Source organism: Podarcis cretensis (genome assembly GCF_951804945.1).
Source record: "Podarcis cretensis genome assembly, chromosome: 3".
NCBI classification, from domain to species: Eukaryota; Metazoa; Chordata; class Lepidosauria; order Squamata; family Lacertidae; genus Podarcis; species Podarcis cretensis.
This window is the reverse complement of record NC_137172.1, coordinates 60610786-60754964: the sequence shown is the minus strand read 5'-3', so window position 1 is coordinate 60754964 and position 144179 is coordinate 60610786. Positions and strand designations below refer to the sequence as shown.

Below are 144179 nucleotides of genomic sequence, written 5' to 3'. Positions count from 1 at the left end.
TTTGTGCGTATGAACTCTATTTCCTGTAGAGTTTGCTTGCTTGGGGCTGAAAAAACTGGAAAGTCACCACACTAGTACATGTAGAGAGATTGTGCTTGACTTTGTACATTCTTGATGCTAAGGATAAATTTGTGTTTGTTTGTTTGCTTGCTTGCTTGCTTGTTTCACAACCTATTTATTTATTAAAATCTATACACCACTTGATTATAAATGATATCTTCAAACTTCAAATGAGTGAAAAACAAATGCAATTGGGAAAATGGGTAGTAATTGCTTTTGCTTTCCATGCAAAGGTATGATAGACAATGTTAGTGAAAGTCATCTTTTATGGGTGAGGTGAGGGTGCTTCTCCCTTTCCACCTTCAGCTATTAGCTCCATCAAAGCTGACAGCACTGGCCATCTGTTTTGGGATGCTTTTGAATTCTCCCTTCTGCTACATGCAAAATTTTTTGGACCGGAGCCACAATAACCAAACCCCACAGAGGTGTTTTTTTGTTCTTTTAATGGCACTAAATGAATAGTGTCAGCTTCCATCAAGTAAATATTGTATTGTGCTCTTTAGTTAAAGTAGTATACTGTAATTATGGATCTTTACATCTCAGTGTCTGTGTAACAAGTTTTAATACCTGGTAAACCACTTTGAAGCCTTTCTTTGGCCTTAAACACTGTATAAATTAATAAACAAATGGTGATATGTAAGTTAAATGATGAACACATGTAAGAGCTCGGCCATGTGGTCAGCAGATACACATGATGGTTCTGTGCTGGACTGTACGACTTCAGATTGTGAGTGGGATATCACATGATTGACTGCTACACTAAAAAAGAAACACAAAGCCTTTCTCCTTGCACATACAAAACAAACATGCCAGTGGGAGAAAACATAAAGCGTTTTGAATTGCAAAGAAGAAATATTATCATGAACCTTAAAAATTGCAGATGAAGAAAGATGGAAATAATTAGACTCAGCATGGAGGGAAAACACAAATTAATTTTTAAACAGGAAAACAGAAAGCGACTGAAGATTGGCAAAATAAAGAATAAAATGGAGCTTGCAGCATAACCCACCAGAGATGGGTGAATGGAAAATAGACAGGGAAACTAAACCGTGATAAGAACAAGGACTGGTAATGTCACAAAAGAATTAAAAGCAATCCAGGCATCATTTTATGCAAAGTAGCATATGATCCAGGATTCAGAAGGATGAGGAGACTAACAACAGCAAAAAAGGCCCTTGGTAGCGAGATGATTAAATATCTTCAGAAGAGGAACACAGGTGGATATAATGCAGACATATATAACCAGCTATTTATAAACCTTTTGAAGAACTACAAAGTGAGTTCCATTTCATTAAGCAGAACTTCTTTTCAAAGATCTGACATTTCTGCTTACAGGTTTGACATTTTCTGACAACAGGTAGTGCCATGAACACAATTATGTCTGGTGGGGGGCGGGGAGGAGGGAATAACTGAAATGCACAATGAATTTCTTAACAAGTACAGGAGCAGGAAATGGTGTGAGGAAACCAAATTTAACCACAGAGGATTTCTCTGTGAGGCTTATTATGCTCCAGGGGTGAAGTGCAGAAAAGTTTCATTACCATAGGTAAAGGTAAAGGTAAAGGTACCCCTGCCCGTACGGGCCAGTCTTGACAGACTCTGGGGTTGTGCGCCCATCTCACTTAAGAGGCCAGGGGCCAGCGCTGTCCGGAGACACTTCCGGGTCATGTGGCCAGCGTGACATCGCTGCTCTGGCGAGCCAGAGCCGCACACGGAAATGCCGTTTACCTTCCCGCTGGTAAGCGGTCCCTATTTATCTACTTGCACCCGGAGGTGCTTTCGAACTGCTAGGTTGGCAGGCGCTGGGACCGAGCAGCGGGAGCGCACCCCGCCGCAGGGATTCGAACCGCTGACCTTTCGATCGGCAAGCCCTTGGCGCTGAGGCTTTAACCCACAGCGCCACCTGCGTCCTATTACCATATTTTTCATTACCATATTTTGTGCTAATGATGCAATGTCACGCTTTTTATTTTGAAAGTAGCAGAATGCCAATGACTGGGACAGGTGTGTGGCATGTCAAAAGGCCTGTACAGTGGTACCTCGGATTATGAACTTAATTCAATCTGGAGGTCCGTTCTTAATCTGAAACTGTTCTTAACCTGAGGCGCACTTTTGCTAATGGGGCCTCCGGCATGTGATTTCCATTCTCATCCTGGGGCAAAGTTCGCAACCCGAGGTACTACTTCTGGGTTAGCAGAGTTTGGAACCCAAAGTGTTTGTAACCCAAAGCGTTTGTAAGCCCGAGGTACCACTGTACAGTGGAACCTCGGGTTAAGAACTTAATTCGTTCCAGAGGTCCGTTCTTAACCTGAAACTGTTCTTAACCTGAGGTACAACTTTAGCTAATGGGGCCTCCCGCTGCCACTGCACAATTTCTGTTCTCATCCTGAGGTAAAGTTCTTAACCCGAGGCACTACTTCCAGGTTAGCAGAGTCTGTAACCTGAAGTGTCTGTAACCTGAAACGTCTGTAACCCGAGGTACCACTGTATATGTTGAGACCTTCTGAGGTGTACAGTGTGCCTCTGTGTGCTAAATGTATAGGGACACATGACATACACTGTGGGATCCAATGATTGAGAATGGAAGACACTTTCCCCCTATTTGTGCAGTGCTTTATCCCACTGTGGAGGCTGTCCAATTGCCTCCTGTGTCTAAAAGCAAAATTCAAGTCCAACAATTTTTGAAATTACTATTTCTTGCCTTTGGCTGCACAAAATCTTCTTCTGGAATCAATAGACTGCGTATTTCCTTTTTCTATGTGGTTCATACACAACTTAGATCTACTGCATATTTTATGTGCCTGAAAAGCACCTCTTGAGAAACTGCTTTCATTCTGAAAATAAAAATTTGTTGCAGTTTGAGTCTGCATTAACCTGCAACGTGTCTATCTGAAAACAGATGTAAGTGGTCCTCGCAAAGGAAGGGGTTGTATCCACACCTGCTCATCTTGGCTGAGTGTATACCAAGATCGCAATCGTCACTTCCTTCTTCATTCACATGGGATATGTGCAGGGAAGAAAAGTTGTAGGTAGCCTAATCAAAGGGTGGGTTTTCAAATGTGTATCAAGTAGCCACATTAGAACCAATCTAGCTCAAAAGCAGCATGCTGAGGATGAGCAGGAATGATTCCAGATTGAGAAAAACGACATGTTTGTGCTACTAACAGGTTAGTGTGTATGCAGCCCTCATCTAAACCACTGAGCCTCTTGGGACTGCTAATCGGAAGGTTGGTGGTTCAAATCCGTGCAACAGGATGAGCTCCAGTTGCTCTGTCCCAGCTTCTGCCAACCTAGCAGTTTGAAAGCACACCAGTGCAAGTAGATAAGCAGCTACTGCGTCAGGAAGGTAAACGGCATTTCTGTGTGCTCTGACACTCAACATGGTGTCCTGTTGTGCCAGAAGCTATTTAGTCATGCTGGTCACATGACCCAGAAAGATGTGGGTGGACAAACGCTGGCTCCCTCGGCCTGAAGTGAGATGAGCACCACACCCCATAAATGCCTTTAATGGGACTTAACTATCCAGGGGTCCTTCACCTTACCTTACCTTTGCCACTGCGAGTTCAGCCTGTTCTCAATTTGTTAAGTAGAGCTGAGGCATCCAACTTCAGACCTTTAATAGTTCCCAGTGTGGTCTGCAATATCCCACAGATTACTGAGCTGTCTTCAGGACTAGGAAGCTTACAATATTCACCAGTAGGTGCTACTCTGTATGCTTCTCCCTATTCTCGCTACCTTAAAAGATCATGTTACAATAAGCATGATGAGAAAAGTGCTAGATGTGACTTTAGAACTTTGTTTAGTAGAAGGTGGAATTAATGCTTTGCAATGAGACCCCAAGTGCCTGTGTGTTGTTCCACATTTGCTGCAGAGCTTTTCAGCTCACTTCTTGGAGTCACTTTCCCAGAGCTTATCTCTGAAGGTTCTGGGGAGAGGGGTGGTGGCTCTCTGAAATGACACCTTGTAATTCATGGGAGGCTGCTGCTGAAAGGTAAAAAGGTGCCACCTTCATATGCATGCGTGGAAGCACACTGCATCTGTCCATGGGCTCCTCTGGATTCTAGATTCAGTGGCCAATTCAAATGGAATTGTTTGGATGGAAAAGTACAGGCATAATGCCTGAGCACCTGCTTGGTGTGACTTTTGGTCCTCTGTCCTAGAATATAAAATAATTCAGAAACTAACTTTCATATGCCTTCCCATCAGATGTCAAAGAAATAAACAACTATCTGACTTTTAGAAGACATCTGAAGGCATGTCTAGGGAAGTTTTTAATGTCTGATGTTTTAATGTATTTTTAATCTTTGGATGGAAGCTGCCCAGAGCAGCTGGGGAAACCTAGCCAGATGGGCGGGGTATAAATTATTATTATTATTATTATTATTATTATTATTATTATTAACATGGGTGAAAGCTGTTTAAAGCAGATTTAGGGCAGTGCAGCCGGTTCCCCTGCACAGGGCACTGAGCTAAAATGGTGCCTTCCTGCCTTCTTCTCAAAACCTAGTAATTGCTTGCTTTGGGAAGGAGGTATAAGGACTCTGACATGGTCCTAGAGTGCTCCCTCCTCCTTCCCAAAGCCTAGCTAGTGCTTGCCCAGCTTTAGAAAGGAGTGGGAGGGCTCTAGGGCCCCAACCAAGACTCTCACCTCCTTCCCAAAGCCCAGCACCTTGCTTATCCAGCTTTCAGAAGGCAATGCAAGGGCTGAGAAGGGCATCGAATCTGGGTTTCACACAGGGCACCATGTTACCAAGGTCAGCCCCTGAAGGACCCTGCTGGGTCCAGCCAGTGACCCACCCATCTAGTCCAGCGTCCTGTTCTCACAATGGTCAACCAGATGCCTATGGGAAGCTTGCAAGCAGGACCCGAATGCTACAGCACTCTCTCCCACTTACAAATCCTAGCAGCTGGCATTCAGAGGCATGCTACCAGTGGATGCAGAGCATAGTCACTGTGATTAGTAGATATTGATAGGCTTTGAGATGAATCACTCCAGAGAAAATTGCAGTAAGAAATGCGGAAGTGACAATGCCTTCGAACACTGGTTCAGGAGAACTTCACTGGCATGTCTAGGTTTGAAAGCAAATTAAATCTAGGCAATCCATCTGAAGTGATTCTGGGCTAGGCCTTTTTTCTGATAACAAAAAGTTCTGCAGATTAGTCACTGTTGCAGATCAAACTGGCAGACCTAATTTAAATGGAATCGTGCCCATTTATATCCTCTAAAGACCCCCCCCCTTTGATTGGTGTGACCCAGTGGGGAAGGAGGGTGTGTTATTTTGAAGACGGTGATACTTGCTCTTCAGAAATCTTTAGCAGCTAATGCCTATGGTGCTATTACCTGTGCTGTGCTTCCCTGGACACATTTACATACTCAATTTCTGTTGGGAAGATTATACTGCACATAATCTTTCTAGAATAAAAGGAGAATTTTTGAAGCACCTCTTGGGAGCATAGGTCACGATGATATTGTGGTTGTTAGGAAAATTAAAGTAATTACTTTTTCTATAAAAAGAAGTTGCACAGAGAGCTTAGTGCCGATCCATTTAGATGTTCAACACAAAGCTATGCTAAAGCTGGAAAAATATTTCAGGGGGGAAGAGAGCACAGCTGCCCATTGGGGCTTGAGGCTCACAGGAGAAACAGAGGCAGTCAGGTCATGTGTCTTCTGGGTAGGTCAAGTCAGGCAACGTCAGGCACCATCAGGTTAACAGAGGAATCCTAATGCTGGATGGCCGCAGCAGGGTGTGGCAGACTGGTTTAACCACTGACATGTCTGTAGCCCCTGTGCTCATGACAGCTGGGGCAGAAGGCAAGAGAAACCAAAATCCTGCTCTGTGCTACGGCACCATGGATTTGGCATAGTGACTGGGCACAGATTGGGCCAGATGCTGTAAAGTGATGACAATAGTGCAGGCGCAGGAGCCAATAGATCCCAGGCCTGGCCAACCTTTTCCCAGCTCTGCTCCTGGAATGCCCCATTTGGAGAGTTCCTGTGAGCTATGTACTGGGGGGGGGAGCTTTGTACTCAGGGCCGTCTTAAGCCTATCAGATGCCGTGGTGCAAAGATCCCTCTGGCTCCCCCCCCCCCCGTTTCCCAGAGTTGCTGACCTTTTTTAGGGAGCACGGCGCTGCTGGCGACACACCCAGCTTTGCAGGGCTGGAGGAGGCGGGCAGTGGCTGGAGGGCAGCTCCTCCAGGGGGAAGAGGTGGAGGCTGGACGCGGTGGTTCCTGGCTCAGCTGGCTGCTTTGTGCCATGGTTGCCATGGCAGGCTCCGGGGGCAGCGCTGCTTCAGTGCCGCATGGTGGAGGCGGGCAAAGGCGGTGAGCTGATGCCGGGAGGCACCGCGTCCAGCCTCCGCCTCTTCCCTGGCATCCTCCAGAACTTGGCACCCTGGCACCCTGCACCACTAGCCTCTATGGGTAAAATGCCCTGTTTGTACTGGAGGAGTGAAACTTGCAAACTTGCATCACTTCATGGGAAAAGGATAGCAGAGCTGTTCTGGGCTGTGCAGGGGAAAACCAGAAGAAGTCAGGACAATGGACAGCTCCAAATTGGCCCTGCTGTCTGGGCATTATCCCAGCAGAGAACTGAAGCCTTATGTAGGCTGGCAAAGCTTGTATTATAATTGACCTCACCTCCCTAGAGGAGCTATCGGTGTTCTTGTTCTATAAGAGCGCTTGTTTGAATCTGAACATGCTGGCTTCTGCAAGCTTGAGGAAATGGAGATGCTGTTGGGGACTCATTTTTGAGTCTAGGGATGATGGTTAGGCCAGAAGGGAGGGCATGGAGGTACTCTCTTGTGTGGTAAATACCACCTCATCCTCAGACTGTTGTGGGACTCTGGGATTGAGGGCTATGACAACAGTGAAGTATCTCAGCAGAGCTTATGCTTGCTATGCTACTTTGCAGAGTAGGGCATTGTTTATGCACTGAAAAACATAGATAGATTTCCCTGGGTTGACACTTTTCTCTAATAGATGCAGTCCTAGCATTGGTTTTATTACCACCCTGGGAAAATGCTATATGTCTGGAAGTATCCAGGGAAATTGTTGACTTGCAGCCTTGGATTCAAATGAGGACATATCCATTTGATGACTATTCAAATTAACACACAACAAGGAAAATAAAGTATGCATAGGAACTGTTCCTTAGATTTTCAGAATACTGAAGTTTGGATAATGGTGCATTATATTCCATCCCAGCTAAGATATAAAACTATGCCAGGCAAAGATTTGATGTAAAGCATTGTTATTACCAAACTAGTGAAGTACCAATATTTAAAGCCAGGGTTAAAAAGTAGTGTATTTCTTTTATAACAGCAAAACTACAGGTTACAATATATCACAAAAGGCAGTCTCTTTTTGCTTTCATAATCACAATTCCTCCCTTTCCTCCTGGCAGGGAAATTGCTTGGCTCCTAAGTTTTGCTAAAAGATTCCCATCCTGATTATTATTAGTAATAGTTGCAACAACAGCTAATAATCATTCTATCACTGCTGCTGTTTTCAGTCCCTCAAAGCTCAGTGTTAGAGCACATACTACATCTGAAATGTCCTACATTCTGTCCCTGGTGTTTCCCATTACAGGTAAATGGTGTTGGTGATGTGAAAGATCTCTGCCTCAAATCCTAGACAACGGCCATGGCTTAGTGACCAGACTTGTGATAAGGCCATTTCCTGTCCATACAAGCAGCAAACTGGTGGCAGCTCCAGTAGGTTTTCAGCACCAGTTGAAGAGCTACCTATCTCAGTAGGCCTTTATGAGGACCTAATGAGCTGGTCTTGTGCTTGATGTTGTTGCTTCTGTGGTTGCTTTATTTGCTCTTCTATTGTGTTGCTGGTTGGGTTGAATTTTCTTTTTAAATATTATTATTGGCCTCCATCCAGCTATTGCATTGTAATGATGGGAGGGTTAGAAACTTTATATCAAAATATGGCAGAGGACAGAGGGCATAGCTTACAAAGCTTATGCTTAATTCTAAACTATATGGTTTTTAAAAGAGCAACAACAGTTATTTATCCATCTGGTTAGCAGAACAATTTGATTGCACAAGAGATTTGGTATTTGACCTCACTTTATTTGAATGGGATTGCTGCTCCATTCTTATCTCATCATATTGTTACAACAGCCAGGCTACACTGGTGGTGCTCAATGGTACACAGCACTGGCACTTTTCTTCTTCTTCAAATCTTGTGATAACCCCCGCAGTCCCTTCTAACCCTATGATTCTACTATTCCCTCTCCCATCCTCCCATTTCCTAAGAAAAGGCTGATTAGGTGGAAATGCAATCATCATTTATTTTATCTCTTTGCCCTCCCCGACCCTGAAACAGCTTTGGAGATGCCCACAGTGCAGGCACCTGGCTGTTGTACATGCACACTGACTTCCCACACTTTCGCCAGTGGAAGTGGTGGTGGGCTTTCAATGAGCATGGAAAGAGGGAGGGGGGAAGTAGCTTTGGACATGGGGTGGGTGAGGAAGGATGTGGCCTACACGAGCTGGCACGTGTGTGGCCAGGCGGCAGCACAGGCAGTGTAGCCCGGCTGTTGTGAGGGGATGGGACCAGCCCAGAGGCTGTCTGTCCATCTGTCTTGTCAGGCAGCAGACATTTGTGATGTGCCCTCTGTAGAAAGGGTGGCTGCAGAGGAAGGTAGATGAACCTGGGGGCTAGTTTCAGAATTTCAATCCTAGGTGAGGGGAGGCTGAGATGGACCTAATGAGCAGAGGTGAGGTGGCAGTTGGGTCTGTGCAGATTCAGAGAACCTTGGAAGGGCCAGAGAAAGAGGCGCCTCCAGCTCCTAAAGGGAGTAATGTGAGTAGCGGTACCATTTTTTTCTAGAAAAAAAAGCACTGACAACAGCTCTGTGAGATAAAATTGGTTAAAACCACTCCACTGAGCTTTGTGCTAAGCTACTCCACATCTAACACCAACCACTGTACCTGTTTGCCACCATGGATATCTTCCTCAACATTTCTTGTGGGTGGCAGAGTCTACCTCAGTTGAAGAGTAATGGAATTTAAATCCTTCTTCTAGCAATCATCACCATGGAAACAAGCCTTGAGATCTTAATGTAAGAAATATAACTGTGCTTAATGGAATTGATGTGGTGAAATTCTTTCAAAATAATCCTAATAGGCAGCAATTATGGATTGTGGGCTACTGCAAATGGTCCATGGAAAAATATTATATCAACATGAGCTACTTAGTTGCCACTTTAACTATATACAAATTGCCTGCAATGATTTTTACAGGAACAATAGCTAGTTTAAGCAATTTAAGTGAAAAACTCATATAATGAACCTTTTCATGTATAGAACAAGGAAGGAACATAAATTTGATTATTGGCTCTTTGGTGTCAGTGAAATAAGGGCAGTAATATTTAGTAATTATTTTGTTCTTTAAAAGAGCTTGTTAAATTTCTGTCATTTGGTAAGGTCTATAACTTTGTACATGCTAACTTAATGTCTGGGGAAAGTGATGAGAAAGAAAAGGAGGACAAAAAAGGTCATTCCACTTTATTTAATTTATTATCGGTAGTATACTTGGTATTGAGGACAGTGAGCAAAGGAAGAAATGAAATGTCACAAAGTCAAACCAAAATAGTCCTCATAATTCATCACAGTGTGACATTTTTACAAAGGCTTTTGTAGACAAACCCAATAGCCTCTTTGATAAAACAGCTGATAGCGAAAGAAAGCCATATTCAAAGTATATAGAGAAGTCAACAGCAAAATCTTCCAATAAAATTATCTAGCCTTATCTCTGGCTAAACTTGTTACCCAGTGTTCCCTTGCCCCTTTTATTTCTGTACAGCCAAAACAGACATTATTATTGCACACCGCCCTAACCTCCAAGCAGTGTGAGATTCCAGGGTTCGTGTTCCCCTCAGAATGAGGCACAGTGGAGACTGTGGTGTCTTTACCTGAGCTTACAATGGAGGGGTTCACAGTATTAACACCCCAAGGGGGCCTTGCTTCCCTCATAGTCTCAGCCATGGATTCAAACAGAAATCAAACATTGCTCTCATTCTCTGGCTTCCTAGCTCACTTCACTCAACTCTCAACTCAGGCCTTTGTCTTTCTAACTATCAGCCAGTTGAGGGAGGAGAGCCCACCCATTTTCTATCTGGCACTGAGATACTTCCTTTGTAATTTCAATGACCCATTACATTATTATTATTATTATTATTATTATTAACAACAACAATAATACCCCACCCACTCTGGGCAGCTTACAGCATATATTAAAACAGAAAACATGCCTAGGCTATGACCCCACCAGGAATTTAAATCCTTGCTTATATTTTAACACTTGTTGGATCCAGGGATTATGTTTGTTATGCAGTTTGGTTCTAACTAGCTTATTTATTTATTTATTTATTTATTTATTTATTTATACATACCCTGCCCATCTGGCGGGTTTCCCCAGCCACTCTGGAAGGCTTCGAATCAAATATTAAAAACAATACAGCCTTTTTTTTTAAAAAAGTACCCCATGCATGTAAGCCCCTCTGGGTTCATTTGATCTCACTCTCAGGTAACTGTAAGTGTGCAGGGGGTGATCAGCCTTAACCAAGGACTGTTACTTCTCCTCCTACATCTGTTTCATTGACTTCCTTGAATGTCACTCCCTTTTAGTGCATCCTCCTGGACTTTAACTGTACTGTATCTGAGTCTCTTTACATGACTCAGTTGTTATGGCATTTAATTTTAGGCAGAGGATTCTGTTTTGCCTCATTACATGGGGAATATGAGACCCATACAGTATAGATCTTTTTAAAATAAATCTATTTTTATGTTATGCATATTACCAAAGATGATAGGCCTGGGCACCTGATAACAGCAAGCCGAAATGGTTTCTATGCTTCGTAGGAGATGAACTGTTGAGACGGAGAGACAATTTGACAAACCACAAGCAAGCTGGGGAGAATTTCTCTTCTTACCACAACAAAGAGGTTTTTCATCACGGCACAAAATGGAACTATTGATTCGAATTATTTTTAGTCTAATCTATCAGCAAATCAGATGCAGTCATTTGAAGGATTACCATGGACTAATATGGGTACCTGTCTGGAAATTCTGGTGTTTCATTTCTTCCTTTTAAAAAAATGAAATTAAAATAAATTGCATTTAATAAATTTATACAGCTACTAATTTTATTTTTAGATTATCAGATGCAGCCATGGGAAGGATTCATAATGACAGTTTGTGAAGACAGGATAGAGGGAAAGACTCACACAGAAAGCAGAATGCCTAACAAAAAAAGTCTGAGATTTTGCATTGCTCTTTGAAAGATTTGTATTTAGTTCAGTCTTCTGTCACCTTTGCCTTCAAACTATTCCACGAGACAGGAGCAACTGGCACAATCTAACAACCCCTTTGGCACAATCTGACAACAATGCTATTTTCCACTGAAGGCAGATAGTATTAAAGATCTATCAGCAGCTGTATAGTTTGAGTCTGAGCAGGAGGCCAAGACACTGGTGACCTGGCTCAAATGAAGCATAGTGGTGCCAGGCATAAATCAACACGAAGGTGGTGGGGAGCACTGGCACAAGCAGAAAATGTACCAAGGTAGATGTGGGAACTCCAAATGCAATCAGGCATGGGATGTAAACACAAGATTCAGGCAAGAAATTTGAGAAGCCATCTGAACAGAATCATAGAATTGTAGAGTTGGAAGAGAATCCAAGGGTTATCTAGTCCAAACCCCTGCAATGCAGGAATCTCAGCTAAAGCATCCATGACAGGTGGCCATCCAACCTCTGCTTAAAAACCTCCAATGAAGGAGAACCCACAACCTCCGAAGGGAGTATGTTCCATTGAATAGCTCTTACCATCAGAAAGTTCTTCCTGGTGTTCATTTGGAATCTCCTTTCTTGTAACCTGAAGCCATTGGTCCAAGTCCTACCCTCCAGAGCAGAAGGAAACAAGCTTGCTCCTTCTTCCATGTGTCAGCCCTTGAGATATTTGAAGATGGCTATCATATCTCCTCTCTGTCTCCTCTTTTCCAGGCCAAACATATCTAACTCCCTCAACTGTTCCTCATAAGGCTTGGTTTCCAGACCCTTGATCATCTTGGTTGCCCTTCTCTGCACAGCTTGTCAGTATCCTTCCTAAAATGTGGTGCCCAAAACTGGACATAGTATTCCAGGTGTGGTCTGACCAATGAAGAATAGAATGGTACTGTTACTTCCCTTGATCTGGATACAACTTCTGTTGATGCAGCCTAGAGTAGCAATAGCTTTTTTGCTGCTGCATCACATGGTTAGCTCATGTTAAGCTTGTGGTCCACCAAGACCCCTAGAACCTTTTCACACGTACTGCTAGTAAGCCAGGTGTCCCCCATCCTATATTTGTGCGTCTGGTTCTTCCTGCCTAAGTGCAGAACCCTACATTTGTCCCTATTGAAATACCTTTTGTTAGCTTGGGCCCAGTTTTCCAGTCTGTTAAGGTCATCTTGAATCCCAATTGTGTTTTTTGTAGCATTAGCTACCTCTTCTAGTTTGGTGTCATCTGCAAATTTGATTAGCATCCCCTCAATTCCTTCCTCCAGATCTTTTATAAAGATGTTGAACAACAACAGACCCAAATTAACCTATTGCTCAGTCAAGGTGTTCCAGACTGACATGAAAATATTTATATGTAGTAAAGGTCTGCAAGGGCCAATGGCCTACCTCACGGAAGAACCACATGAAATAATATAATGACATACCAGAACTCTGCTGTATGGAGATGACCAGTTCTTTGAAGGATTACTGTGAACTGATATTAGTACAAGTCTGGAAGCAGACTATTCTCTACTGGTCTCAATCCCTTGTTATGCCTCAGTGCTTTATTCTATCTAAATGATGGCTATGAAATGATGAATGACTGAAAAACAACATAGGAAAATGAAAGACACCTGTGGGTTGGCACATTAATGTTTATATTTTGTGCGGAAAGTTTTCTACAGTAACTAAACAATTGAAAATTAGTCTGATTATTTTATGTCACACAACATATTGGCTCAGAGCCGACCAATGCATATGAAACTGAATGAGTTTATAGCTGCTTCTTGGCACTGTAATGGTACAAAAGCAAAGATGAAAGGCAATAATTATTTTAGACAGCTTGATGTAATTCTGTCAACACGGAACTGAACTGGAGGTCATGAGGCAAGACCAATGGAATGTATTTGTTGGAGTGGAAGAGATTTATCAGTCAATAGAGAAATAAACTCTCCATCTTCCAAAACATACTGACAAAAATATTAGATTGCAGAGTTATCTGGATGATGCTTTGTGCCCAGCAGTATGCAGAATACCAAAAATAATATGATAAGGCCTCCAGCTGTCTCCTGGGGGTTGTACCAAAGAGACCTGCTCAGAAACTGATGTAGACAAATTGAATAATATAACAAAGAAGTTTGAAAAGTCTCCTATACAGCAGAGTAATTCTTTGTTCAAAGATCTTTGCCCCACTATTCTCTATGCTGCTATAAAATGCTTAAGATGGATTCACATAACAATTTTATGTGGTAATCATGAGGTGATAAGCATCTCATGTGTGACATTTCCGGCACACTGGCAGATATTGTTTATATGTGATAAAGCTGCTCTGTCATAGCTACTACATTAAACACCTTTCAAATGACCAAGGAATCCACCGATAGCTGTAGAAATTGCATGAAAATGATGCTCCTTTCTGAACTCAGGGTCATTTGATATAGGAAATGTTTTTAGGCAGCGCAACAAATCATTCCCCATTCACTCTAGACCTGGGGGGGAAATGGCTAGCAGCTATGACTCAAAGGCTTGTGTCTGTATCTTTCAGTAGAAACAGTGAAGCTGTTCTACACAACTTCTATCACAGTTTATCAGAAGAAAAACCCATCCACTTTGAAAGTGTAGGATAAATTTCCAAGGCATTCATTTAATCAATATTTTTCTTTCACCCGTGTGTACTTGATGATTTTGTATTTTAGGGGAAGTGGGGACATAATGTGGGCAAAGAATGAGAATGTGGTGCTTGAATCTTGTAAGGGAGAGACAGGGTTTCCCAAAAGTTGATAAATCTATAGATGAAGAACTGGGCCAGTATTGAGCTAGATGGACCAATAGTCTGACTCTGGAGAAGGCAATTTACATTCCAGTACAAAAGACGCATTAAACTAAGACCACAGTTTGAGTAGGGTGGGGAGAACGTTTTCCTGCTTACTAATCAGGGAGAAATGTTCACATGTTCATTCTCAGCCAATCAGTGACTGGCTAAACTTGCAGCTGTGTGTGAGCTACCTCAGCAGTTGCAAACTGAGACGGTGGTGGGATGGGAGAGCTTTAAACAGCTACCATCCTCACCAGGCCCCAGTTATGGAAGATGGGTCTACATAAGGCCCTATGTTCAACCTAAGTCTGTTTGTTTCATTTGGTCTGCTCTGAGTGTGACTTAGCTGGATGTCACTCAAAGTAACTGCTTCTTGTGTGCTCACATGGCTGTCAGGCAGCAGAGGAAGCAACCCCCGCGGCAGGTTGCCAGGACTGGACAAGGGGAAAGCCTTACCATCTGCTTTTATTCAATATTCACAGAGAGAGCCTTGGGAATGTGGCCTCTCGGAATAATGATGTTGCTCCAAGTGAATCTCCATCCCCTCCAACTTCCTCATGAGTGATCACTACGGGTGCTGGAACGTGCCCTCTGCCTTTGAGCTTTTTGCTCTTCTACTTTCAAGGCCCACCGTGTTGTGGGAGATGCTCTCTAAAGACACTGAGTCTGTCAGCTGTTGCTCCCCTTGTGCTTCCTCCTCCTCCTCCTCCTCTTCGTCTCCCATTATTTCCCCAGCTTTCCCCCTCATCTGCCTCTGAGCTGTGACCTCCCTCCAACCCCTGTTGTAATTCTTCTTCTTTGGAAGGGTCAGGCTGGGGAGGCGGTCTCCACCATTCCTCCTCTGCTCAGTCCCTGACAATGGTTAATGAAATTCAAAGCTACTAGGAGTATCTGTGGTTGAAATGTTGTTTTGGTACAAAATGCCGAAAAGTTTTGTGTATGTGTATTGGGATTTTGTAGTGGAGTTGCTTATATTGGCTTGTGCATTTCTGATGAGACACATTAGATTACATTGTGAAATATGTATTTCAAACATGTGAATTTCAGTCTGTCCCCTCCATGTGGACTTCATGAAATTCAGAGCAGATTCATAATGCCTCCTGTCTGCAAAGGTTCCGCATGTGGTTGGATGGAAGAATTCATACCTTCCCTGTTTAGAAAATCAGATGTGGTGTGGAGTGTATACATGTATGTATAGATTCGTATCTTGACAGCTCATCTAATGTTTAATGTTTTATCATGCTTTTGATACCCAGCCAGATGGGTGGGGTATAAATAAATTATTATTATTATTATTATTATTATTATTATTATTATTTACAAAGAAAAGGAAGGATGTGCAAGCAAAGATTTACCAAAATCTGCAACATGTAGAGGAATCAGACCCAAACTACAAAAGTCACAGAAAGCTGTTATAGTGTTAGTTATGTGCATAGCCTAAAGTCAGCACAGGTCTTCATTACAGCAGGGCAGCAGAAGTCAGATCCATTCTGTTCTTGTCGCTGCAGCTTTGCCAGTTATTGCTGTTCGTGTTAAAAAGTCCTCTTTAATTTCTGTTACTAATATAATTAGCAGGTCACTTCTGCAGGAAGATGATAGTTCTGCCTCACTTGAAAGTCATCAGTAATGAGAGACATCATCACCCCGGCACATCTCTCTGTAGAGTCCATCCTACAGGCATCAACATCACAATCAACCTTTTGGCTCTCAATTTAAACTCCATGCCCTGGCAGCTAACATTGTGATCAAGCAACTAAGCAGTGATATGAGCCTCCATTGTACTTCTATCTCATCACAGCTGCTACTGCTTTGTGTAACAAACGGCCTTCTGGGTCCTGTACTTCTAATTCTCCTGCACTATTGCATTCTTAACATGAATAATTAAAACAAGCATTCCGAAAGCTTGTGGGGTGGCTTGGGGGAATTAGTAGAATTATGCTCTCTCTTTTTTGGCATTCATTTCTGAAGAAGACCCTGGGCCAAAAAAAAAATCACCGATGAATCGTCTTTAAAGCCCTACATGCCTAGGAACCAGGCAATTTAAAAGAAGATTTCCTTGCACATTATCCATCCCAACCACTGAGGAGAGGCTTTCTTGCATGTCCCATCCACTTCTGAAGCTTAGCTGGTAGAAAAACAAGAAAGGGCCTTTTTGATGGTGGCGTCTAGAATATAGAGTTCTTTGGGAGATCTATTTATCCCCTTTCTCTCATTCTTAAGGACACAAGAAGAGCCCTGCTGGATCAGACCAAAGACCTATCTAGTCCATCATCCTGTTCTCACAGTGGCCAACTAGGAAGTCCTCAAGCAGGACAGGAGCAGCCTTCTCCCTCCATAGGCTGAAGATCTTTCTGTTTCAGGTAGCCTTTGCTAATCCCTCTAAAGTGTTGATTTATTAAATGTCTCTGTTTTGTTGGTTCTGTGCTTGTTTTACTTATTTTATTGCAGTGTGTATGTTGCTAGTGTTAATACATGATCTGCGTTCAGAGTGGAAAGATAAGACTAAAAAAAAATATAAGAAGTATTTTGTTATTGAAAGAACATTGCTAAATCTTTAAAAATCTTTTTTTAAAGTTGCTGGGCAGGGGCAGGGAACCCCCAAACCAATACTTACAGTGGGAGCTTGAAGGAGGGTAGCATATACTTATTTCTTTTAGTGGGCAAAAATGTGTATTTAAATTTAAAGTTTGCTTTTGTGCCTTTTTGAATAGACAAGAAGATAAATGTTGCAAAACGCTTCATCAGCTCACTCTTAAATCCATTGCGATAGCAAGAAACTCTGATTTGAGAAATAGCTGTCTTTTGGGAACACTCCCTATGCATGCCAATGCCCATGGCCTTAAGAGGTCTGAATATTTATGGCAATGCCCATGGCTGCATTTCCTGCAAAAAGAGGTAATTACCTCTTGTACCTCGCATAAAAACAATGGAAAGTGTGTGGCCAATGCTAATGAAGCATGTGGTTCAGAATAAACCTTGTGTAGCACTGGAAGGGTTTCAAACCTATACAACAGACAGCTCTAACAAGGGAGTTGTTTAGGAGCTAGGTAACATATGTGGAGGGGATGTATATATTTGACTTCTGAGGGTCCGTCCCCCCACTTGGTGTCCAAAAGGGGGAAAGTCATATGATGTTATTGTTGAAAATGATTTGAAGGCTGCGTGATTAAAAATTATGAGAGCCAGCATAGCCAGTGGTAGGGCGAGTCCTAAAATACACACCTTGAGTATCAAAGGCCAGGGCAAAGTGGAGCATCTTAATCAGTCTCTGCTGTATATGAAGGTGTCAGATGCACCTCTGTGGGGACCAAGCTCCACAACTTACGAGACTATCACAAAGAATGTCATGTCCTGGGATACCACTGCCGTGAGCTTTTAAGGATGGCGGAACTACCAAGAGCCCCCTCCCAACCTCTGTTGATCTTAGTGTTCAAAAGGGCCTGTAGCGAAGGATGTTTTATTTCATATATTTGGGACCTGAGTCATCAAGGGCTTCAAACACTTATGTGAGCATTTTGAACTGGCATCCGGTGCTGTTTTTTTAAAAAAAACAGGTTATGTGGGTTCTAAAGGGAACTCCAGCCAGCAATCTGACTGCTGCCAGATTAATCTGATTGCCTCCTTAGATGCTATTTATGGAAGGTCATAGGTGAGACGTAATTTGGTTAAAACTGGAGGGTTGCAGAAATGAGGGCTTGTGTATCTCACGGACCACCTCTCTTTTCTGCCATAAATAAAGCACAGCTCAGCTGGGTTAGAGAACCTAGTGAGCCAATGGTGTTGGGTGTAAGGAGAATTATGCCTCGATTGACAAACTATGCTGTTGATAGCATCTGTGAAAAGATGATTAACTAATGAATTAATGTTACAAGTTTTATAAACCACTTAGAATAAAACCTCAAAAAGGACTTTAAAAAACAAAAAGAATTTTAAAAATGATCAGTTTTAACAGTTTTAAACATTCGAAAAATCAACAATAAGCTAAAGACCAGATTGAAACACATGCCAGCATTCTACATGTTAGGATAGGCTTGCCTAAACAAAAATGTTTTAAGCAAGAGGTTAAAAGAGTACAGTGAAGATGCTTGCCTGATGTCAATAGGCAGGAAGTTCGAAAGTGTGGATGCTGCCATAATAAATATCAATTCCTTACAAATGTAGAACGAGTATTATGCAGCATCTGTAGCAGTGCCTGCTCCTTAAATCAAAGTGATTGAGTGGGCATAGATGGGGTAAGGCTATTTCTCAAGTAATCTGATCACAAACTGTTAAGGAAATGATATACAAATAGTAAGAGAAGCCACACCATTGCCTGAACTACTGTGGCCAAGTTCCCGGTCATAGCTCTCACACCAATCAGAGCTGGTAAAAAGTGCTTCTAAAATGGTTTAAGCTTTTCTTTTTATATCAAAATTTCCAACTGCTTCTTTTCACCACCAGCTAGGTTCTCTCCAGCAGCCTATCACGCAGCCAAGCGTATTTTGTTTCCAATTTGGAGCTGCCTGCCTTTGAGTTTGTTGTCTGCTTGGCAGCCGTTTGTCCTCTACAGCTTCCCTACGCAGACAGCACCTGTACTAATTAAGTAACAATCAGCAATCTGACTGCAAACCACCTGGGAAATCTCTCATTAAGATTTATTGGGAAGCGTTTTCGTGGCATTTTATTGCCAGGGTTCATTCTGATTGTGCCTTTATGCTAACCAGGTATTTCCAAATAGACCTCTTTTTCCCCCTTGTTCCATTAGGTTCTTTCTTGTTTTTTGTAGAGCGCAGCCCTTTACTGTTTTACTGTTTCCCCTGCTGGTTAAACAGGAGGTGACAGACACAGGGCAGTAATAGTCAGGCACCTGTTCTGTCTGAACAATAAAATGTACGTGTTGGGTTTTTTGTTTTGTTTTTAAGCACCCTGCATGGTATAATTGTGAGCCTGAGGAGATTAAGGGAGAAGAACAAAGTGAGAATATAGATTGCAAAATGTTGCGTGGTGAAGAAACAAAGTTGACAACTCGCGTCCTGGGAGGCTGCTGTCCATCTACAGGGATGGAGAACCTGGGGTCCTTAAGATGTTGTTGGACAACAACATTTCTCCCCCAGTTGTGTATTCTGGGGAAACCCCCCCCCCCAAACATCATACATACATCACAGAAGGAGGCGGTCTACAGCAGAAATCCTGTTTGCCAGGGTACCTGATATGGTCACTGACTTCATTACCTGAGCAGTCTGGCTATTTGTTTGTCATGGTAAATACTCAGTTCCTGAATCCACAGGCTCACCCTATTCATACACAGATACGCCCTTAAGACAGGATTTGTGAGCAAAGAGGCAATGGGGAGGTTTTCCCATTTCCTTCCTCCTTGCAGAGAAATCTTTGAGGTCAATTTGGGAGTCAAAATGGCTTCAGGATTATTTTCCTGTACTGTTTCAGACCTGTGGTTTATATATTTATGTATTTGTTTGCCTGGTACATTTATGAACATTTATTTTATATCTTAGACTTTATAATTTTCATAACAGTAACATTTACAAATTATATTCCTGTAAAGCAAGTGTGTGGTAAATTTTTGGCTCTGGGGACCAGCTCTTTATCTAACCGCACTCCATGGACCAACTTTGATAGCTGGGCAGGGAAACCACCTGTCAAACACATGACATTGTCATGACATTGTATGGATAATACTAATAGTACTACTGCTGCTGCTACTACTACTACTACTTCTTCTACTACTAATTTCCTCTCTTGCAATTTTGAGTTTCTCCAAAGCATGAAAATGATCTTCATTCGTTACCTTTCTAGCAATTCGAAATGATACATGTCTGGATTCTGAAAATATATAGGCACCCATAATATAATTAACAATATCTATTTTTCAAAGAAGAGAATAATACTCCTTCTTTAACATGTGAACTCTAATGTTCCCGTGCTCCCAGCTCTTCATTTTCAAAGCTGGCTTATATTGTTGTTTAACAGGACCCGACACTCATGGACTTGAGCACAGCTTCAACCCATTTGGTGCTGGTGCTGGTGACTTTGAACAGGCATTGGGAGGCAGATGTGCACTGTTCTCTGTAATTACTTTCCGCTCTCGTCTTGCCCTTTGCTGTCTGTTTGAAATTTAACCTTAATAGAATCAGAATGGCATTTACCCAGGGATCATCTCCAGAATGCTTGGAACTTACGGAAATAAAGGTTAGACTCTCAACCAACTTCTCCAATCTAATGTTTTCATGGCTGAAATTGTTTAAAGTGTTTTTAATAATAATAAAAAACAAGAAGAAGAATTAGGAGAGCTGTGTATTTGTTGCAAGGGTTTAAGGTAGAAGGCTTTAAATCAAATTGAATAACACACCATATTATAAGTTTCTTGTAGTATAGTGCTAAAAGGCTGGTTTCATGCAAGAGGTTTCTGCTGAAGCTTTGGCAGGCAGATTTGCAATGGAAAGGGAATATTTTGCACAGGATTATCACTGATCAGCCTCCATGTACATACTCCAGACAAAATATTTGTGGGCTAGCATGCCATAAAATGCCCATTTGCCACGGTCTCAGCAACAGACCATTACTAGATGGGGGGGGGGGACAACTTGAAGGCAGTTGAAATCTCAAATCCAAAGCTTTGCTAAACTTATACTTGTATGACAGAATGTGTTGTAGGGGGGTGTATTTTCCTTCCATCAGTGTCTCCTCACCCCCCATAATTCCTTTGCATTGGTCCTAACAGGAAGGGAAATAAGTAGGCAAGCCCCTGTGCCAATGTACTTTCTACCCTGATTCAGGGGAACAGGAGAGTTGGGTTCACTGGATCTAAAGCCATTCCTGATCTGCCTCTGCAATATCACCACCCCACCCTGCCTCCCCTGGGAAGCAGCCACTGTGAAGGAACAATGGCAGCAGTTCTTTCCATGCAGCCTCCAAGGGTAGATCTCCTCCACCAATGAGGACGGAGTTCTGCAAAATCTTATGGCTCTGGGACAATCTTCCATTGACCATAAGACTGTACCCTAAAAGCATTTCCTAGCAGTTGCTGGACTTGATAGGCCTTTGGTCTGTTTCAGCAGGGCTCTTACGTTTTTGGTCAGACTGCTTTGGGAGTTTGGGGGAAGAAAAATTATTTTAATTTTCAACTTCTGCATACCTTTGAACCCCCACCCCCTCAATACGTAGGTGGAAACTACTTGCTCTCTTATTTTTGGGTGGCCCACTTTGGCTCCCAAACTGGATTTGTTATGAGAGGTAATGATAAATAGATAGCAGGTGTTCCGATTGCCCTGGTAGACCTTGGGAATCACAAATGTGTCATATATAGATTAAAGGAACACTAATGATTTCACAGCAAGGCCTGATACATAATTACTTATGCAAGAGTCGATATTTGAACAGTTTAAAAGTTTAAAGTAAGCTTAAAAAGCTGGAAGCAGTGTAAAATATTAAATTGCCACTATTTTAAAACAATGAAGCTTTTTTAAGTGTGTGTGTGTGTGTGTGTGTGTGTGTGTGTGTGTGTTTTACTCATACTAAACCTTGCAATAAACTATCTCCATTTGCTTTTTCAGAAAGGTATAAAAAACTGAGTGTCTGCATTCCAAAGAGAATAAGTACTGGTATTAAAATTGTGACTTGAGACTCCTTGTATTGCCTTGAGAGAAAACATCCATTTTAGTATGAGACAGAAAATACTCATTTGTGGTCAACGACATCTGGCACATTGGATAACTTACCTCATTAAAATTTTATTCACAGGTAGATGTTCCAGTGTGCCCATTATGGTATACAAACACATCTCCTTGCTGCCAAACTGCTCATTTTTAAGGGCTTCCTCTAGTATAGTAGCTTACCTTATAAACTGCAATGTTCAGTTAAACATTCATAGAAATATTTATTATTATATAAAAAAAATTGCATATATAAAAGCAGTTGAATAATTTCATATATAAAGAATATTAAAAACCATTACATATTCAATGAAAAATAATATTATTTAATCATGTAACAAGAACAAGAAAACATATAACAAGAAAACCAGATATATATTTCTCCCCTCAGAGTTCTTTATTGCTCATTGTCAATGGCTTTCGTCTTGGCAAATATGAAGTTGGTGGGGGGTATTTTCTTGTGATCATGTCACTGGAAAAACAAAATGAAAAAAATGCCTTTTCCATTTTTTGTTGATTCTTGTTGAATGTCAGGTTGAAGATGATTACTAAGATTTATCTACAACAGTGAAAGATTTAGGGGTCCAGGTGTTGTGCTTGTCATCCCCTCATGTAGAAGGAAAAGATCCAAGCGAGATGAAATGCAGCTCAAAAGTGAACAGATGGCAAAAACAGATAGGCTTTGGCTCTAAGGGTCAAAGGATGGTGCTTCAGGAAGTCAAACTACTGATTAGGGAATAAACATCAAAAAGTTGATGCCAGTGAAAGTACTCTGAGCTATTAATAGAGTAACAAAGTAGGGTAAGCTTTGAACAAGTTTATGGAGTCACCAAGGATGATAACACTGATTTGCAAAAAGCAGCAATGTAGAAGTTCATCTGAGCATGGACAATAGGAGTGTCAATAGTAGTAGTGTCAAGGAGGCAGCAAATCTTGGGTGATTCTGAATATATACCCACAGGAACTACTGTACATAATCAGGAAAAATGCAGAAGATGCCCCGCCCCCTTAAAACAAGTAGTCAGTGTTGGAATTCTAACTCAACAAAAACGTAAGAGAGAATCAATGTATTACAACAAATTTTGTCTCCTAGCAGGTCAACATTTGATGTTAAGCAGCCAAGGCAGGAGAATATAAATAGAAGAGGGCTTCTGGATCAGACTAAAGGACCATCTAGTGCAGAATTGGGTTCCTGCAATGGCCACCAGGATACCTAAGGGAAGCTTGCAAGCAGGATATGAGTGCCCAGGTTCCTCAGCCACTGATATTCAGAGGTCGACTCTCTCCGATAATGAAAGAATTAGCGAGCTATCATAAGTAATAGTCATGAATGGCCTTATCCTCCATGAAAGAGGTGAGCCAAATGTATGATAAACTCACAAAGTGAAGCATGATGGGGGCTTGTTCTTTTGATTAAATCAAAATCAAAATAAGGAAACAAATTTAAAAAATAAACTAAAAAATAAACTGATAATTAATTTTCTAAAAGTTTTATTGTTTTCTCTCAACCTACCAGATCTAAAAAGTTAAATATTCAGACCCCTAGATTATAATATGCACATTGATTTGTCCAGCACCCCCACTGCTCTTAACCCACAAGTTTGTGCTGCACATTCTTAGATGACTCTAAAGTGGTGGCAGTTATCATCCCAATTTTGGCTAAGAGTTAAAATAATAAAAATGGTAAGTGGCATTGAAACTGTGCCTGATTGTTTTGGACAAATACTGAGTGGGAATATTTAGGGTAAAATGTCCCTGAATTGATGGAGGTTGTGGAATTATGTAAATTCATTTCCCTCACATTCCTACACTTCTGTCGCTCTGTTTCCATGCACCAAAACCTTGTCCCAGATTGGTCCAAGTCCATAATTACTGTATTTTCTTAAAATAAGTACATTCGCAACTATGCAATGCGTGGGTCCTAAACAACTATTTACATATTTATCTACCCATCTTCCAGCTGGAAAACTGAATGTGAAAATGGGGATAACTAAGGTACTGCACACATCCACATTACAAATTGAAATACTTCTCTGAGTATACACACGTATCTACTAACATTATAGTGGAAGTAGTTCAAGTCTTGTTCAGAGCAGATTTTGTTCCACAACCTACAGCAAGTAGAGGTGAAAATGTAAGTGAAATAACATTGACAAATTCTGGTTTGGATGAAAATTGAAACAGACAGAAAAATGGTTCATCTAGCCTGGCAAGTTCCCAAGCAGTCATCACTGTGGAAATCAACCTTCACATGAAAGCAGCTAGAGGTTTAGTGCCTTTGAACATGCCCTGATAGTGATAGGTCTTGTAGGCCACCAGTAGGGATGGGGGAATCTGCCAATTTCAGTTTCTTTCAGTTTCTCACTTCTCTAATTGTAAATTCACTTCACATTTCTGCATCAGTTTTCAAGGGGGGAAAGTAAAGGATTTCCCCAAGCATTTTAGTGTGAATTTTTCCTAATATACACATTTTGGTATGCAAATTTCCCTAATATAACATATTTTCTTCTATGCTATTTTCCCAAACATATGCATTTAGTGCACACTTTCCCCTAATACTCACATTTTTTACTCATTTGTTTGGCTGCAGAACCATACTGCAATATTTAGAGAAATGTGAAATTTCAAGGACAGTTGCCTTTGAGTTTGTGCATTGTTTCAGGAAATGCAGATTCACATTGAAATGAACTGAATCTCTCCTGTAGACCTAACTATCCTGTGAGTATTTATTATCTAGTACTTCAAAACTGATGGTGGCAGTTTCCCCAGTATTCTAAGGCAACGGATTCTGTATTCATTGACACTGCTAAATTTCTCTAAACAATTGTGCAGTGTGTGGTCCTAGCGCAGCAGCCATTTCCATGGTTGAAGTTGTTGAGAAAAGTGCAGCTGCAATCACACACATGGTTTGCCAGTTCGGTTCACACTGACATCTCTCCACACTGTTGTGTATGATTGTGTAGAGGAGTCTAGAAGTGAGAACCACTCTACTGTGTAATGAAGCGCTCCCCTTTTTTCCCTGCCTTAAGTCTGCTGCCAACTGTATGGCTAATGATGGCAGGCCTTGGAAATATGAGGCAATAGCACACCCGTCTCCTGTTTGATTGCTAACTTGTCATATTTGCTATGGCATAGCAAATACACTCATGGGATAAAATATGACTTCATGTTGACTTAATCCAGTCTATTTTGGCTGTGTGAAAATACCCTTCACCTTCCTTGGCATTTCTGTTCATATGTTCATGAACTGGCCATAAAAACAATCAAAGTTAATGGGAAGACTCCTATAGGTTTTAAATGTGCTGTGACTCAGCCCCCCAAATGTCCAGTATTATCACAACGGCCACACAAGGATCATCAAAACCAATGAAAAAACTTAACCTTGCTCCTATGGACCACTGAGGAAATGAAACACACTTGCAGGCCTATATAATGAATGTGGCTGAAGTAATTTAGTAAAGACATTATCATGGAGGTAAGCAGGCTTAGGACTTAACTATTGATTTCCTGTCTCTTAATTGTTTTGATGAGGGCTGATGCACTTGAATAACCTTAACTGGCTTTTTGAGCTAGAGTTTTTTCTCTCCCCCCCCCCCCCCAAGTTGGGAGGACAATGTAAACTGTAATAGTTTTAATTAGACCTTTTCCTGTTTTGTTTAGTTCATAACCTGAAAGGGCAACTGAGCAATAAAATGGCAGCAGTAATGTTACAACTCAGCATATAAAGGGCTGTGTGTCCTCTGTGCCAAAATAAAAAAAGGGTTTCTGCTGAAGAAAGAAACTCAGATCTTGTGAGAAGAAGCAGAATATCAGCAAGCAGAGCAAAATGCACACTTTTACATTCATGTTAATGTCTTACCTAATTAATTTATTTCCCAGCAAGTTTTCCACAATGATTTAAAAAATACTTGAGAAATGAAGGGAAAGAGGGTCATGCAGAGAGCCAAAGCAGGCATACTCTACTCCTAAGCACTTGTAAAAGAGTTGCTCTGCTAAACTAATTTCAAATTTCACCAGACCTTCCTTCTGGGATTTTTTTCCATATCATGAGAGCTAGAAACTCATATTTATTTTAAGAAACTGAAAGCTAAGATTCTCAGGGAGCCAAGTTTCATTTGTGGTCAACCCAATGGATGTACACAGAGAAAATTTACAGCTCTGGTGTTTAAAGTGTTCTTCTCTGACATAGTATGAAGAAAGCCATTTACCCATAACTAAACTTCAAGTACAAGTATCTGCAAAAGACCTGTTCTGTGGTGGCCCCACAGCTCTGGAACTCATCACCAAATGAATTCAAAATGCTGGTTTAGACCTGTAAAACTTTATAAAGCTTGGAACCCTAATATGTCTCCCAGTACGAACCCTCTCATATTTTTGAAGGCCCACCTCCAAGTGACCCTTGTGGTAGAGATGCAGAGTGTGGCCACAAGAGAAAACCTTTGTAGTGCTCCCTCAATTGTGGAATGCTCTCCCTAGGGAAGTCTGCCTAGTGTTGACATCGCCATGTTTTGGGCACCACATCAAGACCTTCCTTTGCTTCCAGGCCAATGAATTTCTCAGGTGATTGATCTAAGGTAGAATTAAGGTAACCAATGAAGCACTTTTAAGACTGGTGTGATGGATAGAAAGGGGACTGTGGCAGTGCCGCATACTGCACTGACTGAACCTTCCAAATGGCCTTGAAAGGCAACCCGACTGCAGTAATCCAAGTAGAAAGCTACCAGAACAGGGAATGGTATTTATAGATGGGAGTTCTAGTCCAAAACTTCTGGAGGCCACTAGGTTGGAAAAGACTGACCTATGGTACCTCTCTAACAATGCATTTGTGCAAAATATGTAGTTAGCCCCTTCGCCTTCTGCTACCTGAACTGACCCAACAGCATTAGCTTTCTGAGTGGCAGGAAATCCATGACTATGTCATTTATTATTCATGCTTCTTTGAATAAAAAGAATAAAATAAAGGCCATGGTTAACATTATTTGCAGAGACCTCTTCTAATATTGTGGATGCTGCTAGCAAAAGAAACACCAAGATTTGTTTTTTTAAAAAAATTGTGAACATAAGTGTTGCTCTGAACTCATAGATTTCTTTTCTCTCTGATTAAGCTATCAAAATATATTCTTGGAGCATAGAGAAAACTAATACATGATATTTCTCTATAGCTCAGTGACACTAGCAATAAAGTTTGTCTATAATGAACAATAAATGAATAAAATGTGCTGCAGTAATAAGAAAAGAGGAGGGCAGATAAAAGTTTCATTAGTAGTTTTGTACCATGTGCAGAGTCTTGCTAATGGTCTTGGATCATACAAATAAACTTCTGCAGCAAAGAATGGATGGTGTTCAATGAGATTTTACTCAGAGTAGACCCAATGAAATGACCATGACTAAATTAGGTCCTTTAATTTCAACAGGTCTACTCTGAGTAAAATTCAGTTGAATACCATCTTCTGTGTTGTTCTCTTTTCTCTGTCAGTCCAAAATTAACGGAAGAGTTGATCCAGCCTCAGTTCCTGAGACAAAAGCTGTCATAAGCCACATTATTTTCTGTTAGCTTCAATAGGATTACAGTGATTAATTTGCATTCCAATTAATATGCAAGACAACCCGAAATCACTGGCCATGTCACCCAGGCTGGATTATGTAGATCAGTGTGTGGAGAACTGCTGTGTAAATTATCCTGACCTGAAGTAGGAGCTTGTGCTTGATATAATTTTGCTCTTTTTTAGACACTGGTTCCCTAATGTTTCAAAATGAAAAGAGATGTGAATTGCAATGTTGGATGCCAAAACAGGAGCACATTACAATTTTTACAGTCCAAATAGTATATGATGCTTAAAGAAGTAAAATAAAATTAATGAAGATTAACTTACCTCAGAGCAGTCATCCTAGAGCTATGTGGGTACATCTCAGTGACCAGAACCTTGGTTAACTGAGGCTTAGTAGGCCCAGAGTATCTACAGTACAATCCAGAAGGTTGAGATTTAAATTTATTTTGTATTGTGGAAGTCAATGGGACAAAATCAATTTAAACCCCAGAGTTACAGGCTACCTATTAATGATTAGGTTCTCTTTAGGGCTGAGCTACTTATTAGAGGGGGACGCAGGTGGCGCTGTGGGTTAAAGCCTCAGCGCCTAGGACTTGCCGATCGAAAGGTCGGCGGTTCGAATCCCTGCGGCGGGGTGCGATCCCGCTGCTCGGTCCCAGCGCCTGCCAACCTAGCAGTTCGAAAGCACCTCCGGGTGCAAGTAGATAAATAGGGACCGCTTACCAGCGGGAAGGTAAACGGCGTTTCCGTGTGCGGCTCTGGCTCGCCAGAGCAGCGATGTCACGCTGGCCACGTGACCCGGAAGTGTCTCCGGACAGCGCTGGCCCCTGGCCTCTTAAGTGAGATGGGCGCACAACCCCAGAGTCTGTCAAGACTGGCCCGTACGGGCAGGGGTACCTTTACCTTTACCTTTACTTATTAGAGGGGATGAATGGCTGTACAAAGTGCATCTAACTTCACATCTCTCCAGTAACATCTACTCAAAGAAATGTGATAGAATTGCTTTCAATGTTCTCCTACACCCTGCCAACCTACCCTCAGCTTCATTGGCTGCTGTTTGCAGGGAGTCAGGAAATCCTACATGAAATAAGGTCATGTCACACATTTCTATCACCAGATTTTTCAGGCAGATGTGTTAGATGCCACCAAATAGGCCCCTTAATATCTACTTAACCCCCATGCAACCCTTTTGGTTGCAATCAGACAGGACGCCTCCCTGTTGAACCTCTATCACTCACTGAAAACGTAAGCACGTGAGATGAAATTGTTGAATCAGGTCAATGGCCCATGTATTCCAGCATCCTGTTTTCACAGTAGTCAATCTGTCTGTGAGCTTCAATAGCACTCTGCCCTCCTGCATCTCACAGCAACTGGTATTCAGAGGCACCATGCCTCTGTCAGTAGAGGGAGAACATAGCCAGCATGACTAGCAGACATTGATAGCCTTGTCTTCCATGAATTTGTCTAATCCTCTTTAAAGCTATCCAATTTGGTGGCCTTCACTGCCTCTTGTGGGAGCAAGTTTCATAATTTAACCATGTGCTGCATAAAGAAGAACTTTCTTTCATATTGTCAGGGGTTCAAGAGCAGAGGCACAGGGAAGAGAGGAGATGGAGAGCGAAGGGGAAGAATCCGAGGGGAGCGTAGGAGAAGAGGACAGTGGACCGAGGGATTCCATGAGCCTCTCCAGTGAATCGGAAGATTCACAGAAGGGGGCGCCAGTGGCCAGGGGTAGGGGGTTCCCAAGGGGAACGTCCCAGGAGCAAGGGGGCAGCGGGGACTCCCAGAGCAGCAGTTGGAAATCAGGACCAGCTTCCCCACCAGAGCAGAGTGGGGGGGAAGAGTGCCAAGGATCAGGGCCAGTGCATTCCCCACCAGGGAGAGAAGATAAGGCAGGGCTGACCACACCTCCATCGGAGAGTCAGACAACGGAGGGGAGGTCAGATCCGGCCAGTATCCCGGAAGAGGGAAGCAGTGACAGAAGCAGTGTAACGGTCAGGAGGAAGGTCACTGGGTTGGCGCGAGAGGCAAGTTCAAATGTACAGGAGCGCGGGACAGCAGAGAATGAGTATTGGGAACCGGGTCCTAAAGCCCGCCAGAGGGAGGGGGAGGAGCTAAGCGACTCAGCGTCAGAAGAGTCCAGAAAGGGCAATGCCCCAGCGGGCAGGAGGACCCAGAGGAGGAGAGAGCAGCGTAAAAGGTGGAGCAGGGCTAGGATCTTAAACTGGTGTCATAGGGGAGGAGACTCAGACGGTACTTCGCCGGTCTAGGCTTTAAGACGTAGAGCTGCGCGCTGCAGCTTTGAAATGGAAACTAAACCTCAATAAAGACTTTTGTACATAACGACAGCCTGGCGTTGGTCCTCTGTGAGCTGGGACCTAGAGGCAGCTCTGACACATATGTCCTGAATCTTCCAAAATCCAGCTTCACTGGATATTCCTGAGTTCAAGAATTATGAGAGAATGAGATAACCGCTTCTCTCAAGAAATCATCTATCATGTCATTTCTTACTAGCAGTTGGTGGTGTTCGTGTTGGTGTTGGTGTTCAAGCACGCTTTTAAATTGAATTCTGATCTTATAGTTTCAACTCGTTTTAGTCTTATTGTGCTGGGTCTCCTGTATACTGCTTAGAGACAACTGTGATTCAGTGGTATACAAAGTGTCGAAGTAAATAAATAAAATAATAGTAAATCCCTCTTTGCATCTAGCAACAGGTTTTAATGCAAGTTTCATCAGCTGGAAGGGCTACTAATTAACCAGAAAGGGTTTGGGGGTAATTTAACCCTTTCCATTCCTGTTGAGATCCTGAAGAAAATCTTCTTCTGAAGCTAATATTTGCTTTGGGAGTAAATCTCCCATTGGCTCCAGTGGAGGAAATTCAAATGAAATGCTACCTTCAGAAGAGGAGTTTAGGGATGAAGGGATTAAATTCCTATCTATGTCTGCTTTGATACCTTCAATTATCACCCACCCACCCAAATGATGCTATTTGCATTTTAAAACAACAACAACAACAAAAAAACAACCCCTGTAGTTTGGCCCCAGTCCTCCTGCTTACTCAGACTTGTGATTATCTGAATATTTTGGAATCCCCAAAGCCATTTGGTAAATGAGGTTGCAATAAATGCTGCATAATGTTTAATAACAAAGAGCAGCCAAGTCCTTGGTTTATGATATCTGTTTGAAAAACCAGATAATAATGGGCAGATGTTAAGAGCTGGCAATTATGTTCCTATGCAAAATTTGCTTTTGTTGTGCACTCAATACATTTGTAAAGCCTGTCAGTGGATTTCCCCCTGTCTTGTAGACCCTTTGACCCCCCCCCCCTCAGCCCATCAGATTGAGAAGGAAATTGCACTCCAAATTCATCTTCATTTCTTCTTTAAAAACACAAGCTTGCTTGTCACTGAAAAGAAGTAGCTAATCTTTCAGAAGTGGATGAGAGATGTGAAGAATGAGTTTATAGACTCAGTAGGGCATTATTTCTGGCATTTTAAAATAAATAAATGAATAAATAAAGACAGTGTTCAAAAGTGTGTGGTAGGAGCGAGTGAAGGGCCACTGTTGTTTCTTCTTTAAAGAGAAACTGAATATACGGGAGGGGAATACAAAATTCAATCTGGATGGTGGAAGGTTTTTACAGTGGTACCTCGGTTTACGAACTTAATCTGTTCCGGAAGTCTGTTCTTAAACCAAAACCGTTCTTAAACTGAAACTGTTCTTAAACTGATGCACGCTTTCCCTAATGAGACCTCCCACCGCCGGTTCCCTTCCACCATTCGGCTTCTGTTCTTATACTGAGGTAAAGTTTGCGAACCAGAACACTACTTCCAGTTTTGCGGAGTTCATAAACTGAATAGTTCGTAAACAGGACTATTTGTAAACCAGGTGCCCCTGTATTGTGTAAATCAACTACAGTCATACCTCGGGTTACAGACGCTTCAGGTTGTGCGTTTGTACTTCCGGGTTTCGGAGCTTGGGCATGCACAGAAGCACTAAATCACGCTTTGTGCATGCCCAGAAGTGCCGAATTGCAACCCACGCGTGCGCAGGCGCGGCGCTGAAGGTTGTGAACGCTGTGGGTTGCGAACATGCCTCCCAAATGGATCATGTTCGCAAGCTGAGCTTCCACTGCATAGGTGAGATTCAGCAACCGCTCCAGCAAGATATCTTCATGTCTGCTTCTCCTGGACTTGCACCACCCAATGCAAAGCATTATCAAGCATTTTAGCAGGCTGACAGTCATTCACTCCATTTGACCCAGCTTAACATGGTCTGGGCCTAATGGAGCAACGCATGCACTTAAAAGCTATTTGTGTGCATTAGCTACACTTTCTGGCTCTGAAGAACTGCAGCGCACTGGAGGACTGCCAGCATTTCTTATTTTTGTCTCACTGCCCCTGCTCCTGCTCCTGTAGTTTTAACAGCAGGCAGACATGCAAAAATGAAGCCAATGAAATGTTTTCTGGCAAAAAGATAAGCTGAGGGAAAGCTTCACTTGAGAAATATCTGTGTCAGGCTGTTTGTAAAGGACAGACGAACTGCTAAAAAGAAAAATTTGGCAGCTCCAGCACCCTCCAGATGTTTTGAATGCTATTATTATTATTATTATTATTATTATTATTATTACTACTACTACTACTACTACTACTACTACTATTATTTGTTGTTGTTGTTGTTTAAATTTATATACCGCCCTTCATCCAAAGATCTCAGGGCAGTTCACAGGATAATTCCCTTCAGCTCTAGCTAGCAGTAGTCCAAAATATTAGGGGTGAGGGCAGGGAATACACCAGGTTGGTGAAGGTTAAATTAATGAACCACAATCGGAAATCTTCAAATTAAAAGCATTTCTGTCTACCTGTTACAATCCTAGGCAAGGACATATTTCCATACAAGGACAGGACTAGACATAAATACTTGGTCATCCTGGTGTGTATGAAATGTAAAAGTAATGTTTTAGGCCATGTAACACCCTATACTTTGGGGGGAGGTTGCTGCTTCTCCCATCCCATAATAGGGATTTCCAATCAGTTCAGTTCTCCTCACCTTGCACATCAGTTTGTGATTTAAAAGACAAAATCCTCATAAAAATGCATCAGCATTTGAATGCAAATTTCTCCTAACATACACAAGTTATGCCTAATGGACACATTTATTTTATTTTATTTTTTGCAAAGCAATTTCCCCCAAAATAACACATTTCTCTGTGCTGTTCTCACTAATATATTCACTTGCAGGGACATTTTACTCCCGTAGATGCATTTTGGTAACACATTACTTAGCTGGAGAACCGCACTGCAAAATTTCAGAGAGGTGCACGTTTGAACGATGGCTGCGTTTGGTTCTCCTATTGCCTCGGAAAGTGCAAATTAAGTAGATTCAACTTTAAATGCAGACTGAATCAAATATCTTCCCCCTCCATAACCCAGAGGTCAGCAACTCCATCTGCCCATGGGAGAAATATATAAACTCCTTTTCTTCCTCCCTTCAAAATCGCAGGAGAAGCAGCATAAAAAAATAAAACAAGAAGTGCGACCCATGGCATACTTCCCATTTCAGTGCTGCTTGTAACTTACTAAAGTGCTCCTAAATTCATGTTGGGTCCAAACCCAGGATCTGCACCTGACTTAAGGCTCTGAATGCTGATGGTGGCCTCCTTCTATAAAATAAAAGGGAATAAAAACATTTCTTTTCTATTTTTAGAAACTAGCACCTTGAAGAGACACAATGGGCAAGGCAACTGCAGATACTGTCTTAAATTCCCCAGAATGGCTCTTGTCTTTGACAGCTACAACCACCTAGCTCAGTTCATCTATTTAGAGAGGAGGGCTATATATGACCAAGTGTCTCCATTGCTGTTCATCATCCACTGGTAAGTTTGTGAGGACCATTTGGACAATACTGAGGAGTGAAGGGTACCTTGCTCAGGGCCCCTTCAAAGTGGCTACACCCCATGCCATGCTCACGCCAGCTGAAATTGTGCCATTCCCACCATTGCTCTTCCCATTAGGCAGATTTAAAAAAAAAAATCAGTGTAAACCTGAACTTAATTAATATCAAAATAAGCACCACTACATTCAGTGGGCCTTATGGACAAACGAGATAATAGTGAAACGTGTGAATCCATTTAATATATCTGTTCTTTGCAAAGAAGAAAGAAAGATGGTCATGTATGAGTTCTGATCAAGATTGGGACTGTGATACATAGGGAGGGGGATTTTATACTGCCCAACAATACAGCAGTTCTGGTGTTTCCCTTGTGCTCACATTCCTTTCACAGGTTTGAAAGCACAGGTGCTATAACTCCGCTGATAATTTTGAGCAGCGATGAACACATCTTTCATGTCTTTTGAAACAGTTGCTACCTGAGCCACCAGTTCCAAATAGTGATCATGTGAAAACCACAGTTGGATTATCATAGCCAGGGAACGGCCTGTTGGGGAGGGAGGAGACAGAGCACAGGCAGGGAATGTGACCCTGTGATGCCGTAGTAAGAGACCTTGATAAAAAGTAAGACAGAAGAGAATAAATGCAGAAGAGGAGAAGCAAATAAAAGGATAAGGAAATAACCCAATTAAACAAAACAAATCAAAACAAAATCAATGCCTTGCCCCATGCCTATAAACAATTGCCAAGTATAATTCAGCTTTCTAAATCAACGGAGACCCTATTAGGATTGATCAGCCGGATTCTGTTATTTGCTACTTGGGAAGCAAACATTAATGTAGATGGAGTTCCCTCTTCATTGTAAAAATCCTATTATTATTTAATATTTGTATTATAAAAGGCATCTCAAAGGCCAGCTAATTTAAGGACCAATTTGTATCATAGTAGACACTGGACACACATATATAAAGTGACATTCTCTGCCCCAAAGATTTGCTGATGAAAATGATTCCAGCTAACAAATGTAAAGAAGCAAATCATTTTCCCGCTTGTGGATGGGTTTGCTTCTAGGTAAGAGTTTGGAGCAGCTCTATATATGTTTATAAGTACAGTGGTACCTCAGGTTACAAACTTAATTCATTCTGGAGGTCCGTTCTTAACCTGAAACCGTTCTTAACCTGAGGTACCACTTTAGCTAATGGGGCCTCTCGCTGCCGCCTCGCGATTTCTGTTCTCATCCTGAGGTAAAGTTCTTATCCCTGAGGTACTACTTCCGGGTTAGCGGAGTCCGTAACCTGAAGTGTTTGTAACCCAACGTACCACTGTAAGTTAAATAGCTTCCAAGTGAAAGATGGAATAAGGGGAAGCTATGGCTGTGGGGAAAACATGAATGTAGCTCATGAGCACAAATCCAGTATGATTGGTGGTTATTTTGCTATTTTATATTGTTTCGTTTGACTAAATTTTATTGTGTATTTATTTTGTTTTAAAATTTTGTTCACTACTTTCAGGGCCTGTAAGACAAAAAGTGGTATATAAATTAACTGTAACATGGCAAAGTTATGCAGACAGTGCCTCTGCGTGAGCATCTCTCATCCGTAAGTACAGAGGCAGCCCCACACATTCCCAGTGTGCATGCAAAGAGAGCAGCAGCTAGCATGAACTGGCGCCCACTCTTAAAAATGAATTGAAGTGACAAAAGGCTGTCGTTCTCCAGTCACCTACTGATAAACTGAGAGCAGAATATCATTCAGGACAAACATGCCAGGCAGGCAGAGGGTCCTACCCTTCGTTCTCTGATGAGTTCTGACGTAAAGATAGCAGGTGGAATAAAAATAGCAAGGGTCAGTGCAATGACAGCTACATTGTCACTACCAGAATTATAGAAGACCTGGGCCTTAATGAAGTATTTCACCAAGGACACTGAGAAAGCTTGTATTAGAGCAGGGGGAGGTCGGAGGGGGGAACATGCTTGTTCTAAAGATGACTCAAGAAACATTCTTAGGGGAACTAGATAAGCTCAAATGTTGGGCACACCCAAAAAAACCCCCAAGGCTTTAGACGTTCTGAGCTGCTGCCAGTATGACTTAGGCATTCATTGTCTGTAGAAAAGAAAATGTGAAAAAAGAGTTAACAGCATCTAAGGCTGCAGTTAAAAGGATTCCCTTATCTTTGCCGTGTGGAGGAGTAAAATATTCCCACTCAGCATGTGAGTTGGAAAATCGAACATGAATGTTTCACCCTTTTCAAGTTTCTGTAAGACTGCTTACCTGGAAGTAAGCCCAGTTGCACTCAGTGGGGCTTACTTCTGCGTAGACATGTATAGAATTGCATTGTTAAATGATTTATGACTCTAGCATGGATGGAAAGTAGGCCGACATAAATTCATCAAGTGGATAGTCAAACAAATGGGACAACATTATATATAAGGAAAAATAAACCTCGTTTCCAGTTTTCCTAGGAATCTATGCATGCTTCGTGCAATTGTCCTTCTTGAAAACAATGCAAAATAAAAGAAAGGAGCAGAACAAGGAAAGGACATAGTAACAGCCTGCTAGAACAGACCAATAGGCAACCTAGTCCAGCATTGTGTGCTCACAGTGGCCACGCAGAGGCCTGTGGAAAGCACACAAAAGAACAGAATGTTCCGAATATTTAGACGACACAAGCTTATTCAGACAACTGAGGAGCCACTTAATCCATTGTACTATTCAGCAGGCAGTGAAAGTCTAGCAAATCTTGGGAGATTTTCTTCAGTTCACCTCATATCTATATATGCCCGAAATAGAGGACTGCATTTAATGAGAGGCAGAACTACTAATGGCAAGAAGTTTAAGGAAACATCCAGATGTGAACTGTCACTTGAGCTGTTCTCAGAGTTATGAGTCCTTCCTCTAGTCTGCCTAATATAGACCAATGGTAAATTACATGTTTCACTGCCAATCATTTCCAGAAACAACACAGAAGCCCTTCTTCGCTTAGTTTTCCACATTACTTCAGGAGCCCCTACTAGGAACACTGACAGAAAGCTCTGCAATACTGGCTTAAAATTAAATACTTTATTAGAGACTTGTCAGTGAAAATGACAGCACAGGCCTCAGGCAGAGATCAGCTTTTTTGCAAGTTTTCCATGAAGGCAAGGCAAGGCAGTGGAACAATGGGACAAACTTAGAACCATAGCAAAGGACTAAGCATGTGGAAGAGCCCCACCTAGTGGTGGGCGGTTTTGCTTAGTTATTTCATTTCCTTCCACAAGTCTTATGTACAAGAATTTCAGATGAGCATGAGTGTGCAGTGGCGGAGCTTCATACTCTGGCACCAGGGGTCGGAGAGCAGGCAGGGGCGGGGCTGGCGCGCGCGTGGGGGCGGTGTGCAGCCACGATGGCACCCTACTGGGATCGCGCTGCCGGGGGCAGTTCGCTTCTCTCACACTCATCTTCCTCCGCCAGTGTGAGTGTGATGTGTGAATCATCATGCAGAGACAGAAAGGCTTGGATTCCAGGTTTTTGATATAGGAACAGAAGTAACTGTCCTCTATTGAAAGAGAGCTGAGCTCATGGAAGGGCTGCTTCTATGACCAGCAGTGTCCTCCTGCAAAAAGTTCCTCTAAAAAGTTCCATAAACTTTGGATTAAAGAACAGAATGGAGGATAATAGGATACTCGGATACTTCCATGGGTGGATATGCAAAATTATTATTATTATTATTATTATTATTATTATTATTGGTAATAATTGGTCAGCCTGGATGGCTCAATTGGTTAGAGCGTGGTGCTGATAATACCAAAGTTACCAGTTTGATCCCTTTATGGGACACCAGCGTAGTCCTGCATTGAAGGTGGTTGAACGAGATAATCCTCAGGGTCCCTTCCAACTCTATAATTCTGTGTTCTAATATTACTACTATTATTATTGATTATAACCCAAAACAGAGAACAAAACAGCTAACGACAAGTACAAATTTAACTGATTATTATGAGTCTATTATATTGTGTTATTTAAAATATTTCATCAAAAGTATTAATGAAATAAGACACTTACAAACAACATAAGCAATACAACAAGAAAAAAATAGGCAGTATAAAATACAATTACCACAATCAAAGCAGTCAACAGCACAATAAAAATAAAACAATGAAGCCACTTTTGTTATGCTCCAAAAGCTAATGAAAATAAATACGTTTTAGTTGTCAGCTGAATGTATACATTGTGGGGGGCAGTTGGATCCGTACCGGGAGAGAGTGCCATCAATGGGGAGCCATCGCTGAGAAAGCTCTATTGTGTGTAATGCCCCCCCTTGACCCTACTCAATGAGGAGTCCCACAGGAAAATGCTCTACTTTGCTCTGCAAGATGGAATTAACTTCATGTCATGTTTTGGTCACCTTATAAATGCAACTTTGTTTACTTTTATCACAGAGGCACAATGTCTGTGCAAAGAATGCTAGTGAGATAGAAGACAGTGTGTATTTGTTCTTTTGGAAGTAGATGTGCTAAGGAGAAGGGGGTACCCAAACTTTGACTAGGGCCACTTAATCTGTAATCCAGGGCTGTACTCCTCTTACAGCTGCCCGTAATTTATGCCTGCCTCTTACAAAACTCACCAACATTTCATGTCTGGTGGCCTCCATGGGTGTTGATTTCCAGAAACTTCCCAGAAATCTCTCCATTCAGCTCTCTACCATTTTGATGCCATTGTGACTTCTACTTGGAGTGCTGTCATGAATTTTCTTTCACATGTTTATATGACAGACAGGAGAACAAAAGCTAAACTTCCACCTCCATTTTCATCAATGTCTGAGCTGCAGATCAACACAAAGTCACCATGAGAGAAATATGCTGTGGACGGGATGAGCTGAACAAACAAGAAGGGTTTCTTTTTCCACTGGCACTGATTGGCAGCTGCTCCTATGCACTACTTCCTTAGTGCAGGATTTTATTTTCAATTTATTTAAGCCACTTTTATGCCACCTTTAAAAATATCCCCCAGTGGATGAAATGATAACAACATCAAAATGATGACAGAACAATGCTTAAGACAATATCCAATAAGCTCAAAATCATATCTACTTGAGAAACTACAAGAGCCAGCAGAATATGATGCATCAAAAACCCTGTGAAACAAAGAAATAGGACTTGACTGAGCTCCCTGAGAAGGGAATTCCATAGTGGTAGAGCCAACACCAAAGGGGCCCTGTCCCTGACACTGGCCAATCTATTCTTGCTGGAGGCATGTGAGAGACTGGGGCTGCTACAACTGATCTTAGAACTCTTTTTTATAATAGAACTCTTTTTTGGTGTTTTTCTAATTATTTATTTATTTATTTATTTATACCCTGCCTTTTCCCCTGACAGGTACTCCTGGCAACTTCCAGATAAAAATAAGAACAACTAAAAACTTAGAAAACAACATTTAACAATAATTAAACTTTGATAGTTGAAACTATATCTATCTATATCCATATACTGTTAAATGTTATTATATGTCTCAGGCTTCAGGGAATTCCGATCCTCCCCCATCATGGCAGCTGCCAAGGAAAGTAGACAAGAAAGTTCTTACCGAGTCTTTATTCAATATTCACAGAGAGAGGATTAGGAATGCTGCCACTTAGAGTAATGGCACTGCTCAGAGTAATCTCCACCCCCTCCTCTTCTCCACTGTCAGCAGCAACACACACCCCCTTACGGTGGCCGCAAAGGGTCATTTGTCTTTGAGCCCTTTGCTCTCCCACTTTCAATGCTCACTGGATCCTGGGAGAAGGGGGGTCTAGAATGCTATCCAGTGATAACATGTCAACCAGCTGCTCCAGCTCTCCCCCCCTCCCATTATCTCCCAACTCCTCTCTTCATCTATCTCTGAGCTGTGACCTCCTTCAAACCACTATTGTAAATCTATACTGTCTCCCTGTCTTCTCTGGAAGGTTCAGGAGGAGGGGAAGGCAGTCCCCACCATTCTTCCTCAGTCCAGTCCCTGATATTATATTCATTTGGGGCTAGCAGAGTGTACAATCAAGTTGAATCCTCTTGATCCACCTCCTACCCCCTACAGTTGACTGAATTCTCCCCTCTTTGATGCCCAAGAAGACTTAGACATCCATCACTCCAACTGTTCCTCAGACATTTCTCCTTCTTCCCCCCTCTCCAAGCTGCCTGATAAGCTTCACCATGCCAAATGATCTCACCAGCTGCATTTCCTGTTTTATCGAACAAGAAGATATTCCTTCTGTTCATTTCTTCTGTGTTGCTTTCTGACCTTGCACTGCCAAGTTTCGATGAAAGAAAAACGTAGCTTCCAGATGTGGGCTTTGAATTATGCTACAGGAAAAGCTCCCTATGCCTTCATCCTATAGCAGCTGCTGTAGGCACAGGATCTCCCTCTGTCCTTTCTTCTGAATCAAGTATTCCTAGACAGAGAAAGAGGCCATCAGAGGTGTTGATGCGTCAAAGAGCACAACTCACTTATATATTTGTCTGGCTTTGCTCCTTGTAGATGTGAAGTCTGACTATGAGGAATTTCCATCTCTCCTTTATTTGAAATTAAATATTTAGTTAAGGCAACCCTTGGGACTATTGAACAGATATTTGAACAGCTAATCTATAATAGTTGAGAACAGATTGAAACACATCATTATAATGCTTAACTAGATGTTAAATGATGAAAAGGACCAAGACAAGTACAAATGCCTAGTGCTTAAAAATTAGTGTGTAATAAAGCCATAGGGCCCCAAGGATATTAATTTTTTCTTGTGAACTGTAATATCATCGGTTTACATACAGTTATGTATATTGAAAGAGACTCATTTCTCTCATGCAGTGTCTTTGAACAGTAGAGCTCTAGCTGCTCTGACAACTAAAGCGCAGATTAAATATTAGAGGCAGAATTTAATTAACCAGCCCCACTAATGGAAGCCCATGCAAGGACCGCTGCTTGCCCAGTGGAATTGCCCCACTGAAATTGGCTTGCGAGAGGAGGGGGGTCTGGATAACCCCAAGAAGAGTGGAGGGGGTTTTTTGGCTGGGTTGCCATCAGTATGCCGATGACACCCAACTCTATCTGTTGATGGATGGCCATCCGGACTCGGCCCCAGACACACTGACCAGATGTCTGGAAGCTGTGGCTGGATGGCTACATGGGAGCCGGTTGAAGTTAAATCCTTCAAAGACAGAGGTCCTCTGGCTGGGACGGGGCGATGTGGGATTGAGGGGGCAACTCCCATCTCTTGCGGGGGTGCAATTAGTGCCAGCACCGTCCATTAAGAGTTTGGGTGTAATCTTCAATACCTCCCTCTCTATGGAGGCGCAGATTACAGCTATAACAAAGGCAGCATTTTTTCATCTCCGCCAAGCTAAGCAGTTGGCTCCTTATCTCTCTCGCCCTGACCTAGCCACTGTGATCCACGTGACAGTCACCTCCAGACTGGACTATTGTAACTCGCTCTACGTGGGGCTACCCTTGAGACTGACCCAGAAACTCCAGCAGGTGCAGAATGCCGCGGCGAGACTCCTTATGGGGTCTTCGCTGCGAGATCACATTCATCCGGTACTATACCAGCTGCACTGGCTCCCGGTGGAGTACAGGATCAGGTTTAAGGTGCTGGTTTTAACCTTTAAAGCCCTATACGCCCTAGGACCCTCGTACCTACGGGACCGCCTCTCCTGGTATGTCCCACAGAGGAACTTACGGTCTGCAAATAAAAACATCTTGAAGATCCCAGGCCACAGAGAGGTTAGGCTGGCCTCAACTAGAGCCAGGGCCTTTTCGGCCGCAGCTCCAATCTGGTGGAACGCTCTGTCACAAGAGACCAGGGCCCTGCGGGACTTGACATCTTTCCGCAGGGCCTGCAAGACAGAGCTGTTCCACCAGGCCTTTGGTCAGGGCGCAGCCTGACCCCCCTCCTCTGGCAATCTACACAGAATTTTGCTTATTGGTTGCCATAAACTTGATTTTAATTAATTTTTATAATGGAATGTTTTTAGAATCGTTGGATTATTTTGATTGTTGTTAGCCACCCTGAGCCCAGCTTCGGCTGGGGAGGGCGGGATATAAATAAAATTTATTATTACTTTTATTATTTTTATTATTATTATTATTATTATTATTATTATTATTATTATTGAGTGGAAATTGTTCCATCCGGCAGAACTACTGGCATCTGCATCAGGCTTGCTCAACTAGTGGCTCGTTATAATGAACACAGCCTACCTGCCACATCATCTATTCAGCCAGATGTTTGACAATAATCCAATTTTTTACAGTCACACAGACAGGCAACAAAAAAAGTATATTCTCTGATTGGTTGCCATGCATGGCTTCTGGGTTTGGTGAGTGACAACAGAACAGACTTCATCTGTGCTATAAAAATAAGGAGCTGTGCCTTTCAATAATATGCATCTAAATACATCTTTGGTTTCATATCTATTTATATGAGCATTCTAATACTGTGCTGTCTGGTAGAGAAACAGGCACTTTAATAAATTATTCCATTCCTTTTTCTCCCTTTTTTTGATTTCAGTTGACAATTCTCAAAACTGTTTCCTGTGCTAAAGGGTAAAAAAAAAAAAAATCCTCTTAAAAGGGGTTATTGTATTATTATGCCCCTCACAGAATATGGCACCACCAGATTGTGTTACTGAACTGGTAGATAATAATAATAATAATAATAATAATAATAATAATAATAATACCCTGCCCACTCTGGATGGCTTCCAACAAATATAAAAGCATAATAAAATACCAGACATCAAAACCTTCCTGATACAGGGCTGCCTTCAGATGTTTTCTAAAAGGTGCATAGTTCTGTATCTCCTTGACATCTGATGGGAGGGCATTCCACAAGGAGGGTGCCACTGCTGAGAAGGCCCTCTACCTGGTTCCCTGTAACTTCACTTCTTGCCATGAAGGAACTTCCAGAAGGCCCTCAGAGCTGGATCTGAGTGTCTGGGCTGAATGGTGGGTGTGTATTGTGAATCTTCCACCTTTAATCATCATGCAGAATGGCCAGCATATGGATTTTAGCAGGTGAAGCTTTTCCTGTCATGGTTATCCATGATGGAAAAAGCTTCACCTGCTACATATTCCATTCCATGCAATAATTAAAGTCCTTTTACTGCTCTTTACTGAAACTGGCAGATCTAGCTGTTTCCTAAGAAATGTCTCAAATCCCACATTTCTTGAAAATCTGGAATCTATCATGTTTAAATAGTTTGTCCCTGTCAAAGCAAAGCAAACATGGTTGAGCTGCTAGAATGGTGTTTATTTTAGTCTCCTCACATGCAATATAGATGAGCAAGTAGAGACCTGTAAGTCACATTGAGGCCCCACCTTATTTTTATTGACCTCATCTAGGTTCTGTATGCCAGATTGGGAGTGTGAGCTTTGGTACCACTTCTTGCCAAGTAGGTACCTGTCTCATATCTCAGGAGGAGTGCCTGCAATGTAAGAAGGAGCAACATACATACCTCACCCTGACAATCCTGCATGGAAATGGTGGCGGTGGGAACCAGAAGAGGCACATCTTACTTATAATCATCCCTCCCTCGTGTTGGGCACTCAGGTCATCTCAGAGACCTCTGCAATGACATACATGACTCCAGGGAGATTTATAATTTCCAAAAGACTGTCACTGCTGGGTTGAAGGAAATGTGTCACTCTGCTTCATGCTGTATTAACTAAAGTTAGAGTAGGCCCACAAGCCTTTCCTGGGAGATCTGTGCTGGTTAAAGCAGCACATCAGAGAGTCCCATTATTTTTCCACCTATTTTATATAGGGAACTGTTTATGCGCTTTAGGTATTTTGTTGCTGACTTTCTCCCTCCTGTATTTTTCAGAAGACTCTTGTTAGGTATGTATTATGTTTCACAGTTGAATCTGAGACAAGTCGATAACAGCTTACATTATGAGATTCTGTATTTCGCAGGGGTTGAGTTGTGGAATTTATTGCTGGCTTGACATTGTGTGTAATTTGACATTGCTGCTTAGTATGCCTTGTTCATTAAATATTATGAACCATTATGCATTATCTGTGGCTATGTATTGACTATTATTATGAATTGTATTTATATGAGAATGTTAATGTTTTGTGTTGGATGGACTTTATATTGTTTATTATGTTCTGTGCTGCAAACCACCCTATGGTCTTTTGGCAGACGATGGTATCACACACACACACACACACACACACTCACACACACACCCTGATTGTCAAGACCAGCCCCAGAAAAGGAAGAAGCACACAACTGATAGTTAACTCTTTATAGGCAAGAGAAACACTTGCAGCAGCTTCCACAGCTCTGGATACACACACACACACACACACACACACACACACACACACACACACATGCTTCTAGCCTTTAGGCAGTTGTCCACAGATCTGAGCCCTACAGATCAGTTACAGAAACGGGGGGGGGGTCCTCCCCTCTTCTGGCTTATATACCCTCTTCTGGCAGGTTGCGTGCCTACAACTTGAGACTTCTTCTGCATGAAAGTCATTGCTGCTCTTCCCTTTTCAAACCCCTTCTGGTTCTAGGAGACTGACCCAGGGAATCTCCTGCCCCATCTCTTGCCCGAACCGTCCCTTCTTCCTCCAGCACCTCCTGCTTACCCTCAGACTTTCCTGACTCTCCCTCCTCTCCTGACTCCTGCCTTGTGGGTGGCGTCACACCCCATAAATCACTGGTTCCCTCTCCTGGGTCACATCCCTGGTCCCGTGCCTCCACCACAGACTCTTTAGAGCCCCAGCAGCCCTAGATCTGTACACTGATGTACAAAAACGGTAATGCTCTGACATCATCATAACACATCAGCCACACAATTCTAACTCCAAACATATTCCTCACTGAATTTTCAATAATATCCAAAAGTTTCTAATAAAAAACCTAGTGATTTCTATTAGACTTACTTTCTTCTGGTGGTTACAAACCAGGGAACCTTTTCTGCGTACTCAAAGAATATTTACACTTCAAATTTATATCATTTTTGTATTTGATCAAATTATTTCCAGAATAATTTAGGAAACCGAAGTTTGCTGAGGATGATGAAAACTCTCTATTAGCAGTTACTATTAGCTCTTTCTTACAAAACTCCACTTCCTGTTACTCCCTAGTGTGAAGGAATAGCTATGATTTAATCCTATAGTATACATAGAATTGTAATGAACTTGATTTTCAAAACACATATATAGAAATGAGAATTCCTGGGTGCCAAGACCCAAGTTTGGCACAACTACTCCTTGGAGAACAGGCATCACAGAGCTTACTCTAGCAATTTAGAACTCTGTGGTCCTTAACCCTTTACATAGTAACTAGCATTGTTAGGTTTGACTGCAAATCTCCCACACCAATGGCAACAATGGAACTATTTCCTCCCTAAACCTAACTGCAGTAGAGGGGTATGTGTGAGATTTTCATTGTGCTTAGTGGATAGACATTGTATCACCACTTGACATTGTGTGCATCTGCGTCTGTGATGAAACAAATAAAAAATATCTGCATGGTTGTAAGCATTGCAGTTAGCACCATGCGACGTTACATCCTGATTGAAGTTTTGCTTTCAGCAGAGCACCTTGAAGCTGAGCTCCTTTGTACAACAAGTGTCCCTTATTTTTATGGCTTTATTGAGGCAGAACAATTTGAACATTCTGCCAGTTCTTCTGAGCTGTAGCTGATTGCTTCAGCACCTAGTCCTACTCACACTGCATTTCAAGAATATCATTTTTATGTTGCTCTGAAATCCTGGAACACAGCACGTCAAGCTTCCTTTGAGCTTTTTCCACCTTGGATTTCAAAGACAGTCCAGCTAATAGGCAGCGGCAAGTGCATGTCTAAATCATGCAGAAATTAATGGCATGATGAGGACAATAAGAGTCCTCTGATGGAATGACTGCTTCACCTTGAGGAGTTCATACAGCTACAGTTTGTTGGTGCCCAGACTGTTAATGAGTTCTTCCCTCTTGATTTTTTTTTTAATGGAGCACAATAGCAGTGACTGACAGAACAGCTGGGAGGGAAAAGAAGTTATCAAAGTCACGCCAGATCAGAATTTCTTTTCTTTTGTTTTGACAAGTTGGTAAAAAGAAGGTGGGTTAGAAGAAGAAGAAGAGGAAGAAGCAAAAGGTAAAGGTGAAAAATATGTGTAAAAGAAATAGGTGTGCTTCATCAATTTCCATCTCTAGATTTAGAAAAACAAATAAAAATATGACTGACTAATCGAATAATAAGTCTTCAAAGTCATTTTTCTGAATGTAATGAGAGCCATGCAAGAGGAGACATTCATTTCAATGGGCTATGCTGAAGAATTTCCACAACCATTATATTTCCTTTAGCCTTATAGTTAAATAAGTGAACAAAAACGTGTAATTTGCCCCAAGATACCTGAGAAATTGGCCAATGGAACACAATTTTTTAAATAAAAGGTATCCAGAGGGCATCCTGGAAACTACATGACAGTCAGGTTAATGCTTGTCCCAGGAAAACTGGTGGAAAGCATTGTCAAGGATAACCATACAGAAGAACAAGTCTTGCTGAAGCAGAACCAGCATGGTTTCAGTAAGTGTGTCTTGTTTTGCTAACCTATTTGAGTTATTTGAGTGTCTCAACAAGCATATACTGTATAGAGAGGTGAGCAAGTTGACATTGTGCACTTAGACTTTCAAAGAGCTTTTGGCTCACCAAAGTCTTCTGAATAAGCTTATCAGCCATGAAATAAAAGAAGTCCACTTATGGATTGTTAACTGGTAATGCCAGTGCTTAATTATTTAGTTATTATTGCACTTAATGGCAATGGTATGAATAAGAAGATTATAAAGTAGGAAAGTTCCTTATAAAATGACAGTGGTGATAGTTATTGAAAACAATTCCAGACTGTTAAGCTTCTATGGAGAGGTTGTTTTTAGTGGTGTTTTCCAGTGTAATTGTGTACAAGTCCTGTTGAGTTCAATGGGACTTACTCCCATGTAAGTGGGTATAGGAATGCAGCTTTACCGTGGAATCCCATACATGTCTATTCAGAAGAAGGCCCCACAGGGATCAATGGTACTTATACTGAGAGTCTTAGGTAAGTAAGTATAGGATTGCAGCCTCAGTTTCTGGAAGCTTCATATTCCTGAGACTTTGTGATCTTCTCTGCAGTAAGGCATTTTATAATGTTACCTTATTAACTCCACAAATTTGGTTCCTATTATATTTCCATAAAGCGCCAGAAAACCACCAACAAAATCAGTATAACTTAAAATGGCAGTGATAATAATATTTCTCTTTGGAAACATTACATCATTCCTTCAGTTATTAAAGAGCAAAATACTCAATTTTTATTTTTAAGAGCTTAGGCTTGCACCCAGTTTAATGACAGTTTAAAAACAAAATAAAGTGGCACCTTGGTGACTTTCGCTGAGCATGGTATTTTACAGCATTCCTCCAGTGTCTGCTGTTGGGAACTAAGAGGAGCCAGCCTAAATGGCTATGATTCAGAATGTGCAAATTTGTTGGCTAGGATCCCAGTACAAGATAATTTTAAGAACTTAATGGAAGGAACGTTTCCTGCCTACCCCCACCCTGGGGCAGCCAATTTCACCTTTTCTCGGGGCTTTCTGAACAGCATTGGATGGGGCACAGGAACCTGATGAGGAGGAAGGATTGAACCCAACCCTAAAGAGAGGCTTATCAGGGAGCTTTATGGGGAGGAGTAGAAGAGAAGCTTTCCTTCTGTGAATGTCTTCTCTAAGGATCAAACCAGTGTATGGAGATCTAGCTACGATTGCCATGGCAAACACAAACCGTGAAAGAGGAATGTGTCTTCCTAAGCATGCAGTGAACATGTATCATCCTCTGACTTTTGCACAACTGGAATGCAGCTTATGATACTTTTGCTTCTGGCCCTATGTACCACTGCCATGTGGCACCCAAAAAGTTGCCCATGAAGGAATGTGGCACTCACACTGAAAAAAGGTTCCCCCACCTCTGGTGTCAACAACTGAGACAAAGCGGTGTCCCACTTCCATTCAACACCCGGCCATTGTTTTGACTATTTGGCAACAGAGGCCAGGGTGCCCAGTATGACTCCCAGTCAGAAAGAAAGGAATATGTAGCTTATTTCACCTGTAACAGTGCTCTCATATGCTTCTATTGTGAATCCAAGGCAGCCATATAGCTTGGAATCATCCACATTAGAAAATTGATGAAGACCAGGAAGCCCTTTTAGATTGTCTTACAATGAAATCTTGTAAACTATTTCAGAAAGGAAGAAATCTCATAAAATTGGTATAGGCTGCAATTTGGACCCACTCAGTCTGGAACAACCCAATTGATTTTTATAGTTCTACTTTGGGATAAATAGGTTGTGGATTGCCGCTCTGTAGTGATTTGCAATAACATCTCAGCTGAGTCAGAAAATGAGTTTCTTTTTGAATCAAAGTTAAAGCCTTGGAGAAGGAGACAGGTCTGGCAAGTGTTAATCCTAATATTTCTAGTAAGTCAGAATTGAAACTGTATTCAAATCTTCTTTTAACTTTACCTTTTTTATGCTTACATTTTCATATCATAAATATGTATATGTATAAATATGTATATTTATGAAGGGGCCTAAATGATAATGTTCTCTTTCATTCTTTTTTGTGTGCGTATTTTGTTTTGTTTTGACTAACTAAAGCCGCAAAACAATTGTTCAGCAAAAAGTCACAAAGAACCTCTTTGCTTTGTTTCTGCCAATTTGTAACTGCATGAAAAGGCTGATGTCTTGAGAGTTTGAAAGAGGGTTTTCTATCATTATATCTAATGACTGTTCTGCTTACTTTGTGATTATTCATTTACATCTGGTTATTTGCTGCTCTTGGCGGTACTTGAAAGAGTTGCATCCATTCAGTATTTGCCTCTCGCAGAATCATTAATTTTCTCTTCCAGAAAGGCATTAACATATTCATGCAATTTGTTTCTCTGATTAATGAGAACAACTAAATCTCTCTCTGTCTCTCTGATCCATCCGTCTGATTTTCTATTTATTTATTTTTTACATAGTCTGGATATACAGACGGGGGCTGCCCCATATTCTTTTATGCTGGGTGTGCTGTGAGCATGCAGTGCCACTGTGTGCATGAATTATCCTTTCTCTGAAATTTGTGGAAGTACAGGATCTGTCCCAAGGCCTGAACCAGGCAGCTGTATGCCCCTTGATCCATAATGCACAGTTCCCAATACCTAAAGCCATTAGTTCCTCCTTTCTTCAACAGTGTGTCTCCTCTCCTCTACATATCTCTTTCCCACCAACTCTTTCCTCAAATCCCTGTTTATTACACTATGTTTTCCCTTCAGCTACTTTGCTTCTTCCAGAGATTTCCAGAGATCTTTGCATCCTGCATTGAGGCGACCTCCAAGGACCATTCCAACTCTACAATTCCCAGTCCTCAGCCTGTCCCGCACATTTATGTCCACTCTGGCAGCTTGTATGAGGTTTTAATCCTAGCCAGCCTGACAATTTATCCCTTCCTTTTACTGAAGCTAGTCTGAGAGTGTTTTGTTAGTGACAGCTGCATCCCCTGAGCAGGTTAAATACTTGTGATCATAATGGCTGAGTAGCTTCAGCACATAATATAATAGATATAGAACATCATCTTTTTGCATGGAGTTCTACAGAGTTTTCATCCTGCCTGCATGTACAGTGGCTGGATCAGAGTGCTAAATCTTTCACATAAATTTAAAAGAGAAAAAAACTTAATTGTCTCCTTCTGAATAGTTAATAATTCAGTACGTCTTAAGTAGATACTGTGTTCTTTAGGGACGGATGATCTTGTAGAAATTTGACAGATACCCACTTTTGCTTTCTGTTTGACAAAACTCAACAGTTGTTCACTGATATCTAAAAGAGGGCTACTCTTTTTCTTAATCCTTCTTGCAGATTGTCAGATGAAAAGCACAGAACATCCCTAATGGGAATTTCCTACCTCTCATCACTTAGATGGATTTCAGATGTATATATTTTTTATAGCAATTACTTCTTCTATCACTTCTTTCCTCCATATTCTGGTGCCATAGTCCTTCTGTTGATTGCTAGGAATGAGCTTTGCTGTGTGTTTTTTCCTGTTTGATTTGCCTGAGGCTTTGTATCTTTATCCCTAGATTTATGTCACATCGAAAGCTTGTATTTCAGTTTTAATGTACTACAGCAATAAATAAATATGACAAATTCAGTATTAGGAATGGAAAAAAGTGGGAATGAGGTAGAAAAAAATCCTGAGGTGCCGAACTGGATTGTAACATTTCCCATAATCGCCCTAAAACTTCATGGAAGTAGAAATAAGCTCAGCAGGCAAGCAGCAAGATGAACTAGAACATTTCTGTGCATTTTACCTTCACAGAGATTGCTTTCTTGTTTTTAATGTTGGTGGTCACAGAACAGGTGAGAAAACCCTTTCAGTCTGAGTGGTACACCCAGCTATATCACCTCAGGATTCTACCAGCTCATTTTGCTAGGTGTATAAACCTAGTCTCAGAAAATTAAATTCTGGTTGCACCATCTCAAAAGATACTTGAGCCCTAATGTAACTAAACAGATTACCAATAGGTTCAGAACAAAAGGAAGCATCATGTGAACAAATATGAATCATGGAATTTGTTGCTGGAAGGTGTGTTGATGTGGATAACCATTAGCAGAGTTGGCAACCAACTGTGTTCTTTCAGGGAACAAGTATTTGTGGATCGGAAAACCAATAAACGTTCTAGCATGCTCTTCCTTGTCCTGCCAGTCTCTCATAGGCATCATCTAATATCCACACTTTTTCTGCCTTTGACACACCTGATCCAGTCAACACTTCTTCCCATGGAACTGTGAAGAACCTAAAGTTCTCCACAAGGGTGTGGAGTCTGGGAGAGAGAGTCTGAAGGTAGAAGCTTAAAGGGCCTAAGTCGACTCCTAGTCTTTGTTGGAGCAAGTGGCTTACTTGGAGCTATCCATGGTCCTGCAACTTCTGCCTTTCCTCCTCCTCCTCCTCCTCCTCCTCTGTCCGATCTGGTCTTAGATCATAAGACAACATTCACACCAAATAACAAAAAGCCCTGGTCTGGCCCTGCTGCCAAACCATGCGTTATTTTAAGTGGTTGGTTTGCACTTGTATTTTCCAGTCCCCTAGCAGGAGTCATGGACTGACAGGGGAGTTGATGCAGATTAGGACTGGTCCTGCCAAAAATATGCCCCCCTCCCCAAAGCTGCTATTCTCTCCAGCTGGGAAATGTTTATTGGCAAACATAGCTTTTCAGGGAGGGGATTTTCACCAGGACCATGGCATGAAGGAATGGGTCAAAAGACAGATATATGTCAGGAAATAATGGTGGGGTATAAATAAATTAACAATGACAGCGACTAGATCTAAGCCAACAGCAATCCTGGGGAGTAAAACTATTTCCCCTTAACTACATGCAAAAATAGTCTTTAGTGGTTTATTATGTGATTTTTGATCTGATCATAATGATCTGACATGGGTGATATGGAGACAGAGTCACAGGCAATGACTCAGCCATTTGGTAAGGTTGATGGCAATTCAGCATACAAATACAAATAAGTGGTTTTGTGAGTGTGATCTTCAAGAGTTCATCCATCTTCTTGGCAAACAATACAGCAAACCCTTCGCTTTTCTCTCCTGAAAAGTTCATGGATAAGTTTGGATTCAGCACAGTGGAGAAAAAGAGGGGAGATGAAATGTCAAGGTTGCACAAAAATAATGATTTTCTTGGCCCAGCACATTTTGAAGTAAACTTAGTACATATAATTATGGGCTTCATTGTCACAATGTATTTTGAAATGCCCCACACCAACACACATGGATATGGCACACTCAAGAACACAGTAGTGTGTTTTTAAGTGTCCCTGAAGAAATGTGTTTTGAAATGCATTGGGACGATAAATACTTCTGTTTTTGTGCACACTTGGTATTTCATCCCCCTGCCCCCATGGTTTCTACCACCCTGATATTAGTGCCATCAGCATGATGTGCAGAACTCAAACCACCATGCTAATCTGTTCTTTGAGGTGTCTGAGATAAAGCATACACAACTATGTATATTATTGGTCATAGGCCTTCTGCATGCCCATGTGTTCTCTCTGAACAAAAATCAACATTTCAATGTATTAGTTTCTGCTTCCCCACTTTTCCCCCAAGTTGTTTTTAAACTGGGACAGAAAGCACAAAATGACCAGGACGCAGCAATGAAAAAGCACTTGGGGCTGACAGTATTTTAGCAGTGAGCCTTTCTTGCATGAAACTGATTATGGCAGCCAAGAAGAATGTGTTACTTCTATTTGTGCTGGACCTCTCAATAGCTTTCATTACCACTAACCATAGCGTCCTTCTAAGTACTGGTCCCTCCCCCAAAGGTAGTATTTGCATTGGAAGGAAATCTCCCAAGGGAGAAACCTCCGATCCCATTGTCACACACACTAGCTGATTCAATCTGCATTTTTTTAAACCTGCACAAAGGAGAGATAAAATTGGGTGTCATCAGCATAGCAATGGTGTCCAATATTGAAATGGTTCTTACTGGAACCAACAAGTTCATTCATAAAGGGGCATTTTGACAGGTGTTATAGCTCTGTTTTTGGCATGGTTTGGTACCTGCCTCAGTGTAACAATGCACCTCAGGATCCTAAGCTTCTTACTGAAGTCATCATCATCACTGACAATTACTACATATACAGTAAAACCACCATCAAATCTGCTAAAGTTCTTTGTTACATAGGATGAGAAGTAAATATCATATAAAATAAACAAATTAAATCTCCAAGTCCCCTTTACAGTTAATCACTAGATTATCTAAACCTTTTGCCCTAATCTTCTTAGTTGCCATGACATAGAGGGCTATTTTGTAAGTTACAGAGTCATCAGCAGGTGGAGATTGCAATTCTCTTTCTTCTTCCTGGTTGTAAGCCCCCACTGAACTCGATGGGACTTACTTCTGAGTAGATACGTATAGGTTTGCATTGTTAATTGTGTTTAACTTACTTTGGGCTTTTGAAAAGCAAAAATCAAGCAAAATCAAGCTTTTCTTTTTAATCTCATAACTTTCAACTGAATTTTGCAATTTTGCATATTTGAAAATAGCAACTCTGGAAAAATGTTTTAAGTAGGAATGCTGTGTATACACCAGCTGTAGTTTCATATCCCCTGTGTCCATGCAAATTGTATGCAAATAATGTCAGTAATATGACTCTGAATACGCAAAATAGCCCTACTATTGATGCTTATTAAATTGCCCACTACAGCTTTAATGTGATGTTTTGAATAATTTAAGTCATTACTTTTTCCCTAAAATGCTAGGCGTTTTCCCAAAACGATGAAAACTCTCATAACTATGGCAACATGGACAAATGTCATTGTTCAGTAGTATATTTGCATGTATTTACGGTTGAATAGGAACCAAGCATCAAGTGCACAGCAACCAGTACTTTTCTGTAAAAAAATAAATAAATGCAGATGATACAGATGCATAGCATGAATTCTTACTTTAAAATCCCATCTGTGTAATTGGCCAGGATGCACCATATTTGCCTGACAAATAGAACTTCATAATTTTAAGGTTATTTACTCAGTGTACAGTCTTCCAGATCCAATTAATTCAGAAGCTATTAACAAATGATAGGAATTAATTAAACCCTTATGTAATTGTGCCTGATAGGGATAATAATTAATACCAAATGGGCTCATCGTTATGATGAGTTTTAGTACAAACTGCAAATACCAGTTATCCAAAGAGGTTGATTACTGATGATCATATGTTTCCAGCATTATTCACTATGCATTCCTTTACATTGTTTTATGTTGTGTCTCATTAAAAGTTGCTCTCCTTTCACCATAGTAAGAACATCCCTGTTTTACTTCATGTATGGGCATATGCAATATAACCCTTATACACAAACCCTGCAGCAAGGTTGACCCACATACTGGGGCCTAGTGGCTTGCTAAGGGGTGCCTTCCCCACCAGTTTCTTGGAACTGTCCACAGAGTATGTCCACTTAAAAAACATGTTAATCCCCTTTCCCTTGACCATTTTGTCACTCTAGTATAGACACATGTAGATCAGAAGAAAAGGTAACATATTGTGGCACCAATACACTCACCACCACCACTAACCTATGTCCAGGTTCCAAACAGCTGCTGAGGGTCAAACATAACGTGGGTGATCCATGGTCAGGATCATAGAATCATAGAATTCTATGGAGTTGGAAGGTACCTAGATCGTCATCTCGTCCAACCCCCTGCAATGCAGGAATCTAAACTAAAGAATCCATGACAGATGGCCATCCAACTTCTGCTTAGAAACCTCCAATGAAGGAGAGTCTACAACCTCCCAGGGGAGTCTGTTCCACTGCTAAATAGCTCTAAAAGTTCTTCCTGATATTTAGTCACAATCTGTTTTCTTGTATCTTGAATCCATTTGCTCCGGTCATACCCTCCAGAACAGGAGAAAACAAGTTTTCTCCACCTTCCATGTGAAAGTCCTTTAGACATTAGAGGGTGCCTATCATATATTGGACGCAGGTGGCGCTGTGGGTTAAAGCCTCAGCGCCTAGGGCTTGCCGATCGAAAGGTCGGCGGTTCGAATCCCTGCGGCGGGGTGCGCTCCCGCTGCTCGGTCCCAGCGCCTGCCAACCTAGCAGTTCAAAAGCACCACCGGGTGCAAGTAGATAAATAGGGACCGTTTACCAGCGGGAAGGTAAACGGCGTTTCCGTGTGCGGCTCTGGCTCGCCAGAGCAGCGATGTCACGCCGGCCACGTGACCCGGAAGTGTCTCCGGACAGCGCTGGCCCCTGGCCTCTTAAGTGAGATGGGCGCACAACCCCAGAGTCTGTCAAGACTGGCCCGTACGGGCAGGGGTACCTTTACCTTTACCTTTATCATATATCTCCTTCAGTCTCCACTTTTTCAGGCTAAATGTACCCAGCCATTTTGGCATAGTCCATCAACTTGATTTGCCATTCTTCTCTGGTCGGGACTGTTTCTTCCTTCCATTTCTGGGCTAGTAATATCTGGGCAGCCATTGTAGCATACATGAACAATTTCCTCTAGTCCTTTGGAATCTTGATACCTATAATTCCTAATAAAAAAAGCTTCTGGTTTTTAAACAAAGGTTATTTTAAACTTTTTTTTTTCATTTCATTATATATCATTTCCCAGAATTTTTTAATAGCATTACAGGTCCACCACATATGATAAGGGTTCCAGCACCTTTAATAGTTGTTTGTCATAGAAAGAGCTCTTCAGCCCAATAGGGATGATATGTTGGCTGGGGGTGTGGCTGATGCACACGTCTGTATCAAGGGTGTCAGGCTAGCTTGTTTCTGCATGGAAACCCAGTGATCCATTCATACTGGACACCTGACAAGGGCTTCTCTACCTTGTCTGAATTTGGGGACACAGGAACACAGATGGAGAAACTAAATCAGCCTGATCTGAATAAGGTATGTCTCCTTCTAAGAAGATACCTGTGATAACGATGAACAGGGGAAGCCTTTTGAAATATGGTTGTTTGGTTTTTGAAAGACTCTTCTGAGACAGAACAAGACATTGAGAAACTGAACAGGGAGAAAATTGTTTCAAACTGTCATTTGTAATCTTAGAAAGGGGAAACGGAAAAACCAAACTTTTGGTTTTCTCATTCAAAGACTAATAAAAAAAAACTTTAGTGAGCCAAGAATTCAATAAATGCCTAGTAAGGGAACACTTGACAGGAGAAAGATGTGAAATTGAGCACATTTGGAAGACAGTTTGAGAGTAAATTATTGAAAGAATATGAATATTTTCCTGTTATAGCTCTTTTGAGATGCCACATTTTGTATATTAGTAATGAAAGAAAGTATGGATGTATAGATCAACATTTAAATCATTGAAGAATCTTAGGAGGTTTTGCTGTACTATTTGTTGCCTCACCTACCTTTTATTATGTGATGCCAAAGTACATATTTTTCACTCCACCCTTTCCCCCTGCATGCATATGCTTGAAATACCTCCCAGAACCCATGAGAAGTATAATGGTTCTAGGGGTTGCTCATGTGTAAACCGGTGCAACACCTGGCTGGGTTGCCTGAGTGAACATTTTCTGTCCGGACAGCCACTCACCCGTGACTGTCTCAATCGCTGGCAGAATCCGTCAGTGGGCGTTTCTTGAACTTCTTCTGGCAAAGAAGCTCTTTGACGCCTAGTCTCCTCCAACTCTCCCTGCACAGAAGCCTTCTGCGCAAAGAGGGTGTAGGCAGCGGAGGACCCTTACTCTCCCCACTGGTCCCTGGCAAGGAGTCATGGGACCGCCTCGCCGATTCCCCCATCTGCCCCCCCTTCTCCACTGGTGCTACGCTGATTCTCTTCCCCAGAAGATGGGCTGCCTCTCCCCATCCCGGGACGCTCTCTGGAACACCTCCGGAGCCCGCTCTCTCCCTCTGGCCCTGATGGCAGTTCCCTGACAAGAAGCTACCTCTGACTTGCTTTAAATTCCTTCTCATGGCCTACCTTTTCTGTAAGCCACTTGGTTCTGATGCCCTGCATTAAGTAAACCCACCAATAAGTCAGAGCATGTGTAACTGAAACTATTGTATATGCTCTTCCTGCCTATCCTAGCCTCCACATCCTTCTCCTTCCTCCACTGCTTCTCCTGTATCAGATGTGTTCATCATCTGAGGCCCTTCTTCATGTGCCTCCTCCACAAGAGGTCCAGAGGGTGGCAACACGAGAAAGGGCCTTTTCTGCAGCAGCTCCCTGTTTGTGGAATGCTCTGCCCAGGGAGGCTCATCTGGCGCCTTCAATATATATTTTGGGGCGCCAAGCAATAATGTTTCTCTTCAACCAGGCCTTTGGCTGATTAATATTCTACAGCCTTTTAAATATGTTTGTGGGAGAGGGTAGCTACTGTTTTGTTTTCATTTTGACTATTTATTGGCCAATTCTGGGCTTTCCCCAGCCTTGCACATCCATATCTCAGAGATCTGACATTGTCAGCTGTAAGGAACATACCAACTTTGTCAAGGTGCATGTTTTATCTCACTGCTGGCTCTTCTGGCTGAGAACAAATCCCTTAAGTGAGGGTACTAGAAACTGCTGTGTGGACACTACTTTAATCTAAAGTGTGAAGAAACCTATTCTGCTTCTCTCTCCCTTTCTTTCACCCTAAATTGGTAGATCCGCTTGCTCATTGCAATTTCATGGTATTAAAGCTGGAGACATTCATTATTCTCAGCATACTTTCAGTTACAGTGTTATTTATACAGCATATGCCTCCTCATAATCCATCTTGGCTCTCCTTGAAGTGCAGGAGTCAAATGGAAGCCTGCAAAATAAACATCAAAAAGTCAGTCGCACATAACTCATTGGAAGGGAATACAAATAAAAAACTGCAAGCAACTCAAGCCTGACCAACCATGTCTGCTCAACTTTACTTGAACTCTTGAATGTCTTGTAGTAAGTTGTATGAATGCGTCTGTGCCTCTCCTCCAATTCCAGTTAAAATGACAGAACTGGGAAAACAGGAACAAGCCTCCTAAAAAGGAAGCTAATTAGTAATGGCCTTCGTCAGTGGCATAATGCCAAAATTTGGCTCCTCCCTCCTCTCACCTTCCATAGTTCATGGTTGTTGCAGTGCCCCCTCAACTTGGCACTCAGTGCAGGTGAACCAGTCATACATCGCTAAATCCACCTCTTTCTTCATCTCTGTTTCAGTACCGTTACAATTTCCTTGACTGCATTTTTTCTTCTCTTCCTGTACACCATTTTCAGGCTACCAAGACAGAGGGGGGCAATAGAGCGGGCATGAGGGAGAAGGTGGAAGGGGGCTTGTTTAATCCAATGTTAGCCTATAAACTCAACAGTTTTTTTTCTCTGGGAAGGAACAGTGCTCATGTTTGCTCTGAGTTTTCATGGTGGAACAACACAACAGACAGATACTGAAGGAGTAGACAAATGTGGTCCCAAAAGATATGAAGACTGGGCTCTACTATTTTCATTCCAGACATCATTCTAAAAGTGGCTCTCTTGTTTGATTGTTCTCCCTGGGTAGGTGTATGGGTACCTTGATTGGATGCCATCTTCTCGGCCAAAATAAACTGCCATCACAAGAGGAAACGATAATTTGGTGGAATGTAATAATCTTGTTCGGGACGCAGGTGGCGCTGTGGGTTAAAGCCTCAGCGCCTAGGGCTTGCCGATCAAAAGGTCGGCGGTTCGAATCCCTGCGGCGGGGTGCGCTCCCGCTGCTCGGTCCCAGCGCCTGCCAACCTAGCAGTTCGAAAGCACCTCCGGGTGCAAGTAGATAAATAGGGACCGCTTACCAGCGGGAAGGTAAACGGCGTTTCCGTGTGCGGCTCTGGCTCTGGCTCTGGCCAGAGCAGCGATGTCACGCTGGCCACGTGACCCGGAAGTGTCTCCGGACAGCGCTGGCCCCTGGCCTCTTAAGTGAGATGGGCGCACAACCCCAGAGTCTGTCAAGACTGGCCCATACGGGCAGGGGTACTTTTACCTTTACCTTTTATAATCTTGTTCAGTTCCTTGCACTGATGGAAAGTTTAGAGAGTCCCTACTTTTCTTTTGTAAACCATTGAAAATGTTTATATTAAGTGGTATATAAGATAAACAAAGTCCACAGATTTGCCCCTGACCAGGCCATTTATTCCAATGAAATGTACACATAACTAAAAACTCCGTATCTTGTCTTTCTTTCCTTCTTAAACCTCTCCTTATTTATAACATTTATTAACAAATTCACGAAGTGATAGACCTAGGATCCCACTTGAATCTCTATCCAACTCATTGGTAAGTGATCACACCCACTGAAACCAAATGAGATTGCATGTGATCCTGAAATTGCTCCAACATTAATATGAAAACAACAGAAAGCAGTTATGACATGTCAGATATATCCTGTTTGGAAATGTCTAGGTAATCTGTGGCTTGTTAAATCCTGACACATCTCTAATACCAAAGACTGCTTTATCTTGTTAAGCAATTATGCTGGGTTAATTGATTTGATTTGCTTAAGTGTTAACTCTGCATTAGATGTGAAATGAGCAGCAGAACTGATTTCAAGTCCAGCCTATGTGCCTCATCAACCGTTCCACACAATTGTCAGCAGTCAAGTGAAGTTCTTCCCAGTATGAAATGAGGTACGCATCGATCTGCTGACAACAGCTGGGACCATTTACCTCATTTCAGATGACATGTAGTACAAGTGGCAAAAGCCCAAAGAAAGCCGCTGAGGCTGTGAAATGCTACAGCAAATCTTCTATGTGTAGAACACTTGATGTCTGTAATAACTAACAACAGGTGAATAGAACAGAAGAATAGAAGAATAAGCAATGGCACTGGAGTCAATGGGGGGGAACCATTCATACTCCCACACTCCTTCATAAGTTACTTTAAACAAAAAAAATTGTACTCTAGTGTTATGGGCCCTGTGATGCCAAGCAGGGTGGGGCAGGAATGGCAAGATCTGTCAGAGGAGAGTGGAGATATCTCAAGCAGTGATGTGGAGGACTCCATTCTAGGGGCTGTTGGACAGCCCAGAAGGGGAGGGGGAGCTGACCAAAGCAGTCCCACCCAGTGGTGGACCTACATTTTGGGGACCCTGAAGCTTGAACTGATATGGGCGTCTCTTAGCAACCAGCAACAAAAGTTGCTTCTGGGGCATCTCTGGGATTAGGAGTCCTGAAGCTTAAGTTTCTTTTGTTTCATAGTAGATCCACCTCTGGTCCCATCCCATCTCCTGAGAATGAGGTTCCCATGATAGCCGATGAGCCAGCCAGTCAATTGCAGAGCCAGCCGGATTGGAGATGAAGGGAGAGTCAGAAGGCTGGACTCAAGTTCCATCGCCAAGGATGCACCACCAACAGATGTGAACAGACACAGCACCCTCTGCCCCCAGTAGGAGCACAAACTTGCAAGCTCAGTCTTCTCACTTTGGGAATTGCACAGATGACAGACGCTGTCCCACTCCTTTGAAAGTAGAGAAGGAAGGGTATGTCAAGTTGGAACAATGTTTTTGCTGTTGCTTAAGTCATGTATCGTAGACTTTGTTGATGTGCCTTTGAACTTTGTACAGTGGTACCTCCAGTTACGAACTTAATTCGTTCCGGAGGTCTGTTCTTAAGCCGAAACCGCTCGTAACATGAGGCGCCCTTTCACTAATGGCGCCTCCCGCTGCTGCCACACTGCCAGCGTGCGACTTCCTCTTGCATCCCAGGGCAAAGTTTGCAACAAGGGGCATCTACCTCCAGGTAAGCAGAGCTCGTGACCCGCAACGTTCGCAAGGAGGACGGTATGTAACATGAAGCTCCACTGTAACTTGTATGCATAGATTGTGCATAGATTGTGTATGTTTTTCTCAGTTTTCAGGTTGTTAATTTGCACCCATTCTGAAGTTTTAAGGTGCATTCCATTTTTGTAATCTCTGTGCTATTTATACCTCAAGATTTAAGCACTTTTTCAGTTACGTATCGTGCAGTTCCGATTGCCCAATGACCATTGCAGCTTTCTTGGAATTCCAAGTCCTGTTGCTGTCTGCAGCAATGCTAATCCTAGCTAAAATGTTATTGCTGTGAAATTACAAGGCTATACTTCAGCAATCAGAGTATATGCTGGCCTCCCATCTGTCTTTAGTTCCTTCTCATTGACTTGGCTTGCCCATCATTATACTTCTGAATAAATGTGCGCATGCATCTCTTTATAAGGATCAGGTCACTCTGCTGCCAGGCTGTGTCTCCATGGAGCATCTGTTTGAGTGTTATTTATGTAGTTCCATATATTTCCATGGTACCTGAATTTCTCCGTTTCTATGATGGTGATAACTCAAAAAATAAAAATGCTGCCACTGTTACAGAAACATAGGCATCCAGATATGGACCACTCACATGGAGGAACATTTCTAGTATACAATAACTCTTTGCAAGCTGAGCTTGGCTATATTCCCAGCATGCCCCTGGTGTCATCTCAACCAGCCCTAGAACGATTGAAATCACATTGCCAGTCCATTCACTTAGCTAATGAAGTAGGCCTTGGCCTGTCAAATCTGGCATCAGCTAAACCACTTAGCTCTAAGCAGGTTTTGTGTTGTAATTATAAGAGGGCTATTGTATGGGAATATTTTATGCTTCCTGCTCTTGACTGTCACACCTAAGCATATCTAATTAGTTTTTTATTTACTCATCTTATGCTGCTGATCATGAATCGCAAATAGAAGGTAATAAGAAATTGGAATGGATAAATTTATGAAGGCAATTTTATGATTTAATCTGGCACATTAGTGTTCTTTCTCTTGCAAGTAAACTTCTGAATATTTGATGAAGCAATTCTGTTATGATTCCTCAATTTTCTTTCTCAACAAGTCAGTCATAGAGGAAGGCATACTTAGAAGTGTTTTTTTGTTTTTGTTTTTAAAAATCCACAGATGTTGAATTTGTTAATAAATGATGCCTTTTCTTCTTCTTTTTCAAGCAGTCTGGAAAATGGGGAATCATTGACTACACCAATAAGGTTAAGGTCACAGAGAGAGAAACACCCGAGTTTATAGCAATGAAATTATTTACTACAGTCATGGGAGCTATAAACAGGGCCATTCCAACATACATAAAAGATGTGAGACATGGGCACAAATTTGCATAAAAATTGCACATACTTATATATCTGTGTATATGCAAATTTGGAATTTAAATGTCACAGACAGCAAGTCACCTAGTTTCCCATTCAAATTACCTCAGTTAAAATTTTCAGTTAATTTGCAGCCACACCAGTTCACCCCAATCAGCTCATCTTAAATTCATCTACTCCCAGTTAATTTCCCTACAAAATCTGCTCCAAGTCCATTCAATTCTTCCTTAGTTACCCCATTCATTAACCACAAATACATCTAGAAGACACCATCCTCTATTAGGTGGCAGAAAGAAGGAGGAACTGCTGAACACCTACTTTGCCTCTGTCTTCGCCCAAAAGGAAAGCAGCCCCAATGATGTAAGGAGGGAGCTGCAGCCCCAGACAGGAAAAGAGGTGGCAAGGGAACACCAAGCTACTTTAAACGAATTCAAATCTCCAGGGCCTGATGAGCTGCACCCAAGGGTACTAAAGGATCTTGGATGTCAGCTCAGAGTCTGTAATCTTTGAGAATTCTTGGAGAACAGGTGGGGTCTCTGCAGACAGAAGGTGGGCAAATGTCCCCATCTTCAAAGGGGGGGGGGGAGATACCCAGGTAACTACCGACCAGTGAGTATGACATTGATACCAGAAAATGTCTTAGAACAGATAATAATAATAATAATAATAATAATAATAATAATAATCTTTATTGTCATTACTTGGATAATTTAGCAGTTAGTCTGTAAGCACTTAGAAAAGGATGCTGTGATTACTAAGACCCAGCATTGGTTTCTCAAAAACAAGTCATGCCAGATGAATCTCATTTCTTTTTTTGATGTAGTTACAAGCTTGGCGGATCAGGGAATGCTGTGGACATAGTCTATCTTGATTTCAGTAATGCTTTTGCGAGGAAGGTAGTAAAATGTGGGCTGGATGAGGTAACTTGTTAGGTGGATTTGTAGCTGGTTGACTGACCAAACCCAAAGAGTATTCATTAATAGTCCCCTCATCATCCTAGAAAAAAATGACAAGTGGGGTGCCACAAGATTCTGTCCTGGACCTGTTGTTATTCAACGTCTTTATAAATGACTTGGGTGAAGGAATGGAGGGGATGCTAATCAAATTATAGATGACACCAAACTGGGAGTGGTAGCTAATGCCACAGAAAACAGAATCAGGATTCAAAATGACCTTAACAGGTTGGAGAACTGAGCCCAGATGAATTTCAATAGGCACAGATGTAAGGTTCTGCACTTAGTTAGGAAGAACCAGATGCACAAATATAGGATGGGGAACACCTGGCTTACTAGTAGTACATGTGAGAAGGATCTAGGGATCTTGGTGGGCCAGAAGCTAAACATGAGTCAACTGTGTGTTGCAGCAGGAAAAGCTAACACTATTCTAGGCTGCATCAACAAAAGTAGTGTCCAGATCAAGGGAAATAACTGTACCACTCTATTCTGCTTTGGTCAAACAACACTTGAAATATTGTGTCCAGTTCTGGGAGCCACAATTTAAGAAGGCTATTGACAAGCTGGAACATGTGCAAAGGAGGGCAACCAAGATGATCAAGGGTCTTGAAACCAAGCTTCAAGAGGAGCGGTTGAAGGAGTTGGGTATGTTTAGCCTGGAAAAGAGGAGACGGAGAGGAGATATGATAGCCATCTTCAAATATCTCAAGGGCTGCCACATGAAAGAGGGAGCAAGCTTGTTTTCCCCTGCTCTGGAGGGTAGGACTTGGACCAAGGATTCAAGTTAAAAGAAAGGAGTTTCTGACTAAACATTAGGAAGAACTTTCCGACAGTTGAGCAGTTTGACAGTGGAACAGACTCCCTTGGGAGGTTGTGGACTCTCCTTCATTGGAGGTTTTTAAGCAGAGTTTGGATAGCCATCTGTCATGTATGATCTAGCTGAATTTCCTGTATTGCAGAGGGTTGGACTAAATGGCCCTTGTGGTTGTCTGCAACTCTCCAACTCTATTATTCTATTGTCTGAAATTAACCTATTTCCCCAAATTAATACACTACCCAGTAACCTAGATCACACCCCCCCCTCCGAATTCATTACCCATCTGGAAGTACTCAGGGCACATAAATAGACTCCAGGTCCAGGGGCGGACTTTGGTTTTTCAGGTTTCAGTGCTGCCCTGTGCAATGTCATAATTCGGCACCCTACTGCCTCTCACCTTCCATTCTGCTTAATTCACTACATTATAGTTGTGACACCCTGTGGCGCCCCCTCGGCTCTGCACCCAGTGCAGTGGAACCAGTTGCACTGCCCTCTATCTACCTCTGCTAGGTCCAACCCTAGCAACTCCCTTGACCAGAAAGTACTACAAAGAGAAGCAGGATTCTGCCCAGTGGTAGTACTAGAAAAAAATGGGAGCACAGAAATGGCAGAGTATATTTCTAAGTGGGTGGGGAAGAAAAATAAGAGCATATGCTAAAGACAGGAGTTCAGAAATCAGGGGCTAGAGTGGGGGGAAGTTCCTTGTTTGTGGGGGTACTTACCTCTCTGCACCCCCACGGAGCAACCTATGAGTCTGCTATAATAAAATGACCAATAAAAATGAAAATTAAAATACCCGTTTCAGATTTATAAGTCACAACAATTCCAGCAGTGCCGTGCAGTTGTTCTTTTAAGTAAATAAAGTATACGGTATTCTAACCCTGCTCACATTAATTTTGTTGGATGATCAAGAGGTTTTTGTTCTGTTTTTCCTCTCTTGGGTTATTGCCTTGGCAGATTCTGTTATATAATTTTTATTTCTCCCCCTGTAACCTGTTTGAAAGTTTCTGTTCTGTTTTCATTCTTAAAATCTGTTTGAAGTTTTCTGAACTATTTTCATTCTCAGTGCATGTTTGCTCTCTAAACTTTCGGTTTATAGGATTTATTCTTCCGAACACATATAAATAACTGAGTTAGCCTGAATTCTGCAGGCCAGTACACCCAGGAAGCAAAACCAAACATCATTTTCCATTTCTTAACTTATGTCTGAATTGCTCTCCTGCAGCTCACAACTCTGCATGGATCCTTGAAGCTATCTGACCTCATTCTGCTCTTTCAGTTCACCTCCCCTCACCAGTTATTCCTCTTTTCCTCTGTCCATGTGACCTTCCATTGTTTGAAGGTGATTAATTCATTTGTTCTGCCTCAGTTAGCTGGAATAACTCTCTTCTGCCAGTCATGTCTCCCTTATAATATTGCTTCCCACCCCCTCCACCTCTGCCACAGAGAAATCCAATGGCTCAGCTTCACAAGCAGGCAGCTGACACTGGTATAAACCAGCATTGGGATTCTTTGAACTTCTGACAGAAAAACTGAAAAGAAAATGGTGCATAATGTAACAACCAGGACAGCTCCTCCTCCAGCAACCATGGCAACAACACCAATGAGCCTATCATAGAACATATCAACGACATATGAAAGAAACTGCAGAGTCAGAATGCCATGTTCCATTGCAATGGTGGGAAGAAAAACAGACAACGTTTGAGGGATCTCAATTATTATTACTTTTTTATTATTTATTAAACTTCTATACCAACCTTCATCCGAAGATCACAACACAAAAATACAAAATGAGAACACAAAATACATAATAAAACAAACACAAACCAATAACTCCCCTCCCACAAACACGTTTAAAAGGCCATATAATGTTAATCAGCCAAAGGCCTGGTTATAGAGAAACATTTTCGCCTGGTGCCTAAAGCATTCCACAAATGGGTGCCACCACAGAAAAGGCCTGTTGCCATATGTCCAGATTTCCCCGGACATATCAGGAATACTGCAGTCGGCAGCAGCGTCCGGGCAGAAATTGGGAAAATATCTGGGAAAATCTGCACATATGGCAATGCCATGTATAACATGTTGCAGTAATCTAACCTGGAGGTTACCAGATCATAAGACAATATAAGTTAGGCTATCCCTGTTCAGAAAGCGGCACAGCTGGGCCTTGTGAAACACCCAGGTCTGGTGAGAGGGAGTCATTCTGGCAGTGGCAGAAGTGGTGGGATGGGTGGAGCACAGTGGGAAATAGGGCAGGAGAAGCACATACCTGTTTTGATGGCGGAAGAAGCAGAACATCATGTACTGACATAAGGAGCCAGGGCGACTTCTGTCAATCAGAGATGTCCCGGTAAAATTGGGACAATTTGTGGGTGGATGTTCCTACAAAGCAAGCCCTAGTTGTTCAGCAGCTGAACAATGGCCAAACTGATTTCCCTTTCAGCAGCTGCTTTTGTACACTACGCCTTCACAAAAGATGATCTAGGTCAGACTGCTGTGCATTTATTTGTGCAATATCAGATATATATCTATATGTACACACACACACACACACACAATCCCATTGTTCTCAGTCAGTGAGTAATTTGGTGGAATCTTGCTGTGAGTTTCATTATTATTCAGCAACAGATAAACATGACATGGGATGGGGGGAGAGAGAAATCACAGTGATGCAACTTCACAGTGCTAGACTTCATGCAAATAAGCTGGTGCCAGCCCTTAGAAAATATCCTTGGCTGTGTTTATAGCTTTTCGGCAGGTCACCTAAATCAGTATTGCTGGTTTTTAATGTTTCCCTTCCTTTCTACATTTACAGTCCTAATCCCTAATAATGCTTCACAAATCAGAAGCTTTATCATATAATCCTTCTTTACTTAAATCTGCTCTTCGGTCTTAATGAATGAAACACCTTGGGTTGCTTCTTCTCATGTTGTGTTTTTGAACACCAGGAGTTTTCTTGAACATCATTCCCAGGCTCTAATGTGCAGAACATATTAGGGAAAGGGCTGTAGCTTTTCAATGGTAGATCATTTGCTTTGTGTGTTGAGGACCCGCCACCCACATGGAGATAAGAAAGACACAAGAACACATGTATTTGAGTTAATGGGCTAAATAAGGCCACAACTTTATTGGTTACAGCATGTGAGAGGTATTGGCTTAGGCATTAGATCAGACAACTATATATGACAGCATCCCATTCAGCAGGGGGTCAATCGAGGGTTAACATCTAATGGGAGGAGCTTGTTGATGCAAATAGAACTGAAAGCTTCCCAAGACGCGATGGCCACAACCTGCCCTCCAACACACTGCACAAATTCCAATGCCTAACCGCCAATACCCAAAAAGTTGTGACGATTTGCTATGAGGTAGGTGAAAACCAAGAGGCTGGTGCCAATTTGCCAGATGGATAAAATTCCTACCAGGCTCCCTGGGCAACCAGGGCAACCAACCGAAGTCCATAGCAAGGTCAAAAACACAGAATTGACCTAAAGGGAGGGAGGGTGGGAGATCCAAAGGAAGCAGGAAGCTGAATGGGGCCCCAGCGCCACCGCGGCCACATAAGCGAGGCTAAATCCCGCCCACAGCGAGCCCTATTGACTGTCTGCTGGGCTTGGCGTGGCAGCTAAGGGAAGGCTGACACAGGGGGCTGAATACGCCCCCCTGCTGATGCCGGTTCCCTCACACAACTCCTCCCCTCTGGGAGGAGGAGAGGTCTTGCAAGAAGAAAGCCTGTGTTTCATTTGTAGGTCTGGAAAAGGTTGGTCCTAAAACGCAAGAGAGCTGCTGCCAGTCAGTGTAGACATATTGAGGTAGATGAGCCAGGAGTTGTACTCAGCAGCTTCAGATATTCTTATAATAGGGAGATTGCGAGTGCTAACATGCATAGTCCCCATGCTGTGTCCACCTCATGCTGTTTTGGTGGGGTACATACATGAGTCTTTATGTAATATGCCCATACTGAGTGCAATAAGTTCCAATCTGTTAATCAGTTCCATCTTGAGGTTTGAGCCGTGCTATTCCAGTCAGCAAATTTATTCTTTTAGCTGGGGTATGCTTTTATGTCTGAATCTCTTCTCTGTGTAAATTTTTTGCCTGCAATTAATTCTTTTGATGATGCTTTTGAATGGATGACCTGTTTCAGCTCTGCCTTCCTCATTGTCACTAGAAAAAAAAACTCCCTTTGAAATTAGAGTAATGGATTAATTCTCATTTTAGGAGTTTTCTACCTCCCACCCTTTTGTCTCTCAAAAATGTATTAGCACCTTTGTGCCAGACTTCCAAGAGGAGCCATACAAAGACATTCAGTTTCAAAAATTTGCTCATATTTTCGGACATAGCATAAACAGGTTTTTGTGTGGTAATGGCTAATGAGCCAATAAAGTAGAGCATATTTCAAATTAGTTTTTTTAATGGATAAGTACTAGATCTAGACTTATTATGTAATTATGGTACTGGGGAGGCATCAGTACTTTGAGACAATCACTTTGTATTGTCCGTGGGCTCTGTCATTTGCATTTGTAGTGCTAGCTAAATTTATTTTTGCCACAGATTTGTAGAGTTGGCAGGGTTCACAAAGGTTATTTAGTCCAAACCCCTGCAATGCAGGAATCTTTTTGCCCAAGGTGGGGTTCGAACGCACAACCCTGAGATTTAATGCTTTAATGACTGAACTATCCGTCATACCTAAGAAAAATATTTGTGTTTCTCTAGATGTGCCAGAATGTGGATTGATAACCAACTATGGTTAGGCACTTTTAACTGATATCAGTGGTAGAGAGTTGTAAGAATATGCTTAACTCTTCACTGCAATAAATGGGATTTAAGACTGTTTCAATTTGGCTGGCTCATCCCCACAATTTACATTAATACACTGGGGCAAACTCATTTTTTTTGCAATGCAAGAGGTGGAGGAAATAGAAGTAGCAACCACCATCTGTTGCAAATGATACAAGCTAATGTAATAAATTTGACCATATATGGAGAGTATTATACTGTACAAGAATAATCAGAAATACACTTACTCGTTTTCTTATGGTCACATAATAAACAAGGGTTTACCCTGTGTATGCAGCAGGGAGGGAACTTTCATCAAGAGTACAGCATGAGCACAATGGGTTGAATCATCTCTGCATACTATGGTCCTGATCCCAACTGGCTCTGCCCCATGAGGCTGCTATTTAACTTCAAAAAACTAATTGCATTAATTGCATTCATGGATTTAACATCGGATCTAATTTGGAACTGAAGAGCAGCTCTATAGACTTCTGGGAGGTGAAGATGGTCTATAATAAAATTGTGTTTTAAAAGATAAAAGCATTCGCAACACTCACAACAACACCTACACCCACCCACATAGATACATATGCACAAACACACAATTTCCAACTTACTCAGAAACTAAGCGTGAACTATAAAGGACAGATTATTTTGCTTATGTTTTTTCATACTTTCCATCAACAACCAATAATGGCTTCTATCCGGGACCATATACCGGTATTTGTCTAGTTGAATTATATTTATGTTTACCAGTGTGGCTGTTCGTATATTATTATCGGATTTACTCCGTGTAAGCGAATCATCTTTGTACTAAGCAAATGACGGGGGAATCTGCTGCATCAAAGGGCACTGTCACAAAATGAAATTCTGTTCTGTGGTCTCTCCAAGATGAGTTTTTTGTGTGCGTGCTGGCCTAACAAACAGCAAACATGAGCCAAACTGTGAATAGATAGGGAATATGGGCTGATGCCAACTCCACAAAAATAATGAAGTATATTTGTCTATCATTGTGAGTGTGTTACCTGTTTGGAAAATACACATGGCATGAATTAGCTCTAAACTGGGCTGAAATAGCATACAGAAGGCAAATGACCATACAGAAGGAACTTTAAATATACTGAAAACAATGGTATGATAAATCATTAAAATCCAACAGGGTGATGAGGAGAACAAATGCATCAATCTAGGCTGCATAGCATGCAAAAAGCACAAGTTTTATTTACCAGCAGTAATAGTGCAGTTTCAATTATTTAATGACATGTTGGCACAAAACTAAAAATAGAAATAAAACATCAGAGCAGCACACAAAATAAAATAATTAAAACAAATTTCACTCCTTTCCTTACATGCAAGAGAATGGGAATGAAAAGTAAATACTGGCAGAGCAATGCAATAGTTTGCTTTTGAAGGTGACTACAATGCTTAAATTCTATCAACACTGGAAGAAAAAGCTGAGACAGAGCAACTTACAACAGTCTTGTAATGAAGGCTCAGTATTGTTCAGTAATGAAAGCAAAGGTAATAACAGCCCAGTGTGGTTATAACCATGTTGGTGATAGGTGTGCTGAGACTGAGAGCATGGCTTATCAACAACAAGGTCTCTGCCTTTAAATAAATGGGGAACAAAGAATGCTGGGATGGGACTTTTCCGTTAACCAGTGTGCATGTTAGCGATGGATGCTGGCGGAAAATCCTGGTATTTCAATGTATTCTGTTACTTGTGTACAAGACGAACTGAAAAGGGCACACACACAAAAGAAAGGAACAGAATGTTGCAACAAACCAGTTTTTGAAGTGAAAGACAGAAAATCTAGATGGAAATGTAGAAGAACGGAATGGCAGAACAGAACACAGGGGAGAGTCATGCCATAAAATAATTTCACAATGGAACATAGGAAATTCACCAACTCCTAGTGAAAACAATGTTGGCATTAGATTCAGATGGAACTTGAGTCAAGAGAATTAGGTGTTAGCTTTTCCAAGCTGTCGTAAAACAAAAATAAATATACAAAAGTTACATAACTTACATTTTTATTGGATGCATAGGGTGCACCGGAAGATATGTTTAGAAACAAAGAAAAGCAAAGTAGGATGCTATAGATAAGCTTGCCACTGTGCCACATATCATTTTATATGGCTTTTGGTGGAGGTGTAAGTGTGGCTCAATACTGCCAGATGCAACAGTCAATTTTAGGAGCCTGCAGTGATCCACTTTCTTTTCTCTTTTACTTTTCTGTCTTTCCCTATAATTTCCTTGTATTTTTCTTTCTTTCAATCTCATCCCTTTCCTTTCTCTGATTAAGCTCTCCACACCCATTACTGACCTCACACACGAAGAGCCATAGCCACTGTTGTTCCAAACCAGCAAATGTCATCATCAGAAAACTGTTTTGCCATGCAGACTAGCCCTATAAGAGAATAGTGAGTGTGAGGGGTGGGATCCTGCATATGCAGGATTTGAAATATACTAAGCGGATTAGAACTTAAGCTTTAAAAGATTATTTTTTATTTATTTTACTTTTTACTTAATTACTGATAAACCACATTATACATGCTTAATACACAAAAATACAAGATAATAATCCAAACATAAATGCAAATGATCAAATAAAGATATAAAGGAGGCATTCCTGAGGACCTTAAGAAATCATTTCCAACAATATTCCTGGCTTCTCTATCCTCTGGTTTTTCTTCAGATCATATAAATATATTGCTGTTAAAAATCAGTTAAAATCTAAAAACATTATACACATCATAAGATAAAGGTTTGCCCGTACGTTAGAAACAAATATGCCAATGCAGACAAGAGTAATACCCCCGCTTTTTATTTTTCTTTAAAATTTTATTTCACTACAACTTCTATTTGCCAAAGACTGTGCTAAAGGCTCCCTTTGATATGACCAAATAATCCAAATTGCCCAAGTGTGGGGGAAATGATTTTTTAGTTTGTAACAGCTTGTGTTCTGATCCATTCTGACTTCTTTCTATCCCAAGTGTTTCTCTTTTAATTCTTTGCATCATTCACCCATGCCTGATATTGTATAAGAATCTTATGTATGGGTATCCAATTAGCTAGGACGTTTAGAGGAATTTTGCCCTGATCCAGCTAAGGGACATACATGCTTATCTTTAGCCGGATGATGTAAATAAATGCACAATCAAGTTCTAAACTTGCAGCTCCTCTATTGGTCCAGCTGCCAGGGCTCTGTATGTGGAGTCCTGTTACAAAATCTACAGTGGTGTTTGTGGAGGAAAGGAGGAAAGATGGATTTAATTCCAGCGGCTTCCCCTCCCCAAACAGCTAATCAATGTGCCAAGCAGCTAATCAATGTGATTACACCTTTTCCAACAAAGCTGCACAATCATAGCCCTGACTGCTGCACACACATTCAGCTGAATCAAAGCCATTTTGCTTAATTGTTTCAGAGAGAGAAAAAAAGCAACAGATGAAAGATAAGACTCAGAAGACTTCTTCACCGTTATCACCATCATCCCACCGTTTCCTCAGGCAGTGATCCTGTTTTTGGAGCCAGTTTCACAATTCCTCAAATGCTTGGGTTTGGCAACACTTCTAGCGACGTTCTCTTTTTCTTGCTAAGGCTTGCATGAGGAGCGAAGAGGTCCAAATTTCTGAAAGAAATCCTCCTCGGCACGCACCAGAGCTTCTTCATCGATGTAGACAGCTGCTCTCCTGGAGGCCACAAAATACTGCACTTTCCTCAAGTTCCATCCTAGCACATATTTTAACCAGCCGCAGACTGCAGCTGTGGACCTGCCAACGCCTGCATTGCAATGAACATAGACATTGTGCCCGTTCTCCAGTAGCCCGTGGAGAAGACAGACAGCCTGAGGCAACATTTGGACTCTACCTAGAATTAGAAACAGGACAACTGTCAAATGCATGACAACCCCACACTCACAAGTTAGAAACACTGGTAGCGGTTTGTGTTGTGCCTTAGTTCTAGGTATGGTCATATTTAGCTTGTGAGGATTTTCACTGGTGAAACATGATTGCTCTTTTACCTTTGTGAACTGTAATAAAATAACTGCTTTACAGTGAGAGGTCAGAGACTAGCAGAAACAGCAATTGATCAGGAGTTCTTCAGCCTGTGTGTCCTCAGTCTGATCCCTATCTAGGACTCTGACCACAGTTCACATAAGTTGCTTAATGCTACTGACACTAGTGACCCTTAAAGGTTTAGTTGAGTGTGTCGTCTAAACCTGAGTTTGTGGGTAAGCTTTCTCTTTGCTAACCATGAGTTGTAGCCAACCTTATTCTGAGGTACAGTATAGCCTTCCTGAGTACAATTATATGTATAAGAAAACACAGGGCATGAAGGGCTAAAAGTAAAGTCCAAGTCGGACAAAAGACACAGGTAAAGAAAGAGAAACAGAGACCTCAAAAACTGATTATATATAATGAGTGTGTTCACCCCAATGCAGAGGCAATGTTTTGCCTACACAAACAGGTTTTGGTATGCAGCTGTACTGCTGTGGGAAATGATAGGTCACTGTGTGCAGGAACAAGCATCCAGCAACTGCCCTTCTGTATTTTGCCCCCATATTTTGCCAATGCTGCTCCATAATCAAATACTTCCTTGTTTTCCATACTTCCACTTAACATATAATGCAACGGTCTTCTAAGAAGGCTATAAGTAGAGAGATTTTCTCATTCCCTTTGTCCTGTTTTCCAGGGTGATCCTTTAAAAGATTCAGCCCAACTAATAAGGATGGAGAAATCTAATTCCCTCTGCCAACGAGAAAATGGGAAGAAAAATGTAAAGTAAGGAAGAGGGCAAAAAACCTTTATAGTACCCACTCCTTGAAATGTCCAGCGTAACTTGACACTGCCTTTTGGCAACTGCCTGGAGGTTGATTCTAATGATGTGGAGAAGACCAAACTGTTCCTTTTGAATTGGGAAAATAATGTGTTCACAAGAGGTAATAATGGACTACTTTGTGTTGTGATTGTAACTCAAGAACATATGAAAACTGCACATACTAAAAACAAAATGGCAATAACCAGACTTAATACATTGAAGTCATTTCATAAAGGCCACCACCCACTCTAGGTGGCTTTTACCTGAAGTGGAGGGATGAGGGTGGGTGGGTGGGATTAGGGTTGATGACTCTTCATTCATTTTTGCCTCCTTGCTTCTAGTACAAGAGTGACTACTACCCTGTGCACTTCAGCTATCCCAAGCACTCAGGTTAACAATAAATATTAAAAATTGCCTTACATCCCAACTATGATCTCCAACATGGTATTTTGTTAAGGGTGCTGGAAATTGTAGATCTGAGAGGTACTCTACAGTTCCCATGATTCTTTTTTGGGGGCCGCGGATACTTTAAATTGGCTTTAGGTGGTCTTCATGCAGTTTTAATCTCCAGATAAGAGCTGGCCTTTTTCAGAGCAAGTTTGGGGCACTTTGAATTTGAAGTGATCCTCCTGCTAGGTTTCTTTCTTTTGTTGGCTCTTGTTCTTTTGCTTACTGCTGGCTAATTTAATTTTATTAATTCTTGTTATTAAGTTGTAGTTGTAGTTACTGTTTTCATTGTGTATTTTTTTCATCTTTCATCGCTAGGCAGGGACTTTGCAAGTCCTTTTGGTTCAAAAGGGCACAAATATTGTAATAGGTAGTAAATAAATAGAAAAATGTTCAAACACTGTGACTTGGAACAAAACAAACATGAAGACCATTATGGAAGTATATTGATTTTGCCTAGAAGCTATTCCTGGAACATTAAAAACAAAAGTGTAATTGTCTTCATCACAAAGTAATTTGAAATTCATGAGGGGTAGCGATCTAGTGCGTTGCATCAGAAGCACCAGATTTTTGTGACATGAACTTTTGTGGGGAGCAGGATACTTCCGATGCATTAAAGACACTCTGAGTGACCAATATCAAATGTGATTCTTTGACTTTTTTGGCACATCTAGTTCCTGGGGCTAAGGGTAATACCGTATTTTTCGCTCTATAACACGCACCTGACCATAACACGCACATAGTTTTTAGAGGAGGAAAACAAGAAAAAAAAAATTCTGAATGAAACAGTGGATTTATCATTTTGTGCTTCATGCTGCCAGGAGAGCAGGGGATTTCCCTGCTCTTTGTTGCGTTTGAGCAAACACAGCAACCGAAAACAGGAGAGGGTGGGCAGTAAGACCCTGAGGCAGAATGCAGTAAAGCATCGGCCTGCTCTCTGCAGCCTTCCCTCCTCCGTGACGCGCGATCTGATTTTTGCCTGATTTTTGCCCCTGCACTCGGGCCAGTCGGCTCCAGAGACCACACATTCGCTCAATAACACGCACAGACATTTCCCCTTCCTTTTTAGGAGAAAAAATGTGAGTGTTATAGAGAGAAAAATATGGTATTTGATGCGAGTAGGGATGGGTGAATATTTCCATTTCAGTTTCTCTGATACTTATTTTTCTAATTTTAAGTTCAGGTTTCCACATTCCTGCATCAACTTGCAAACTTTTTTTAAAAAAAGAAATCCTCCTGAAAACTCACCAGCATTGTAGTGTGACTTTCTCCTAATATACACATTTTTGCATGCATTTTTGCAAAGCAATTTCCCCTAATATAATGCATTTTGGAATATTATTTTCCACTGATATATTACTCTAATATATACATTCTTGTACACATTACTTGGCTGGAAAACTTTATTGCAAAATTCAGAGAAGTATAAATTTTGAAGGGTGGCTCTGTTTTGCTTCAGATTAGATAGATTTGCATTAAATGTGAAATGAATACTTTCCCCTTCCACATCCCTAGATGGGGGAAAGTGTCTGCTACCTTTGAGATCAATCGTGATGGTGTACTTGTTTATATATGTGGGAAAACTTCAGATTATGAAATAAATCCCTGTATATTTTGAGTACTACTGATAAAAGCAACTTTTAATTTATTGGGTATTGTCAGAGCTGCCTCCAGGTCCCAGCTCACAGAGGACCAACGCTAGGCTGTAGTTATGTACAAAAGTCTTTATTGAGATTCAGTCTCCATTTCAAAGCCGCAGCGTGCAGCTCTACGTCCCGACCTTAGACCGGCGAAGTCCTGTCTGAGTCTCCTCCCCCTCCACACCAGTTTAAGACTCTCGCTTTGCTCCACCTCTTCCTAAATTCCTTTCTCCTCTGGGCCCTCCTGCCCGCTAGGGTCTCATCCTTCCTGGACTCCTCTGACGCTGACCCTGACGATTCTTGCCCCTCCTTCCGGCGGGCTTTAGGACCTGGTTCCCTATCCGGGCTACCTTCTGTGCCGCTCGCCTGTACCTTTGAACTTGGCGCGCGCGCCCAGCCTGCAATTTTCCTCTTAACCGTTAACTCGCTCTCCGATGGAGGCGTGGTCCACCCTGACTCATCTTCTCTCGCTGGTGGTGCATATGTGGGCTCTGACACCTGGGACTCCTCCCCCCCACTACGCTCTGGTGGGGAAGCTGGTCCTGATTTGCAACTGCTGCTCTGGGAGTCCCCGCTGGCCCCTTGCTTCTGGGGTGTCCCCCTTGGGTCGCCCCTTGCCCTGCCCATCGGCGCCCCCTTCTGTGAATCTTCCGATTCGCTGGAGAGGCTCATGGAATCTATCGGGCTGCTGTCATATTCTCCTACGCTGCCCTCGGATTGCTCCCCCTCGCTTTCCATCTCCTCTCCTCCCTGCGCTCCCGCTGAGTCCCTGACAGGTATATATGATTGCTTATCTTCATTATCATCATCATCATATTATTAATCTCAGTAATAAGGATAGAGCTTTCTTTCAGGTACTGTTGAACATCAAGCGTATTCAGCGTATTTCAAGATTGCTCAATGCAGTTAAGAGCAAGCACAATTTAAACAAGTTTTTTATATATGAGAGCTGCTTGCTAAATCCATAGAACACTCTGATCTCTATCTCTGGGCATATGGTGTGCCATGGCAGCAAATTGCCTGGAAGATAACAGCAAGTAATTTGTGAAGCCGTGTGAAAGCTGATGCTAACCTTTCACACAATGCATATCTTTTCCTGAATGTTTTTCTTCTTCAAGTTATTCTAACTCATGGCAGAATGTGAATATTACCTTCAGTACTCATGTCTGGTGTTGGCATCCAGACATAAGCAAGGCCTTCTTCTTTATACAGCTTCATGAGAACTTCGGGACTCATAGGTTCAGGATAGCGATTACATCCCCAGGAATTCTGAACAACGTCCCATTCAGTCTGGAAGTTCATTACAGCTGTAATGCCCAACTCTCGTTTTAGCTTTACGGTCACATGCTCCACTTGACGAGGGCAACTTCCTAACCATATATTTGGCAAAATTCTGTAAAAAAAAGAAAGAAAAGACTTTCTATAAACCAGTAACATGATATAAATACATAGGAAGGACATGATGAGTTTATGGCTGCTATAGCAGGACACCTATGCCGCCTGTCCTATGTATTTATATTGCTGTGCAGCTGGGGTGGCTAACCACTTTTGGCTCAAGATCTGCACTGACAGCCAGCCAAAGTATGAATTGCTGAAGTGTGCATGGCCCACACAGTCACTTGCTGGGCAGAGAAGGAATGGTGGAGACCGCCTCCCCAACCTGACCCTCTCAGTTCAGAATTACAACAGGGGTTTGAGGGAGGTCACAGCTCAGAGGCAGATGAGTGGAAAAGCTGGGAAATAACGGGAGAGGAGGAGGAGGAGGAGGAAGCACCAGGAGGGCAACAGTTGACGGACACAGTGTCTTTAGAAAGCATTCCAGACCCCACCCCCAGAACCTGGTGAGCCTTGAAAGTAGGAGAGCAAAGGGCTCAGAAGCAAAGGGCCCTCAGTGCCACCCATAAGGGAGATGATGACAAATGGGGAGGCGGGAGAAAAAGTGGGTGGAGAGTCACTCGGGACAACACTATTATTCCAAGAGGCTGCACCTCAAGCCTCTCTCTGTAAATATTGAATAAAAAAGCAGGTGGGTAAGAACTTTTCCTTGTCTTATCCGTTCCCAGCAACCTGCTGTGGGAGTTGTTTCCTCTGCTGCCTGACACTTGCACACTACATGCTCATTACATGCTCAGACATTCACTCAGGCTGGCAGACTCGTACACACATTCAGGCAGGTAGACACGCAAATTGAGACAGTGTTGGTGGGGAAACAGAGGCCGTTGCTCTCCACAGACATCTCACCAGTGTGGTAAGTCAAATTCTGCCTGAACAGAGTTTGGAATGGGGTAACTTACACCAGCATGCCTTATGACAGTGGAATTGACCCCAGCTTTTTACAGTTAGGATTGGTCTGTGAGTCTGCAATAGGATTAGTTTGGATATTAGAAAGCAGGATACAGTGTCCCACTGATTATCATTTGTGCTCCATTAACACTAACAGTATTCTAGCAGCCATTCATTCAGAAGGAAAACAGTGTTCTTGACATCAAGAGCTAACAGCTTTAGAAACTCTCAAAGAAAGTCTTTCTACATTTGCAGCAGAAAAGCCTTTTATATGGATAATTGATGTGAGCACTACAATATGACATACTTATTAAACAAGCAAGCTGTCATGAGGACTGCCAGCATAAGTTATAATAGCAATTTTTACTATTGTTTTTACAAAATCTGCCTTAAAGAGTCAGTTCATTTGACTATGCTTTAATGAGAGAAGTTTAATTCCTCCATTAAATTTATCTCTCTAGAATGTGTGGGCTCTGCTTCCGCATAGTAGTAACAAACGTATTAAATACTGAATATTCTCCCTCTATAAAGTAAAGCCTCTATTAATAGCAAAACAGACTGTGCTCAGTTGAAATACTGATTGTACCAACCCAGTATCAGGACAACTGTAGCTCAAGTAATAAATCAATCGCATAGGTGGAAGGCCTTCAGTAAGACCTTCCTTTTACATATAAATCATTGGAGTCAACAATGCCTCACTACATTATTTACTTATTTTTACATTGCATCACACTTTTCCTCTCAAAGAGCTCAAAGTGGCATAAACAATTCTCCCCCTATTTGTTTGTTTATTTTATATTGAAATGTAAAATCAAGCATAGAAGAAAACCATCACATAAAACAGATGGAAAATATTGAAGCAGAGACAAAGAGGGACCATAGATTTCAGTAATACATTCCAGACTTTTGATACAATAGAAATTATAACAAATATATATAAATAAAAACACCATTGATATGGTTAACCCTTCTATTCCAAGGAGATGAGCTTCATTTTCAGTTAACTTTAGTTTGTAAAGCTCTGCACATCTTCCTGTTTTACTGTATTATCTGCAGCCATTTATAGACGGGGGTAGGGTGAAATTGGTTATGTTCTGCATTATTAACGTAAACAATAAAATCTTATCAAATAGAAAGAAAATTGACCTTACCTGTTTCTCTCATGGTTCTTAGTTTATATGGTCATTTTTAAAGGGCTGATTCCCTACATTTGTGTACCAAGAAGAAATATCTGTTCTGGCTAGATTCGTCCAAAATCAGGCTGTTCTGGCTCCCCCTCCCAGTGTGGTGTAGTGGTTAAGAGCGGTAATCTCGTAATCTGGGGAACCATGTTCGCGTCTCTGCACCTCCACATGCAGCTGCTGGGTGACCTTGGGCCAGTCACACTTCTTTGAAGTCTCTCAGCCCCACTCACCTCACAGAGTATTTGTTGTGGGGGAGGAAGGGAAAGGAGAATGTTAGCCGCTTTGAGACTCCTTTGGGTAGTGATAAGGCGGGATATCAAATCCAAACTCTTCTTCTTCTTCTTCTTGTTTCAGCAACCCTGTGAAGTAGGTTAGGCTGAGAGAGAATGACTGCCCCATGGTCATCTAGAGAGCTTCATGGCTGAGTGGGGATTTGATCCCTGGTCTCCCACATCCTAGTCCAACACTCTAACCACTACAGTATGATCTCTATAATGTACAAAATGCTACACAAATGGTATGTGGGGGGGGTCTAACTGACCTCAGAGTGTTTTAATCACAAAAAGTGTTTTCAAAACTTCTTTGATTGAAAGTTGGCATTAAGTCTGGCAACCTTGTGAAGTGAGGGTGCAGGCTACTTACAAACATTTGTAGATTTGACTGGGGTCTCAGTGACCTCCCCCACCAAAAGCTGAATTAGTAGGTTTTGTACAAATTAATGGGTGGGGAGGTTCACAAGGAACGTTCTAATTTTGGAAAAAAATGTTTAAACAATTCAGGTTTGTAAAGGCATTTTATAAACCTGTGGGGTACCATGTGTTCATTTTTTCCCTCAGTACTGTTGAGGAATGTGGTAGAGTTGACCTCAAATGCCATAATAGTAAAAACATTGGTGTATGTGCGCCTCATGGCAATTTTTACCTCAGCACGGCTGAGACCTACCTGGAACATGGAGTTGTGAAAGAGTGACACAAATGTTTATTTTTTCAGTGCTGTTGGGGTGTATTTGACCACACTTGTTGATGGAAGATTAAATTGTATATTTTAACCAGAGGGCCATGGAAAACCAACATTCATATGATGTATAATCCTTCTTCATTATTTTCTTGTTTCTAGAAGTGTAGGTCCCAAATCAAGCAGAATAAAGGCATTTTCACCCTCGTGGCATCTGTTCCTGTTCCCTGAGCCTCATGTGAAATCCAAAAGCTGACGTGGGAACAAGCTTCATGCACCAGACATTTAAAATTAAGTTCAGATCCTATCTATAGTCCATTTGGTCATCTCAAGTCTACAGTGTCACAATGGCTCCCAAGAACTTGGCTTTCTCTTATGTGTTCTTGAGAAGCTGTTTGAGTAGCAACTATCATTTTCTATAGTCGACAAAGTAACAGGGCAATGCAAAGCTTATCCTTGAGTTAGAATCAGAACACTAAGGAGCAGTATATCCATTATAGAGACGAGGAAAAGAAAAACAAACTGTGAATGACTCACACTTCTAATTTCCCTCCTTGCGGTATAACATGAGCAGTGGGACTTAGGGATTTATCCTCTGATAAGATTCACAAGCCCCAAATAACTACTGGAGCTTAGAGCTCTCACAGTGAATGAGATCTTCAAGTCCCACTTTCCATATAATAGGGGACGTGAGAAAGTGAGCGGGGCAAAGAAGCACAAATACTTGGTGTTCTTTTCCACCTCTGTATAATACAGAAGTCAGTTCTGTCAAATGTGGACAGGACAAGAGGCCTACAAAAACGAGTTATGCATATCAGAGCAAGTCAGGCCAACAGAGGGTAAAGGATGGTAAAACTGTCTGGACCTGAAGTGCAGCTGAGAATATTATCTACCCACTGTGACTCATGCCTCCTCTTATATTGATTGAAAATGGTCAAAGAAGCCTGCCCCAAAGCCAGTGATACCCCTAGGAGATAGAAGGGTAAGTAGCCATTTGATCCTGAGTGCCCATGAAGACTATTTTACAAGGTGATGCAAAGAGGTGGGGGGAACGTTCTTTCATATGTGGTGGCCTTGTAAAAGGGTAAAAGAGTATTGAGAAATGATCCATAATGAATTGGAAAAAAGTACTTGAAAGTACTTCCCCCACAAAACCAGAATCCTTTCTGTTGGGGATAATTCAGACTGAAATTCCCAGGTGTCAAAAAAAAGTTATTTATGTATGCTACTACTGCGGCCCGTGCTTTGTTAGCCCAAAAACTGAAAATGAGCGAGGTCCCAACAAAAGAAGAATGGCAACTTAAGTTGACAGAATACAGTGGTACCTCGGGTTAAGAATTTACCGTAATTTGTTCTGGAGGTCCGTTCTTAACCTGAAACTGTTCTTAACCTGAGGTACCACTTTAGCTAATGGGGCCTCCTGCTGCCGCTGTGCGTTTTGTTCTCATCCTGAAGCAAAGTTCTTAACCCAAGGTACTACTTCCGGGTTAGCGGAGTCTGTAACCTGAAGTGTCTGTAATCTGAAGCGTCTGTAGCCCGAGGTACCACTATATGCACAACTCACAGACTTAACATATAGAATAAGAGAACAAGAAGAGCATACGTTTAAAGAAGATTGGAAAACGTTTACTGAATACATGGGAAATAATTGTGTACAGCTGAAAACTCTAGCAGCATTGATAAATTCAACAGTGTAAATGAATTTTGATGGATGCAACAATGGAATGGTATAGTTTTTGTAAAATATGCAGGGATTTATGATATGTAAAATGAACCATGGAAAGAGAAGGGAAGTCATTGATATCTTAAGAATGTAACATGAGTATGTTAAATTGTAAAACAGAAAACTTAATAAAATTATATACAAAAAAAAAATATCTTACAAGGATTTCCACTGACCTGGCATTCTCATGTAAGGACTTGACAGCAAATTCTTCAGCATGAATCTAGACTCATTTTTTCTAGATTTTTCTCTAATCTTGGGTTTTTGTATATGTTGTGTGGGGAGGTTGATAAAAAACGAGTATGGAGGAGGATATCTCTTCCCCTCAAGAGTAAGGAATAGGCCAGGTTCTGGAAGTTTGTGGCAATTTGAAAATTGAGCCAAAAAGAGCAGAGGAAACATGGGATCCTGGGAAGTCACTTTTACAGAGTGTTCCTTCTGTCAGAATATTTTAATTAGTTTAAAGATGCCAAAGCACCAAATGCTTGGATGACTCCCTTCCCACCTTTGTAGATTCTTAATTAAATTTGACAATTCACTCTAGATATAGCTGAAGCCACACATTCTTTTCATTTAATCAATACACACGTGAATCATCTTCTCACCCACAGAGATGTTGTGAGCCTAGAGCTATAAAAGATCTTTGCTGTTTTGACACTATTCTGCACTGCACACCGCCACTCTGAAGCACTAAAAAATCAGCAGCCTCATAAAACTTGCTTCTAGTCTCATGAGCAACCCATCCCTGTCCAGAAGCCTTGTAAAAAGCAGCCCCATGTAAGCAGACTTTAAGTGATGCATTTAACTTGCTTGCATCTATAATGAGGCACTATGTGGCCATCACCTATGGTTAAAAGCTAAACGCTTGCCAGAATTAAGCTACTTTGCAGAAGGAATTGGTAATAAAGTCACTCACCAGCCATTAAAGTTGTTTATACTGCTGATTTTGATTAGATGAAAGCCAATGCATTCTTTTCAAAAGCACAGCAATGAAGTCCTACTTAAACTCTGCTAAGTTGTCAAGAGAAACAGTTCACTCTACTTGACCAGTCATGTGCTGGCTCAATCTCTTTGAAAGCCGCTCCACACTCTACATGGCAGATGTTCTTCCAGAGGTCTGGCACATGTCCAAAGGTGAACTTTACCAGTCTGATCATATGCAGCATCAGGTATGCCTGAGTCCATTGATTTGAATGGGCACACTAATACTGCATAGGATTTGGCTATGTTACATTTGAACATAGCTTATTAATGCACAATGGACGCATCAAGGAGCAGTGACTAATTTTGGATTCCTGATCCATGCACTCTTTTTTAGATTCTCATTTTCCTTTCCGAGCTTCTGCTGCTCACTGGTACATAGTGCTCTGCCCCTTGCAGCGTTGAGCTCTCTGAAGGGAAAGAAGAGTGGTCCGGCACATTTGTTCAAAGGCGAAATTGAAAGAGGTGAGATAAAATCAGGTCCAAATTCCAAAGGGCAATCCAGGCAGGTCAGAGGGAGAAGTGGGCAGCAGTGGGGCAAGGAGCAAAGAGAAACTTGAAGGATTTGGGAGCGAGCAGGAAAAGGCAAGGTCAAAGTGATCAAGTCTGCATTTGATAAAAGCACACTTCATTTTATATGGTATGGGATAGGAAAAGATAGTGACTAATCATAGAGAAGAGGAGTAAACCAAGATAAAGAAATGGTAAGGCCAGGCCTTAGATCCCAGCAAACTTATGGATTTCAACAAGAGATGCAACCATTCTGGTGGCTGGAAGGCACATGATTCACTATTCACCAATCAGCATATTATTCAAAATGGAAAGTCTCCATTTGCCTATCACCTGTTCTTAATTTATTTGTATACAAGCTTTTTATTGAAAAGAAAATCTAGCTTTTACCTTTGTGTATGGTGCCATTTAGCTTCATAGTTCTGTGCCACTACATCACAAGCGTTTTGTGCACAATTATAGTAGCTCATTAGCTATAAAGACAGCTAAGACTAAGATACCTATTTTGTTTTTTCTGTTACTCTTTGGAATTACCCACGCCTTGCGGGATATCTTCAGCAGAAGAAAATACTAAGGAGTAAACCCTATACAAATCCAGAATGGAGTCCCTAAGACAGTTGGATGGTGCCTCGCATGCCTTCTTCTGGCAACTCCTACAGCCAAGCTGATGCCAATTGTATTGCTCTGCTTTCCTTTGGACCACACCAACAGGGCCGAGGGGAGAGTGCTGTCATCTGGGCAGCCCAGGACAGACATACTTGCTTGCGCCCTGGAGAGCTCACTTTGGTAAAACAACTTGGGAAGCTCATTTTTCATCTAAATGGTATAATTAGGAGGAACAGAATTTTGTATTTATAATTTCTTTCTTATTTGCTACCGAAGCTGTACATTTTAAGACAATTCTACTCCAGGGCTTTTATATGGCAGAAATGAAATAGACTACAATACATTTTCTATGCTCATTTCCCTCTTTTTTCATTATTTGTGGCACACTGGTGAAAAGTAATTAAGCACTGGCAAATTTTCTTCTTAGATGTTATTTAGTCTACTTATCTGAGATCCTCACAAGGGAACAGACTTGGCAACTAAAAGGAGGCAGGCACCTTTTTATCACTGTTTAACACCACATTATATAGTGATATACAACATGTTTGAAACCATGGAATAATAAGTGTTATGTCACCTGCTTATGAAACTATTCATGCTGAATTTAAGAGTCTGGTTTTCTGACCTACAAGGTGAATAGTGCATTATATTTGCTACAACAGGCAGAAAAATTATTAAGCTGTTCGCCAAGACCCTTAGCAATTGCCAGGTAGCCCGTGGAATAGAGTTTAGAAAATCCCAGGAGGAGCAGCATGAGTGATAATGGGTAGTTAGTTAATTGGTCCATTCATTATAATAAAAGGACAATTCACTGATGGAATCCTGTCATTGTTCATTCAGGGATGGGGAACTTGTGGTCCTCCAGTTGTTGTTGGGCTCCAATTTCATCAGCCACAGCCAGCATGGCAAATGGTCAGGGATGATGGGAGATGTGGTCTAAAAACACCTGGAGGGCCACAGGTTCCTTATTCCTTATATACACTAAAGTGCAACCCTATACCCACTTACCTAGAAGTAAGCCTCGCTGAGCTCAATGAGACTTCTGATATGTAGAAGATTGTGCTGCATAAGTCAGCTTGCTTCAGTTACAGAAAGGGGGGGGGGGAATCCCCAACATCAAGAACTGATTTGCAGAGTAGTTTAAACCTCTTGGGTTTGCCAATTGGAAGGTCAGCGGTTCGAATCCCCGTGATGGGGTGAGCTCCTGTTGCTCATTCCCAGCTCCTGCCACCCTAGCAGTTTGAAAGCACGCCCCCCCCCAAAAAAAGTGCAAGTAGATAAATAGGTATCACTCTGTCGGGAATGTAAACAGTGTTTCCGTGCACTGCTCTGGTTTCGGTGTTCCGTTGCACCAGAAGCAGCTTAGTCCTGCTGGCCACATAACCTGGAAAAACTGTCTGCAGACAAACGCCAGCTCCCTCGGCCTATAAAGCGAGATGAGCGCCACAACCCCAGAGTCATCTGCAACTGGACATAACTGTCAGGGGTCCCTTTACCTTTACCTTTTTATACATTATGTAGCAAGTTACCAGTAAAAATAAGCAATATTTTCCTAGCATCATGAAAACCTGGAGTGCTAATAGTCTCCCCCACAATACCTTTATTCCAATCTTTCCACCTCAGTTGTCTGAACAAAGAGTAATTACTTTCTCTTTTTAAAGGAAGGGGTTAATTTCACTCTCAAAATGATGAAACCCATTTTATCAACATGACCTCTTCCCTTGGATTTAATTTTAATGGAAAAAATGCATGTTCTGTCCAATTCCTTTACTCTTTTGTATCTATCAGGTATTTATAATCTTGGTAAAAAGTTGTGGGGAGTGGGAGGGAGAATATGGAATGAGACACATCGTTCTGATTTTCAAGTCTTCAGTGTTGCTTAGCCAGTAAAGAGGAAATGAAATCCATATTTCAAACAGGTTGGCAAACTGACAGAGCTCAATTTTTTTTATCGTGGTTCACAGAGATTTGAACAACATTTTTAACTGTTATAGGAGCTGTACATCTAGCCCCCTGAGTATCACAATAAAATCTCCCGCTGCATAGCATTAAAGTGGGGAAATGGGAGATTTTTCAAATGAGCCTCTTAAGTACTCTCTCTACAAGCACAGCCACAATTCAACTGTTTGGAATTTTGTTTTCTGCAGAAACAAAAGGTCTCTTGGGGGAAAAACTGCAGTGATTCAGTAATGTTTGTTTACTTTTTAAAATAAGAAATGTTATAAAAACTAAGCTATAGGTGAGGAATATGCAAGTTTTCTTCTGATAAACCATATATAGGCTTCTGAGCTAAAATATGAAAGTTGTAGATAAGCCTGAAACAATATACAGTCCAAAGACACAATAAGGTTGCATCGGTAGGATTCTGGAATCCATGAGGATTTGAACTTATGTTCTCTTATGATATATGAGGAGGCAGAGGGAAAGAGTCCCTGTGCTCTCACTGGGCCTGTGGGGTGCTAAAGTATTGTCCAGAGCAGAGAGGAAGGAGAAAGTACATTTATTTACTTACTTCAGAATAAATACACTCAAGGAATACTCAAGTGGTATACAGGCACTACAGGCATATACCTCTGGATTCACACATAGCTGCAGCAATCTCAGGGCCAGCTAGGGAGGGGGAAGAAATTCAGATTGCACTGAAAGGTGAACCCACCTAATTCACATGTTCTGAAACACAGCCATCCTTCAAAAATTCAATGACTTTTGCAACGCAATTTTCCAGCTAAGTGATGTGTACAAAAACACATATATTGGGGTGAGTGTGCATTAAAATTCACATGTCTGAGAAAACAACATACAAAAATGTGTATATTAGGGGACACAGCTAACCTAGAAGCTCAGCTTGCTGGGGTGCCAGAAGAAGTCCAAAGTGTGGATAAGTGATGATAAGCTTGGCCTATGAAGTTTTGTAGCCAGTAACCAAGATTAAAAGGCTTTCTCTATTCTAGAGGCTATCAGCAGAAACAAAAGAATAAAGCTTGAGCAACAGTCACTGTAACTGGAAGACTGTTGGGAAGAGAAAGTGTAACGCGAGAAGCATGATTGGCTGCCTACCCTGGCTTGGAGAAGTGTCTGCAGACTGGATTCATGGGTGAGGGGAAATGAACTGTAATAGGTCTGTTTGCCTTAAACAAACCCCAGACAATATTTAATGAGTGGAATCAGTGAAGATTGGGAAGCATGTCTGACTTTATCTGAGATCCTGTGCAGTAGAAGCAATAGGGATGATGAAGGGGAGCATTTGTTACCCATAGCGAGACATCTAGATGAAACAAAAATACTATAACAAGCCAAGCTTTCAAGCCTTGGAACCATGATGGGTTCAGAGAGATGGAGGACAATTTGTATTTCATACAGTGTTTTAGATACAGACATATATAGAGAGAGGGGGGGCATATATGTGTGCGTGTGTGTGTGTGTGTGTGTGTGTGTGTGTGTGTGTGTGTTGCTGTATACACTTGTTTGTGAGTATAGTGCTTAGCTCAGTTTCCATAGGATCAGGCTGCCAATTGGAGTATTTTTAAGACAACAGCTTACACAGTAATAACAACAGAAAACTTAGGGTGACATTACTTGACATTGCTTTGCTCTTTTTTTTCTTTTTTTGCTGCTCAGTTACTTACGTGGGATATTTAAATGATAAATGATGCACTAAATATATTTAACTTTCCTGAGCTATTTGAGTTCCAATGCTGTTTGGTCTGAAATCAATGGCAGAATTCCCACTGACTTCAAAAGGGACAGGTTAAACCCATTAGCATGCATTAAAAGCAACTCAAGTCTTGTTTCCCTGTTTTAAATGAGAGCCTGTATCTAGACTCTCTTTAAAACTTACAATACAATCAATGACTTTGGCTCTGTAGCTCATTATTTTTTAGCCTTGTTACTGATGCAGTTGCTATTGAACTTCTAGGGAAAGAGAAGGGGAATTGGGCCTCAGAATTTAGTTCCAAAGGTAGAAATCCCAATAGATGCCATAGCTCTGTTCTTAATTAATTATTTAACCACAAGGCATCTTTTCAGCTTTCTACTCAAATGGCACAGCTCACTGAATTCCAGTTAAAAGTCGTCACTTTCTCCACCATAGTTCATGCTATAATTTAGCAATAAAAAATCACTCCAGGGTGACACTTAGCACACAGGTTATTTTTCTTTAAACAGCTGAATGGATTTCTTGCTTCTCTTTCATACTTAGTTCTCATGTACATACATACATATAAATATATATTTATATTCCAGACAAAGCATTTTTCTTTTCAGGAGTATTTTAATAATTCACTGTTGACTTTACCTTTATTAACAATGATTAGAAGTTTTAATGGCCTTTATGAAACAATTAATTTTGTTACAGCAAGGCAAAGAGTCAAAGCTAACATAGCCACTACCACAATACTTGCTGCAATTGTTCTTATTAAAATACTTATCGAAATTTTTTTTACAAATCCAATGCATTTTGAGTATAAGACTTTTCCATTTAGGGTAAGTAATAAAGCAATCTTGAAAACTACTTATACCTGACTTCAAGGTGGCATTTCGAGTTAAGCTCATTATCCATTCCCAAATGTTATATTTGAGGCACTGCAGTACCACACTGCACATATTCATGCCTAAATGGTTGGCAGCTAGGCCTGCATGTTGGTCTATGTGCTGACAAGGCAACAAGCATTAGAGGGATGTTGCCATCAGTTCTTGGGACCTGACTACATTTGTAGTGTGGTGGGGATCTGGAAGATCAGACATTATCCAAAGCTTGAATCTGAGTTGCAAACTACAAGCTACCATACTGACCAGTTTATTTTCAATTATTACAGCAATATTACAATTACACTACACTTGATCCAGCAAGGGAAAACTATGTGCTGAAGAAAGGTTACATGCACATAGCCAGCATGGATGTGTATCTGCACGGTTATACTCAGCCGGTCACTTTCAACGCTATTATTTTTTAAATGTATGACTGGAGCTGGATCAAGGCTGTAGGCTTGGGTAAGGAGTAAGAAGAGATGGGCGGAGGAAGGGGTGCAGTGGGGGCGGGCTGCCCTGGGTGTTACCACTGGAGGGGTGACAAAATGCCGGGCGGCACTCACCTTGGGGCCTGCAGCGCACCCGCTTCACATGTCTCTCTTGTGAGTGACGCGGTGGCTTGGGTGCCTACAGGCTCCGCGCTGCCCCAAACGGTCTGCCCCCCCCCAGCTGTAGGGCAGCTGAGTGGGAGGAGGCAGGCAGACCCCTTGGAGGCCCCACGGAGCATCCTGCCCCAGCTCGCCCCACCCCCCCAGGTGGGTGGCCCCACCCCTGGGCGCAGGGCACGTGCGGCACCCAATCGGCTTGCTCCGCCACTGTATGAACCCCAACTTTTAAAGAGCATATTTGAAAAAAATCTAGATCACTTCAAAAAGTCACAGTGTAATACATCTCAGTTTGAATGTTCTGCCTTTCCAAGGCTGGTTCCTTTGGGGCAAATGGCAACTTTCCCCTTACATATCACATCTTCAAATGCACATACACCCAGTGGTTTTCCTTTCACATATGAGGTTTCTTTTTAAGATTAGTTATTTATAATTACATTTATACCCCACCTTTCGTCCAAGGAGTTCAAGAATAGGGGAAGCATTCTTAAAGAGCCAACCTTGGCATCTGGTGCTCTCACATAGCTCTATCCCATTTGCTTCATGTTGGCCAGCCCCAGCCTTACAAAGGAAGCCAGCTGCACTTACAGTATGGCAGTTCTGTGGCTTTGTTTAAAAGAACCAAACTTGCTTATCTCCAAGTGTCAGGCACCTGGCACTGTACCTGTCTACCAGTCTTACACCTACTGCTGCCCAGCTTCCTGACCCAGCATCTGGCTTCATTCTCAGCTGCCAGCGTCTGGCTCTGCTCATCGCAGTTTGACTGTGAATTCCTTATCTCATCTCTTTGTTTTCCATGTTTATTCTCTTCACCATTCAACACCTGGCATCTGTTATTACCGCTATTAGTCAAGATGTTGAAATTGGAGATTAGCTACCTATCTGCAGATGTTGTAGAATGCTATTGAGAATCTTGTTTACTGGACAATAACTATTTTAGTTCTAGAGGGCAGACAGGACAATGCTTTGCTACTTCAAATAAAGACGACAGCAGCTGGTGTTAAAAATAAGCATCCCGTGTCATAATCAGATTGTCATTTGACACAATGGGTCAGATGTTTCTAAAATTATGTAAGTTAAGTTGACTGGCAATTTTTCGCATTAGCTGATTCCAATAATTGATCTTCCAAGTGGTATCAGTAAAGGAGACCACCACTTATCAAGTGCCCTATAAAAGCATGCAAAAGCAGACTTCTGATCATCCAGGGCAGCTAGAAATTCACCTTCAGGGTGGGGGAACAAATGTGTAAATGTGAGTTTCTAGTCAGCACAACTGCAAGCAAAACTTTTGAAAATGTGGCTGGGGTATCTGAGCACCCACATGTTTGCATATGATCATCCATCAGCAAATAATATGAAATATTTTGTTTTCCCAGCTAAGTCTTCAATTTTAATCATACTTATTAGGACATAAATCATACTGAACGCAGCATGACTTGCTTCTGAGTAGACATGCTTAGGATCATGAAGTAAATCACCATCTTCCCATGCTGTTTTTCATAACACCTAATCTCTTTTTTTTTTTTTTTTTTTTTGTTACCTGGAGTAGTGAATAGCTTGATGTCCAGCAATATTAAAATAGAAGTCAGTTGTATGTTTCATCTCATCAGTATGGCCAGAAACCTCAATCCAATGGCCTATTGGGAGGCAGTAAACTCCATCAACCAAATTGCTTGGGTTATAGACACTACATCGATCATGGTGGGGCCCGTTGCCTGAAATGAGAACACACACAATTTGTCAGTCAATATAGCTCAATGGTGTAAAAACAAAGAGCTCTGAATTCATGTGATTTTCATTCAGTCGGCAGGGTGGGTACACATTATAAACACACACAAACACACATATTATAGGTTGACCTGGACTTAATCATGCTTAGAGCAGACCTATTGAAACTTAAGTCCAATTGATTCCAGTTGCTCTGCCATAAGCATGACCAAGTCTGGATTCAACCCTATGTGTATCCTGTTGTGGGGAAAGCAAGACAGCCATCCATTGGAGTAAAAGTCATTTTCCTTCAGGAAATGGAAACACAAGGTGTCGTGTAAGTAAAACCTAAATTTAAAGGGGGAAATAACTCCTTTCATTAACTGTCACTAGAATTCCTTTTCTCACAAGCTAATGACCACATGTGCAAAATTTTACTATTCAGCGATGCCTTCAAAATGTGGTTTCATCTACAAGGTTTTCTAAAATTTTCACCTTTCTTATTATAAATCCATCATTCAAGGAAGCAGATGTAGTGAGAACTCCTGAGCAGACGACTGCCACATTATGTTTCTAAATGAAGTGACCTAGACACCAGCAACCACTTTGTGCTAATTCTGCACCAGAGATTTCAACACACATTGTTTATCTGTGGATTCCTTCCCTATTTCAGGCATTAAGAGTGCCATCTGCTGTGTAAAACATGGCATGTGCCACCATGAAATCTCTTGCCTGGATTTGTAAACCCTAACTCCACATTTGGAAAGCCAAACAAAGTTTTTTCTAGCTTTTGCAGACTATTTATGAAACATCTGGTTAATTCTTGTTTTAAAAGTAAGGTGTACTTTAGTGAAAGAGAATAGAACTACCAGAAAGGTAGATCAAAGAGACAGGAAGTAATATCAAATATGGATCAAATCCTGTATAAATCACCATTAGCCCAAATGGACTTGTTCCTGAGAACAGAGACTCCTCCACAGAATCACCACCAGGCCCCCAAAGTAAAGCAGTACTGGGGACTACTTCTTCTTCTTCGTCGTCTTCTTCTTCTTCTTCTTCTTCAATGCCCCCCCCCCCAAATTGCGGGATCAGTTTGGTCTTGAGCCAGAGAATAAAATCAAAGAGGCATCTAAAGGAGAAAATGTTGTGCAAATCTGGTAAATTGAAAATGGTCTTCCTTTTTCTTTTTTAAAGTACAAATGCACAGGAAAACACATACATACACACTTGCCCACAATCAATCTTAGGTTTCTAGAACTTATGGTGGGCAGGGAAGTACTAATTGACACAAACTGACAACTGCGCAAAGTGTGAATACATCCCATCAAGCACTGCCCAATGATGTAGATGGGAAACATAAGGGTAGATTTCAGAGGCATAAAACTGGAAGTCCTCATGTGTGGATGAAGATGCACAAAAGACCATATGGAAACTGCTACCTACATATGCATTAACACCCCACTGTGGACACAATCAGATAATGGTGACAAGAGATGAAGTTCTAGACCTTATTGAGAAATTGAAAAAGGACAAACCATCAGGTCCAGATGGATTTAATCTAAGAGGGGGGAAATCCATATGAGATTGGGGGCGGGTTGTGGGGAGGAAAGGAATGGTATCCCCTGATAGATCTTTTCTCTTGTCCAGACCAGACCATTCTGGCAATAGGGGAATTGGAAATGCTAAGAGCAGGAGCAGCTACTGAATTCAGCTCATGCCTCTCCTCCTGTGAGAGACACAGATCATCTCTCCAGGCCTTTAATGAATACCAAAAGATATACTCATTCACAATCTGTTCCTTTGTTTCAGAACAAATGAAAAATAAACCTAACAGGCTCTTTTAAGTTCAGCTTTCTAGTCATTCTGAAATTACTTCAAGCCCAGATTTGGATGTACTTCCTTGGTGTTCCTCTGAATTAGCAGATTTAATTTATCAGTCCCCAATCCACACATACAATCAAAACAGGCTTTGGGGCCAATCTTGAAGGCTGAATTTCATGTAGAAATATCCGGACATAAAAGACTCTTGTACGTGGCAGAATATGCAGCTCACATCTGGCAAAACCATAGTAGGGCATCAAATGTATAATACCGTATTTTTCGCCCTATAGGACACATTTTTTCCCCTCCAAAAATGAAGGGGAAATGTATGTGTGTCCTATGAGGTGAATGCAGGCTTTCGCTGAAGCCTAGAGAGCGAGAGGGGTCAGTGCGCACCGACCCCTCTCGCTCTCCAGGCTTCAGGAGAGCCCCACCGCCAGCCCCACAAGCTCGGGGGACAGCGGGGAGGCGGAACGCCGCCATCCCGCTGTCTCCCAACGTCCTTTGGAGGCTGGCAGCGGGGAGTAGCCTGCTTCTCCCCCCGCCAGCCCCGCAAGCTCGGGGGACAGCGGGGAGGCACAGCGCACCATCCCGCTGTCTCCCGACGTCCTTTGGAGGCTGGTGGCGGGGAGAAGCCTGCCTCTCCCTGCCGCCAGCCCCGCAAGCTCAGGGGACAGCGGGGAGGCGCAACGCGCCCAGGCTTAGCTTCAGCCCTGGGAGCCCGGCGCTGGGCTCCCATGGCTTGCGGAGAGCTGCATGATCTGGGGGCTAGGGTCGGGGGAAGCTCGGGCTTCCCCCGTCCCAGCCCTGTGCCTGGGGGGGGGATTTTTTCCCCTTTATTCCCCCCCCCAAAAAAAAATTAGGTGTGTCCTATGGGCCGGTGCGTCCTATAGGATGAAAAATACAGTATATCCTCACATGCAGGGACAAGAAATATCACCGGATTTACCTATTTTTGCTCAAAAAGGAGTTAACATAGTATCACACCCTTCATGAGGAAGCTTTTTGGTGTTTTGAGGGAAGGACTGCGATTGGCTACTCAGTTTGTAACTTCAAGCAGTTACACATTGAAAAATAAATGTCTGAAATATACCACTTTAGAAATAATGGCTGTTTAAATCATCAACCTTTTTCAGTTTCCACATATCCCCTTCTCCTATACAGAGTTTAAAGGACAAAATTAATCAGTTTCCACCCACCTCCTCTTTCACTTGCTGAATAATAAATGAAAGAAACACAAAAATCACTTTGGAATAGGGATGTGGCCAAACAAAGAGCACATTAGTAAAGTCCAGATCGATTGACAAATACATTTTTCTCTCATTGCTATAGCTTTAGCTTTCCTATTTGGATAAATGTAGTTTTAAGAATTTCTTTTTTAAAGAAAGTGTTTTCTTAACATGAAATAAAACACAACATTGTACAGCACCATTGCAATATTTAATCCATTTCATTTACAAATCACACAAAAGCTCAGATCCTAGAAGTTAGCTCAAGGAGGTTCATGCACGGGAAGCTGCTGGTCCTTCCTTCCCACTGTAACCATCCTTGCCTGCTTTTTGCCCCTGTCCTACATTGTCCAGGAGCAGTTTTCCAGGGGACAGAACAGCAACTGCTGACATTTCCACTTACAAGAATTAGATAGCAGGGAATGGGAAAACCCTATGCTTGAGACCCTGGAATACTACTGCCAGTCAGAGTAAACAGTACTACGCTAGATGGACAAATAAAGCAGCTTCCTATGTCCTTCCTAATATTGATTGATTGATTGATTGTATTGATATAGCACCTTTTCCTCCAAGAAGCTCAAGGAGGTATACATGGTTCTTCCCTCCCCCATTTTACCTTCATAGCAACTCTGTAACGTAGGTTGTTAGGTCCAGAGACAGTGACTGGCCCAAGGGTTCCCAGTGAGCTTCATGGCTCAGTGGGGATTTGAATCCTGTTCTCCCAGGTCATAGTCCAACACTTTAACCATTGCATCATACTGGCTTTCCAGTACACACACAAACACTTCTACCACACTAGAGAAGGAGCGGTTGAGAAAGGACCTGTTGAAGCCTGTAGGCTGCTCTCAGACTCTTTTGCTCTTGTGCAAACACAATTGGCATGGGGAAGATGGTTTCTGTGCAAGGACACTTTGCTCGACGTGGTGCGCAAAGCCTAAAAGCTGGAGCTGTGTGCCTGCATTATGTCCGTTACTGGTGTGGCCTGGATATCCTATGTGGAAGGAGATTTTCATGTCTAAAGGCTAAGATTAAAAACAATGGAGCCCATCACTGACAAACATTAGGAAGCCAAATAATGGTTATTCTTGAAAGGATATATTTCTGTACCAAGGATTCCAAACTAAGTCCTTTTTTATTCCACTGTTGTTCAAAAACTCTCCCATGCAATTTGCTTGCACATCAACATGTCCAAGAACAAAGCAATCAGCAAACTCTGCCTTACAAATCAATCTTTGTGAACAGTCTTTCTTTCAAAGCCTGCAGGACTGCCCATATGGCTCCTGGCATGATGCGTAAGAAAGATGATCAAACTGGCATATCAAAAAGCCACTGGCTTTATTGCAAAGGAGATTAAAACAAAGATCTCTGAGCAATGAGCAGCTCATATGGGAGAGAAGAACAAACAAGAATATGAAAAGCAAGTAAGACATGATCAAAAGAAAGAAGTAATCCAGAGTAGCCCAAGATCAGTGATGGGAGGGAAAACATAAGCTCCAAAAGGGTGTGGGAAGAGGGAGGAGGTGCAAACATCAAAAGAGCTGAACTCAAGCACACAACATGCTGGGTAGCATCTTATGCATGGAAACCTGTAACACAAGCAGGCTAAGAGTCCTAGGGCAGTTCCAAGTGGTCCCAACGTTCTTGTAAGGCGTCCACTATCCACTTTCTTAATGGTTGCAAAGTAAAATAGGCATAGAGAGCAATGTTTCTGAAAGAAACACCCAGCTAGCCAACTAAGGAAAAACCATATCGAATGCACCATATTTCATGTGCTCTCCCAGGGGAATCTGAGTACAGAAAACAGATTTTCTCATGGTGTGATATGTTCACTAGATCTGAAATTGGTGCCCTTGTTACTGTTCCAGAGACTTGATCACCACACTGGGTCTGGCATGCCTGTTTGTAAGTTCTGTTTTCTGGATTGTGACTGCACCAGCCATGCCATGTGTGCATTCATCAGCACTGTCAGATACAGGACCAATAATTTCAGGGTGTGTCCTTCCCAAGTGAATCTACTGACACTGGAGCTCACATTGCATCTCTCAAACACTAAGGAGACATCTCTGTTACATGACATCAATGACTGTACTATACAGACTCCTCAGTATCAGGAGACCTCTGAGAAGCTTTCTCCAAACTTGACACCCCATTGCCTAGAAAAATCCAACAGCTGCAGAAAAGCATACTGGCCTTTTAAGTGCCAGAGGCAGCATTCAAAGAGCAGGACTTTCTTCTGGGATAGCTCAGTTACTAGAGAATGAAACTCTTAATCTCAGGGTTGAAGGTTTGAACCCTATACCGGGCAAAAGCTTCCTGCATTGCAAGAGGCTGGATTAGATTACCTTCATGGTCCCTTCCAACTCTACCATTCTATGACTCTATGCCCTTGTGTAACTAGCCCAGGCTACAAAACTCTGCCAGCTGCTCCAAGGCACCACTGAAACAACTTTATTTTCTGCCTCTGCTACACTGCCACAACTGTAACCCTGATCTTATTCAAGGTCTTGGCCTTGCTTTGCTTTACCTATCATGTTTCAGAACCCTGGCTCTACAGATCTCTACCTTACTTGGGTCATCACCACCTTCCCTTGGTGCTGAACATCACCACAGAACAGGACATTTCATTAAACTCCCCATCGTGATCTTGAGGTCAGTCAAGATCAGTGTTTATGTGAACTTATGACCCCCCCCCCATGTGTTTTACTTTCCCCTTGCTTACACTGAATTACATTTGCCATTTTAATGCCATTTTCACACATTCTGGACACATCTTTTGGAGCATTTCACAATCCTTTTTTTCCTACCACCCGCAGTGGTTTGGTGTCATAACTTGGCTACCTTACTGCTCATTCCAGATCATTTTTTGAACAAATTATTTGAGAGAAAGATGACAGAATTGTGTGGAAAAAATAAAAATGTTATTAATAACAGCAAAGAGCATTGTTGTTGTTGTTGTTGTTGTTATATTTCCCCAGAATAGCTCAAAGGTTGAAAGCTAGTCTGTCCTATATAATTGAAAGAGACTGCTGTTCAAATCCAGACAACTGGGTTGCAGCTCAGCAGTTGAATTTATTTGAATAAATTTGAATAAATTTGCAGCTCAGCAGTTAAATTTATCGGGGGGGGGCGGATAATAAGATGTTACAATATGTAAAACTGGATTAATGATTATAGAAGAAACACAGACAGGAAGATTGACACAGAACTCGTGGATGTGCAACATTAAATGGGGAGGTGAAAATTCAGCTTAGCTGTCTGACCAGATGCTTTTTTTAAAAAGTTTCATAAAGAGATTCAGATAAATCACTTCCAACTTTCTGTAGTCTTGCATTACACTGAAAAAGAAAATTCACTGAGGTCCAATTTTCACTTACTGTACTTCAAGGAATGATATTTACCTGTTAACATTATTAGGCTTCACCAATGAACAAAACAAGTCCCACGTTTCTAAACCCTTGAGATTGGAGTCTGTTATGGAAGCATCCCTGCTATTTCACATTTTGACTTAAATTCAGTATTAGATGGCTTGGAATGCAAGACTGAATTGGTATTGATTGTTACTGTATAGAGCTATGGACATGTTGAGCTTCCTTCATCTAAACAGAGATGGCTCAGACCACTTGGCGATGGGCCTGCTTGGTTTCCAAATAGCATTTCCCCTGTACGTTTCTAAAGCCTGGCTTAGCATATCGAAGATGCAAAGGTACATTACAAAATGTACATTACAAAAACTGTATACCTAGTCTCTGTTTTTCAGCAAATTATGTGGATAATAACATAAGGAAAGATATCGTGTCCCCCCCCCCTTTAGTTGTTTCAGCAGTAAACAATAGGAAAAAAACAATACTCACTTGCTATTCTGAATGTGTTAATTTTCGCTCATTGGACCAGTTAAAAAACCTGTCCCTTCGTTCAGGGAACTGAGGCATTGCTGTGTTAAGTATAGGCTTTATTCAAACACAAACACACACACACACACACACACACACACACACACACACACACATATGAATCTTGTAGGTGGCACGGAGACAGAGATAAGGCTGCAATCCTTTATATACTTACCTAGAAACACAATGGAACTTACTTCTGAGTATACATGCCTAGGATTATGCTATAAGTCTCTTTCACTGCTCTTATTTACAACCATCAAATGGACAATTGCAAAGCTAAAACTAAAGGCTTGATAAGCTGTAGCTAAGGAGCAGAGTACATGCTTTGCATGAAATAGACCCAGGTTCAATCTCCAGCATTTCTAAGCAGTGCTGTGAAAAACACTTGTCTAAGACCCTGCCAGACAGTTCAGACAATGCAGAGCTAGATAGACCAGTGGTTAGACTTCAGTCCCTGGCATAACACTCAGAGTTGGTATGAGGAGATAGACTGTGATGGTATATTTCATCCCCTGATTTTTGCCCCCACCTCAGAAAATATCCAATATGCCTCCACTGCCTTTACAGCCTATGCATGGGGGCACAAAACTGGAAGGAGAAAATCTTAGGCTAGAGTAGCTACCTGTCCCTATAAAAAATGGGATCGTCCTGGTTTTGGACAAAAGTGTATCCCCTGAAGTGTAGGTGGGTTCCCACAAGGCAAGGCAAGACATAGTGATAACAGCAAGAACCTTTATTGAACTACAGAACTGGTCAACAAGGGCAAAGCAACTGCTTATACACATTTCTGAAGGCCTGGGCCACTCCCACTCCCAACGTGATTGGCTGCCTAAACTTCCAAGCTGCGAATCATAAGTCAGAGTTTAAGGGCCAATGGCAGAGGCCCAAATCCTGAAATGTTCTGTGACTGGATATCAGGTACTGAATCAGAACACAGGGGCTTAGAATCCTTAGTCCAGGCTCAAGCTCAGGCAACACAGACCACTGACTACAGTGGTACCTCGGATTACAGACGCTTCAGGTTACAGACTCCACTAACCCAGAAATAGTACCTCAGGTTAAGAACTTTGCTTCAGGATGAGAACAGAAATCGTGCTCTGCGACAGCGGGAGGCTCCATTAGCTAAAGTGGTACCTCAGGTTAAGAACAGTTTCAGGTTAAGAACAGACCTCCAGAACGAATTAAGTTATTAACCTGAGGTACCACTGTACATAATATCCCCTTTCCCATTTGGACTTCAAACAGGATGCCTTTTCCTCCACATTTGAGCTCAGCCAGCCCCAAATGGCAGTTGCATCGCTGTTGGTGTGGCTGACGAGGAGCCCAGCCCCGCACAAGGGACAAAAGGTGAAAGGAGCAACCTCTTCTCCCTCCCTCCCTCTTGCTGGTGCTCCTCCTCTGCTGCCGCCTCCAAGTCTAGCATGGTGTGGGGCTGCCACTGCTCAGCCCCCTCTGCCACCCTGACCTAATCTCTCCTCCTCCCTCCTCCTCCGCACTCTAGTCTCTTCTGATACCAGCATGGGCAAGAGGCTGGAGCTTCATCTCAAGTCGCCTGTGGGAGCTGGCCATCTATCCCTGGCCCCTGCCTATCTATGCAAGTTGAGGGAAAGAGCAGGGCCAAAATGGTGAGGGAAGCCGGAGACCAAATGCGGGGAATCCCCCTCCACAATGTGGGGGAGGATTTGGTGCCATGAGAGTATGTGTGACCCTCCCACCCCCACCAGTCCTTTATTATGCATGACCTGTCTCATATTTTGCCCAACCAAAGGTGCCAACCCAATTTTAGACCATACCAGAAAACTAACCAATAGAAGATTGCTCTATTTTCAATGTTTTGATTTTACAACATGTTTGTGTTTACTTCTAGTCACTCACAAAGTATCCTTATACCTGAAAGCATTAAAAGATCTAATACTGTTTGCTCAACAAAAGGATTGAAATAAGCTGCGCTTTTTAAAAAATTAGGCACTCAATACCTAGCTGTACTTAATGTTCCTTCCCTTCTATTATTTTTTAGACAAGATTGAAATGCACAAAGGGAATAAAATTTAAATTTGTTGAGTTAAAAGTCGATTAAGCTCTCATAGTGCTGTCTTGTAGGAGAAATGAGGATTTTCGATTCTCAGGTCCAAGAGGGACATCTAGTGGGAGAAGAAAGTATTGATTTATAGACCATTCTAGCTTGAGGAACGAAAAGAGAGAGATAGCAAGAGAGCAAAAGATTGAGGAAGGGAATAAAAAAGACATGAAAGGGAACAAGAAATTACAACTGCCCTCCTCTAGAAATATAATTATTTCAGTAAAATCTTCTCTGGAGGTCACAGATTTGGAGAGTGTGTTATAGAATTCCTAGTTGTCATAATTAGATTTTACTAATACCACGAGGAAATGATCAGCTTCATTGTAGTAGCAAGTTAAAGATGCATTGTTTCTGAAACCTACTGTCATTTTGCAATGGAACAGGAAGATTTCCTTATGAAACTGAGCTACAACAATATATAGCAGCCTTCAGTACCCAGTCCATTCTTCCCTTCCAACTATCTACTTTAGCTTCTCCAGGTCTTCTCCCTATTTCCAAAACTGTCTGGCTTTTCTATGCAATTATAAGTAGAACAGAATAGATTTTTACCACCATTACACACACACACACACACACACACACACACACAATCCATAAGGAATGTACTCAAGTGCTTTAAAATAACACCTGGTTTTGAAATTTTAAAGCAATAAAGCACAATTCCAAAAAATAAATAAATACCAAGATAGTGTAATTATATACTACATGTCTTAGCTAAATATTAAGTGTACATGGTGCAACTTTCAATCACACACCTTACTACTCTCAAGGTGCAAATAAAAACACTGAACTGCAAAAGAATGCCTTTTATTTTCACCAGCCTGCTGCAACCTTGAAACAACGTGGCTTTCTTTATTTTCCTCTCCAGTGCCATAAACCATGGTTACTTCTTTAGCTGCAGCAGCTCATAAACATTTTTGTCTGGAAGCTGCACTATGTGAACTATACTCTCAACTTTCATTATTATTAAGCCCTGCATTTGGATGTGAAGCCATCTTGAACACTGTGAATGGGGCAATATAAATCTAATGTGACCTCTGTGGGTGTAGTAGTTTCTTTCCCACCCTCCCTATGCGCCTGCATAGCATTACTCTGCGAGTCATTCACCCCTTGAAAAGGACTTCTACACCTTTCTAGCAGTGTTTCAAAGTTACCAAAGAAGTATGACCTACTGGAACTGTTGGTCTTCACCAAAATACACATGCTCACAGGATATTTCAGTGATTGTTTTGGATGCAAATGCCTTTCCCCCCTAAATTCTGTCTAAAGGTATCCAACCACACCTCCTTCGCAATAGCCTACATTTCATTTTGAAGAGATTATGGCATATATTTGCAACAGTGGGGTGTACGGGTGTTAAGGGAGGGGTACCTCTGGTGTGGGGGCACTTTGTGCTCCTTCTGGAAGAGTTTGTACACCTTGCACTCAGTTCTCACCTGTGGCTCCTAGAAGCTGTCAACATGTGGACAGCGACCACACTCTGGAAAACAGCTTCTACTGGCTGGCTAACCCAGGTGAAGGTACCCGATGGGTCTCAAGTCAAACCCTGGCAAATTGAGCAAATGAAACCAATAGTGGGTTCAATGGTCAAGAAGGCAGTTTCTGCATGTGCTGTAGAGGGAGGTGAGGGGCAGGTGGGGCTCATCAACCTGGGAAGGTAGCTCATCTAGGAGAAGACTCTGATCCTAAACCTTGTATCTTCAGGAGAAGAAAAGGCTAAGGATTAAACCCTACACAAATCTGGAGCAGAGTCCCTAAGACGGCTGGACTGCAGACAAGCTGGTGCCAAACATTTTGCTCTGCTTTCCTTTGGGACCACATCAGCGAGGCCGAGAGGGGTCTTGTCGTCTGGGCAGCCCCAGGACCTTCCTACACACCAGCCAGGCTTGCGCCTCACAGGGAAGTCACTTTGGTGCTGTTAATGCAGCAGTTTGACTTCACCATCTCTCTAGACAGCCAGAGGCCAACCATAGACCTGTGTGTTCCTGTATTCATTCATGACCCTTGTTAATTCCCCGCGGTCATCACAAGCTAACCGCAACTACAGTTGTACCTCAGAAGTTGAACGGAACCCATTCTGGAAGTCTGTTCGACTTCCAAAGTTCGAAAACCAAGGCGCGGCTTCAAAGAACATTCACAAACTGGAACACTCACTTCCGGGTTTGCAGCGTTTGGGAGCCAAAATGTTCCAGCTCACAAGGCGTTTGACTTCCGAGGTACAACTGTACTTTGGAACCACAATGCATTCCCTGTCTCAACAGAACGGAGGGGGGTTTGCAAACCTAATAACTATCTCCACCCCTATTTATAATAATAATTGATAATAATAATAAGTCCCCCCTTTTGTAGCCAACACAGCACCATCCACGCGAAGAAATATATCTCAGCAGGCTGAGGGGAAGACTTTCTGCATTTGTGAGCTACTTAGACCTAAAAGATCCGCTCAAGGCAGACTGGTTTTTTTCTTTATTACATAACGGTGACACAGCTGTGCTGATGCAATAAGCGCGCGTCCCTCGCGCTGCCCACGACGCGGGCAAAAACAACCGCCCACCATCCTCGACGCGAGAACTGGCCGTCATGGCCACGCCCCCGTGGCACACGCATGCGCGCACGAACACGGAGAGGAAGAAGGCGGGGGCAGGGAGCTTGGCTTGCTTTGCGGCCGTTACCTTCCCAGACGGCGTCCCCCGTCTCGTGCCGCCTGAGGAATTTGTACCAGAAGGTGCACGCGGCCTCGTCCTCGCGCAGCGCCGCCTCCGCGAGCCACAGGACCGGCTCCTGAGCGGGCAAGGGAGCCAGCGGCCGCGCGGGCTTCATGGCCAGCGCCTGCTTGGGGTCCCACTGGCCCAGCTCGGGCCGGGAACCCGAGACGCACAGCGCCGTGCCGCCTTCGGCTAGCCGGGCGGGCACGACGACCCCGAAGCGGAACAGCATGGCAGGAGCCGGCGGCGGCGGAGCAGGCAAAGAGAGCGGTTGTCGGGCTCCCTCACGCCGCCGAGCGACTGCGACGTCACTTCGGCCTCCGTGAGGCGCTGCCCGTCCGCGCTCCGCTACCGAAAAGGGAATGCGAGCAGGCGGCGAAAGAGCGGACGGAGCAGGACACGTGACACTTCGGGAACCCGTTAGAAAGGCCTCTCGCGCCGCCTGTTAATTTTATTTTAAGGCCCCTGCACGGTCGCAAAGGACCAGCGGTTCTCGAAGAGAGCGAGGCTCGGCTTGCATTGTATTTGTTCCACGTTTCACTTCCACCCCACCTTTCCCTCCAAGGGCCTCAATGCGGCAGACATTGGTTCTCCCTCTCCCCACTACCCTCTGCCAGGTAGTTTAGCCTGACTGGCAGTGCTCGCTGCAACGTCACCCAGGGAGCTTCCTGGGCCAGCAGGGATTTGAACTCTGGTCTCCTAGGTCCGACGCTGCATCACACTGACTCTCCTATAGGGCTCAGGAAGAGAAGGCGAGCAAGTGGAGGGGCAGCTTTGTCGCTCTCCTGTAGGCTTGTGCGCAGGGAGAGGAAGGAAGGTCTGGTCACTTTGAGTGTCAAGCAACTGGTTCATTGAGCTCAGTGTTACTGATAGCATCTCCCCACTGTTGCAGACAGTAGCTGGTCCCTGGAGATGCCCAGGATCCAGCCAGTATGTGCTAAGCAAATACTCTAGTGCTGAAATGTGTCCTTCCCTGCACAGATCCAGGAGTTGCAACTCATTCCTTCCATCTTGTTCACACATGGTGGTGATCAGGGGTCCCTGGGTTGTGCCCATTAGGGTTGAGTCCGGTGTGCTTGGTTTTCCACAGCTGCAGCTTAAGAGGAAAGTGGGTGGGAGGGTTAGATGGGGATAGAGGCAGCATAGCGTGTCCCCTACTGCATATAGCTGCCTGCCAGGCCAAGTTGCTGAGCCCACATAGACTGTATACAAGAACACTACAAAATAACCTGGAGGGTGGGGAGAAAAGACAAAAATCCATTGGATTTCTACTTGGGACTGAACAACAGTGGAAACTGAATTGTTCATTACTCAGTACATCTCTTGAAGAATTCCAGAAAATTCATGGTTTGCTTCCTGAGAAAATCATTAATTGTACTTAGCAGCTTTGGAAAACTAACAATAAACCACAGCTATACTCTCAGTTTCAGACCCAAATTGGTTCAATAGGAACCTCGGGAGTTGTCTTATATAGTCATGCCATCAGTCCATTTAGCAGAGTATTGTCTCAGCTACGCTAGCTATACTGTCAGCAACCCTCCAGGATTTCAGAGGATACTCCCAGCCCATTGTGGAGATTGAGCCTAGGACCTTCCGCTTGCAGAGCAAATGCTCTACCCCCACCTCCATACCATGGCCTAGCACAAATAGCATGAGGATCATTAGCACAAAACAACATCCTAGATCAAGGGAAAGCATGCACTAAAGAGAGAAATGGCAAATACATTTTATTAAGATTATGACAGACATTGCAAAAAATGGCATTAACTGAAAACATTCAAAGGAGTGTGGGGTTGGTGAGAGAAAGGAATAGCTAGAAAATGTAAATAAAGGCAACCAATTGGAACAAAGTACTGGGGCAGACTTGTGTATTTAAAATAAGGTACAGTACAGGAGAAAAAGTCAAGTATTGAAAAACTACATGCCACTGTTTTGTTTAAAAACTGCATAGCAGTATGAAATACTGATATCCTAGATTTGCATTGAATTTCTGCACACACAAGAGTATACCAAACAGAATTATTTAGCATTAATGTTTTAATAGCTCTGGATTAAAGTTTTAAAAAACCCACAGTATCTAAATTTCAAAGTAAAAGTGCACAGTATTGAGAATGAAGTGTTCAAAAAGCTAAATGTGGAAAAATGAATCAATTTTCCTCACAGGTACAATTACTTTTAGAGCTAGAGAGTCTTCTAGTGTAAAAGGCCTCGTGTTACAATATTTGTCTCAAAGAGGCCGGGGCATATTTTTGCCTATCTCTATATTTAAACCCCCCCCCCCAAATAAAAAACCCCACAGTTAATACTTAAGTACACACTGGTGAGATATTTGATGGTTAAAGATTAGTGTATACGGAAGTATCTTGTAAAAGCTGTGGAATGGACATACTTGGTTGTTCCTGGGCTTACATCTCTGTTTTGGAGAATGGCAAGTTCCCACAGATTCTTGAAGAAATGTCTATACCTGGGTACTAGAGATTTATTGGTTGTAAGAGCAGTATACATGAATTTACATAGAATGTTCATAATAATGTCCCCTTCTCAAGTTTTAAAACAACTAAAATTAGAAGTGTTCTATTGATTGAAGAAAAATTATGCAGGATTAAAGGAAAATTCTCCAGACCCTTCAAAGAGAAAGGCAGCTTTGTGAGAAAAGTTAACTGATCCCAAGATGCATGCATTACCAAAAGCCATGTAGAGCAAGCATTTGTGTTCCTTAATGGTATCAATATATGGCACTAGAGAATGAGGCTGAGGTTTGTTTTTCAAAAAATGGGGCAACTTGTTATGAAAAAGGCAATTATTTCCCAGATTGGAGTCATATATGCTGAACATATGAACTCTTGGATCAAGTACTTAAATTATTTCATTATAAACATTTCAAATGTAGCCATTTTTATAACCATCTTTTTTTCAAAATGGAACACCCTTTTAATACAATCTTGGTTTTCGTCTATGGCACAAGCTCAAACTAGCAGTATGGTATAAAGAGAGTTATGGTACTATAGTTAAAGGCATTCTTATAATTACAGTAAACATTCAACACAATGTCCTCATTATGGAAGACTGGAAAACCATGGAGTCATGATAAAGATGAACATGCATTTAAGATATGCTGTTTGCAATGAACAGGTTTTCATCTTATAAAGATGGCATGACACCTCTAGCCTAAAAGCATTTGCTTAGAAGCAAATTCCAAATTTCAGTGGAACCAACTTCAAAGTGTGCTCAGAATCAAGAGTCCTATGCAATTTAAAATATTCTGGAAGCAACTAGTACATTTGTAGACATGTTAACAATAAAATGTATTACACTGAAACCACAAAACAAGCCCTTCATTAGATCAATGAATTCAAAATTGTGGATCCTTTGTAGCTAATTTACAACAAGCAACATGAATTTTGTTCAAGTTCACCTTTTATCAATCTTTGCCAACAGAAGATGGGAGAAAATTTATTAATCCAAAATGCTAGTCTAGGTATACATTTAAGTCTGAAATAAAATTAACTTTTGTTCCATTACACCAGAGCTGGGGAACCTTTGGCTGAACTGCAATTTCCATCATCCCTGATTTCTGGCCATGCTGGCTAGTTCCGATGGGAACTGGAGTGCAGAAACATCTGGAGGGCTAAAGGTTCCCCAGCCCTACATCAGACTCTTAGTTGCAGCAGCCTTGGTTGACCATCAAGAAAAAGTGTCATTAAAAGGAATTCTGCTTCATTAAAATCTGGAGTTTGTTAACGGACTTCAAAGAGCTTTGATTTCGCCCCTTACTTACTTGCATCAACACCAAAAGCACCCAACCTATGTAAGTCTCCTCCTTAACTACAAACTTAACTAGTAACAGTGTTACATACCACTGAGTCAGCTTAAATGAGCACAGCAATCTTTCAAAAATGGAAAAGATTGTTCAAAATATGCACTGCTAAATGCTAAGTAGCATTCAGCTTCTCACTTGTATCCTTATTTGCAAAGAGACCAAATATATGCTGTTTGGTCAGATTCCTGTTTATACAATTGTTCCGGTCTGAATGTGCATACCTCTAGAAGTGAATAAAAAGAAACAGAACCGTAAGTCAGAGAAATCCTTAATGAAAAGTTTACAGGTAGGAGTTTTATATAAACTACCCTGTCCAGCAAGTTCCATTGTTTCAAACATTAAGGCAACTTTCATTAATTCTAAGCAGACAGTATTATAAAAAATAAATGCCACTTCAAAAATTTATGTACATAATGACAGAGTAGATTTACCTAGAAATTGTATTTAGTAAATTAATAAAGTGTCACAAAGTATTACATAGAGGTTACATCAGGTGCTTGAGTGTATGTGCAATTGGAGTAAATTCTTCGTGTTTAAAGTACAGGTTTCAAGACAGAGCGCAATGACCGTCCTTCTTTTGTAAGTTCTCGTGTGACACACATACATGGTAGTGGTACAGCTTCCTCCCGTCTCTCTACAGCATTATAACTGCATTTCTTCAAGTGGTCAGCCATGCTTACAATGTCAGCAAATTTCCATTCGTTTACAGTACAAAAAGCTGTGCTGAATCGCCACACCTAGAAAATAAATTTTTCTTATCAAAGTGCATTTAGTTCTGCTTTTTCAGGGTTCAAAGACTGCATTTATAACAGTGTTTGGAAGCAGTGTTTCCCAACTACTAAGTACATGGCAGTACAGCAGTAAACACAAATCCCTAAGTTCATAAGACAATACAATGGTCCGATCAAGAAACCACAGTTTGATTATCAGGATTGTTCCCCCAGCTCCTCATCCTTTTTGGTATGGGAGGTACTGTATTTTTCACCCTATAGGACACACTTTTTCCCCTCCAAAATTGAAGGAGAAATGTGTGTGCGTCCTATGGGGCGAATGCGGGCTTTCGCTGAAGCCTGGAGAGGGAGAGGGGTCGGTGCGCACCGACCCCTCACGCTCTCCAGGCTTCGCACACCTCTCCGCAAGCAGCGGGAGCCTGTTGCTGGGCTCCCGCTGCTTGCGGAGAGTTGCCTGCATGCTGAAGCCTGTGCGCGCTGAGCTCAGCGCGTCCAGGCTTCGCGGACCTCTCTGCAAGCAGCGGGAGCCCAGCATGCTGAAGCCCCGCGCCTGGGGGGAAAATAATTTTCCCCCCTTTATTTCCCCCCCTAAAAACTAGGTGCGCCTTAAGGCACGGTACATCCTATAGGGTGAAAAATACGGTAACTGGCCAACATTGCAACGGCAATTGATTTTTTTGCTAACCAGTTACTGCCAAACCATGGTTTGAAAATATATTCAGATGAGGGTTTGAGTATCAGGTGTTGGTGTACAGGTGAAACTTGAAAAATTAGAATATCATGGAAAACTTCATTTATTTCAGTAATTCAACTTAAAAGGTGAAACTAATATACGAGATAGAGACGCGGGTGGCGCTGTGGGTTAAACCACAGAGCCTAGGACTTGCTGATCAGAAGGTTGGCGGTTCGAATTCCCGCAACAGGGTGAGCTCCCGTTGCTCGGTCCCTGCTCCTGCCAACCTAGTAGTTCGAAAGCACGTCAAAGTGCAAGTAGATAAATAGGTACCGCTCTGGTGGGAAGGTAAACGGCGTTTCCGTGCGCTGCTCTGGTTCGCCAGAAGCGGCTTAGTCATGCTGACCACATGACCTGGAAGCTGTACGCCGGCTCCCTCGGCCAATTAAGCGAGATGAGCGCCGCAATCCCAGAGTCGGTCATGACTGCACCTAATGGTCAGGGGTCCCTTTACCCTTTACCTAATATACAAGATAGACTCATGACATGCAGAGCGAGTTATGTCAAGCCTTTATTTGTTATAATTGTGATGATTATGGCGTACACTGATAAAAACCCCAAATTAACAATCTCAGAAAATTAGAATATTAAATGAAATCAGAGCAATATTGGACCTCTGAGACGTAGAAGCATGCATATGTACTCAATTCTTGGTTTGGGCCCCTTTTGCATCAATTACTGCCTCAATGTGGCATGGCATGGATGCTATCAGCCTGTGGCACTGCTGAGGTGTTATGGAAGACCAGGAGGCTTCAATAGCAGCCTTCAGCTCTTCTGCATTGCTTGGTCTCATGTCTCTCATCTTTCTCTTGGCAATGCCCCATAGATTCTCTATGAGGTTCAGGTCAGGCAAGTTTGCTGGACAATCAAGTACAGTAATCCCATGGGCATTGAACCAGGTACTTTTGGCAGTGTGGGCAGGTGCCAAGTCTTGCTGGAAAATGAAGTCAGCATCCCCATAAAGCTCGTCTGAGGAAGGAAGCATGAAGTGCTCCAAAATCTGGTAGACGGCTGCATTGACCCTGGACTTAATGAAGCACAGTGGACCAACACCTTCTGATGACATGGCTCCCCAAATCAACACAGACTGGAAACTTCACACTGGACTTCAAGCATCTGGCATGGTGTGCCTCCCCATTCTTCCTCCAGACCCTGGGTCCTTAGTTTCCAAATGAGACGCAAAAGTTGCTCTCATCAGAAAAGAGGACTTGGCAACAGAGCAACAAACCAGTTCTTTTTTTCTTTAGCCCAGGTAAGACACTCCTGACGTTATTTCTTGTTCAGGAGCGGCTTGACAAGAGGAATACGACATTTGAAGCCCATCTCCAGGATCCATCTGTGTGTGGTGGCTCTTGATGCACTAACTCCAGCCTCAGTCCACTCCTTGTGAAAGTCCGTAACAGGTTTGAATAGTCTTTTCCTGACAATCATCTCCAGGCTGCAGTCATCCCTGCTGCTTGTGCACCTTTTTCTTCCACACTTTTCCCTTTTGCATAACTTTCCATTAATGTGCTTCGATACAGCACTTTGGGAACACCCAGCTCCTTCTGCAATTCCCTATTGAGGCTTTCCCTCCTTATGGTCTTAATGATGGCTTTCTGCACAACTGTCAGTTCAGCAGCCTTCCCCATGATTGTGCTTCCTACTGAACCAGACTTGAGAGACCATTTAAAGGCTCAGGAACCCATTGCAGGTGTTATGGATTGAATAGCTACTGCACCTTTTTCACAATAGTCTAATTTTCTGAGATTGTTAATTTGGGGTTTTCATCAGCTGTACGCCATAATCATCACAATTATAACAAACAAAGGCTTGCCATATCTCGCTCTGCATGCCATGAGTCTATCTCATATATTAGTTTCACCTTTTAAGTTGAATTACTGAAATAAATGAACTTTTCCACGATATTCTAATTTTTCAAGTTTCACCTGTAGATGTAACACTAGCCACTTATCGCCAAAAGTGAAGAGTGTGGGGAGGAGGGAAATGTTCTTACTGGCAATTAAGCCTGTGAGATGTTATCAACTAAAGTGTAATGGTTTGGCAACCAGAAAACCTTTCATCTGCATCCTTCTTTCTTAGCAATAAGAAGCTATGGCAAGAGTAAGTCAAAATGAAAGACTCAAATACAGTGGTGCCTCGCAAGACGAAAAGAATCCGTTCCGTGATTCTCTTCGTCTAGCAGTTTTTTCGTCTTGCGAAGCAAGCCCATTGACGGATTAGCGCTATTAGCGGCTTAGCGGCTTAGAAAAAGGGGGGGAAAGGGGAAAAAACCCGCAGGAACTCGCAAGACATTTTTGTCTTGCAAAGCAAGCCCATAGGAAATTCGTTTTGCGAAGCACCTCCAAAACGGAAAACTCTTTCGTCTAGCGAGTTTTCCGTCTTGCGAGGCATTCGTCTTGCGGGGCACCACTGTAACAGTTATCAGTAGGCATCCTTCCTCCTGCCACAAATACATGAACTTCTATGGCAATTTTAACCACACTGGATCCTAATGATTAGCTGCCTCAAGGACCAATCTTTAATGAAAAGCAGGATATAGATATTTTTAAAGGTACAGGGCATTATTAACACATTCTTAATCCACAGATTTTGTCGCAGCATTCCCTTAAACCATGTGGTGCTCTTTTATTCTCAAATTGTTTTAGATCAAATGCGCTAGTCTTACAGAGATAGCCCATCTACAAATATTTATTAGGGTTGTGTTTACGTTTTACTACTGAAAAGAGTTATGTTCAATATTTAGCTTGTGCTCACTATCATAACCTTTTGCAGATCCAATTCTTTATAAACTCACTACAAACTCCTGCTTCAGCCAGGGTCCCCCACTGTCCAGTGCCACTTGGCTCATCCAGCATAAGTCTCAATGCCTTGGCCATACATCAGCTGATCAATTAGCACACCACACAGGCTAATGTTTTCTTTGCTTGCTCTCATTACTTTGCTGCCCACTCTATTTGCTATAGGTGTTCACTAGCCACTGGTTGACAAGGCTAGGGAGGAATCTGACCTGTGTTCCCAAGGGGCCATTTGCTTCCAGGGTCTTTTGCCTTTCTCGCAGCAAACGTTTTTGTTGCTCTGCTTTCATACTCCTGAATTATTAACCTGGTCACAACTGGTTTGTCTAGTGCTGGGGAACTAGGCAGATCATAGCCCAGGTTTATGGGGCACTAGAGGCTTCCTGTTCAAAAAGCACAATTCTTACTTTTAGCTCCTCTTTTATCTTTATTAGCAGTGACGAGGACCCACCCATAGACAAAAGAACATACTAATTCTAAAACAGAGGTAAAGGCAATTCCATGTATAGTTGTGCATACAAACCTTTTCTTTTATTTGCCACGAAGAACTTCCATCTGGATATGTCCTCTTTTCCCACAGCAGTATGACCATTCCTCGTGCCTGTAATAAACTTCCGCACACATCCCTCATTAATCGCGACACTCGTGAAAGCTGACATAAACTAAAACCATCTAGAAAACCTGCAATGTGTTGTAGAACTTCAAAAGGAAGATTACTCAGGTGGTCGCTGCGCAGTCCTAAACAGCATCTCTTATCAGGCTCCGTCAGCACAGTAGATATACATGGCTGAACCCCAAATGACCGAAGGTGCCGATCATGAATAATCTTTGCCCCTTGCGTTGAAGGACAGAATCTGCGTTGAGAATATGTACATCCATAATACGCCAGAGGACACCTCTGCTCCATCCAGCCGTTGAGGCCAGCATGAATGTCGCCATGTACATTCTTAAAATGTGAAGGAAATTCATTTCGTCTAAACAACTGTCCACAAACAAATGTAAACATTGAACGCTTTGTTTGGTATCTAGCCACACATTCTAGCACCAAGTCTAGCCCAAGAGTCTGGAAAGGGCTTGGATTTGAGAGCTGTGGATTTGCATGATCACATGCAGAGGCTGAAGCAATTTCCCCTACCATTGTATTTGTGGCCAGAATTGCAGAAGGGAGAGAAAACGTCTGCGTCCCAAAATCAACACGGTATCCGTCAATAACACGACTATCAGATATTCCCCTACCACCGGGAGAGTCTCCAAGACAAAACAGTAATGCTGCTGTGATTAAATCTATTCCATGAAGACCCATAGGATCTTCTGTTATTTCCAAATCTGATGTATCCACTGCTTTGTCTTCCTTTGGTGCAGATATGTAGTGATTTGCAAGGAAATTATAGGTACGATGAGGAATTAAAGAAAATACATCTATGCTTCTCAGTCTGTCTTGTTCAATTTGTTTCTGTATCAGTTCTTCATTACAGTACTGTGGCAGATATACATGATTAACAGTGCCGTTAGACAAACTGTGGAGAGGTAATTCTTCTTTAAGTTGTGTTGCTACAGGAATAGGGCTGCAATAACCCAATGCTTCAACATGAGAAGCATTACATACACCATTTGCTACATTAGATTGGTCAGAATTACACATACCAAGTTCTTTACTCTCTTGCAGTGTATCTGCACTTGTATTGTCTGCATGAAAGCCATTGCATAAAGAGGTATCAAGACCCATATTCAAATTGTACTGTTGCATGGTGTCGTAACAAATGTCACTTGAGCCATTTTGCTCCAACTGCGCATTTTGATTCAAGATATCCAGGTGAATACCACCAACTGCTCCCATGTTATCTTCATCTAGACAGTCAAGTTCTACTTTATGCATTCTACTACAGTTTTGCTCTTTTGGCTGAAAATCTTCACTTGTTTTAGGTGGTGAAATGCCAAGCTTTGAGCTTAACATGCTTATGTCTCTAGTAGCAGTGTTCAGGATATCTAGAGCTGTAGCTAAACTCTTTGTCGTTTCCACAGTAGCTTGATAAAGTGCACCATAAGACTCTTCATCTACAGGCATCAAGCCATTTGAAAGTGCAGCATCTGGGGCACCTGCAACAGAAGTCTGTTCTCTGGATTTTACCACCTCATCACCTGTTTTCGATGTCATAGTTGCTACTTTGAGAGATTCAAGGAGCATTCGCTGATCCTGAAGGGCAAGAGCCATGTCTAACTGTTCAACTTCATCAACATCTTTACTAAGATTCTCATAAGATTTTCTATCTGCATAACTGACAGGCCATCTGTTCCACTCCATAGTGCAGCATACCACACTTGCAGGGCAAATTTCCAGATGTTCAGCAATTTTGTTTCGGGCTACAGTAAATGGACACCCAAAGCCACTGTTGAGACAAGGCACTCTTTCAAGTGGGCATAAAAGGCGATGCTCTGCAGCTTTGCATGAATGAAATACTGCTCCACAAACCAAAGGACAACCAATCAAATCACAGGAAATGCCAGCCTCTGGTCTGGTCATACAACGCCGACTAACACAGTTGATGCAATGTAGATGTTGATGTTCTTCCACGGTGGCAAGTTCAGCTCTAGGAAAAGAGGAAGATAAAGCAGACCAAATGTCCATGTTTGATTTTAAGCAAGCATCAGACTTGTAGCAAAGTACTCTCCTGGTTATATAAAATATCTGCAAGTGCCATTGTATGCACATTGTATGCCATTGTATGTAGGAGATTTGGCTACTGCATATAAAAAAATCATAATTTCACATGTTTTGCCAGTCAATCTTTGTATTCAAAAGCATTTCATTCATTCCAAAAAAGAAACTATTTCCTAGGAGCTCTACCCAGTGTTCCACAAAATTTATAGGTTTGGGATTTTACTACCATCCCACATTGACATTTCTAGTCCTTTTTCATGGATTTAAAAAGCACTGGAGCATTGAAACTTACTTGCGTTCAGGCACACTCAAAGCAGGCACATTAGGAAGTCCTGCCCCCGCTGACAGTGTAAACATGGTGACAAAATCACTTCACCGCTGCAAAGTCCTGTGGCACCTGTTTCCAAGATAGATTTTGATCAAACCCTAGATAACATCAAAACAAATTTGCAAAAATAGGATATTGTCTGGGCGTATACAAATGCAGCAAACAAGGCTTTCAAGCTAAGACGAAAGTTATTTGATAGTTACACAAAGAAGCCCTTTGTTTATTATGTTAAATTTCAAAATGGTATTTTAGCTCCCTCTAGTGATCAAATAGTGAATAATCCCCTAATATGAATTTTCAAGGACTTTAATAACTTGTTAAAGAGGAAGGAACCCTGTAAAGCTCTTCACCAACACACACCTGTGTATCTGCACAAGACCTATAAAAAGGCACTACAGAAAAACTGTTTGATCTAGGCTTAAGAATGTATCTTCCCAACAAACATAAAGTGAGCAATGAGTTCTTTCACGTTTGTCTAATACCACACACGAATATATATACCTGCTAAGATCCTCTGATGAAAAGGTCCTTTACATGCTAAACAATGTAATCAGGAGCTATATGCAACCCAAATTCTTGATCTCTCTCTTTTTTCTTTTTTTTTCCTTCTCTTTTTTGCAGGAGAATTTGGTGTGCTAGAAAATACTAATAATGGGGAATAAGCTATAATTTAGAGACCATACCCACCTCTTAAATGCATAAAAACTAACTTGAAGGTAGATGCTTCTGCAATACGACCCCAGGTCAAGGCCTACTGAATGTGTTTCAGTAGAGTGTTATAAATGGTAACAGCCTAATCACATTGTATCAACCCTTTCCCAACTAAGTTCAGGATTCATACATAGGACTATTGAATTTTATCTTCACACGTACACTGCAAGCACATTACAAGCACTTTACAAGAAATGTGGCTATGGCTGTGAAAAAGTTTTCAATGCACCTCCCATTCAAATCCAATATGTGCCTTACTACACTGTCTCTGAATTAAAAACTGGCCCCTGAATAAGCCAATAAAAAACTAAAAGCATAAGAAACCAAAAATGTATTTTAAGCCCAAATGTTTCACCACCAAATTTAAGAACTGTATTCTTCAAATAAACCAAATCTTGTCAATACGTACTTGAACTTGCTCCTCTAAGATTTGGAGAGTCCCTGAAATAGAAAAAGGTTGACATCCATCACTTTGACAATACCATCATACCAAAGAAAGAGGGCGTCATTGAGGAGTCCTATATGGCATTAACAGTATTCTAGTCTCTTGCTTTACTCATGTGTCATTCAAGGATGAAATTAACAGATGCAGTAAAGAATCACACTTGGTCTTACTCCAAAACCATGCAGACACCACACACGAAGACGAGAGCCATATAAGGAAACTGCTTTCTTTTCATCAATAGATTCAGGCCCAAAGATGAAAATTGTGACAATATATGCACAAAATTCAGCTTAACTTTTAAAAAAGCCATATTTCAGATAATCCAAGGTGGGTACTAATCATTCAATGCAGCTCCACCCCAAAGGGATTCAGGAACTTAAGAATTAGTGGAATTTCCCCTTTTTTATTATTTCTCCTCCCTCTCAATCTCTTTGCCTTCTGTGCCATGTATTTTTAGATCAAGGACAGGGAACCACAGGCCTCTCTACCTGGTCCTAGATAAGAAAGGGAGGGGTGTGCAAGTGTGTAGAAACTAACCTACTGGTACAAAGGTCAAGTTCACATTCATTGCCCTGCTCGTTTTTGTCTCTGGCTCTGCCCACCACTGGCATGAGGTTCACGCAGAGGAATCATAGAATCATAGAGTTGGAAGAGACCACAAGGGCCCTCGAGTCCAACCCCCTGCCAAGCAGGAAACACCATCAGAGCACTCCTGACATATGGTTGTCAAGCCTCTGCTTAAAGACCTCCAAAGAAGGAGACTCCACCACACTCCTTGGCAGCAAATTCCACTGTCGAACAGCTCTTACTGTCAGGAGAATGTGGCCTTTGGGCTGAAAAGCTCCCCATCCCTGTTTTGGATTGTAGGTCTGTGGGTAAGATTGTTTTCTAGTTCTAAGCCACTCCGGGAGCCCTTTTGGCAGAAGAGTGGGATAAAAATGCTTTAAATAAATAAAAATCAGCTTGGCTAAAGCCAGCTAGTGAACTTGCAACAAATGCAAGAACTCCTCAGCTCACAAGCCATTCAAATACACCAGGCCTTGGAGCAAATTCTGCTACTTATAAATGCAACCAAAATAGCAAGACATCATTTATCAAGCTTCAGCTCTATCTTCTCTTGCTCAAGGAGTGGTTCAGTACTGGTTTTGAACATCCCTATGAACAGGAAAACTGACTCACCAAATCAAGACCTTCCAAGGGGCAGCAGAGCAATGAGACTTTTCTGTGTAGACTCCATTTGTATAATATGCAGATGAGGATAATCCCACAGCTAAGGAAACTAGGAAGAAACAGAATCAGATATCAGAAACTATGAGTTATCATATCCCTTTCCCCCTTTATGAGGTGAGAAAATTCAGTGACTTACACTGCTAATTACATCTATTGCAAGAACTACAAAACTGATAAACTCTTATGGTTGAAAGCATCCAATTATGATAGCAGCATATCTGATGAAGTTTCCCCACCATTAGTTTTCCCATTCAATGTATTTCCTTGTGTTTTCTCCCCACCCCCGCCCTCCAGCCCCCTTGTTATAAGAGCTTACTTACCAGTTTGTTATTGCTGGAATAGAGTTCAGGTTGATTTTTTCCTGTAACAAATCATTTTCAGTAAAGTTAATTTTTTAAAAATAATATCAACCTTTGAATTATAGTATACTGACTTGATTAGAAAATACACACACACACACACTATCTTCTTAACACCAACGTAAACTTTAAAAATTATTAACATTCTTTCACAAGGCAAGTTTTTTGATAGACTAGCAGAGAAGTAGATGTTGTCCATGTGTGGACATTGCAATCAACTGTGGAAACAGCCTGTTATATACCAATGCATGTTAGCTGTGTTTTGTGAAGCTGCTTCAGAAGCAGTAAGCACAGAATGGAATAAGCATGTACACACACTCTCTCTCTCTCTCTCTTTTCTGTTCTAAACTCCACTACTCCCTTAACAAATAAGTCACTGGGGTTTTACAAAACATGTGGGCATATAAACTGTTGTTATGATTTTCAATATTGCAATTCAAAGCACATTTCCATGGAAGTAAGTTCTATTCAACTAAAGAAATATATGTGAAAGTAAATATACTTAGCATCCAGGTAAGTTAAATTTATAGAACACCAGACAACTGATAATAGAATGCAGTGCTTTGTTGGTATTTCACAATGCAGTACCATGCCGTTCTTTTCAGGGTTGTAATATCTTAATTCCTGGTAATCCAGGTACTAAACCAGTTTCCACAGTCAGATGTGATGATCTCGTGTTTCAGTTCAGTGCATGTGACAGTAAATCCCATAAATGCTACTCAAACATCATATTTGAACTCTGTCCATAAATTGTGACCTGTAGAATTTTCTTTTCTATACCAATATTTTATTATTTCTCAACAGGCATCTCAAAATGAATTATATGCATAATTAACAATTTGCTTTTAAAGCTCCACCTCTGAAAGGCGTGCATTTAAAATAATTTGCAGGGTTTGCACAAATATTATTCCAATTCCTAGAAGTCAGAAAGTACTTTCAAAGAATAGCAAGAAGAAGCTGTTACAGGTCTCTGCATTAATAGTGAGACAGGAAGGGGTATATGGAGAGAGAAACAGAAGTGATCATGAAGTAAGAACACAAAGAAAGCACACTGGAACCAGAAGGAAAGGAAACAACATACTGATGGAGAAATTTATGTGGTAATGGACAGGGAAAAAGTTAACCAATACCCTTAGCTCAGTTCTACCAATAAAAATGATTTTGTATGCTGGCTCAGGAGCAGAGAATTGCAGGACTCTTGGCTGAGAGTCCTGCAAGACCTGCTCCCTGCCTTTTCCACCTGGCTTGAGAGGGTGGGACCCTGATGGACTCTAGCTACAAAAGCTGAGGCTGCTTAAGAGGCCAGAGACCATCTTGGCTACCTCTTAGTGCAGACCTAGGTCATCAAGCCTCACCTTCCAGTCCCTGCTCACCATGAACCAGGATTGGCAGCAACAGCAGCAGATATCTTCTAGGCTTATGATAATATTTTATTCTTTTGCTAATTGTGCTGTTTTAAATGTGCATTTTATATTTGACTTCCTTTAATAATGTTTTCTTTTTAGATGTTTAAGAGAATATTTTAGTTTCCTGTTAATTATGTTCCTTTGAATGTATACTTTTTATTTGTATACTCCAGTGATGTTTTATTTTGGATTGTTTTATTTGATGCTGTGGTCGAAGTGTTACAAGGTTTTCAGTTCTTTTTAAAGCAAGCATGCACACAATGCCTGTGCATTATTTTCCAAGAATTCCCCTCCCAATCCCTCTTTGCTGGTTGCCAGCACTGGTATCTTAGAGAAAGAGCCTGCAAAACCTGCAAGTGCCAACACCGTACCTTTTAAAATTCTAACAGTTCAAAGTATTATTTTTCATAGAACTAACTACACTACATTCACTTGGAAGAGCAAGGCAGTTGAACTGCAATTCTGGTGAAACAAACATGGGAAACATATTTCAACCTGCTCCTAGACACTTGCTCACCAAAACCCAGTCTTATTGACCAATCAGTACAGTAAGGTAACAGCTTCTGATATACTGGTCTCTTACTAATGAACAAACCTAGGCAGAACAGCTGCTCCTTTCTGATTAGGCAATGTCAGCAACTGGGTTCAGTTCATCTGAGATGTTGAAGTATGCGTGCTTGCCTGTTACCAACCAAGAAACCTAAAAATACACACAGTTCTGGTGAGATGTACACTGCTCTCAGAAGGTACAGATCACCTGATGTTATTGTACATACTACAATCAGCTGACTAGAGCTCTCAAAGTGTGTTTGGAACGTCTGCTGCCAAAACTAAAATTCCAGCTGTAGCAAACAACCCGATGACCAATGTTTGTATGAACAACTAAGAGCATAATAATGACTTGAAATAGAAAGCTATTGGTATTCAAAGTGTAATTCAACTCCTCTGCTTCTTGTGTATCCAGTTACTATAGCTACACTTTAAACTTTGAACACTGGAATTTTAACAACATGTCAGTGTGTATTTTTCAACGGTTTCATACATTTAATAAAGTACACTAAGATAAATGTTTAAAAGTCAGTGATATGGTAACCTCTTACTAATTGGTTAACTGAGACATCAAACATTCTGGTTTGTGTTAGGTGCAACTCAGAACCTACCCTACACCATGGTTTGCACTTTCAGAACAAGTAAGCTGTGCTTTAGAGCTGCTTCTCTTCTTGTGTTTTTCATCTGCTTAGAACTCAGCTTCACAAGTTCATAAATTTACTCCCACCTCCATGAGGAAGTACCAGTAAGCCTCTTGAGACAGAACCATGGAAGTGTGGTTCTGAATTCAGATGTAACAGCAAATCACAGTGAGCCCAAGCTGTACTGTGGAAACCTGCATCAGTTCAAAGTATGGTCTGATATGAGTTTAGCAGCCCCTCACAAATCATAGTTCATAAACAGGTGTAAATTCAGGATTGCAAAACTACGGTAATGTGCTGAAGCCTCTTAACAGTAAGCAGTATTTCAGATTAGTTTGTAAAATCAATTGCTCAAAAATATTGCTTACAAGTTCTAAATTATTTCTGCCCATTTTCAGAATTTAGATCAAAATTACATCACACTGAGAGCTCCGCATGAGCACCTTTCATCATCCTCCTCCTTTCCTCTTCCTAATGTTCAGTTTTAAAGTCTGAGCTGGGATCACTGCTGTGAACATCTCAATCCCCTATCCCAATGTGAGCTCTGCTTTCCCATTTCAAATATCTTTTTAGAATGGCTGGCCTTCTAAATTTACATACCTTAAGACTATTGGTACAGCTGATACTACAAACCCTCTATTTTGCCTCCAGAAACTGTAATTAATTTCAGTATCTGGCCAATAAAGTGGCAGGAAGAAAATCATAGCATATTGTTTGTTACTGTTACCTTAGTCTATAAATTCATGTACAATGGAAATATTTCTGCAATAGACTTTCAATTATTTTACAATATTTAGCACATTCAATAAATGTAGGCAATAAATTTCTTATTATTGCACATACATATACTACACACAAGTCAAGCAAAGCATGGGATAAAATATCTAATTTAATTTTTCTGTCTTTGCTTTTTAGGTGACATAGGATTCTGTTTATTTCACTATTTTCAATTAGAATTTTAAGTTTATTACTAGATTACAATCATTTCATTACAAATGTTTAGCTTTGAGATGGCAGTTCAGAATAACTGATTTTCTTAATGTCTCAGTAAACATAATTGTTTTAAAAATATATTTTTAAATTTTTTTTAAAAAGATAAGAAGTATCTTTCTGACAGATCCGCTTTCATTATCACATGCTTTATTTTCCTAAGTACTTGGTATAGTAGGCTGTTACACAAACATAACAGAAAAAAAGAACTTAGATAGATCAGACACAGAAGCACTACCTGGTTAAATTAACATAGGAACCAAAGCAAAGAGTCCAATTTAATGTGTAACACATTTCTGCACATTTCTCCTCACATGCAGCAGGCTGTGCAGAAGTAGCATATGAAACATTTAAGGGAGAGGGTTCTCTTTAAGAGTCCAATAACTGTTCTAGAGTTGGGGGAAAACAATTGATCACTTAAATGTAAAAAAGCCCATGAAGTCAAGAATAGCTGTGTGTAAGTTCCAGGTTTTTAAACTGCATCCATAGAATGTTATGATTGTAGCCTGAGGGCCCTTTGCTCTCCAGCCAAATACCCAATCCCTCATTTGGTTTCAGGCACCATAGGCTTTGTAGTTTGCTCCAGAAATTTTCTGCCTTCTCCTCTCCCAATTACACCACATGGCCTAGATTTTCTTACTAGTCATGTGCCATAATTATAAGCATCTCTGAACAGGAACTGGAACACAGGAGTCATGATGAAGCATGAAGCAAGATGAGGAAAACATCAGAGCAGCACAGACTACAAGTGTCCAAGATTATCATCCAGTTCACTGTATTGGGAAAGAGGTCTTCCTTAGGATCTGGCCAGGTTTCTGTGGAACTCTGGACTCTTAAGAATAGTCACTTCTGTAATTAGTACAAATTGTCAATGATCCATGCCATTATTCTAATACATCAACACTGAAAATACCTGACCTATAGATGAAACTTTACCTTCTCTGTTAAATGCTACAACTAAATTGACGTTTCATCTCTATTTGCATTTAAGGATTATAGCTTTGCACAGTACTGTGTTTATACAAAGGTAATCTTTAAAAGAAGCATTCAGCTTTAGGATTGGGGTGAGAAATCTACCACACACATTACACTACAGTCTGTCAATTGTTAATTTCTGTAGTTACACTTGCCCTAAAGAAGCCACTTATATAGCTTGGAATCTGAGACACTGAGCACATATTATTTTATACACAATTTGTCAAACATTACGTCTAGAAATTAACATAAATTTAGAAAAGAGGTTCGTTTTTCTCAAAATAACATTTTTAGAAAGATCCAGAGTTTGCAAGACTGAGCCTGGACCACCAAATAAATGTACAAAATAAAACCCAGGATAGTTGTAACTATACATAGGAAAGAAATCTGCATTCAATTGGTTGCCCTCTACCTCCACTGCTAAATTTACCCCACCAGTGCATTATAACCTTATTTTTGCCTTTTCTGTTACCCATAACTTTATTTTCATCTTCTGCACTGCAGCACCAAACTCAGTGCTGGTCCTATAGCCCCTTGCTATTGTCTTTCCTTCTGACCATAAGCACATCTGGTTGAAAGTCTACTGTGCAGTCTGTCTTGTGTACTTTATGGTTGCCTGCTACTGCTCTTGAATTAAGAGCATCAGTGACATGTCTGTTTTGCAAAGGAGAGGGGGGGAAATAAACCCCTTCCCACCTCACAATTAATGAAAGGAAACAGCTCAAGAAAACAAAAGTAATTTAAAAATGTGGGGAGGGAATGAATGGACACAAACATGGAAGTGTGACATGCCAAATAAAAGGAATAAAAATACAAACAAAGGGAAGTGGCAAATGGCAGTAATAAAACCATTAAGGAAGGTGTGGATATAGTTACAAACAAAAGAAAGCAAATATCAAAATAAGAATGTCAGGGAGCACTATCAGACTTATGCCTGTGTTAATATTAATTCTCTAATCTTAGTTTTTATATTCAAGGGTAGGGGTTTCTGAAACAATTTATTTAACTGGATGTTCAGATCCCACCTCCTTTTGGTTTTGCCTGTGCTCCTGCCCAAATGCAACTCCAACACGTCTCTAAACACCCACTGAAGCTCTCAACCCCCCAAAATGTCCCCCAACCCTGTAGTAAAGGCTATTTCATGTATATTGTGGTGCATAGCCACCCATTTACTAATGCCTTATTTTTAAGCTTAATAATAATAATAATAATTTATTTATATCCTGCCCATCTGGCTGTTTCCCCAGCCACTCTGGGCAGCTTCCAACAAAATATTAAAATACAATAATTCATCAAATATTAAAAGCTTCCCTAAACAGGGCTGCCTTCAGATGTTTTCTAAAAGTCAGATAGTTGTTTATTTCTTTGACATCTGATGAGAGGGCGTTCCACAGAGCAGGTGCCACTACTGAGAAGGCCCTCTGTCTGGTTCGCTGTAACTTTGCTTCACACAGTGAAGGAACCGCAGAAGGCCCTCAGTGCTGGACCTGAGTGTCTGGGCAGAACGATGGGGATGGAGAGGCTCCTTCAGGTATATCTATATATTCTACACTGTACCACACATTTACAGCTTATGCTAATAGTATTGTCAGTTTTCACTTGATAGAAATTAAGGGTGCTTATGAAATTTAGATTAAAATCTTATAAAAGTGGTCAGTTCTCTCAAAATGCTAGTAGCTAAAACACCTGGCAATGTGTTTTCAATATTTCACAATTATGCAGATACTGCCTACATTCCTTCATTATGGTTTTGGACACCGAGTGTGTTTTGTACCTATTTGTTTTTATTTTAAATATCTGTAGCCCAATGGATACTTTCAGACTTTGGATTTAATTTAAAAACAAGATACTGGTTTACTAAATATGCTGGCTTGTTTTTGCTGATATGCCCTGTTCTAACATCTGCACCTACAGAAAGAGTTCTATATTGGGGCCTAGGGCACAGACGACACACAGAGAAAAGATGATACGCAGAGAAAAATCTGCATCCAGCTTCAATAGCTGTAAAGTTTGCTGCTACTTGCTGGATTGGAGAAACACATGCAGCTTTGAACAGATGGTCAATGTGGTTAGGTCTGATGGAAACAGATTCCAGACACCAATAGCCATCTCAGCAAGAGCTGTCAGCACCCAAACTCTGCTCAACACAAAGCTTGTTGCATAGAGCAGCATGTCTATAGCCTGTAGCTGTGTGTCACAATTTCTAGATTGGGAATATAATCTGATGTATGACATAATGTGGAGAGATCCCCCACCCCAAGGTGTTACTGCCCATGAGTTGCTATTTAATATAGTAAATTCCTTTAAAATCAAATGGGCTTAATCTTGAAAAATGTGGTTGGGATTGAAGTGTTTTCAGAAACAACTTCACAGATCTAATGGCTTAATGTACTACAGCTGGGCAATAGTTTCTCCATATGGTTTTCAAAGCTATGTAATTTCTGAAAACTCTGAAAGTACTGCAGGATATCTTTAAGAGACATTAAAGTAGTATGTAAAAATAGGAAGCTGCCTCAAAGCTTAAGCACATACATATTACGTTATCCACCCAGTCACCACATCTGCACCCCTTGATTGCACCTAAAATAAAGAATGTAGGGAGGTGAAGGAAAGGGTTAAAGTTTGTGAATACAGAAGTTCAGTGCCTAACCTCAAATACTGAATGACACTAAGACTTATTTTCAAAGAGCTGCTCACAATTGTAACAACTTATTTCAGAAAAAATAAGCATTATCAGATACATATACAAACCATGTTGATTAAATAGTTTCATATTTGATAATGTTTTATTGAATAGGATTATCCCCCACCCCTCTTTTTAAATTCAGGCTTAAGCCATATACTTTGGCATAACTCAAGTCCCAGCTATATTCTTTCACTATCAATTATTTTTTTACTATGTAGCACAAAAACTAAAAACTATACTGTTACAGTAGATGCCAACAAAATGTGATAGGGAAATTTTTTCAGAGAACTAAAGCAGTGTTCATATTCCTCTCTGAACAATAGTCCCTATGGTCACTGTTTGATGTCTTTTCAAAAATCTGACAAGGTTCTCTTATTTCAAAACTACTACAATGTCTCCTTTCCCAAACTGTAGCTTTTACTGCATTCTGCTTTCAGCTTACAAACGTTTACAAAACATTATACCCATCCATTCATTTTCAATAGGCGATTGATTATTACAGACTCTTCCATATTAGATATGTAGAGAAAAATGTTTCAAGAAGAAGCTATTCCAAGAATCAATACCGCTTTCCATTGTGTTCTATTCCTCCTTATAACAAGTGACAGGCAGAGCCATACTCCTTCCCTCCCACAAGTTTAACATAGGGAACGATGCTGTCTCCTTTTAAGGCTCAGGCTTAACCACAGGACAACCCTCAATGGAGCCAAGTCATCTAGGGCAGAACTGCCCTTGCATTTAACCATTTATTTTTAACACACACCCATATAGGAACCCAGGGAAATCCCCGCCGTTGAATCGAGCACGCTTCTCTGTACTAATTTGAGGCGGGGACGATGCCTGCAGCAGCCGCACCAACACACCCCAACTCACAATAGGGCTTTTCTGACCACTGGGAGCTGGGCGTCTGTGTGTTGTGTGTGTGGTTGAGCAGCTTCGCATATTACTGCCGTAGCCATGCTAAGTAATCGGCTCAAGGAGGAGGCGGTCCATTCCCCTCTGTCCATTGTTTCCATCTACACCGAAGGGGAAAGAGAGGAGAGGAGGGGCGGGCAGCGAAGAGAAGGGAAGGAGCCAGCGCCACAGGCGTATCTTCCCCCTCCCTCCCTCCCTCCCTGGCACCCACCCCGACCCTCCTTTGAGACCCGTCTTTAAACACAACGGGGGGGGGGGAGGCCAAAAGCAGCAGCGCCACTGCTCCAAGGAAAGCACCTCCCGGGGCCTCCTCAGAAAGGACCGCGCCAGCTGTCAGCCAGTCATTGCCCCCCCCCCCGGCCCCCGACGACCACCATCACTCCCATCCCGCTTCACAGCCCTGCGAGAAGGTGGGCTGACCGCCCCAGACCAGGCGGGCCCATCCTGCTCGGGCAGGAGCCAGAAGGGGACCCCGCAGCTCCACACCACGCACCGACCCACCTCCCTGCCAGCCGCCATTTGTTTACTTGTCGGCCGGCAGGGAGCAGCAGTAGCAGCAGCAGCCGTAGTTCGAGCCCACCGAGGGGAGAAGAGACAGACAGAGAAAAGCCCTCAAGACGCGTCCCGTCCCGCGTCCCTGTTCTCGTTCCCTCTCTCTCTCTCTCACACACACACACACGACTCACCGCTCGGTCGCTCTCCCGCCTCCTGCGCGTAAAGCAGCTCGAACGTGGAGGGAGGACGAGTGAGGAGCAGTCGAGAGAGGCAGCCGCTCCCCGGGACGCCCTGAAGATTCGATCCGGTTCCGGTGAAGGGTGGGGCGGAGGACTTGCCAGAGCAGGCTCGCAGCGGCGCTTTCCGGCTACGCCGCTTGCTCGCGCGCGCTCTCTTCCCTGGCTGCACGGTGGCGGTGGGGGGAGCGGGTGTCGTAAAGGAGGGAGGAGGAGGAGGAGGAGCAACGGGACTCCATGCGGTGACGCAGCGAAAGGGAAGCGAGCTTCTCCCCGGGGGAGCGTGAGCGAGGCTGTCCCGGAGTCCGGCGACACCTCCGCGTCGCTCTCCCTTATTGTAAAATACAAGGGCGCCTTGCATTTTATTCGCGGCCATTATCTCTGGGAATTATGCTAACTTGCAATACTAGTATAAGTTATTATTCCGGAGGATAATGGTCCCGGAGGAGTGCAAGCAACTATTGCGGGAATAGTTTTATTTTGTTATCATCATCATCATCATCTTCCTTATTACTTACGGAATTAAGGCTGTTGCAGCCGTACTCTGGAATTTGCTTCTGAAGAAGCGACTGCTGCTCTCCGGTTCCAGATGCTCTGCTTCATATATGATGAGGGAAGGGACCGGGGAACCGGACTATTTGTTCTGAAAGGTATTATTTCCACTGCATGCAGATGCAGTGGGATATATAGCGATGCTGTGCGGAAGGAAAAGTCATTTCCTCTGCCAGATAAGGCCGTGGCATGGTGGTACCTGCAGGCAAGGGGGAAGGTCTGCCCTGTTTCAAGTTTCTTTATTATTATTTCAAGAGTTTGACAGATCTACCTATCTTGCCACATAGTAAAAATATAAGAATAAAAGACCATTTCCATGGTACCTCTTCATTGTCCTCCTAAAATGAGACTGCCTCACTCTTTTCAGTGGCTGGCTTTGCACTCTGTAGGCACTCTGATGGAGGCACTTTTCTACATTATTGCATTTTCCACTATTCTGCTACTGAAAGATTCTGGGGTGAAGGCTGCTGTCATAGGGTTCAATTCTTTGCTGGTATTTTTCTGAACCTCTTATCTCCACTTACAGGGCACTTGGATTTCTGCTTAGTATCATTACACCTTGTTTGTTGATGGTGTCATTTCCTTACTTTGAAATACTGTACAGTAATCATACCCAAAACTGGCAAAGATATGTCCCTGGACATGAGAGGCTTTTGGCCTTGCTGGGCTCGGATGTGGATCACAGTCACACACAAAAAGATGTACAAATTCCTTCATGTTACTTGGAAGCAAAACTAATTTGTGCATGTTTTGTGTGTGCCGATTGTCGAAATGTCTGAAGCATTAGCTAATTTAGCTATTATGGTCTGAAGGTATGTTCCTCCATATTTTCTGTTGCTATTCTACTATCTGCATTTGTATTCCTTCTATAGAATTGCTACTACTACTTGTTCTAGTTACTATTTGCAGTTGAGCAAATGTTCCTCAAATAAATGAGATTTTTCTTTATTCCCAGAAGATGCCAAATTTCATTTGCAAATATGTGCAGCTGGGTTTTTATGTGACTGAGTAAAGTATCCTGTTAGGATTATGATATTTATTATATTAAATACCGGTTATTATTAGATAATAATCTGTTTCACCCATTCACCAGCACCTTGTGAGAATATATGTTACATTAGGGAACCTATAAAACAAGGGTGGTCCTCTGGATATCATATCTGACAACTGGTCATGCTGGCTGGGGCTGATGGTAGTTGGAGTCCAACAACGTCTGGAGGTCCACAGGTTATTTATTTATTTAAATCATTTTTTATCCCAAAAAGAAAAGAATTTGAGAGGGAGTTAAAAAAAGAAAACTCAAGCTCTGTTTCTTAAATGCAGAGTTCTTGTAATGACCAGCTGGAATAGAAGACCAACGTTGCTGGTCTTTCAGCAGACCCCTGGAGTCTGATGGAATGGCTGCTGTGAATTATAGTTGCATGGTGACTAGTTGAGCTATAAAGAAATGTATTGTGCTGATAAAGCCCAGTCTCCTGAAGATGGGTGGTAAAGATGGTTGGAGCTCACTGCCACCAGAAGGGCTGTGGAGACAGGGATCAAAGCATGCATTCCCCACCCCCCACCCCGCAGACATCTTTTCAGGACAAAGGGGCATACCCCCTTTTACTACTGAAGGGATCAATTTCTCCTGGAACCTGTGGACAGGAGAATCCAAAACAATTTCGTCTGTGTTGTGCTTACATCCTGCTTAGCTAAATACTTGATAAAGGTATTCTTTGTAGCATCAACTTGGACTTCAGAAAATAGTGGGTTTATATGAGTGAGTGTAATGAGCATGCTGCTGTAGTTGTCACAGTAAGATGTTAACAGTTAATCTTCACCTCTTTTTTTGTTGTTTTTGCTGCTATAGAGGGGGCATGGCTACCTTTCTGGAGGTTGTGATAAATATTGTAGTCAGGGAAATAAGGTCTGAGTGATTGTTTCATTCAGCATTACAAACTTTTTAGCAGTAGATCAGTGTTTATTCAGAAACAATTCTATTATAAGTAGCTCAGACAAATCTTAACAGTTCATAAAATTAGCAAGTACTGCACTTGATGCAGCACAGAGGGGGGAAAGGAGTAAAGGGAAGATGGGTCACACAGTTTCACCAGTTTCTGCTATTAAACAATGCTTTGCTTATTGAGGACAATTGATAGCAATTAATAACAACATAAGCCATTTCATAGCAAACAGTAGGAAAGCCGTAGTTTTCATCTGAGTGTCTGAGCAATAGATCATACCTATAACATTCATTAAAAATGAAATGACAGCTGACTTGTTGACCGCTTCCATGAGGGGGGGGGGGGATCTCAGAAAATAAATGTTTTTCCTGAGAGACATGTATCTAATGTATGTAAGGGAGGAATAGCTATTCAAGCATGAAAAATTTATTACGTGGATAACACTTTTCTGAAGGAAAAAAAATATGCAATCAGCATCCAGCTCATCAAGTATAATGAGCACACACTCATCCATGGTCATGCACACTCACCCAGCGATTATACTGAGAAGCATTGCATCAGGAACTGCATGAGCACAGCAAAATGTACACATATATACAATCTTCAGGGCATTTTTTGTGCATGAGAAGTTGGGAACACAGTTCACATCTGAAGTGGTCTTCAAATTGTAGGTTCACTTACATTTATTATTTCCCTACTTTGGGTAATCTTTACGTGTAGCTAGATAAAAAATATCAGTAGTTTTCTATAGAATATGTAAATATATGGGAACAGTTAATCATGATGGAACTTCAGAGTTGAGAAAACGGGACATTGTTAGTTGTGCTTGCATAGTAGGGTAGGTCCTTCGTGACTGAAGAAAAAGATTGCCAAAAATTACCGTTGTCACCAGTACAGAAATCAGAATTCCACTAAGGATCAAAATGTCTACTGGTAGAAGTTTTCCTCTGTCTGAAAGAAAGCAGAACGATTTCCAGAAAAGTTAATACTTTCGCACCAAATCTAATGTGTGGAATAATGTTAACCATTATAAAACTTTGAATTGCATTTGCATGCTGCTTTAAACAGAGCAGCAACATGGATTTCACCTGCACCAGGTGGCAGTAAGAGAGGAATATCCTGATCTGAGATGTTTGCTACAAATGCATAAAGTTGCATTGCGCTCATCATTGGTCCATCTAGCCCAGTGTATTGTCTACTCTGACTAGAAATGGCTCTTCAGGATCACAGGCCGAGGTCTTTGCCGACTCTCCTTCCCTGGAGATGCTGAATACAGAACCTGCAGACATACACATTTACTGGCCAGTCACTTAGGTGAGTTTTCAGTGTGTTTAAAGTCATTTTCTGGGAATGGAGGATGAACCACTTCTTATATTATTAACATTAGGATTTTTAATTGATGTTGCTTAATTGATGTTTTTCAATTTTTGCACAAAGATTTGTGCTTACACAATAAGGTTTCCCCCCATCTCTTCCCCGCATCCCCCCAGAACAGTGCACGGGGGCGGGAATGTGGGTGGTTCTGTCTGGTAAGCTGAAATGCTTTAGGAAGGATGTTCATCAAGCATGATGTTTAATTCCACCCATTATCTTTATTCTACTAGATTGGACATTTGTATGCTACAAAAAAGAAGCACTCTTGTTCTCTGTAACTCTATTGAAGAATTATATTTTAAGGCATGCACTTTTTTAGCCACTTACCAACATTAGTCTCTTCATTATCTGCCACCTTTCGCTTTATAGGGCCATAAGATACCATGTGACTAGAAAAGGGTGGGACTTCTCTTTTAGTTCTGGTCAGACTGTCATCTGTGCAGTTCTAGAAAAAACACAAACTAGTAAATATGTGTGAGCCTAAAGTGATTATCAAAGTACTATAGTGCACAATAAGAAACCCTAGGATTACAAGTAAATTCCCATTTGGTTAGGTAAAAGGCTACTTAGAAAATAATGTGCCAGTCAGAATTAAAGGTATTGTTACATGCCACCCCAATCTCTGGGAGTGGGTGGTGCTGTGGTCTAAACCATTAAGCCTCTTCGGCTTGCTGCTCAGGAGGTTGGTGGTTCGAATCCCCATGACGGGGTGATTTCCCATTGCTCTGTCCCAGCTTCTGCCAGCCTAGCAGTTTGTAAGCATGCCAGTGCAAGTAGTTAAATAAGTATTGTCGTGATAGGAAGCTATACAGCATTTTTGTGCGCTTTGACTTCTCTCATGGTGTTCCGTTGCGCCAGAAGCAATTTAGTCATGCTGGCCACATGACCCAGAATGCTGTCACAACAAACGGCGGCTCCCTTGGCCTGAAGCGAGATAAGCACCGCACCCCATATTGTCTTTGACTGGACTTAACCATCCAGGGGCCTTTTACCTTTTCTTACCTACAAGATTCCAGGGGTTCTAGGTTCTAGGGTCTTTGTGTCCTTTTGGATATGAGACAATGCGAAAACTGGTGTCTTTATGTGGGTCCTTTACACATATATAGAACCTGAGCCTGCAGTGGAGGGGCCCACAACATTTGTTGTTGTTGTTTAGTCGTTTAGTCGTGTCCGACTCTTCCTGACCCCATGGACCAGAGCACGCCAGGCACTCCTGTCTTCCACTGCCTCCCGCAGTTTGGTCAGGCTCATGTTTGTAGCTTCGAGAACACTGTCCAACCATCTCGTCCTCTGTCGTCCCCTTCTCCTTGTGCCCTCAGTCTTTCCCAACATCAGGGTCTTTTCCAGGGAGTCTTCTCTTCTCATGAGGTGGCCAAAGTACTGGAGTCTCAGCTTCACGATCTGTCCTTTCAGTGAGCACTCAGGGCTGATTTCCTTCAGAATGGATACGTTTAATCTTCTTGCAGTCCATGGGACTCTCAAGAGTCTCCTCCAGCACCATAATTCAAAAGCATCAATTCTTCGGCGATCAGCCTTCTTGATGGACCAGCTCTCACTTCCATACATCACTACTGAGAAAACCATGGCTTTAAATATACGGACCTTGCAATGGGTATGACTAGAGGAAGTTAAGCATTGTGTGCACGCGTGTGTGAGAGAAAGGTGTGTGTGGATGAACTGAAGGTTTACTACAGAAAATACTGCTCAACATGGAAACCAGAAGGAATGTCTCCTATTTTTTTTACACATCTCTTTTCTGAGCAAGCAAGTAATAAGTCCCATAGTGAACTAACCAGAAACTCCCTATGATCCACATGACTCACTATTTTGGAACTCTACACTAAAGGTAAAGGTACCCCTGCCCGTACGGGCCAGTCTTGACAGACTCTGGGGTTGTGCGCCCATCTCACTTAAGAGGCCAGGGGCCAGCGCTGTCCGGAGACACTTCCGGGTCACGTGGCCAGCGTGACATCGCTGCTCTGGCCAGAGCCAGAGCCAGAGCCGCACACGGAAACGCCGTTTACCTTCCCGCTGGTAAGCGGTCCCTATTTATCTACTTGCACCCGGAGGTGCTTTCGAACTGCTAGGTTGGCAGGCGCTGGGACCGAGCAGCGGGAGCGCACCCCGCCGCAGGGATTCAAACCGCCGACCTTTCGATCGGCAAGCCCTAGGCGCTGAGGCTTTAACCCACAGCGCCACCTGCGTCCCTGAACTCTACACTACTACTCTTTAAAAGTTCTCATTCTACATACACTGTAGACTCTTAAATTTAACTGAATGGGGCTTTCTTGCATAAGAGTCACTGTTGTTATTGGCCTGAACTGTTTTATAAGCCATCTAGTGCTAGCCTTTGATATTATAACTGTCTCCATCCAAAACATCACACTGACTTTTTCATTTTGTCCCTGCTCAGTATATAAGTGTAGTGACATTTTCATTATAGCACTAGGAAAATAAATCCTTCTCTGGAGTTTTTTCAGAAAGATGACAATTGCTGCTAAGGTAGAAGCATCTATTTTCTAAAATAATTCACAAGGATACTAAAGTGTACACTATTCAGTCACCTACCAGCTACAAACAGTTTTAAGGAACAGTGTCATTCTGAAACAGGATATTATACTGCATCTGTTAAAAAGCCCTGCTTTAATTGCAGAAATAATTTGCTAGTTGACTGCCAGTAAAGGTCACCTAGTTCTACTGCCATTGGGACTGAGTACTTTTTCAGATATGTTCCTATGACACTGCATTGTGTGTTTGAAAGACTGTGATTCAGGAATCTGTAAAAGCAGTACATACACTATTGTCCTTAGCCCTTCTCCACTCAACCCCAAACTCCCCGCTGACAATTGCATGCTCTATTGTAACCTTCCAAATCAGGAAGGGGAGGAAGCCACAACAATCCTTGTATGCCAGATTACAGGAATTCCTCCACCACCTCTTCTCTGTCTCAACCCCAGAAATCATTCTGATCTCCTTGGCCTTCCCATATCACAGACTCTGGGTCAGGAAGACAAACCCAGGCAGCTTCCAGTTCTGCCTTAATAAATGGTGATGCTGGATATTGATTGGATCATTCCAGCTCTGGTGGAAAGGGACTGGATGAGTCATACACCCATGCTCATTATTTGATAACCTGTAGCTGTATGAGCTGGCTGCAATTAAAGCTATGAAATGATAGTTTTATCTGCAGCGATAGCTCTGGTAGCAAGAGGGAAAAAGCACAGAGGAAGATAAACAAACAAAAAAAAATGAGCTCCAGTGCTTCTGATAATCAATTGTTCAGTCAGCTTTTTTTTTTTTTTAAGGATTCTCCTTCATTGGCAGCTGCAAAAACCTTTCTGTTTCTTAGCTTTGACAAATCAGGATCTGTTAAATGCACACACTAACATATTTTTCTTGAAGCATTCCTACAGTTAACTCTAATCTCAAGATGACTTTCCCATTCGGAGTACTGTACTCTGATAGCTCGTTCATTTCTTAAAGTTGCCACAAAATGATGAAGTGATATGTGATGAATATTCATGTGTGACACACTCCAGAAACACATGGATTGAAGTGGAACAGCACAACAGAAAATACTTGACTCTGAAGGACCAATGAGGGGGCTTCAATAGCAATGTGCAGACAAGGGCTCCTATTGAAACATCTTGTGTGCTTCTTTTTGCCTCACAGCTAGTCTCCCCAATCATTTCCCCCCAGCCAGGCTCCCTTCCATTCAGAGTCCAGCTGCTAGAAGGAAATACCATCTTTAGCATTTTCTTTTCATTCCCCTTTACAGTAACACACCAGAACAAAAATAGCCTCAACTTTGAGTGCAAAATGCAGTTTTAATTCAAATTTTGAATGTGAAATTTTCCTGTAAAAAATCAACTTACTGGTTTGCAAGCAGCTGTTGTGCCATGGCAAATCTGAACTGTGCAGTGTAAGAAAACATGGTTGTATGCAATGCCAACAAATTTGAACATTTGTATCCTGAAGAGTGCTTCTTCGCCTTCTCCATTTGTTATTACTGATAGGGTTTCATCTTTTACAAATTGTGGGCAGCTATGCAGGAACAAAACCAAAAATATATGATTACATCAAAAGCTGGCATCTCTGCAAAAAATGAATACACACATTATGGATAGACTACCTAGAAAAAACCCAGTCTTAGTGCAAAGTACTTAACTCAAAAGTATACTACTATTAGAATGCTTTTTCAACTGTGAGCATTTCTTGCATCAAAGAGGTCTATATTGGACATCTTTTTCCATTTTACCAGCCCTTTCAGTGTGACCAATGGTTCCCTGCTCCTCACAAGTCAGAAAAACCTTCTATGCCAAGGTACTTGGGGTTACCATTGAAGCTATGGATTCTGCCATCGTTCAAGGCTGATTTACTCAAATCATACTGTTTACATGTACAGCTTTAGAGGTACAGGCACATATGGACAAACATTTATTTACTTGTTACATAAAGAGAGATGGGTCCGCACAAGGATGCAAAGGCACCTGCTATTTGTGAAAAATAAGCCTCTGGCTCATTTGCTTAAGAGAAGAGGAAACAGTAAGGAGGAGAGGTCAAATTCAGCACCATTCACCAAAGCAACCTTTTGCTATTACTAGCATTCTCATTACAGTCTCCCTCAGAATGTGTTCTAGTATTCTCAACAACAATGAGATCAATGAGTCTGACGCTGATAATACCTACACTCAACTCTTGAAGCACATCTTTGACTTCATCTGGTCAGCCTCCCCTTCACAGCAGTCATTTTGCTTTGTTTTTTAAATGAAATGGAAAGCTCAGCCCAATATGTTTTCAGAATGAGTCGTCCATTTTACCAAAGCGGGATACGAACCTGTCTCTGATAAAAGAATACTGGACAGCATGAACAGGATCCTTCGTTGGGGTAGACCAGCAGTTTTCAAGCCTAATGATTAAGTTGCCTGGGACCTGCCAAATGCAGAGACAGAACATAAACAGGGTTCTTGTTTCTTAAGTCAGTAACTTTCAAAAGGACTAGATAGGTACATGGAGGATGAGCCTAACAATGACTGTCAGCCATGACAGCTAACAAGAAACCGTGACAACTAGATGCTGGGTACAAATAGAAGGCAGCTGTCACTAGGGCTAGACAATGTTGTCAGTATTGGGTTCTCTCTGTTTTGTATTTTTCCAGACTTCAGTTCAGCTTGGCATATCAGTTCTGCATCAGTTTGCAAATCTTTTTTTTTTTAGTCCTTGCAAAAATCCATCAGTATTTTAGTGCACCTTTCTCCTAGAGATACAGATTATTGCAAGCAATTTTCTCTTCTGCATTCCCCACCCCCCAATACATGCACAGAAAAAGAGTACCTACCCCACCCACAAGGTTGGTGGATGAGCAGTGTTAGGGAGTAGTGTTAGGATGGGGTATAGGTTTGTCTCTGCTGGCTTCTCCCACCAGCAGTGGCAAATGGCAAGCTCCAAATCAGATCATTTTGGAGTAGGGGGTGGGTGCCAACAATTTTAGATCTTCTGGATCCAATTCCTCTCATGTCCCCTGAGGGGCCTTATCTCGGGCCCCTGAGTTATACCATTTCCTGGCATGGCAAAAAATGGGGGGGGGGGGTCTTCTACCTTCACCCTTAGCTGGTGCTAGAGCAGTAGGGTAGATCTGCTGCTTCATTCCTCCCCAGGCCCCTGGTTAGGATTTATCCATGAACAGTAAGGCTGAGGCCTATGGGTGAATGTAGATTCTCTGATTTGGATATTGTTAGCTCTCAGCCCTAATGCTCCTGATGTCCCTATTCCCACTGGCCCTATCTGTCTGAAACCGTATGTTTGATAGGAAATTCATTCTCTGTTTAAAAAAATTATGTATTTTATTATCCCCTCTCAACCCCACTCCTGCGAATGGATGATAATAAAGTAAGTCACAAGTAAATAGTAACATTCAAAAATGTTCTCATATTTGTGTTGCTTTTGCTCCCCACCCCCAATGTATCTTGGCCTGTGCCTGGTGGTCTTGTCTTTGCTATCTATCCAACACCTCCACTCTCAGATTCATCAGGGACTCAGTAACCCCAGGTACCATTTTCACTTTGACAAATATGTTGTCCTCTAGAGTCAAAAAGGGAATGGTAGTCCACATGTCTTCAAAATGCCGGTCTTTGTACAGCATCATGGATACAGAGAAATTTCCATCTTCTGTATTTAGTGTAATGGTCCTGGCACAAACAAAGACAAATAGATATGATGGAGATGTTGAAATGACACAATTTCCATGATAATTGTCATTATCACACACACACACACACACACACACACACACACACACACACGTGTGCATGATTTACTAGGGAAGCCTAATGGTGAGGCCTGGGCCAGCTATGGAAATTACAACACTGGCATTGCAGAGCTCTTATACTGGTACTTCAGTATTATACACAAATGCCCAGGATCAGGTTGCAAGGAATGGAGCAGCTCTAGTAGCCAGTGGTGATGATACCCTTTTAAGTAAATTTGCAACTTTTTTTTCTGGCAAGCTCCTGTGACTTGGACCAGCTGCATGACAGGCAGAAACTTTCAGCCAGTGAAAGTTTCCCAAGTATGGTGATACAACAATAAGCTTGTCCTAACTAGATGCATGCCTGCCTTTCATGCACAGAAGCTATGCTATGGAAAACACAGTAAGAGCTCTAAACAAGAGAGTCCCACTCGTCTCAAGGAACTTCAGCAGAGCACACTATTTATGCAGCTAACTTAGTGCAGTGATTAACCCAATATTATCTGCATACTTCTCAAGTGACTTTAATCCAGATTTGGGATGGAGGACAAAATGAGTTCAGTTTGTATTTAAATGTGAACATATGTAATTTGCACTTCCCAAACCAATATGTGAACCAAAATGCAGCTCCTGTTCAAAATTCACACTTCTCCAAACATTACAGTGCAGTTATGCAATCAAAAAAGCATTCCCAAATACTGCATGTTATGGAAAAGTGCACACAAAAGTGCTTCCATTTGTGGGGGGAAATAGAGAAATGTATCATGTTAGGGAACATTGCTTGCAAAAATGCATATATCAGGGGAAATGGTGTACCAAAATGTGTGCATGTGGATTTAAAAATAAACAAATCACAAACTAATTTGGAAATGGTGATAACTGAATTGGAAAAATGAGAAACCATAATTTACAGATTTGTCTATTTCTAATCCAGGCACAATATTGGTATACAGAAAACAACAAGGGCAACAGGCTTACCTGATATCAACACTGATTTTATTTTCTCCATTAGGTTGCTGTACCATATAATTAATAGGATATCGGCAGGCAAATGTGATATTGATAAAAGTTCTTGTGATTATATCAGAGAAGCGGTTCTGTATGGTGTTGATGAAAATAATATGTGCACCATCAGAATCCTGCAAGTTAGTAAAACACAAAAATATTCCAGTAAGTCCCAAAACTTAAGTTGATAGGAAAATAATAATGTAGTGGCAGTGGGAACTGAAGGTTGCTCTGAGGCTGTGCTTCCTGACTTGAAAGCTTTGCTCCTTAACCAACTAGAGCAGGCATAGGCAAACATGGCCCTCCAGATGTTTTGGGACTACAACTCCCATGATCCCTAGCTAACAGGACCAGTGGTCAGGGATGATGGGAATTGTAGTCCCAAAACATCTGGAGAGCCGAGTTTGCCTGTGCCTGAACTAGAGCACCCAGTAAGGAAAGGAAGATCCTCACTGATGTCTTATCAAAGGTCCATTGAGCAGAGCCCCAGACCCAGGTCAGTTCTTAGCCATTCTGCTCTCCCAGTTCAAAGAAAGAGATTAAGGATCACACAAGTAACAGCATATTCTTTCTGGGCAGGGAGAGGGGAGAGGCACTAGAGACCTCTACAGACTGCTTCTGCCCTTGAACCCAGATGTGTAGTGAAATACTGTGATAAGTCACAAATGCATTTGGGGGATTTTGAGTATTGGTATAGTTTCTGCCACCCTAGAATGGGTACTTTCCAGCACCCTTAACAAACTACAGTTCCCAGGGTTATTTGAGGGAAGTCATGTCTTTTAAAGTATGGTGTGAAGGTGACCAATGTTTAACCAATGGTTTTTGCTTAAAATAATAGAATCCAATAGTATCATGGAACTTGTTTTGAACTGTTTTTAATATTGTATTTTTAAATTGCTGTAACCTGCCCTGGGACCGTATCATGAAGGACATGTAAGAAACGGAATACATAAAAAGCAACACCACACACACACACACACTTCCGCAAACACAATCAAGTCACAGCCTTTTTCAACCTGTGGGTCCCCAGATGTTGTTGAACTACAACTCCCATCACCCTCTAGCTAGCGAGGCCAGAGCTCAGGGATGATGGGAGTTGAAGTCCAACAACATCTGGGGACCCACAGGTTGAGAACCACTGAAAGCTGCATATAAATCTATACCACCTCTGTATGATTCACATGTGAATCTGGTTCTTGGTGTTTTGGCTATTCTCAATCAGTTTCTAAAAGGCAGGAATGATGTTTTTGTGGCTTACATTATGAATAGAGACAAAGCAGATGATTATTTAGTTCCATATAGAATTTAATGTGTGTGAGATTCTGTCATTCTTCAAAAGCTGTTCTTTCATATACTAAATAAGCAGGATGCAAGAGGATAAATGTAGTGTACAGAGAAGGTATGTAAAAAGTCATAAGACTACAGCAAAATCTTTTGCATATTACCATTCGTGTTCCACAGTCTGTGAAGTTGGTCTTAATGCTGAATATGTAGAGGTTTCCTACTTGAGTACCATGACATGATGGGTCATTAAGGTGTAAATCAGAGACCTGCAAAGAAAAAACCTTTCTTTTTCCTTTTAATTTTACAATATAATTCTCAACACAATTTTAGATTATGTTTACAGTTGCGCTAGCTAATCAGCATATCCTTGGTCCTGACACCTGTCATTTCACTTGGAAGCATGGCATTATTGCATGAAAAATGCCTCCTTTGCCTTCTGGGACTCACAGTCATCAAGATACAATCTTACCAAGTGCCAACCTGCCTTCTATCAACAGGTACATTCTATCATGTGTCAGCAACAATTTTGGGGGGAATGAAAATCCATTCATGTGATGTAGCCTATGATCCCATTAGGAGCTGGACACAGAGAAAGCGGCAGCATGAGAAAAATCTACCCCTCTTTCCAAAGGCACTCCCCCTGAATTTTCTGAGTACAGTTAAAATATTTCATGGTTGAAGGCACTAAGAAAGACCTGGCATTTTCCCAATATTTTGATGTGGTGTAGTCTGCAATGTACCAGCTCACATTTTATCATCGTCTGGCTGGCAGCTCCCAGAAAATTAGAATATAAAGCATATGACGATGAAGATAGTGGAAGATCTCTACAGATAAGATCTGGATAAATAATGTTCCCTTATGCCACAGTTCTAGAAACTAGAGGCAATGAAATTGGCTATTAGCCACAACTCTTTATGAGCTCCTCTGGGTTATTGAATTGTAATGGGAAAAAGGAAAGCATCCAGGAAAAAACCCCCAAATGAAATCTACAACAAAATGTTGCACTGTGGAGTATTCCTGTTCAGGGGGCCAGCCATACCCTTCCATTCTCACCTCACCACCACCACACACAACAGTCAGCATTCATGGCAACTCAGTCCTCCTTGGGCTGTCTTTGGGTCCCACCCTCCTTGTTGGGTCTGCCCCCCCCCCGCCATTTTTTTGTTTGCAACTCTACAAACTTCAGGGTCCCACCCGTGTGTGTGTGTGTGTGTGTGTGTGTGCATGTGCATGCAGTGGTTGCTAAATATGCATTGGCACTCACACATCCAAAATAAAGGGGATTACCTCATGTTAAAGTGACTGAATGGATTGGTTTTTTTAATTAAAATTATAAAATCATAGTACTTACTAATATTGGAGGGTTCTTTGACAGGAAGAATGCACTCGGAATTTCTACTTCAATCAGGTCCTTAGTACATATGATAGTCTCGTTGATTTCTGTGTCTGTATATAAAAACACTGCTTTTTAAAGGGGAAGGAATGGGAAGAACACTCCCGGCTTTCTGGTGTGTGTGTATGTGTGTGTGATCTGCATGTGTGTATGTACAGAGTTTGAATCTGGATCGCTGGAAGCAAAGGTGAAATTGCAAAGGAAATATTATTCTTGGGATACATTCTAGAATACAGGTTAGTGAATATCAGTGAATTCTGCGGCTTCCCAGAACACTTCAAGAAGAAGAAGAGTTTGGATTTGATATCCCGCTTTATCACTACCCTAAGGAGTCTCCAAGCAGCTAACATTCTCCCTTCCCTTCCTCCCCCACAACAAACACTCTGTGAGGTGAGTGAGGCTGAGAGACTTCAGAGAAGTGTGACTGGCCCAAGGTCACCCAGCAGCTGCATGTGGAGGAGCGGGGAAGCAAACCCGATTCTCCAGATTACGAGTCCACCGCTCTTAACCACTACACCACACTGGCTCTCTTTGGGATTCTTACGAAAGTTAAAGCCCAAATCAGATGCACTGGCTGCAGTTCAGAACTCACGTGTGCATGACCAGTTTTTCCCTAGCAGAGTACCGGTTTCTTAGCAATTTCCAAAAATGGCATAGCCCTACTTGTAATGTGGGGCTTGTGACCCAGTTGCAAACATTGCCAGTCACTCATGTCCAATTCTTACAATAATTACTACTATTCTGGGAAAGCGAACATTTCTGTATAACCCAGTCTTATGACCCACTGCAATAAAGATATCTCCTAGTGTCTTCAGTTTTATTGTGTATTCTTCAGTGTAGCTGAAATGCTAAACTAGTTTAATGGTATCTAGGATTAGACCAGATTGTCCCAGCTGTGGAACAGCTACAGTGCCTGTTTCTTCACTGAGGATACCAGTTGTTGCTGCTTATCCAAGCTTGTTTTTTTTGGCAGGTGTAGTGTCAGAATTCTTGCCTTGCTATAAGATACAGGAATATTGTGGGTGAAAGCTATTCCATTTGCAGGAGCAGTTCAATAGGTTTTGATGTCTATGACGGGAAATCATATTCCTGCTTGTGATGGAGGCAAAGTGGAGTTTCCCCAGACTTGGATCCTTCTGCATTTGAGCCTAACTTATATTGTAGGACAGCCTGCCAGAGCTGTCAGTCACTCTTCCCTCCCTTCTTACCATCCCTTTCCCTCCCCCAAACTCACATGACAGTAGTTTGACCCCAGCAAGAGCTCTAGATGGATCTGTGTAAGGCTTGCCTCTCTCCCTGTGTTCCAACAGCTGAGTAAAAAACAGGAGAGAGCTTGTATACCAGAGCCCTCCAGGGTGTGGACTCAAGACACTTGGGATAATTACATTTCACAGCTCCCCTGATGCCTAGAACTCAACAGCAGCCACTAAGGTGCAAGAGCTGCTGGGAAACATGGCCTCCCAAACTCTTTTCACAGGTAGATTGGGGGATCTGAAGAGAGTGGTTTGAAAGGAGGTGTTTTGACCTGTTGTGTTCCTGATTATGAGGATCATTACAGAGTTTACAAATGTGAGGGGGAGTAAGCTATTTTCTAGTTTTATTGAGCTTTTTGAAGATAGCTGGTTTTGTTGAGTCCCATTCTATTGTTTCTGTATTCCAGGTCAAATCAGCTGCAGGGCTTTTCATAAAACACATTTGTTTTTGGATGCAATGGAAGTATCTTCAGAACACCAATTAGCTTTGGCCTTTCAGAAATTGTATATTTATCAGACCCAAATAATGTTAACAGAGCTTTTGGCTGATTGATTCTTGCGCTTCTTGAAGCATCGCAGAGCAGGTTCCATTGAAGGTCCTTACTTACTAATGGTCTGCTGAAATGTCACAGAGGTTATTGGCTTGAAAGAAATATAGTTTACATTCAGGAAAGAATTGTTAGCCTTTGGGTGGCTAAAATGGAAGGTGAATTAGCACATTGCTCTCAGTGGTTGATCAGTATGTATTGAAAGCCTAATCTTAGCACAGAATTGTTTTCAGAGATGAATGACTAATCTAGATTATCATATTTCTATCAACTGGCAGATGAGGTTAGCAAATGAGGCCTCAAAGGGAGGGGAAGGGATGGAAAATAGCCCCTGCCCAAACCCCTAAACTATTATTACTGTCTCATGTTTTGTTTGTTTGTTTGTTTTTGGAATCCTGAAAATAAATTTGAGCTGTAGTCTAGAACTGATGTTACAATGGAAGAACACTGAACCGATCTATCCCTGAATTAGTAAGTGGTCTACAATGCAGTTTACAGAGTGGTTTACAATATACTACTGCTGCTGCTGCTACTACTACTACTAATTTTATTATTTATACCCCGCCAATCTGGCTGGGTTCCCCAGCCACTCTGGGCAGCTTATAGCATATCTAAAAACATAATAAAAACATCAAGCATGAAAAACCTCCTGATACAGGGCTGCCTTTAGATGTCTTCTAAAAGTTGTGTAATTCTTTTTTCTTCTTGACATCTGAAGGGAGGATGTTTCACCGGGGGGGGGGGGGCACCACTACTGAGAAGGCCCTCTGTCTAATGGTTCCCTGTAACTTCACTTTTCGCAGTGAGGGAACCAGCAGAAGACCCTCAGAGGAGGACCTCAATGTCTGGGCTGAGACTGTTTAGTGCTTTAAAGGTCAGCACCAACACTTTGAATGGTGCTCGGAAACATAGTGGGAGCCACTGAAGATCCTTTAGGACTGGTGTTATATAGTCTCGGTGGCCACTCCCAGTCACCGGTCTAGCTGCTGCATTTCTGGATTAGTTGTAGTTTCTGAGTCACCTTCAAAGGCAGCCCCACGTAGAGCGCATTGCAGTAGTTCAAGTGGGAGATAACTAGAGCACGCACCACTCAGGTGAGACATTCTGCGGGCAGGTAGGGTTTAGCCTGCATGGTAGACGGCTGCCCTGGACATAGAAAGGGTTTCAGTCTTAGATGTATAATGCAAAATAAAAAGTTGAACACATGGAACAAACATATGGAAACTCTGATTAAATAATAACCATTCTACGAAACTATTCTAATAAAAATATTTCTAAAACATTTATAGTGCTTTTTAATGCAAAATGTAGAACAGAGTGGGCTATTTTATGAATTCAGCAGAAACTGTAGATTTTTAAAATGGAGTGCCACCTGTGTTATTCTAAAATCAGTAATAAAGAAGTCCTATGAATTTTAAGAAAAATATGTTGTTGTTTATCCAAGGATCAGGGGAAATATTGTTGTGTCTCTTTATTCACTATCAAACTTTATCTGGAGGACTTATGCCCAAAGGCTGGTGGGCCAGCTTTCAAGAATTTACCCTACTTGTCCACATGTAAAATGATGGGATCAGAATTTTTCCTGTTTTCATGTTCCCAGAGTTTTCTTGAAAGAAGCTAGAGCTTTGCAGCTGCCAATCTGTCTGTAAAGCTGCCAAGAAGCAGCAGTTAATTTACGGGAAGGGAGGAGAGTGCCAGCAAAAATCCTGAACAACAGCACGCGCAGAATTATTCTGAGCATGACAGTGCTGTGCTGATGGAAAGTGACTAGGCACAATTCATCTTAGGATTCATGTACCTTTAACAGTTGTGATAGCATGGATGTCAATAGATGTAGCCTCTTTCACCCTTGAAGCAATGGAGCACAGGGGTTCCAACAGAATTTTCTGTACCCAGTCCACTGTGTGTGGTTTAGGCCCTCTGTCCCACTTGCAAAAGAGGAGAGGGATTTGCATAACATTTACAGATGCTTTATGTAATATGCAAATTTGTAACCTCTTTTGCAGGTGGATTGGAGGGTCCAAAAATAAATCTTCTGCCGCACACAACACAAAATGTCTGACAGACAGAATGTCAGCAGGTGAAGCTTTCCTCAATTGTATGTCCATACTAGAAAATGCTTAACCTGTTGAATTTTTAGCTGCCATTCAGCTCTTAAAGGCACAAGAACCCTGCTTTTCCCCAATGCCAACCCTAAACCTACACTGCGACCCTGTACTCTCTTACTTGGGAATAAACCCTATTAAACAGCAAAGACTCATCAGTAGACATGTATAAAATTCAGCTGCAATAGTGAATTCTTGATGCATGTCTGGTCTTTAGCTTTAAATGTGCTTTGCAAAGTTTTCCCATTTGTTATTTTGCAGTGGGTGGGATTCTACAGCATCCACCTGCACTTGTTGTGTGGCAGGATTTGCAGAAAACAACTTCTAGAGTACTGTACTAAAATTAACCCATCACCAGGAAACGTGCATCTCTAGTTTCTAGGCAAAAAAGGAAGGGCAAACTATAGAAATTTCAAGGAGTACAAGATGAGACAGAAGCAGGAAAAGTGCATTAAGGACAAAGTGAAAAGAGTGGATCCTAAGGACCCAGGGATCTCTATCACCTGGCGTTCAAACTCCTTAATAACCTTTCTGACCTCACTTATTGTCTAAAACACTGAAAGATGGGAGCAGCCAGGTTGGCTCATCTCACATAAATTACTTAGAAGGGTGCCTGCAGAATTTGCTTCATAACTTTCCAGGAGGGATCAATTTTTCCTTCCCCCCCCCAAAAAAAATACAACTCAGACTAACTTGTATTCCCTCTTCTAAACTTTCACAAATGTTAGAGGCATAGGAGTCCTCTCCTTGAATGCAAGACTAGAGAATCATTTTCTGTCTGTCATGGCCACATTCTCACAGAGGTAATCTTTGTGATGGTGAGTGGGCACCAAAGCCAGTGGTGGAAAGTTTGCAGCGTTATAGAGTGTTGTGTGTTTGTTTTCGCCGTAATCCCTTCATCTCATTTTCTCCCTTGCCACAAGTTTGAGCTGATTACTTGCAGAGGATTTCCCCTTCTCCTTTCCTCCCTCCATTTTTATTTGTGCCTCTCCTCCCACTTTTTGCTCCCTCGCTCTTTCCCCACTGTGGGCTCCCTCAGCCTACATGAAGGAGGGCTGGCGTTTGTGTTTCTTAGGGTTCATCCTTGCTCCTCAAGAAAGCCTGCATTCCTTATACCAGGAAAATTGGGTTTTAAAAAGTCACACAGATACTTTCTCTCTCAGTTTAGACTATTATTAAAACTGGGGATATCAGTAGTAGCCTAAAATCACAAGCCTTACATGGTAGTTTATTATAACCATAGCTGTCAACTTTCCCCTTTTTTTAAGGGACATTCCCTTATTCCGAATAGGATTCCTCACAAGAAAAGGGAAAAGTTGACAGCTATGATTATAACCAGCAAATTTATATTAATCTTTTAAAGAACGTATTTCAATAAGTGATACCCATTGAGGCAAGCAATTTCAGGAATTTCCAACCATGTACTTTAACAGTGTATTATCTATTCTAAAATCTATAACTATCACAAAGGTGGTGTGCAAGTCCAGGCCAGTTCTTATTACTAACATTGATTCAATAGAAAAGGCGACTTCGTAATTTTTTAAAAAACCTGTTAAGGTATCTATACTGAACCTTTTCCACAACGCACAGAAACATCAAAGTGTGCCACAAGCTATGTTTTCAAAGCTACATTATGACAAACGCATTTAAACTGTAGATATGACAAAGATAAATTTAGAATTGGACCAATAATACCACAGAAGATCTAGACACTGTTTCAAAGTAGATTCCTCCTGAGAGAACTCACCCTCCCCAGTGTTGGTCCCGCTTGAAGACATCAGCAGAGAAGCCGCCAAGAGGGCAGAGAAGGGCATTTTGCAAGGTCCCATCACAACCAAAGTTTCCTCAAATAGCACCAGCCAGGAACTTGAACAGAGACTTCCCGCCCTTTCAACTTTGTCTCTTGGATGAGGGTTTGGATGAGGGTGTGGTGTAAATGGTTCCTCACAGCTTTTACCCTGTGGTGTTTCCTCCCTCCCTTTCTAAACTTGAATGCCTCCTGCCTGAAGACGCAAGGGCGTTCTGGGTCCAACAATAGGATTCCACAGAGATAGCCACTGGAGACCATGATTACTCATGCCAAAGTCACCACCTATTTTAGAGCCGAATTCTCCCCAAGAAGAAAACCCTTCCCCCACCTCACATTTTTGTCTTTACTATAGCAGCCGCTTAGCACATCCTTTATCTGGACCTCCCTCGACTCCCTTTGGGATTCTCCCTCTGGGTGTTTTATATGCTTCCATTCTGCTCTGCAGAAGGGCAGTAAATGATTTACAGCTCCTTGTTTATTTATGCATTCATTTAGGTTGTTGTTGTTTCTTGGGAATAAAGGCACAAAATAACAGAAGACACTAACACCATCCCCACAGAAGACAAAGCATGAATTGGAAATAATGTCCTAATTTTCTCGATGGGCAATGTAAATAAATAAATGCCTTTCTAAAACAGGTGAGAGTTTTCTCAGAGGAAAAAAGCAGCATCACTTTCAAAATGATGCTATTAACCTGAAATAATGTGTACTTCTCTCAAGTCACTGTTTTCAGTTATTTTCAGGCAATGACCCCAACCATTTCTATGGAAAGAATTTCAGCAGGAAATACAGCGGCTATAGCTGCCTGTAGAATACGAGGGAAACAAACCTAAAGATTTAACAGGCCCAATA

The 144179-nt window shown here is 41.8% G+C and overlaps 3 protein-coding genes and 1 long non-coding RNA gene across 7 annotated transcripts; 1 reads left to right on the top strand and 3 right to left on the bottom strand.

Annotated features, from left to right (window-relative positions):
- Window positions 1-16385: 16385 nt before the first annotated feature.
- Window positions 16386-23193, top strand: LOC307213300. 2 transcript variants are annotated; one of them, XR_013837469.1, is made up of 4 exons: window positions 16386-16511; window positions 20119-20337; window positions 21702-21888; window positions 22897-23193. It is a non-coding gene; the product is annotated as an uncharacterized lncRNA (long non-coding RNA). The 2 variants fall into 2 exon arrangements; XR_013837470.1 differs by having other exon boundaries at window positions 22894-23193.
- A 46236-nt stretch (window positions 23194-69429) lies between these two features.
- Window positions 69430-102817, bottom strand: EPM2A (EPM2A glucan phosphatase, laforin). The gene is made up of 4 exons (XM_079970889.1): window positions 101070-102817; window positions 89208-89382; window positions 75446-75687; window positions 69430-71256 (listed from the first exon to the last, which is right to left on the bottom strand). The coding sequence occupies exons 1-4, from the start codon at window positions 101332-101334 to the stop codon at window positions 70982-70984; spliced, it is 957 nt and encodes a 318-aa protein (XP_079827015.1). The 5' UTR covers window positions 101335-102817; the 3' UTR covers window positions 69430-70981.
- Window positions 102818-103980: 1163 nt separating this feature from the next.
- Window positions 103981-123963, bottom strand: FBXO30 (F-box protein 30). 3 transcript variants are annotated; one of them, XM_079970886.1, is made up of 8 exons: window positions 123765-123963; window positions 114878-114918; window positions 114507-114606; window positions 113292-113323; window positions 112673-112816; window positions 112136-112240; window positions 109708-111772; window positions 103981-105659 (listed from the first exon to the last, which is right to left on the bottom strand). In XM_079970886.1, exons 6-8 carry the CDS (start codon window positions 112198-112200, stop codon window positions 105456-105458), a joined length of 2334 nt encoding a protein of 777 aa, XP_079827012.1. In that variant the 5' UTR covers window positions 112201-112240; window positions 112673-112816; window positions 113292-113323; window positions 114507-114606; window positions 114878-114918; window positions 123765-123963; the 3' UTR covers window positions 103981-105455. The 3 variants fall into 3 exon arrangements, with proteins under 3 accessions (XP_079827012.1, XP_079827011.1, XP_079827013.1); XM_079970885.1 differs by lacking the exon at window positions 112673-112816; XM_079970887.1 differs by lacking the exons at window positions 112673-112816; window positions 113292-113323; window positions 114507-114606.
- Window positions 123964-126449: 2486 nt separating this feature from the next.
- Window positions 126450-143476, bottom strand: LOC307213158 (pancreatic secretory granule membrane major glycoprotein GP2-like). The gene is made up of 9 exons (XM_079970888.1): window positions 143265-143476; window positions 137570-137664; window positions 136379-136483; window positions 134907-135067; window positions 133734-133869; window positions 132519-132613; window positions 131557-131725; window positions 128009-128126; window positions 126450-127258 (listed from the first exon to the last, which is right to left on the bottom strand). The coding sequence occupies exons 1-9, from the start codon at window positions 143344-143346 to the stop codon at window positions 127086-127088; spliced, it is 1134 nt and encodes a 377-aa protein (XP_079827014.1). The 5' UTR covers window positions 143347-143476; the 3' UTR covers window positions 126450-127085.
- Between the last annotated feature and the right edge of the window lie 703 nt (window positions 143477-144179).

Excerpts from the sequence above, each read along its gene's own strand:
- LOC307213158 (XM_079970888.1), bottom strand. The coding sequence starts at position 143,346 with ATGGGACCTTGCAAAATGCCCTTCTCTGCCCTCTTGGCGGCTTCTCTG. Across the intron at positions 137,665-143,264 it reads CGGGACCAACACTGGGGAGG|ACACAGAAATCAACGAGACT; the intron begins GTGAGTTCTCTC and ends TTTTATATACAG. Across the intron at positions 132,614-133,733 it reads TATTTGTCAAAGTGAAAATG|GTCCCAGGCAACTTAATCAT; the intron begins GTACCTGGGGTT and ends TGCATTTGGCAG.
- EPM2A (XM_079970889.1), bottom strand. The coding sequence starts at position 101,334 with ATGCTGTTCCGCTTCGGGGTCGTCGTGCCCGCCCGGCTAGCCGAAGGC. Across the intron at positions 75,688-89,207 it reads CAAGCTATTCACTACTCCAG|AATTTTGCCAAATATATGGT; the intron begins GTAACAAAAAAA and ends TTTTTTTTACAG. Across the intron at positions 71,257-75,445 it reads ACCAGACATGAGTACTGAAG|GTAGAGTCCAAATGTTGCCT; the intron begins GTAATATTCACA and ends TTCTAATTCTAG.
- FBXO30 (XM_079970886.1), bottom strand. The coding sequence starts at position 112,200 with ATGTTTACACTGTCAGCGGGGGCAGGACTTCCTAATGTGCCTGCTTTG. Across the intron at positions 111,773-112,135 it reads TTGAGTGTGCCTGAACGCAA|AGCTGAACTTGCCACCGTGG; the intron begins GTAAGTTTCAAT and ends CTCTTTTCCTAG. Across the intron at positions 105,660-109,707 it reads CGTGGCAAATAAAAGAAAAG|GTGTGGCGATTCAGCACAGC; the intron begins GTTTGTATGCAC and ends TTTATTTTCTAG.